General features: G+C 33.9%; 9 protein-coding genes across 9 annotated transcripts; 6 read left to right on the top strand and 3 right to left on the bottom strand.

Moving 5' to 3' along the window:
- Nucleotides 1-6,603: 6,603 nt before the first annotated feature.
- Nucleotides 6,604-21,463, top strand: LOC132733741 (periodic tryptophan protein 2 homolog). The gene is made up of 15 exons (XM_060720415.1): nt 6,604-6,738; nt 7,204-7,363; nt 7,719-7,791; nt 8,414-8,569; nt 9,097-9,304; nt 11,803-11,951; nt 12,622-12,769; nt 13,476-13,626; nt 15,051-15,231; nt 15,560-15,707; nt 16,217-16,301; nt 17,712-17,789; nt 18,640-18,858; nt 19,107-19,332; nt 20,066-21,463. The coding sequence occupies exons 1-15, from the start codon at nt 6,643-6,645 to the stop codon at nt 20,361-20,363; spliced, it is 2,376 nt and encodes a 791-aa protein (XP_060576398.1). The 5' UTR covers nt 6,604-6,642; the 3' UTR covers nt 20,364-21,463.
- A 1,441-nt stretch (nt 21,464-22,904) lies between these two features.
- Nucleotides 22,905-26,121, bottom strand: LOC132733742 (E3 ubiquitin-protein ligase TRIM71-like). Its single transcript, XM_060720416.1, has 2 exons — nt 25,909-26,121; nt 22,905-25,446 (listed from the first exon to the last, which is right to left on the bottom strand). Exon 2 carries the CDS (start codon nt 25,430-25,432, stop codon nt 23,669-23,671), a length of 1,764 nt encoding a protein of 587 aa, XP_060576399.1. The 5' UTR covers nt 25,433-25,446; nt 25,909-26,121; the 3' UTR covers nt 22,905-23,668.
- Nucleotides 26,122-31,820: 5,699 nt separating this feature from the next.
- LOC132733748 (uncharacterized) lies at nt 31,821-33,617 on the top strand. The gene has a single exon (XM_060720427.1). The coding sequence runs from the start codon at nt 31,821-31,823 to the stop codon at nt 33,615-33,617; it is 1,797 nt and encodes a 598-aa protein (XP_060576410.1).
- Nucleotides 33,618-42,432: 8,815 nt separating this feature from the next.
- Nucleotides 42,433-44,154, top strand: LOC132733749 (E3 ubiquitin-protein ligase TRIM71-like). The gene has a single exon (XM_060720428.1). The coding sequence runs from the start codon at nt 42,433-42,435 to the stop codon at nt 44,152-44,154; it is 1,722 nt and encodes a 573-aa protein (XP_060576411.1).
- Nucleotides 44,155-46,068: 1,914 nt separating this feature from the next.
- LOC132733751 (uncharacterized) lies at nt 46,069-47,148 on the top strand. The gene has a single exon (XM_060720429.1). It carries the CDS (start codon nt 46,069-46,071, stop codon nt 47,146-47,148), a length of 1,080 nt encoding a protein of 359 aa, XP_060576412.1.
- Nucleotides 47,149-49,532: 2,384 nt separating this feature from the next.
- LOC132733744 (protein phosphatase methylesterase 1-like) lies at nt 49,533-66,570 on the bottom strand. The gene is made up of 14 exons (XM_060720418.1): nt 66,443-66,570; nt 60,147-60,246; nt 59,274-59,366; nt 58,722-58,779; nt 57,567-57,618; nt 56,851-56,919; nt 56,005-56,181; nt 55,437-55,502; nt 55,003-55,189; nt 54,050-54,176; nt 52,860-52,904; nt 52,287-52,351; nt 50,803-50,870; nt 49,533-50,176 (listed from the first exon to the last, which is right to left on the bottom strand). Exons 1-14 carry the CDS (start codon nt 66,517-66,519, stop codon nt 50,158-50,160), a joined length of 1,203 nt encoding a protein of 400 aa, XP_060576401.1. The 5' UTR covers nt 66,520-66,570; the 3' UTR covers nt 49,533-50,157.
- Nucleotides 66,571-66,709: 139 nt separating this feature from the next.
- On the top strand, nt 66,710-106,493 carry LOC132733747 (C2 domain-containing protein 3-like). The gene is made up of 40 exons (XM_060720426.1): nt 66,710-66,879; nt 69,391-69,574; nt 69,897-70,180; nt 71,801-71,970; nt 72,206-72,380; nt 72,694-72,904; nt 73,323-73,452; nt 73,946-74,134; nt 74,584-74,881; nt 75,413-75,620; nt 76,440-76,555; nt 77,086-77,204; nt 77,994-78,155; nt 78,647-78,878; nt 79,425-79,585; nt 80,298-80,424; nt 80,837-80,961; nt 81,493-81,594; nt 81,867-81,953; nt 82,608-82,712; nt 83,038-83,117; nt 83,701-83,759; nt 84,840-84,989; nt 85,450-85,578; nt 86,708-86,802; nt 87,923-88,111; nt 89,263-89,352; nt 89,998-90,283; nt 90,807-90,935; nt 91,420-91,656; nt 92,214-92,354; nt 93,293-93,404; nt 93,633-93,791; nt 94,191-94,290; nt 94,687-94,937; nt 95,584-95,792; nt 96,744-96,871; nt 98,458-98,954; nt 99,670-101,656; nt 102,071-106,493. Exons 1-40 carry the CDS (start codon nt 66,834-66,836, stop codon nt 102,230-102,232), a joined length of 8,421 nt encoding a protein of 2,806 aa, XP_060576409.1. The 5' UTR covers nt 66,710-66,833; the 3' UTR covers nt 102,233-106,493.
- A 5,392-nt stretch (nt 106,494-111,885) lies between these two features.
- On the top strand, nt 111,886-116,082 carry LOC132733743 (uncharacterized). Its single transcript, XM_060720417.1, has 5 exons — nt 111,886-112,063; nt 112,646-112,770; nt 114,586-114,740; nt 115,391-115,555; nt 115,897-116,082. Exons 1-5 carry the CDS (start codon nt 112,008-112,010, stop codon nt 116,053-116,055), a joined length of 660 nt encoding a protein of 219 aa, XP_060576400.1. The 5' UTR covers nt 111,886-112,007; the 3' UTR covers nt 116,056-116,082.
- A 12,847-nt stretch (nt 116,083-128,929) lies between these two features.
- Nucleotides 128,930-130,392, bottom strand: LOC132733746 (uncharacterized). The gene is made up of 3 exons (XM_060720425.1): nt 130,259-130,392; nt 129,789-129,961; nt 128,930-129,124 (listed from the first exon to the last, which is right to left on the bottom strand). The coding sequence occupies exons 1-3, from the start codon at nt 130,263-130,265 to the stop codon at nt 129,002-129,004; spliced, it is 303 nt and encodes a 100-aa protein (XP_060576408.1). The 5' UTR covers nt 130,266-130,392; the 3' UTR covers nt 128,930-129,001.
- Between the last annotated feature and the right edge of the window lie 13,553 nt (nt 130,393-143,945).

Here is a 143,945-nt window from a genome sequence, read left to right on the forward strand (position 1 = left end):
TTTGTGAATATTGTGCATTATCACATAAACCGCGGCACAGGAGTGTTCACATAACATGTCCCACTGCCTTTTCACCCGCGCTGTGTCCGCTCGAGGTTTTTTGAGTGTGTCGGGCCGCGTCCTGTGAACTTGCCTTTTGCCTTGTTGATCTTTATTCTTGTTTTTTTTATAAAGCCATTTAATAAAAAACCGATATTAAACTAGACGATTTTACATTGTTAAAATAACACTTTCACGTCACGTTATTTGCGCTATAAAACATAGCGTAAAAGCGCGCTTATGTAAGCGTTAACACTATAGGCGCGTCAAAGAAAAATGAAAACTCTTGTTAACAGTTTACCGTTCTTATTTTATATACACAAAATGTTATGTGATAAATAGAATATTTTATTTATTTTTACCCATGAAATATGGTACGTGCTTATATCAGTCAAATATATTTCATATTTTTTAAAAATAAATATGAAATATAAATATGAAAGTGGGCGGAGTCAAAAACTCATATTTATTTTAAGGACGACTTCTTTCGCCATTTTGTTTTAAAAAATCTGAAAAAAATACAAACAACTTTTTGTTGAATTTTGTTTTTAAAACTATATACAATTTGTAGAATGATAGAAAATGGTCTAACTAAGAGAAAATAAATCCGCAACACCAATATCTTTAAAGAGTTGTTTCAGTGACGTAACAATGTTAGCGCTAAATATCGCGTGCAATACAAGACAATAATTATATTACTAGCGTGCTGTACAGTTGAAGTTGCCGTAACAAGCAAGGGGTTTCGAAACCATTTTTCTTTAATGATGAAATTAAATAAAAAGGTTTTATTTTTTTGTTTTTTCGAGAAATATGGTATATATTATTCACTCACATGATAAAATGCCACATATTTTCATATTTCACTGAAATGAAAAAAATATCCTCTTAATATTTGTGTAGATTCAATACTAAATTTATTGAACTCGTTGAATAAAACAATATTATGCTCGCCAGAGGCTCGCATAATATGATTTTATTCAACTCGTTAGTTTAGTATTAAACCTACACTCATTCAATATCCTCTATTGGTCATTGGTAAAATTAGGTTTGTAGCCATAATTAGGGCTTTTGAATAGTTCTTAAAAGCATCGAAAACTTCCGGCAAAAACAAACCAGCATGTTACAGAATTTATTAAATATTTTGTATTGCATTTTAATCAGATTTACTTTTAGGAATTATAGAAGTGTTTTATATCATGAAGTTGCATACAATAAGTATATTTTAAAACAATGTTTTATATCTTTTGATGGAGTTTATGGGGATGACGTCTCATTAGTAATTAGTTTTCGCGATGATACTGTGAAAAAATGTGTAGGACATATATGTGGATTTTCAATTGAATGCCTTGTTTAGGTAGTAATGCTGCATGTGCTAAAATTCTTATACTGATTTCGATTACTTCGGGACATAGGTTGAAGTTTGGTACTGTACAGTATAGGGCTCAGTTAGTCCAATAGATAAGACGTTACAGGCTTGTTATAGTTTTATGTTGGTCAAGCCTGACGTCTAATAGTTATTGCTCAAAACGCGTAGCATTTTGAAAATTAAAAAAAATGTCTGTTGACTTGCCTTTCAAGCTTTATTCAAAAGCTTATCTTCTGTTCTTTCAAATGCATGGTCTATCATTAACAAAAACTTTCAAAACAATGTACTTATCAATTAAAAAAATAAAATATACATATCAGTCTATTTCGCTCATCGGCCATACTGTTTAAGTAAAGTGTTTTACAGATTGATTCCAATTTTTTGAACGGAAAAATATATTCGAACACACTGACGGTGCATGGGCAATTATTTCGTTGAAAAAATATTCCGTTAGAAACTTCTGGACTCATTTAAACGCTTGCATTTGAATTAGCCAATCAGATTTCGCGCACTGTATGGCGGCCATTTGTATATTGGCCTGTACAAGGAATTTAATTAAATGAGAGGATTTAATCATGACTTTTCGGATGTTGACAGTTTTTTTCAATTATTTTGTTAAAAGGTTATTTATTTTTTAGTTTTGTTCATAAATAGGTCAAATTAATGTGAATACACGCTGTTTTAATTTTTAAAATTCATTAGATCTAAATCGATGTCTAATGTCAATTTTTTTTGCTACACGATTTTGCGAAGATCTGTTAAGACCTAACTTAACATGGAAAATGAAAATTGTAAAATATCAGATTAATGAATGATAAATATGAAATTTGGTTACGTATAGGTCTTAATAATTAGGACTAAGGCTCAGTGATGAAAGTCTTAGGCGTAGATACTTTTCAAGTTTTTGTGTTCTTTTATTGTTGCAGTGCAGTTCAAAATATTAAACAACTGAGAACATGAAAATTTGAATTGTATTTTCTATGATATTTTCTTTACTACAATTATTTTCCTCTGATGTAATTTGACTTTTTACCAACTAAAAAAGTCCTAGAAGCCACACCTCGCTTGCAGTGGCTTCTTCTTCTCTTTAGAAATTTAGTAAAAAAAAATTATTAAAATGGAATCTGTGTGGGAGCACAGTCCCCCACCAAAGTGGATTTTAAAATCGGGGCTTGGAATTTGCCTTTTTTTTTATGTTGGAGAACCCATCCCCGTTGTTTTTGGGGGGACGTTTGTTTTCTTCCATTTCCCAAACTGCATGCCCCCTAAAAAAATGCAAAAAATGATTTTAAAGTTCCCAAATTTTCCCAAAAAAAGCCTGGATTTTTTGCCCTTTAGCAAAAACAAATTTGGTTTTAAAAACCCTTTAAAAAACTAAAGGGATTTTAAAAGGCTTTTTTATTTCAGTTTTTTGGGTTTATGAAATTTTAGTTCTCCAAATTTTCCTGGGGGGTATAAAAAGAAAAGGGGGAAGTATTTTTTTCACCAGATGGCAGCTTGTGCTTGCCCCCGTTTGGGAAAAAAAGGGCCCCTGTTTTCGATTGAAAAAGTAAAGGGTTACTTAAGAAAATTGTAAACTTTGAGTTCATTTTTAACACTATATATTTTCAGGACTGCCAATGAAAATCTTTCACATTAGGCTTTTAACTAATAGGTCCCTTGTATCGATGCTTTCATTGATCTCAAGCTGAAGAAATGTTATTAACTTCTTTGTACTGTTTTGCTATACAGTATTTTTATGAACTACTTAAAACAACAGACTTTCGCCTACATGTAAATGATTTTCAAATCGGCAACTATATATAAACATATTAATAAAAAAACAACAAAGGAAAATAAAATGTGCAAATTTCTAACAGCTATCTCTGAGTGAAAAACATGATGTAAGTAAGTGTGAATTGAGTAACAGATATATATTTTTCTGCCTAGGAAGTTTTTTTTCATTTTTTGATGCACATTTCTCATTTTACCTGTATAATATTTAATAGAAATTAATGTTAGGATTTTCATCAATCTAATACAGTATTTGGAGTAATTTGTCTTATTTCTATTAATATATCACATAAACCTATTGCATGATATGTACTGGTACATGTGTGTTGTCAAATTTTGAATTGATTATAGTGATTTTTTTATCCCGACAGTAACAAATCAGAGACGTTGCCAATAGAGGCTCCTATGAACATAACCTGTATAGCATTATCTCCTGATGGCTACACTTTTATAGCTGTAAATGATGGTAAACTTGTGCAATACTTTCTTTTTTTGACATGTACACTTCATGCTTTGTGAATACAAGTAATCAAATACTCTAGTTTTATTGATTCATTTCTCATATAAAAAAAATATTGTAATGGTATGGGCGAGTGGTTAACCCTTTGAACGACAAATCTAAGGATAGCTATCCTCATGGGTTCAAACCCTGTCAGAGGTGAGCTGATGTTTCCTGGAGCAAGAAAATTTACACTCGTTGCTCAATACTGGTTGGTTCGAGATTGTGTCTATATGATCCTATCCTACGTGATCGAAAATAAATTCTGTATGAACATAAAAATAGCTGAATTTTTCTGAAAGGCTAAGATTTTTCTGTAAATGAAGCAAAAGGAGCACATTTCCATTGGTAGTTGTCTTTTTGCAAAAATTTTGACAAGGGACTGTGCATACAAATTAACTCAAATAACAACACATACTATTTTCAAAGAAAAAAATCTCAGTTGTTGTGCATAGTATCCTTTATACAGTGTTGCTTCAAAACTGAGAATAGGCGAGCAGGCTATCATACCGAATATTCTTGTTATTATAGTTGTGAATAGTGAATTGTTGTAAATAACCATTACTTTGTGTATTTCAGATGGTGAAGCTCTGTTGTGCAGTTTAATCAGCAAGACGATTCTACACAGATACCATTTCCACAGAAAAGTACATTCTATCAAGTTTAGTCCAGATGGGAGGTATGTAAACTTTATACAAGAATAAATTACTACAATATTAAAGGAACTCCACTGAGGTCCGAATGCCTAAAAACATAAAATTTTGAAAATCTTACAAAAATCAAGCGAAGCACTTGAAATGGAAAACTCTGCTAAGAATAACGAAGAAATATACTCAGAATTAAAATTAAAATCAATATGAGTGCGATTCTTACCAGGATTTGAGTGATTTTGGGGTTGTTTTGCAGAATAAAAATGATTATTCTGGAAAAAACAAGTTGAGGGAATGATAAGAAAATTTGCACAAGTTATTGGTCCAGATCTTCATCAATTGGCACACAAGTCCAGGAAAAATGTTTCAAGTCCTGTCTTGTCAAAAAACAGCAGTGGAGTCCCTTTAAAAAAGATGAGTACCTGTATCAAAGGACTGACACAATTAAATTTTAACTTGACAGATCTACTCATATGTATGAAGACTTGGTATTTTTGTAAGTCATGTATAGAATTTCCTTCAAAATGATACCATATGGTGTCCTTTGTATACATTTTTAATTAAATTTGAAAAAGTTATTTATTTATCAAACTGTTTTGTTAGGGATTATACAATGGTGCCTGTTCTTGGCTGAAACAATACACAAAGTTGCAACAGATATCTTTCTCCACTAGTAAAGCTTGTTTACAAAAAGTGTACATGTATGTCCATATGAACATAACAGTGCCAGTATGTTTTAAAAAGTCTAAGAACTCTATAAAAAAAATCTTTTAAAAAGATTAGGCAAAAAATATAACCCATGTAAGAAATAACAGATGAGTTAACATATTAGAAAATGGTGAAAAACCAAAAATATTGGTACATATACCTTTGTAATGATATATTTATAGTACAAATTTCTCTAGGTGGCCATTTAATTCTTCTTTTCAGTAAATTTGCAGTTACTCGTGAGAATAAGGTCGTCGTTTTTCATGCACCGGGAAAGACAAGAGAATATAACCCATTTGTTCTGTACAAGACTTTCTTTGGACCCTATGATGAAACAACTTGCCTTGACTGGACAGATGACTCAAGGTAACATTTCGTTTGTCAATCTAGTAGTACTTTTGTTGACATTACAGGGATTTTTTTGCTTGTTTAATGACAGATATTTGGTCATATTCCTAATTGAAAATAGTATATTATTTTCCCAATTCACAGGGAAAAAAATTCCCTATTGAAAGTTACAAAAGAAAAATAATGAATAAAAAATCTACTTTTCACTGTTATAGTACTTAAATGTTTGAAGACACCATCTTAGACAGAGATTGTTTGCATTCATTTAATCACAGCAAATTTTCAGTCATACAGTTTTTCCCAATTTTTAACAAAACATTGCTAAAAATCCTAATTCCATGGGTATGGGTCATGTTCCCAAAATCCTGAGGAAAAGAACCCCACGTTATCTCCTGAGTGAAAACTTCTGGTACTGAAAAAGTTTCTAAACACATTTATCAAAAATATTTTACACATATTAAGTCAAACCTTGGACTTAATTTTAGTGATTATTTTTTCAAGATGACCTTTTATACATGTGATGTTTGTATGAAGAGATATGAACCTCCACTGTTAATGATATTTTTGCCTATTTTAATTTTATCACACTCCTCTGACCTATTGTTTAAGCATTTCTTATTTTGATAGATCTTTCCTGTCTGTTAAAAAATTTTACTTAACTGCCCACTTAGCTCAATAGAGAAAACATCGGATTTGTAAACTAGGGGATGCTGGTTGTATATACTCAGGTGGGGCAAAATTTCTCTGTATATACCCATGGGGGGAGGGGGGCCAAGGGTGGAAGGGGGGCCAAGGGTGTTGGGGAGGGGGTGCAAAATTTCTCTGTGACAGTTGATCTCGCCTATTAAGTCCAATGGTTATTTATCCTTGTTCTCTGATTCGGAAAGAATTTGGGTTTAGTACTCCATCACTTGCTGTAAAAATGGTAATTTCTCACTAGTTATCCAGAGAAAGCTGTTGCCAAGATATTACATACTAAACTGTATGAAAATTGGCATTAAAACCAAACAAATAAACAAGCATAAGAATTTACCTCACTATTATTTGTGTGTAGTATTTCGTATATGAGACTAGATTTTATGCTATTTTAGACGGATAATACTAGAGTAACAATATATGTGTATGCTAAAAAAATGTGGCATGTTTGTAAAACATTAAAATCTTTTGAATATAATCAGTAACTTGCTTGAATGTCATTTTGGTACTTTATTTTTCAGAGTTTTTCTGTGTGGGGTCAAAAGACATGAACACAAGAGTGTATGGGGCACAACATTTTACGAAATCTGATCGTCTATTCCATCGGAGGACATAATGACGAAATAGTTGGAGCTTACTTTGAGAAAGATTCTCTCGATGTATCCTTTACCAATGTAATGTTCTGGGAAATGTAAATGTTACCAAGTTTTCCTTGTGTAAAATCTTATCAATATTTTCTGTATTGCAAAATTTATCATAAAATGTCTGTGAAATCTTACCAAGAATTTCTGTTAAAGGGGCCCTTCCCTTTAATATGTGTAAACATTTACATAGTCTTTCGGCAAAAGGGGAAGAAAAAACTTTAGTAAAATTTAAATTTGATTTTAGGGAGATTGGTGATTTAACTGAATTTTCTTGTGAAACAAAGTTGTAGGAGGTGATTTGGCAGAAATTTTACCAATAATTTCAGTAAAATCTTACCAAGACACCTGTAAACTGCCCCAGCTACTTGTATAAAAGGAAAAAGGCACAGAGTAGGTCATTTTCACTGTTAACATTTAGCTGGTAAATCATACCAAATTTGTATAATTTATTTCTGTGACGTTTCCTTAACATAGGCATAGTTATATACGATAAGTGCTAATGGTAGATTGAACATATGGGAATGTGATACTGACTTATCAGGACTGAAACCTTATGAGGCACCAAAGGGAAACCTGCCTAAAATTGAGGTCAACTCAGATGATGAAGATGAGGGGCCATATGGGGAACCTAAAAATAAAAGTGAGCGAAATTATACTTCAATATGAGGAGCCAATGGTCATTGGTGGTGAATGAAGCTTTAAATGTAGATGACATAGTATTATTATTCAGTAAAAGTTTAGTCTGTGGCAAAACAGTTTCATTACATGGGTAAATTATTTGTTTTAGTTGCTTAAACCAGAAAAATTCCTTTCCAAAAGTATTCCAGAATATAAACTTTGTTGTAAACAAAGTTTTAAAGTATAGAAAATTGAATTTGAGTTATAAAACTATCCATTGCCATTCAGATAGCTGTTGTTTTTTCCCCAATGTAATTTGAGATACAGAACTATTCATTACCATAATTTAATTTTTTCTTGTTTGTTTTTTGTTGCAGGTAAAGAAGTGAAATTGAGCAAAGAGGAAGAAATGAAGCAAGTTGATAAAGTGATTTATAAGAAAACCGCCAGGTAATTCATGAAATATTAAAAATTGAATAAATTTTGGAGCTCTCAACAGCAACTTTTAAGTTTTTTGATCATGAATGATGTAATGCAGTTGTGTTGACAATGTGTTCCCATCTCAGGTATTGTTGTTGTTGTTGATGATGATGATGATGATGGTTGTGTTAGTGATGATGATACTGATGACTGATGATGATGGTAATGATGATGATAATGGTGCTGCTGCAAATGATGATGGTGTTGTTGATGGTGGTAGTTGTGGTAGTGATGACAATGATGTTGATAATGATTGTGATGATGATGATGTTGATAATGATTGTGATAATGATAATGATTATTTCGACATTGATAATGATAACATTAATGATGATGATGACTATAATAATGATTATTTCCCCATGATTTTATGCTATTTTGATTGATTTTATGTATCAGCCTCTTAGGTAAAATGGCGCTTTACTGAATTCAGAATACTCGGGGACATTTCTTTAATTAAGATAATTATATATTTTATGAATTAAAAGCAGTTATGTATATAGAAAATATAAATGTGATAACTGTCCAATGAAAATGGTTGTTACATACCTGCAGTATTATAATTCCTGAGATACACATTTTTTCTTCACAGGCATTCCTACAAAGAGGCACGAGGGGACAAGGCATCTCGAGGAACTGTTACTAGCTCAGCTTATCATAAATCAACACATATACTGGTGACCGGTTTTGATGATGGTGTCTTCTTCCTTCATGAAATGCCAGATTTTAACCTCATACATTCACTAAGGTACTGTTCATTGTTATATTGTTGTCAATTTAAAATGATAGCTTAGGGTGTCTGTGACTGATTAGTTCAAACCACCTGTCCCTCACCCCTGTTGGTTCAAATCCCACAAGGGCATTTGGAATCTTTCACATGATGAAGCTATGCAACTGGCTTACAGAATGGCTGTGGTTCTACTCAGTTGCTTATTTGTGCCTGAAATACTGTTGAAGGGGAACCTGAGGTCTTCCTCCACCAGTAAAGCTTGAAGGTTGCATATGACCATAACAGTGTTGGTGCAATGTCAAAACCAACCCCAAAATACGTTAAACTGATAAGTTAGATTTTTTACAAGGTTTCAGACGATTAAAATTTGAATCATTTAATTCTTTTTTTCAAGTCAGATGGAATAACTGATATTTACTGAGGTTTTGAAATGTAACATATAGATATTGAAATGATATAGGAAGAATTCAGAGCTAACTTCATTATACTGATTGGCAGTCTTGTATAAATATCAATATAAACCAATAACAAATTCCTTTAATTAGCATTTCAGACAAGACTATCGCAACAGTAGATTTCAACAAGATAGGTGACTGGATAGCATTTGGATGTTCGGGCCTCGGTCAACTTCTCGTGTGGGAATGGCAGAGTGAGACATACGTGTTGAAGCAGCAAGGGCATTATAATAACATGAATTGTGTTGTGTACTCACCAGACGGACAGAACCTGGCTACAGGAGGGGATGATGGGAAGGTAAGGGCTTTGTTCAGGGCAATGTGTGAAGGTTAGGGGTTTGATCAGGGCAATGTGGGAAGGTAAGAGGTTTGATCAGGGTAATGTGGGAAGGTAAAGGGTTTGATCAGGGTAATGTGGGAAGGTAAAGGGTTTGATCAGGGTAATGTGGGAAGGTTAAGAGGTTTGATTAGGGCAATGTGGGATGGTAAGGGGTTTGATCAGGGCAATGTGGGAAGGTAAAGGGTTTGATCAGGGTAATGTGGGAAGGTAAGGGGTTTGATCAGGGCTATGAGGGAAGGTAAGGGGTTTGAATCAGGGCAATGTTGAAAGGTAAGGGGTTTGATCAGGGTAATGTGGGAAGGTAAGGGTAATGTTGAAAGGTAAGGGGTTTGATCAGGGTAATGTGGGAAGGTAAGGGGTTTGATCAGGGCAATGTTTTGATCAGGGTTAATGTGGGAAGGTAAAGGGTTTGATCAGGGCAATGTGGAAGGTAAAGGGTTTGATCAGGGTAATGTGGGAAGGTAAGGGGTTTGATCAGGGCAATGTGGGAAGGTAAAGGGTTTGATCAGGGTAATGTGGGAAGGTAAAGGGTTTGATCAGGGCAATGTGGGAAGGTAAAGGGTTTGATCAGGGTAATGTGGGAAGGTAAGGGGTTTGATTAGGGCAATGTTGAAAGGTAAGGGGTTTGATCAGGGTAATGTGGGAAGGTAAGGGGTTTGATCAGGGCAATGTAGGAAGGTAAAGGGTTTGAGCAGGGTAATGTGGGAAGGTAAAGGGTTTGATCAGGGCAATGTGGGAAGGTAAAGGGTTTGATCAGGGTAATGTGGGAAGGTAAGGGGTTTGATCAGGGCAATGTGGGAAGGTAAAGGGTTTGATCAGGGCTATGAGGGAAGGTAAGGGGTTTGATTAGGGCAATGTTGAAAGGTAAGGGGTTTGATCAGGGTAATGTGGGAAGGTAAGGGGTTTGATCAGGGCAATGTGGGAAGGTAAAGGGTTTGATCAGGGCTATGAGGGAAGGTAAGGGGTTTGATCAGGGCTATGAGGGAAGGTAAAGGGTTTGATTAGGGCAATGTTGAAAGGTAAGGGGTTTGATCAGGGTAATGTGGGAAGGTAAGGGGTTTGATCAGGGCAATGTGGGAAGGTAAAGGGTTTGATCAGGGCTATGAGGGAAGGTAAGGGTTTGATCAGGGCAATGTTGAAAGGTAAGGGGTTTGAATCAGGGCTATGAGGGAAGGTAAGGGGTTTGATCAGGGTAATGTTGAAAGGTAAGGGGTTTGATCAGGGTAATGTGGGAAGGTAAAGGGTTTGATCAGGGTAATGTGGGAAGGTAAGGGTTTGATCAGGGCTATGAGGGAAGGTAAGGGTTTGATCAGGGCAATGTTGAAAGGTAAGGGGTTTGATCAGGGTAATGTGGGAAGGTAAGGGTTTTGATCAGGGTAATGTTGAAAGGTAAGGGGTTTGATCAGGGTAATGTGGGAAGGTAAGGGGTTTGATCAGGGTAATGTTGAAAGGTAAAGGGTTTGATCAGGGTAATGTGGGAAGGTAAAGGGTTTGATCAGGGTAATGTTGAAAGGTAAGGGGTTTTGATCAGGGTAATGTGGAAGGTAAGGGTTTGATCAGGGTAATGTTGAAAGTAAGGGGTTTGATCAGGGTAATGTGGGAAGGTAAGGGGTTTGATCAGGGTAATGTTGAAAGGTAAAGGGTTTGATCAGGGTAATGTGGGAAGGTAAAGGGTTTGATCAGGGTAATGTTGAAAGGTAAGGGGTTTGATCAGGGCAATGTTGAAAGGTAAGGGGTTTGATCAGGGTAATGTGGGAAGGTAAGGGTTTGATCAGGGTAATGTTGAAAGGTAAGGGGTTTGATCAGGGTAATGTGGGAAGGTAAGGGGTTTGATCAGGGTAATGTTGAAAGGTAAGGGGTTTGATCAGGGTAATGTGGGAAGGTAAAGGGTTTGATCAGGGTAATGTGACCTTTGTAGATTGAACAGATATCACACATCTTTGTCAATAATGATAGAATGAAAATGAAGAAATTTGTATGCAGTATTGAATATTGAGAAATAAAATAAGTTTTTGTTCATCAATATTGCAGTAAATTCAGATTCATCATATTCTAACATTAATATATGTAATGTTAAACCAGGTTATTTATTTATAAGTTCAGTGATTGAGATGGATTGGCTATTTATATAAAGTAATCTTTGAAGTTGTTAGGTATTAACTTTACCAATTCTCCATTTCTTGATCAATATGTAAAACACATGGTTTCATTTGTCATGGTCAACTTTTAATTTTCTAATTGAAGTAGCACAAGAAAGTAAAAAAATGCACCCTATTCATTTATTTTGCTCAAAAGTTTTTGCTGTAGAACGATTATAAACTGATGGCTATCTGTACTTCATTATGTCGAAATCCTATAATGTTTTGCTATGCAATAAATTATTTTATTCAAATGTACAAAGTTCAGTATGAAGAGAAGATATATGGTTTTAAGATGGTATCTATGTATAATTATAGGTGAAGGTATGGAACACTAGTAGTGGGTTCTGTTTTGTGACATTTACAGAACATCTCGGAGGTATAACAGGCGTGGTGTTCAATCAGAACGGACAGGTGGTGCTATCCTCATCACTAGACGGCACTGTGCGGGCATTTGATCTGAACAGGTATTCATGGTTTGAAAAAATTGCTTTCCTAGCTCTACTGCTTTTTCTAGCATGTGAGGAGGCCTCCAAATTTTGCTGGAAACAATACAGGGAGGGCGACCACCAAGGGCCTATCTTTCTAAGTAAAAGGAATGATTGCTAATGACATTGTTGTGTTTGTGTGACCCTAAACCGAACAACAACAGCGTTCTCTGATCTTGACTGTTATTTGTTTTTCTTCTCTGATCTTAACTGTTATTTGTTTTTCTTCTCTGATCTTAACTGTTATTTGTTTTTCTTCTCTGATCTTAACTGTTATTTGTTTTTCTTCTCTGATCTTAACTGTTATTTGTTTTTCTTCTCTGATCTTAACTGTTATTTGTTTTTCTTCTCTGATCTTGACTGTTATTTATTTTTCTTTTGCTCAAGTGGCAACAAGATGAAATTATTTCCAAAAGCTAGGTATTATTAATGTTCAAATTCATATATCTGCTGCAACTTATGAATTTTTTTTTGTGATTTAAACATTTGTCTATTAAACTTATATTTTTATCATGAAACAAAGAACATTTGGAGAATTTACTAAAAGTCTATTAAATATACAGAAAATTGCATGATTTAAAAAATTGTATATTGAAATCAAAATATGTTCAATGTGAAAATGTAAGATTTCATAAGCATCATATTTCAGGTACCGAAATTTCCGCACATTCACGTCGCCCCGCCCAGCACAATTTTCGTGTCTTACAATTGACCCTAGTGGAGATCTAGTGTGTGCCGGGGCTCAGGACACATTTGAAATATTTGTATGGTCAATGCAGACTGGACGGCTTCTAGAGGTTAGTTTTTTTTAAGTAATATAAATGCGAGTTTTGGTTTCACATCTCAAAATTCAAGGAGACATTTAGATGATTAGATAACAGACTCTGTATAGGCATGTCAAAGCTCTATTTCTTTTACTCATAGAAGGATTTTAAAATATTCATTACTGTATATCGAATTTAGTTTAGTTTGATTGTGTTGGAAGCAATAAGCTTATAGAAACGCTTTTGAATCGTTTCTAGAACCAACCAATACTGTGCAATGAGTGTATAGTTTGTAGCTCAAGGAAACAATGGGCGCACTGATCTTTATACTACTAGCCTGACGCGCTAACCACTCGGCTTTGCACAAGTGCTTTTTATAGCAACGTTTTGTGCTCAGTTACCTTACTTTTATCTAACCACTCGGCTTTGCACAAGTGCTTTTATAGCAACGTTTTGTGCTCAGTTACCTTACTCTTATCTCATCAGATGTCATGGTCACATTAACAGAAATATTTTATATTAAATTATTTGTATACACATGTTTATATTGAATTAATTTTTGGACATCACCTAGATGTATAGATATCTGATAACATCAATTAAATTTCACATCAATTTAAATATGACTTATATGGTACTGGCTGGTCATAGGTTGCGTTAAGCTGAAAATAGGCTCGCTTAATTGACTCTTTGCTTCTAAGATATGTTGAAATCAAATCTGTGCTGTTTCCCATTTCAGGTGTTAGCTGGTCATGAAGGGCCGGTAAGCAGTCTCAGTTTCAGCCCAACAGAGACATTGCTGGCGTCCGGCTCTTGGGATAAGTCAGTCAAGTTATGGGATATATTTGATAACAAAGGTGCTAAAGAGACATTGGAGGTTTCCTCAGACGGTATGTTCTGCTTTTATTTTCCTTTAAAGGATTTGTGTTATTGTCAGCTGTGTTAGAATAATGGGGAAAGAGGTGGGGTTGGACATTCAGACATGAGTTTAAGCTCTTGACACGGCTAATATGGCTGTTTGTTTGAAGACAATGAAAAATCTCTCTTCAAACTGAGTTTTCAAATATTTACTTGAACAATCAGTTTCGTTTATGATGAATATCTTAATATGTATTCCATGGCCTTTTTATACATTTTCATTGATAAACCTAGCTTACAGAACGTCAGTGGTTCTACTCAGGTGCCCGTTCGGCCCTGAAATATTGCATGGAAGGGCACCTGAGGTCTTCCTCCACCAGTAAAGCTGGAACGTCGCCAAATGACCTATACTGTGTCGGTGTGACGTAAAACCCAATCATAAACAAAACAAAAAACTAAGTGATAAACGAATAGACACAAAATAGTATCATTTAATAGGTCTAATATTGTATCAAGAGTAATGAAACAAGTGGAAAAAACTTGGTGCAGAATATACAGTAGAACTTCGGTAAGTCGAAGTTGAAGGGACTTGCGTAAAAACTTCGACACATCGGGACTTCGACTCATGAATCGCTCTCAATTCCATGACAAAATTTCGACCCGTGACTAGTCTATAACCGAACCTATTTCATGTTTTTCCATCGTTAATCTGATATTCACATTTTACAATGATAAATATAGCATGTTAAATAACGTTTTTCACGGCTAATTATTTGAACTACCCGTTGACGTATGCAAAAGAGTTACAAAAGGCATAACAATACGAAAGGGCGATAACTTAACCAACTTATAGTATATATTTTGCGTGTTATTCTCACGCGACACCGGGTCAAGGATGTAATCAAATGAAAGTAGTTCTTACTGTTTACTTTCAAATACCACTACGGCAATTAAAATAGTAACGATTAAAGCATTTTATCACACATTTTATCGCAAACAAAGGCTGTTTGAACACACGGCTATGTAATTAACACCTGTCACACAAGTTGATTGGAAATTGTCTTCGCAACCAGAGAAGGTGTGAGATCGACGGTGTAAAAATAATCGAACAACTTCGACTTATTTGTGGTAAATTGCACTAGATTTACTTAACACGGACCACGAAAAAACTTCGACACATCGAAAAATTCGACACATAAAATCTCGACTCATAAATAGGTTTTTATAAGGAATATATAGGGGGAAAAGTCGGGACTTTAATTTTTCTTCGACACATCGAGAAAATCGACTAATCGAAGTTCGACTCATAGAAGTTCTACTGTATAACATTTTGACCCTAGTATTGCTAAATTTTTCTTAAGTATTTATCCAATACCAAAGTGATCAGATAAATTTTTGGAACAGTACATATCATCTGGAAAAAAATGCATAAAAATTATCTTAAAAATTATTCCAGTATTAGCAGTGGCATTTCGTCCCGATGGAGGAGAGCTTGCTGTATCTACGTTGAATGCCCAGATCACCTTCTGGGAGCCCCATCAGGCTAAACAGGTGGGGTCCATTGAGGGGAGACATGATGTAGGATACTCAAGAAAGGAACAAGAGAAGATAACTGCTAAAAAATCCGCATTTGGAAAGTAAGAGTTACACACCTATTGCTAAATCCACCATTAGAATTTATAAATGGCTTTTTGTTCATAAAATGTATGGTCTTGATTCATTTTTTTTTTTGTTATAGAGAACTGGTCTAAAATGAGAGGAGTTCAGTCATTGGTCGATTTCAATACTGTGCTCAGAAGCAAAATAAGAAGAGCTTAGCAATTGGTTGTTTAAAAAAAAAAACAGTACTGAGAATCAAATAATCATATTTTACATCCATATCAACACACTGGTTTACAACTAAATTAAATTCTTCTTAAGGATTATCTTATGGGTGCATATTGATTCATTACTACCTTATTTCAGGGCATTTAATACTATATGTTACTCTGCTGATGGGAAATGTATATTAGCTGCTGGTAGGTCAAAGAATGTGTGTATATACTCAGTAGAGGACCAGTTGATCATCAAGAAATTTGAAATCACCTGCAACATGTCGTTTGATGGAATGGAGGTAAAATTTTCGTCTTTTGGTAAAATATTTGCAAATATAGTGATGAAAAACAATAATTCTTTGTTGCAGCAAGTTTTTAAAGAAAGTAAACATTGGTTATGAAAATTGTTTAGAAGCTCATTTCCATCTTGGATTATCTAGTATTCTAAATTATGAACCCTTTACTGGCTCAATTTATTTTCAAGACTTTGTCTACTTTTGGAACTGTTTATTATTAATTTTTGTGGGTAGCAAGGTGAAAATTGAAAGTTAGTCAGCTAACAGTATAGAGCCTGGTCAGACTGCACAGAATGTATAGTCTAACATGGATTGATACTTGTGGCAAAAGCTTATCACTTTTGATTCCAGCAGGGAAAAACAGTAATTCTATCCTAACATTGTATGAGTTTTTGGCTTGTCCTTTTTGGTTCCTCAGGGAAAACATTAATTCTATCCTGATATTGTAGGAGTTTTTGGCTTGTCCCTTTTGGTTCCTTAGGGAAAACATTAATTCTATCCTAACATTGTAGGAGTTTTTGGACAAGAGAAAGATGACAGAGTTTGGTAGTCTCTCCCTGGTAGATTCTGAAGAGGGCAAAGATTTAAGTTTACCTGGTAATACTTTTTTATAAACAAAAAAAAAAAGGACAAAATACTGTAGTCAAATGATTATTTGCGACTTATTTATATTCTTTCTATTTGGCGGTGGCAATCAAGGTGGCAAGGAAATAAGCTGGCACAACCAAATTGGTGAAAAAGTTTTCTTATATCTGGATGTTGATGATGTGCAGCGGGTTTATTTTAATTTTATTTCGTTAAAAATTATTTTTAGCTCGACTATTCGATAAGAATAAGTAGAGCTATTGCAGTCACCCGAGCGTCGGCGTAACCACTTCTGTTAAAGTTTTTGTAATAGTTCAAATATTTTCAAAGTCCATAGACATATGGCTTTGAAACTTTGCACACTTGTTCACCATCATGACCCCAACCTGTAGACAGGAGGAGGTAACTCTATCAAGCATTTTGACAGAATTATGCCCCTTTTTCGACTTAGAATTTACGTTAAAGTTTTTGTAATAGTTCAAATATTTTCAAAGACCATTGACATATGGCTTTGAAACTTTGCACACTTGTTCACCATCATGACCCCAACCTGTAAACAGGAGGAGGTAACTCTATCAAGCATTTTTTTACTATCAAGCACTAAGAATAGTCGAGTGTTGCTGTCCTACCGACAGCTCTTGATAATTTAAAAATTTAAAAATACCAAATTAGCCATCATTTTAGGGATGAACATGTTAAGAAATGAAGCAAAACTGTCCATACATGTCAATAAAGAAAATGTTGACCTGAATTGTGATCACAATTCATTTACCTACAAGCTAACTGTTATCCCATTGTATGAACCTTTCATAGTTTCACTTTTTGAAGATCATTGCAGAAAAATGCCAAAAAATAATTGTCAATTTGACAACTACTCAATTGTGCATATACAAGAATAATTTGTTTTGGAAAATAGGTATATAAATGTTTAAGAATATGTTAAACATCAGCAAAATGCAAAAATGTTTATTCAAAAATATAAATTGGGTTACAGTACCACACTTTAGGGAAAAAGAAAAGTGGAACCTTAAGCATGTAATTTATGGAAAGGTTTGAGAACTTGTGTAATTCCATATTATTTGGTTGATTGATAGTTTACTGACAAAAGCAATACTGTCATATGTGTGGGACAGATCAGCACCATACAGGTGTAGAATGGAAAAGTATGTTAAATTTACTACTTAGTATTGCCTGGGCATAATTAAAGTTAATAATTATAGTAAAAAATATTTGCAATTTACTGCCAGGATAGTTGTTAAAGTACCGTCATGACCCTCTGGTGAAAGTTATTCATGTATTTTTAGCATGTATTTAGTATATTAGAATCATACATTTTGTGTATCATTATTTGTCACATGTATATGAAGTTTTATAAGTAACAATCTTCAATACTATATAATATTGATTGATATATTCACACAGGTGTGAAGAAAGGTGACATGTCGTCAAGACACTGGAAACCTGAAGTTCGAGTTTCTTCTGTCAGATTTTCTCCAACAGGTACGATAAGTTCTATTTTAGACCGTAATATAATGTGAATAATTAAGTGTTTTCATGATGGCCTTGTTATTGGACTGAAGACTGTCATATTAGCCTGAGGCCAAAGGCTTATTTGACAGCCTAAAGCCCAATAACAAGGCCATTATGAGAACACTTAATTATTGACAACTTTATTAATAACTACACATAATCTAAAAAACTTAACATACAATGTATATAGTGAACAAAAAAATAACTAATGTGAAATCCTGTTGTTGTGAGGTATTGCAAATGAGATTCTTGTTTTAAAAATGTCTTGGAAACCTACCTTGCAGCGACTTTTTTTCAATGTAAAAACAAATGAATTCATAATGGCAGAGCTGGAGAGCCAATCAAAATTCTCTGATCTCATAAAAGCTGAGTTTTCTCATAAAGGCCGTACTTTTTGCATAATGGCCTTGTTTTATGTTCATAATATCTTGGTGAACTTCATATTAGCCTTACATTTGAAGTGAAAACCTACTTGATATTGAAAAGTTAATTAATAATGTCATGTAACAGTTATCTGATGAGAATAGGGGGAGGGTAGCAGGTACCCCAGTAAATGAATTAGTTGGTATCAAATATTTTTCAGTACCAGATGAAATTTTTATGAGGTCAAAATTAGTTGAAATAAGTAAACCCTCTCTGTGTAGAAAACTGACTCAATTCAGTTATAAATGTAAGCTTGAATAGCAAGCATTATAGTAACACAGATGTATTGTTGGCCTTATATGTACATATATATTTGTGGCATTGAAAAATTGCAGAAAATTAAAAAATTAGACAAATATTTTTCAATGCAGACTTTCTTTTTAATTTTCTTTTAAAGGAAGGGCCTGGGCTGCTACTACAACAGAAGGACTTCTCATGTACTCATTAGACAGTAATCTTGTGTTTGATCCATTCGACCTTGACATTGATATTACTCCCTCCAATGTGAAGAAGACACTGGCAAAGGGAGAGCACTCTACTGCACTGATGCTGAGTTTTCGTTTAAATGAGCACAGTCTGATACAGGAAGTGCTGGAAAATATACCAGTCTCTGATGGTAAGATATGTTTTGGATTGTTTTTAGTTGGGCCCCATTAGCATTTTGCATCGCTAAATTAAGCAAGAATAGATAATGTATATTTTAAAGGATGTAAGATTTTGATTTCAGTGAACTTGAGATGAATGATATTATAGATGGATTAACTGTAATTCGTAATTTTTTTTGTCTTTATTAAAGATAGTAGTTTTACCCAAAAATGTGATTTCTAAACAAACATGTTTGATTAATTTAATAAATGATTTCAGTTGAAGTGATTGTGGATAATCTACCAGATGTTTATGTCGATAAGTTGATGTCGTTTGTGGCGGGTATGATAGAATCAACAGCACACATAGAATTCTACCTGATATGGGCGAGTAGGCTTCTCATGCAGCATGGACCGAGGTTAAAACAAAGGTCACAACAAGTCATGGCCACGCTGAGGTCAATGCAGAAAAATGTTACACGTAAATCTGAGGAGTTGGGGAAAATGTGAGTACTTCTATATGTTTGTGTATTATGTACATATTTTATTTGTTTTCTTGTTTATATCAAGTTAAGTATATTGTCTTTGTTATTGAGCAGTTGTTCAATGGCAATGAATTATGTTGTTGAAAGTGAAATACATGTACTTAAACACAAATGTACTTAAACACTCCATCCAACCAGCTGTTAACCATGTGTCTTTGTTGTTGGATTTGATGTGACTCAGTCACTCTAACACTGAAAAGGTCATAATTCTTCACTTTAGTGCAATAACTGATTAACTTGTATTTAAGTTTGAAGGACTTACTCTGTTACTGCACTAATGTGACAGTATAAGACACCTTTGTGCATTGTTTCAGACATAAGAGAGTACTTGAGCTTAGCCACCGGCATTCTCTATGGTAGCAGAGTAGCAGCCTGACTTGAAAATTATTTACAGTTTCTGTAGGGGGTTCAAATGATCATTGATAAGGGATAAGTGATTAAAAGTCAAATTGGTCATGGAGCCCCCTGTGTAAGCTCATGAAGTAAAGTTACCCACTTCTTATCTTTTTACCCTTCACCTTAGTAATTGCAAATCTAATAATAGACAAATACACTTATTTTATATGAAACAGGTCTCAAACTAGGTTTTAAATAGTTTATTTTTCTACCTTGAATGTCAGCCTTTTATAATTAATCCAACATTGAAAATGAAAATAAAGGTAAAAAATGTAATCAATTATCTATTAATTTTCAGATGTGATCACAATAAATATAGTATCCAGTATATAATTGCATTGTCCAAGGCCAAGAGAAAATTTGTGGAGGCATCAGATAGTGTTGAAGCAGGGAATGGAGGAGTGGAACCAGCCAGTGATGATGATGACGAAAACAGGGAACCAGGCACAGATGATAATATAATGGAGGGTGAATCTGAAAATGAACTCGAGTCAGATGATGAACTTGAAAATATAGTGAAAGAGAATAATGGTGAAATATTGACAGACTCTGATGAAGAATCTGGAAGTTCTAGTTCCTCAATGGATGCTACATGAGGAAAGTTCTTGTAACAATGGTAGTTTGAACATGGATGTTTCGATGTGTATTCTTCTATATTTCATGGATATATGAATATCACGATAATATGTTAAAGACTTAAAGAGACTGGTTAAGCTATATTTGAAGAAATTAAAGGATTTGTTATATGAATAGTGTTGTAACACAATCAAACTAAAATAAATTTTGTATAAACTAATATAATAAAGCATATGAATCTGAATGATAACTTTAATAAGAAACAAGCTTAGGAATGAAAGATAATCAAGTCCTTTGATTACAAGGTGCATCACTTTTGATAGAGGTTATATCACTAGGTGTAAAGTATCCAAATATCTGTAGATCCAAACTGGGATCAGAATGACTTGGAGTGTTATATTCAGGAAGTATAACAATATAAACATGTTTGAATAAATACAAATGAATGATGTTAAAATGTACATCGACTAGATTAATGAAAACTAAAAAAAAAGCAAGGTCTTATTATATTTTATAAGATATCCTTTTTGTGTTTGTGGTTAAAATTGCTGACTTTGAATCACTTGCCCCTCAATGCTTTAGTTTGAAACTTGTTGAAACTGGATCCATTGATTACAGAATTTTTTCATTTGAGGGAGCTATCCAGCTAGCTTGTATGTCAGTAGGTCAGTAATTCTACTCAGGTGCCTGCTACTGCCTGAAAAAAGTATTTAAGGACCACCTAAAGTCTTAAACCATCAGTAAAGCTGGAAGGTTGCTGTAAATGTGTGATGTAAAAACAAACAAATCAGTTCAGAATCTACGGCCGCTTGTTACATATTCTAGCCTGATTACTTCATATAACTTATATTGAATAATGTCTGTCAAATGCATGTTCAAAATGCATGAAGTTAATGAATTAGTGCCATCTACTGATTTACTTAAATAATTAAATTTTTATTGTATATACCCCAAAGAAAACTGTTGGCATGAAGGTCCTTTATTTATGACTCTTGCAGAAATTGCAAAATAAAATATAAAATCATAAAAATGTATAATATAAAATGGTATCAATTTAAGTAGATTTTACAAGGTTTCAATTTATCTTAAATATGGTATAAAATTACAGCCAATAATTTGTTTGATCGTACCTGCATTATAGGTATGATTGCCTTTGTTTTTATAGGATACACTTTTGATTTACTATTTATTTAATACAATTATTTTGAAGCTTAAAATGTTTTGTGTGGTATGTATTTTTTATCTCAAAAATCAAAATATGTACATGCGTTTTAGGTTTTTACATCACTAAAAGTAGAAGGTCTCCGAGAGTTTATGATTAAGTATGTAAGAACTACATGTATTATAAGTAAAAAAAAGTGACTCCTGTATGTATCTTTTGATATCTTTAGGCTGGTGTAATTAAAGAGAAATGGAAAACGTCATAAAAATATAAAAATAATTCCTCTCACCGCTAATCTTACTGCATTTAAATCTTTGAATCATTTTTTTGAAGACTGAAATAGTACAGAATATAATAATTAATGTGTGTGTTGAACGCTTTAAAACACTTGATGAAGTACTTCAAAAACATTTAAAATTCGTTTGGCAGACTTTCAGGATCGTTTATACACATTTGGGCCTTGTGAATCTTGCTTATAGCTAATTTTTGTTTACAATTATATGCAATGCAGTAAATGGCGTGGAATATGCGTCTGATAAGAGTGCACTTTCGTAACAATGGCGGGTGTTGCAAGTATACCCTCGGGATCATGGCAGTAAACCATTTTGAATTCACCAGAGCTCAGGTTTAGCACCACATCGTTAGATTACTAGTACCAGTTTCCTTAAATTTCACAAGGAACTAATTACTGTAGAAAGAATTTCATGATCAGTCACAACAAAAATGACCATCAACCGTGGCTATCTATTTGTGCTAACCGCGCGCGGTCTGTGACGTAAGAATGTTTGCCGTTGCACCTATCTACAAAATGATTCGCAATATATAACATGACATGTAAGTGTGGGATGGGAATGAACTTTTTATATGCTTGTAATACAAAATGTAATAGTGGCTAATTCCAGGTACATTTACGCAAGGCATGTGCGTTTGATGTTATTGATAAGTAAGTGGCAGCGTCAATTAATACAGTTAGTTAAATAACACCAATATACACTACAAATTTTCTACGAAACCTATTCAACATTTGTGTTATAAAATCTTCTAACGATTATATGCATTATATTTTGAGCAGCTTCCATGAAATTGTTAGACTATTATTGTTTATTTGCATGTGGGGTTGGTGTTTCCAACTTGATGTTTCCAAAATAACCTCTTGTTACAAAGACGGCGACCCTGGAAGCTACTCTCGACATATTTGTGACAAAACGAGATAATCGGACAAGGGAACAAAAATACAATGACATCCCAAAGTTCTTCACTTCAATGTGACTCTCAAGGAAGTTTGCTTTTTTAAAAATTATCAGAGATGATATAGACGACACTATACTTGGCCTAGGTTAATGTCATACTTTTCAGCATACCGTTTTTATACTATAATTGATAACACTGCTTAATGATATACTTGTTTTATTCTTTTATTTACATTTTATACAGTTTTCAAGATATAGATGGATGTAAAAACAATATGAATTTTATCTGAAGGCTTTATCATTTATAACATACATGTACAATGTATTTGTTTAACAAAGGCTTATTAGTATTATTTACATATCACAAAATTACCATATTCTCCATTCACTTAAAATTTGCTGATTTAATATGCCACCATTATTCACAGATGATGTTTTTGTTTACTTGCATGAACATGTTGGAACAGAAAGTGATAAGCCTTTGCCACACTTTAGATCCTACATATCCGTGTAGTCTTTCAAGGCACTTATATATCTTTGGTAGCACAACCACTTGGATGTAAAATAGCCTGTTCCAAGACAAAAGTAGGACAAATTCTTAACACAAATCTTCAACCAGTTGATGGTTAAATAGAGTAAAAGTTTGAAATATAAGCAATTCATTTGCACACTTAAACTAATCTTATGTAACACGAAACAAGAATAATTTTTTTTAACTTTATTATTTGTAAAATTAACTCCTTTGAAATGGGATGTAAAAATAAGCATTTCACAGCTTTCAAATATTGAATCACTCAATAAGTAGCAAACATATAATAGTAATGAAATGAGTTCTTTTCTGCACAGTCAATGAACAAGAAATTATTCAAACTGAGGTAATGATTTATTGAATGATTTCTGTGAATTTTTTTTTTCGTCTTTACGTGAAAAATACATACTTTCGCGAATTCATTTCTTACATTTACGAGTCGACTCACAATTGTGCTTGCTTGTAGATTTGGAGAAAATTGTCATCTTTGTCATTCATGGTGAAACAATAGTAGTACAGTTCTTTTCTTTCAGCACACCAACATACTACATAGGGACTTTTAATCTCTTTTACTATAACTGTCCCTGCTGAACAATCTTCCGCTATCTCTTCTATAACATTTTTCATATTGTCGCACACGAAGATTGTGCCATCATCTGATAGTGCTAATCCACTTGGAAAACCCATACCGCCATAGCTACCAATCACCTCACCCTTCCAACTTAATCTTGTAACTGATTTCGTTCCCCAGTCAGATACGAAGATAGAACTACTGCTTGTAGCGACATATAGTGGACTTCTAAAAATATTTATGATTTTTGTGAGGACCTTGCCATCCATGTCAAGGATCTGAAGTTTTGCAGGATTGTAGAATAACACAACAAGTTTACCTTGGTAACAACTTATACCGTGACAGTCTCCATCAACTGCAATAGCGTGATGCTTTGTAAGGGTGTTAGACAATGTTGAGATAAACTGAACTTTTTGTTGTTCAGGAAGTGTGACAGCAATTCTAGTACTTGTAACATTGGTCACATCTCGTGGACTGCTTTCTAGAGGTAACTGATCATTGACTAAAAGACGGTTGAAGTCAATCATTTTTAAAGTCCCATTCACCTGGTCAGTAACGATAATAATATCTGGAGCAAGTAGTGTAATCCCAGATATCTGGCACCCGTCTTCATCCCGTGAACTCTTTACACACACCTGTCCCTGATATGAAAATCGTCTTGGTTCCTTTTGAATATCTTGACCAAGACTTACTTTACTTGATATTTTCGGCAGTGATGTACATATACCTACTGACTTCTCGTTTTCAATACATTTAATTAATTCTTCATTTGGTTTGAAATCGTACTCGTTCACTACCCAAGATTGTAGTTGATGAATATTGTTTTCAGCTTCTGCTTTCATATCCTCTGCAAGTTTCATTTCCACGAATAATTTGTTGTCCTGACCTGACAAGCTAAGTTCCTGGATCGAGTTAGAGGATAAAGTGATAGATTTGAGTAAATCAGCATATGTCGCGTCCAATGTTTTCAGATAATTCTCATTCTCTTTTTGAATTATCTTGACGTCATCTTCAGCTTGTCTCTCCATCTCATCTAGCCTTTGATTGACATCTTCTCGAAATTTCTTGATGTTTGTCAATACTTCAGTCAGTGAATTGTTTGATCTTGCGGTCTTTTCCTTAAATTCTATGATCATCTTTTTATATTTTTCGATTATATCATCCAATTCTTTTAACCTATTGTAGTATTCTTTACTGTTGGCGAACTGTTTAGAAATGTCAGGAATGTAGTAGACTTTGCACGAATCAGTTGTGTGTTGAAGTGAAACGCAAATATTGCACAGCAACTGTTTATGGCTCTTGCAATAAAACTTGATAATTTCGTTAGAGTGTTTAAAACAGGGCGTGATCAAGTCATCGGACCGGCATGCTTTGGTTGATGTTAAGGGATGTTGCACTGGTGTAGACATACCTTTTGCATCTAAAAGGGTATGATGTCTACAAAGTTTATTTTTTCTGTGAAATGTGAAGCATTCCTTACAAAGATTTTCCTTGCAATCTGCGCAGTAGCCATAGGCCGGGAGCCTTAGTCCTTCTTTATCACAAGGCTGGCAAACAGATTCCAAGTCTTCATCTGATGCAACTGAAAGCGTTGACGACGGACATCGTTTTGATGTATGTCTCTCTTGGACAGCCATATCCTGTCTTTATACTATAAACAAACAAAAACTTAATTTTGAAATGACTTTCTATTTGTTTTCCTTAAACCACTAAAATGATGATTTACTGTTAGGGATTATACACTAGAATTTAGATGTCAATAACTGATAATATCTCTGTAAATACATATAGTTGACAGAAGCTTTGCTACACTCTCCCTGCAGATATGAATAATTATCAACGTGTTTTATGTTATTTGAAATTATTTTAAACATTATTTGTGTATGAATTTTTTTTCCGAATACGATTGCAGTATTTCAAATGAATCGTAACACATTTTCTTCAATTGTTAATCAGTCTAGTAAATGGACTGTTTATAAAAATATTTTTAAACATTAAACTGACCTGACCTGACCGCGCCTGACCAATTTAATTTTGTTAAATACGTACTTATAAACTTTAACCTATACTTAAACATTCGAGCTCGTTAATATGTAAAAATACCAATACTTACATTAATTTATTCAATGAATTGCAGAATAGATTTAATGAATTAATATTTCGTTTTCACCTCCTACCATGTCATAATTTTCTCTATGTTTACTAGTATTTACTGTGTATCGTATTTTTATACGAGTGCGGAATAAGATAAAGAAGAAGAAAAAAAAGTAAAAACCTAATTTATTTCATACAATTTCCGTGTTTAATTGTTTTCATTCTGTATTCCACGAAAAAGAGATTACGCTTAAGAAGGGAAGATAAAGCAATTCTTAGTTACTTATAAAGCCGGTGCAAATGTTAAGGATGTGCTTGAATCAATATATTTCGAGAGGCAAAACAATAAGTTAACATATACATGTACGTATACTGATGATTGAAAAATACCACATCACATGTCAGGAAAACTTGTCATTGGCTACTCACTGAGTGTCTTCTAGGAAGCATAACAATATTCTGTGTTTATGGGACGAATATATTAGTTACCCTAGTTATGCAATTTTTTGATAAAGATATACTATATTCATCTTTGAGTAAAATATTTTTATTGCAGAAATTTATTAAAATCTATAAAATTCTTTCTGAATATGTCTTACTTGAAATGAAAGAACGTTCAAGTTATGTATGGGAATCTGCTTTCCTTATTCGCGTCCTTTAATTCTTTAAAAAGGTTTTCTTTGTGTATCCATTTTCTGACGATTTATTACGACAATCTTGGAGTAGATGATGGCCAGTAAGTTTCCACCAACAGTCTATAAACTACTTCATGAAAAATTAATTTTATCTGTTTCAATATACCTCACTAAGTTACCACAACTTGTTCAATTTATTTCTAAATAATATGACGGGACTCATGACAATACTTTCAGGTAGGCTAGTTCTATTTATCGGAAAACTATTTAAAGCAGCACGCCTCCAGATTCATGCTAATTTTCATGAAAATATTGAAAATGTATTTGAATGTGTAATATTGTGAAGTCACTAAAAGGAAGCAATTTACACATAACCAGTGGCATTTACGAACCACAAAAATTACCAAAAAGTGGTCAAAAAATGCCTTAGATTTACTGCGTTAGTAACCTTTACTACGTTAGTAACGCAGTAGAAATATAGTTGTAAATACTGAAAAATCACTTATTTATCGCACACAATATGTAAAAAAAATACCTGAATCTTGAAACTTTTTACTTTTCCTTACATCTTAGTACATTTTTCAATCAAGTTTGATTTTATTGAAATATTTTGAATCATCTGGAGGCATGTAGCTTTAAACACAGGTTCTTATTGCAATTGACTTTATTTATCTGATAGGATGTGTCTTCTTGAGATGTTATAATTAAAAGTAAAACAAAAATGCCAATATCTATTTCTTCGTTACTATGAACAAATTAGAGTGGCTTTATCAAATAAAAACGTTTCCTACGGTAATATAGTTGTGGAAGATTTAGATATTTGAGTCTTTCTTGATAAAGAAATTGTTGTACATAGTAAAGGCTTTACCATGAACAGGCTCAATCAAACCGAACCTGCAACATTTTCAATTTTGTCGTGTTGGGCTTTCTTTAGGGATTCTGTATTTCTCTATTTTACTACTTCAACAGTTAGTAAGGTGTATTTAAGTGCGGTTCTTTTTTTTTTAGAAAACTGTTGCATGTTATTTTAATCGTTAAACATCGGTTCTTGGACAAGAAGCCTCGTACGGAGAAACACCACGCAGCAACGCAATTCGCTATTATTATAAGGTAGTACATGTATAAGTATTTAGAGCATTTCTTTTTGTGACATCTTTTTCTATTACTTTTTCTATTGACATGAGTCATATGAATTGAAAACAATAAATAATGAGTAAGGGGCAAATATTAAAGTGACAAAAGACTTAACCAATGTATGCGTCGACACTTGAACTTTGTTAAGATAATACTTTAGAAGAAAAATATTGCAATAATTAGTTCACGGTCATACTTCCTTAAATCAAGCCAATGTGTACTTGAACAAACTTATTGAAAAGTGCTTATCAAAGTATTTAAAAAAAACCCAACAATATAGTGATAACAATATTGACCACATCATTTTCAAGGAGATTTATCATTGTCTACTCAACGGACATCTTTTTGGACACGTAATGATTTTGTTAGTTTATGCGTAGTATATTTTCAACGTCTCTTTCAAGATGGATTTTTCTGGAAATTGAACCATTAAACCACAGGCCTACTTAGCCTCACTGTTACACTACTTCTTCACATAATTAAATGTCGTGCTGTAGGAATATTGATATAATACATCATGCAGTCAAATTCACTTACACTGCAACACTATTGGTATTGTTGGGAGAAAAAATCACGGGTCTGTTCCTGGAACATGACCATCTGTCACAGCTAGCTAGAGCGGGCAGCGCTGTGAATAGTCTGTTTACACAATGTAGATAAATTCCAGGGATCGATCCTACGCTAAAACAGGCAAAATTACTAGGAAACAAAATGGACAATACATGTACTCCAAATATTAGTGTCTCGTGAAATGGTATTTTAGCCCTTGCTCGTAAAAGAACACATTGTTTCTACTGGGAGGGTACTATTTCTGTATCTTGGAAAGAAAATTACAAAGAGTCTCCTGGAATGAGTCACCATATGGGTGGCTGAACACGCATCATCTGGTTATAGTCAATGACCAGTACATTTCTTTTATCAAAGATAATCATGCTTATTTGTAATAGATATATTTTCAATGATAAATAATTGCTCTAATATAATCATATATTAGGTATTAATTATTCACAATACTCATACTTATTTCTTAATTAAGTCTTAATTTCTTATTTAGTCATGTATCTGAATGTAAAATCAGACAATTTATTTAATATGCTGACTTTTATAGTTCTAATGTAGTTTTAATTGTACCTTAAGTTTAATATCAAATCAACATTTATGTGATAGTGTATTATATTACTAACTGGTTGATTACCTTTATTGTACGTAAATTTTCATCTTGATATACCCGAAATTAATAGTTGACAGTTCTAAAAATGGAAGCTTGAAAATTAACATTTTTAAAATACGAAGGTTTTTAAAGCACAAACATAGCCAATTTCTACGAGAAAACAAAACAATATAGGTAGCAAATTCAATTTGGGAACAGACCAGTGTGTTCAATTTGGTTTCCATGACAGATATTAATAATGAATGGAATCGCTGCCTTAGTTGCATTTTGTGTTAAAGTATTTCAAGAAAGTCATCTTTGAAAAAAAAGTACAACGACTCTAAGAAAAGTGAACATATTCACAATTTAAGTAATAATGGACATGCTATATATAATTAATGACAGATTTCGCAGTATTTAAATTGGCACCAAATTTCTACTGCGTGACTAGCACAGTAAATACTATTTTGGTAATTTACGTAGATTTTAAATGTGGTTTGCAATGTGTAACTTACTTTGTATGGTCGCAGGACAATATTTTCTTTTTCAAAACAAATTTCAAATTTTTCAGGAAAATCTGCAGAAGGTAAGATCCGTTTCCAGCAGTTCGTTTAATGAAATAAAATCTGAACTGTGTCAAGTTTTTAAAAATGTTGAATTTAACATTCACTGAAATTGTTCATGATTCAAAATGTTTTACCAACAATTTCTTACATGTTTCTCAAAATAACAACTATGTCATATTCTCCTCTTTCTTTGGCTTTATATCAAGCGGAACGTGAGTTTATATAGCTTGTTTAGTAAAACATTTTAAATCGCAAGTTAAAAGAAGTAACTACCTTTTCAGTATAGCGCAAGATGCCAAGCACTTTTATACCGGACATCGGTGTAATGTATCGAGTAAAAGATATTTTGGGAAACCTCTCCAAAACAAGTCATTCCCCGTTTTCACAAGAAAAGTACGAGTTGAAATATATTATGCTCCAAAGTAAAATACAGTGGTTAGAAAAAGCAGGTGCAAGCATGAAGAATATGCTTACAAGACATGGTACATCAATTTCGTTTATCCACCGCGAAATAGTGAAAAATGGTCCAATGATCGTATACAACAGTGCTAATAGAATGCCATGTTCGTGGCCATACGTAGCATAGTAGAAACATACTAAAGTAGTCCATTAAAAAATGACCTTATTGAATAGAAAGTAATGAGCTATAAGAGATGAAAGAAACATACTTGATCCGCGTCACGACAAACCCAACATAGTGCGTTTGCGACCAGCATGGATTCAGACCAGCCTGCGCGTCCGCGCAGTCTGATCAGGATCCATGCTGTTCGCTATCAGTTTCTCTACTTGTAATAGAGTTGGTAAGCGAACAGCATGGATCCTGATCAGACTGCGCGGATGGGCAGGCTGGTCTGGATTCATGCTGGTCGCACACCCATTATGTTGGTTTTGTCATGACGCGGCTCATTTTATGTCTTTGCCTAAAGCCAATGACGGAGAAAGAATCATTTAAATACACATCTTGCATATCCTTTTCCTTACTGTAACCCACAAATGAAAACGTATAATACTTTCGTTATGTCAATTGATAACTGGCATGTTGAAGCTTTATAGCGGACAAATATAACATTGAGACTTTCAAAACTTCAAACTTCATATCATTTAATCGTTCCCCCACCAAAATATTTACATGAAGGAGTATATACAATTTTAACAGTATCACATCGAAGTTGTGTTAGACTGCAAGATTCTGCAAGCTTTTCAAGATACATACTTGTGGGGCATGCAAGAAGTTCCTCAAAAATAAAAAAGAAAGAAAACTTAAAAAAAAACAATATCTTATGCAGCAAAAGTAGTAGTTGGTGTACATATTTTAGATATGATATCTTTAAATATTTTCAAATATCAAGATAAAACTGACGGAAGGTCGGTGTTTCAACTTAAGTGCCCGTTCGTGCCTGAAGTAAGGCACGGAGGGGCACTCTAGGTCTTCTTCGAGCAGTAAAGCTGGAAAGTCGTTATGACCATGACTGTGTTGATGCTACTTAAAACTCAGCACAATTCTCTCTCTCAAAAATTGGCATATATCCATTATGCATATAACCCGTTTCATAAACAAATATTGTGGTTACCCATTCAATAACGATTTTTTATCTGACTTAAGTTAAAAGGTGTATGTATATGCAAACATTCTAAACATTCTAGTCGAGTTTAAGATTAAGAACAAATATCAGACGTGGCATGATCATTTTATGATTTATGTACTCAAAATCATATAACTAAATTAGGATTTAATTTTATTCAAGGTATTTTCGTTGTGTGTTTAAGATTTTATTTTCATTCTTGATTCAATTTAACTTCTTAATTTTTGACATTTATCAGGAAAAAAATATCAAAAAAGTGTAATTAATAGTTATAATTAACATTACATTTTGAAGACAATAAATTCATTTAAAGGTGATGTCTGAGGGATTATCGGTATATTGTGAAAATTTTCACTTTGAAACAGATGTGTATCATTTGAAAAATGTTTGACATAGAAAGTGAAGTCTTTGTCATTGTAAACATTAATGATTTGAAGCGGAATAAGAGCAGGTTGGCATAAATCGCTAGATGCTTTAAATCATTTGGTCATTAATTCAGCTGGGGGAGTGGTTACATTCTTACATGTCAAGAAGCTATCTAGCTCAGATCGTTGGTTGAATTCAAAAGCATTCTTTTTCTGCAGGAGAATTATCAAGGTTACTTTTCTACAAGCAAGTAGGCACAGAATTAACAGTGACAATTTCAAAAACCCTGTGAAAGACTATGTTTAAAAAGATTCGTGTACAAACAATACAAAAATATCAGAAAATAGTGTCAACTTTATAACATTTTTGTATTCATGAACTTCCATGTAAAGTGTCATATGCCTTTCCAGATTGAAATAATTTTATAGCCAAATACACGGTAGTAATTTTACTTCGTCAAAACTTACATAAGTGTCTTTAATAAATTTCAGATAAATATGGCAGTTCCACGAAAGGAAACTTCTAAATTGCTGTTATCTTCAACACAATCCACCACCTCTGATGGGAAATCATCAGACAGATATTCAATATCAACAACTGCTATAACATCAGATGAATATTATGAAGTCTACTGCCAACCTTGTGACGAGGACGGAGCCAGGCTTCCAGCCAAAGGTTACTGCTCAGATTGCAAGGAACATCTATGCAGGGATTGTTTCATATTCCACAGAAAAAATAAACTTTCTAAACATCATACTCTTCTTGATGCGAAGTCTATGCCTACATCATTGCAACAACCCACAACAGCAACCAACACAGCCACGTCTGATGACTTGACCACACCTTGTCCCGAACATTCAAAAGAGATGATCAAGTTTTATTGCAAAGATCATAAAAAATTGCTATGCAGTGTGTGTGTCACTCTTAAACACACAACTGCGTCGTGCAAAGTCAACTATATACCTGACATTTCCACACAGTATGTCAATAGTAAAGAATACCACACTAAACTGAAAGAAATGGCTAGCTTTTCTGAAAAATATAAAAAGATTATTGAAGATTTAAAGAAATTGACAGCAAAATCAAACAGTTCACTGACAGAAGTATTAAGAGACATTAGGAAGTTTCGAGAAGAAATCAACCAAACACTTGATGAAATGGAAAGACGAGCTGAGGATGAAGCTAAGCTGATTCAGCAAAGCAATGAGAACTTTCTGAAGACAATGGAAACAACACATTCTGATTTAATGAACTCTCTCTCCTTATCCTCTAACACGATCAAAGAACTCAACACTTCAGACCAAGCCAATAAATTATTTGTGGCATTGAAACTTGCAGAAAAAACGATAGAAGAAAGTAAAAGAAACATTCGTCATGTACAATCAACTGTTGTGGATGAGTACGATTTCAAACCAAATGAAGCAGTGTTGGAAGGGATTGAAAAAGAGAAGTCATTAGGTAAACTAGTGCCAAAAAGATGTCCTACTCAACCAATTGAAATGAAACCAAGAAAATCTTCACATCAGGGACAGGTGAATGTTAAGATTTCACAGGATAAGGACGGGTGCCAGATATCTGGGATGGTGCTCCTTAATCCAGATACCATTATCATTACTGACCAGGTAAACAGTACTGTAAAAATGATTGATACCAGCCGTTATTTGGTCACTGATTGCTTGCTACTAGATAGCAGACCACGAGACGTTACTTCAATTATCAGTACTAATGTTGCTGTCACAATTCCTTCCGAACAAAAAGTTCAGTTCATATCTACCAATATTGCTAACAAACTTACGAAGAAACGGGCAATAAGCGTTGATGGAGACTGCCATGGTATAAGCTGTTATAGAGATAAACTTATTGTATCTTTCTTCAATCCTGCAAAACTACAGATCCTTGATATGGATGGCAATATCCTTACGAATATTAAAGAGACAAACTTTTTGAGAAGTCCATTACATGTCGCAACAAACAATAGTTCAATCTTCGTATCTGACTGGGGAATGAAATCAGTTACAATATTAAGTTGGAAGGGCGAAGTGATTGGTAGCTATGGCGGTATGGGTTTTCCAAGTGGATTAGCACTATCAGATGTTGGTACACTTTTCGTGTGCGATAATGAGAAAAATGTTATAGAAGAGATAGCGGAAGATTGTTCAATAGGAAACGTTGTATTAAAAGATATTGTATCTCCCTATGTAGTATGTTGGTGTGCTGAGAGAAAGATGCTTTACTACTGTTGCTTCACAATGAATGACAAGGATGACAATTTTCTCCATATTTGTAAGATGTAAAAAAGATCTGGAAAAAAATGTGTTCCCTCGGAAGCAACTCAGGCAAATGAGACGTACTGACTGTTCATTTAAATGATAAAAACTGTGGCGGCGTCTTTACTTCTAAAATGTAATAATTGGTGTATGTGTACCAGCTGTGTGCTTGATAAACTGACTGGGCTACTCAATGAGCAGAACTATTAGCTGATCATGTTCACTATTTCGAAGGGATTAAGTATCGTTTCTGAATACGGGCCATATGTGTATTTGGCAATACAAATGAATTTAAGTGACCATGCTCATTTTGACAAGTGTCATTTGATCTAATGTAGCGTATAATCTTCATAAGAGTTTATATTATAATGGTGATTGACTACTATCTGATAATGCAAACGTTTAATGTAAACTATATAAATGTGGACAAATAAAAATCAAAGCACAGAAGGCGCTGAATTTGTTTGGGTCTCAGAATGTCAGAAAGGTGAAGGTTGTGAGATTATAAACCAATTTGTTTAGTGCCAGCAATGCTGTTTCTAGACTTATAATTGTAGTAAATTGGCTATAAGGCTAACACTGATTATTCAATTCAATGTTTATTTGGCTTAAACAATTTTTTTAAAAAAAGAAGAAAAAAGGTTGTCTTATCTGGGATTTGAACCCCAGACCTCTCGCTTTCTTATCGAGCGTGTAACCCCTGGACCACCGGGAAATTACAAGAATCAACCTGAAGCAAACAATATAAGGATATAAGGATATCGTTACTGAAAATTGATAGAAGTTTCCAAAGAACTTAAATTTAGTGTTTTAATCTATTCCGATCTATATTTTGTTAAATGCAAATAAATGATATGTAAATAAAAGAAAATAAAAAAGAATATATAACAAATTGTTTGGAATATCTCGGATACATTTCAACATGCAAGTTTCTCAAAATACAATGTATTATGATTGCTGATTATTTCAAAAAAAATAAAATAACTTAAAAATTCCAGTCATACATTTTTGTCCCTTGTCAAGTTTTAAAAAACAGCTCTAAGACGTGGTTGGGCCACGATTAAAGCAGTCTTTCAAGTGACTCAAACTGTCAACGCGAAATGCAAAATAGGTTAGTTTATCATTATCATACTTAGAAGCTGGACAATACAACTCATATAACGGTTAGGTCTGTTTTAATCATCAAGGAATTAAGAAGTGATGACAAGTAACAATCTGACCAGTAACAAGAGCTGTCAGTAGGACAGCATGCTCGACTATTCTTAGTGCTTGATATTAAAAAAAATGCCTGATACAGTTACCTCCTCCTGTTTACAGGTTGGGGTCATGATGGTGAACAAGTGTGCAAAGTTTCAAAGCCATGTGTCAATAGACTTTGAAAATATTTGAACTATTACAAAAACTTTAACGTAAATTCTAAGTCGAAAAAGGGGCATAATTCTGTCAAAATGCTTGATAGAGTTACCTCCTCCTGTTTACAGGTTGGGGTCATGATGTTGAACAAGTGTGCAAAGTTTCAAAGCCATATGTCAATGGACTTTGAAAATATTTGAACTATTACAAAAACTTTAACGTAAATTCTAAGTCGAAAAAGGGGCATAATTCTGTCAAAATGCTTAATAGAGTTACCTCCTGCTGTTTACAGGTTAGGGTCATGATGTTGGACAAGTGTGCAAAGTTTCAAAGCCATATGTCTATGGACTTTGAAAATATTTGAACTATTACAAAAACTTTAACGTAAATTCTAAGTCGAAAAAGGGGCATAATTCTGTCAAAATGCTTGATAGAGTTACCTCCTCCTGTCTACAGGTTGGGGTCATGATGTTGAACAAGTGTGCAAAGTTTCAAAGCCATATGTCTATGGACTTTGAAAATATTTGAACTATTACAAAAACTTTAACGTAAATTCTAAGTCGAAAAAGGGGCATAATTCTGTCAAAATGCTTGATAGAGTTACCTCCTCCTGTCTACAGGTTGGGGTCATGATGTTGAACAAGTGTGCAAAGTTTCAAAGCCATATGTCTATGGACTTTGAAAATATTTGAACTATTACAAAAACTTTAACGTAAATTCTAAGTCGAAAAAGGGGCATAATTCTGTCAACATGCTTGATACAGTTACCTCCTCCTGTCTACAGGTTGGGGTCATGATGGTGAACAAGTGTGCAAAGTTTCAAAGCCATATGTCAATGGACTTTGAAAATATTTGAACTATTACAAAAACTTGAACGTAAATTCTAAGTCGAAAAAGGGGCATAATTCTGTCAAAATACTTGATAGAGTTACCTCCTCCTGTCTACAGGTTGGGGTCATGATGGTGAACAAGTGTGCAAAGTTTCAAAGCCATATGTCAATGGACTTTGAAAATATTTGAACTATTACAAAAACTTTAACGTAAATTCTAAGTCGAAAAAGGGGCATAATTCTGTCAAAATGCTTGATAGAGTTACCTCCTCCTGTTTACAGGTTGGGGTCATGATGGTGAACAAGTGTGCAAAGTTTCAAAGCCATATGTCAATGGACTTTGAAAATATTTGAACTATTACAAAAACTTTAACGTAAATTCTAAGTCGAAAAAGGGGCATAATTCTGTCAAAATACTTGATAGAGTTACCTCCTCCTGTCTACAGGTTGGGGTCATGATGGTGAACAAGTGTGCAAAGTTTCAAAGCCATATGTCAATGGACTTTGAAAATATTTGAACTATTACAAAAACTTTAACATAAGTGGTTACGCCGACGCCGACGCCGACGCCGACGCTCGGGTGACTGCAATAGCTCTACTTATTCTTATCGAATAGTCGAGCTAAAAACGAAGATTTATTTTCTAAATAATAAGATTATCTGATAAAAAGAATCGGTATATAAGAATCAATATCGGATAAAAATTGAGAAGTTGTCATCATAAAATTAAATATTTAGAACATTTATTAAAGACGTTTTCTGCAGTTTTCATATAGACATATGGGCAACATTTAAAACTGTTCAATAGAATTTCTTTAAACTTGGCATGCTAACAGAAACATTTTAAAGGGAAAAAATTGGGGTCACCTTTCCTCATTTTCGAGTTATCTGCCCTTGAATTGGACTTTTTCGTTAAATTCAAGGGCAGATAATTTACAAAGAAGCGAAACAATACATGTTTTTGCTTCTTCTTTTCATGAAGCTTACCTTCATTTTAGTCAATATGCAAAATTTTAAGAACAAGTTAAGAGTGGATAGTTTTTTATCCAACTTCTTCTCTTAACCTGAGCATTTTTTCTTAAAAAATTGGCCTATTTTTTATTAATTTAAGGTACCTTTATTTTTCATTGAAAAAAAACAACAACAAAAAACAAAAAAACAGAAACGATAGTCGGAATCGCATGTAATTATGCATTGTATTCAACAATAAAAGGAAGAACATTTTCCAGAAGTAAAAACAAGAATTCATTTACGTATAAGTTATCTGCCCTTTAAATGACCTCAAAGACGTAGAAAATTCTGATTCAGGGGCAGATAACTCAACAAGAGCTGTCGGTAGGACAGCAACGCTCGACTATTCTTAGTGCTTGATAGTAAAAAAAATGCTTGATACAGTTACCTCCTCCTGTTTACAGGTTGGGGTCATGATGGTGAACAAGTGTGCAAAGTTTCAAAGCCATATGTCTATGGACTTTGAAAATATTTGAACTATTACAAAAACTTTAACGTAAATTCTAAGTCGAAAAAGGGGCATAATTCTGTCAAAATGCTTGATAGAGTTACCTCCTCCTGTCTACAGGTTGGGGTCATGATGTTGAACAAGTGTGCAAAGTTTCAAAGCCATATGTCTATGGACTTTGAAAATATTTGAACTATTACAAAAACTTTAACGTAAATTCTAAGTCGAAAAAGGGGCATAATTCTGTCAACATGCTTGATACAGTTACCTCCTCCTGTCTACAGGTTGGGGTCATGATGGTGAACAAGTGTGCAAAGTTTCAAAGCCATATGTCAATGGACTTTGAAAATATTTGAACTATTACAAAAACTTGAACGTAAATTCTAAGTCGAAAAAGGGGCATAATTCTGTCAAAATACTTGATAGAGTTACCTCCTCCTGTCTACAGGTTGGGGTCATGATGGTGAACAAGTGTGCAAAGTTTCAAAGCCATATGTCAATGGACTTTGAAAATATTTGAACTATTACAAAAACTTTAACGTAAATTCTAAGTCGAAAAAGGGGCATAATTCTGTCAAAATGCTTGATAGAGTTACCTCCTCCTGTTTACAGGTTGGGGTCATGATGGTGAACAAGTGTGCAAAGTTTCAAAGCCATATGTCAATGGACTTTGAAAATATTTGAACTATTACAAAAACTTTAACGTAAATTCTAAGTCGAAAAAGGGGCATAATTCTGTCAAAATACTTGATAGAGTTACCTCCTCCTGTCTACAGGTTGGGGTCATGATGGTGAACAAGTGTGCAAAGTTTCAAAGCCATATGTCAATGGACTTTGAAAATATTTGAACTATTACAAAACTTTAACATAAGTGGTTACGCCGACGCCGACGCCGACGCCGACGCTCGGGTGACTGCAATAGCTCTACTTATTTTTATCGAATAGTCGAGCTAAAAACGAAGATTTATTTTTCTAAATAATAAGATAATCTGATAAAAAAATCGGTATATAAGAATCAATATCAGATAAAAATTGAGAAGTTGTCATCATAAAATTAAATATTTAGAACATTTATTAAAGACGTTTTCCGCAGTTTTCATATAGACATATATGCAACATTTAAAACAGTTCAATAGAATTTCTTTAAACTTGGCATGCTATTAGAACATGATAACAGAAACATTTTAAAGGGAAAAACATTTGGGGTCACCATTCTCATTTTTTTTCGAGTTATCTGCCCTTGAATTGGACTTTTTCGTTAAATTCGAGGGCAGATAATTTAAAACGAAGCGAAAAAATACATTTTTTTCTTCTTATTTTCATGAAGCTTACATTCGTCATAGTCAATATGCAAAATTTCAAGAACAAATTAAGAAGTGGATAGTTTTTTATCCAACTTCTTCTCTTAACCTGAGCATTTTTTTCTTAAAAAATTGGCCTATTTTTTATTAATTTAAGGTACCTTTATTTTTCATTGAAAAAAAACAACAACAAAAAACAAAAAACAGAAACGATAGTCGGAATCGCATGTAATTATGCATTGTATTCAACAATAAAAGGAAGAACATTTTCCAGAAGTAAAAACAAGAATTCATTTACGTATAAGTTATCTGCCCTTTAAATGACCTCAAAGACGTAGAAAATTCTGATTCAGGGGCAGATAACTCAACAAGAGCTGTCGGTAGGACAGCAACGCTCGACTATTCTTAGTGCTTGATAGTAAAAAAATGCTTGATACAGATACCTCCTCCTGTTTACAGGTTGGGGTCATGATGGTGAACAAGTGTGCAAAGTTTCAAAGCCATATGTCTATGGACTTTGAAAATATTTGAACTATTACAAAAACTTTAACGTAAATTCTAAGTCGAAAAAGGGGCATAATTCTGTCAAAATGCTTGATAGAGTTACCTCCTCCTGTCTACAGGTTGGGGTCATGATGTTGAACAAGTGTGCAAAGTTTCAAAGCCATATGTCTATGGACTTTGAAAATATTTGAACTATTACAAAAACTTTAACGTAAATTCTAAGTCGAAAAAGGGGCATAATTCTGTCAAAATGCTTGATACAGTTACCTTCTCCTGTCTACAGGTTGGGGTCATGATGGTGAACAAGTGTGCAAAGTTTCAAAGCCATATGTCAATGGACTTTGAAAATATTTGAACTATTACAAAAACTTGAACGTAAATTCTAAGTCGAAAAAGGGGCATAATTCTGTCAAAATACTTGATAGAGTTACCTCCTCCTGTCTACAGGTTGGGGTCATGATGGTGAACAAGTGTGCAAAGTTTCAAAGCCATATGTCAATGGACTTTGAAAATATTTGAACTATTACAAAAACTTTAACGTAAATTCTAAGTCGAAAAAGGGGCATAATTCTGTCAAAATGCTTGATAGAGTTACCTCCTCCTGTTTACAGGTTGGGGTCATGATGGTGAACAAGTGTGCAAAGTTTCAAAGCCATATGTCAATGGACTTTGAAAATATTTGAACTATTACAAAAACTTTAACGTAAATTCTAAGTCGAAAAAGGGGCATAATTCTGTCAAAATACTTGATAGAGTTACCTCCTCCTGTCTACAGGTTGGGGTCATGATGGTGAACAAGTGTGCAAAGTTTCAAAGCCATATGTCAATGGACTTTGAAAATATTTGAACTATTACAAAAACTTTAACATAAGTGGTTACGCCGACGCCGACGCCGACGCCGACGCTCGGGTGACTGCAATAGCTCTACTTATTTTTATCGAATAGTCGAGCTAAAAACGAAGATTTATTTTCTAAATAATAAGATTATCTGATAAAAAGAATCGGTATATAAGAATCAATATCGGATAAAAATTGAGAAGTTGTCATCATAAAATTAAATATTTAGAACATTTATTAAAGACGTTTTCTGCAGTTTTCATATAGACATATGGGCAACATTTAAAACTGTTCAATAGAATTTCTTTAAACTTGGCATGCTAACAGAAACATTTTAAAGGGAAAAAATTGGGGTCACCTTTCCTCATTTTCGAGTTATCTGCCCTTGAATTGGACTTTTTCGTTAAATTCAAGGGCAGATAATTTACAAAGAAGCGAAACAATACATGTTTTTGCTTCTTCTTTCATGAAGCTTACCTTCATTTTAGTCAATATGCAAAATTTTAAGAACAAGTTAAGAGTGGATAGTTTTTTATCCAACTTCTTCTCTTAACCTGAGCATTTTTTCTTAAAAAAATTGGCCTATTTTTTATTAATTTAAGGTACCTTTATTTTTCATTGAAAAAAAACAACAACAAAAAACAAAAAAACAGAAACGATAGTCGGAATCGCATGTAATTATGCATTGTATTCAACAATAAAAGGAAGAACATTTTCCAGAAGTAAAAACAAGAATTCATTTACGTATAAGTTATCTGCCCTTTAAATGACCTCAAAGACGTAGAAAATTCTGATTCAGGGGCAGATAACTCAACAAGAGCTGTCGGTAGGACAGCAACGCTCGACTATTCTTAGTGCTTGATAGTAAAAAAAATGCTTGATACAGTTACCTCCTCCTGTTTACAGGTTGGGGTCATGATGGTGAACAAGTGTGCAAAGTTTCAAAGCCATATGTCTATGGACTTTGAAAATATTTGAACTATTACAAAAACTTTAACGTAAATTCTAAGTCGAAAAAGGGGCATAATTCTGTCAAAATGCTTGATAGAGTTACCTCCTCCTGTCTACAGGTTGGGGTCATGATGGTGAACAAGTGTGCAAAGTTTCAAAGTCATATGTCTATGGACTTTGAAAATATTTGAACTATTACAAAAACTTTAACGTAAATTCTAAGTCGCAAAAGGGGCATAATTCTGTCAAAATGCTTGATAGAGTTACCTCCTCCTGTCTACAGGTTGGGGTCATGATGGTGAACAAGTGTGCAAAGTTTCAAAGCCATATGTCAATCGACTTTGAAAATATTTGAACTATTACAAAAACTTTAACGTAAATTCTAAGTCGAAAAAGGGGCATAATTCTGTCAAAATGCTTGATAGAGTTACCTCCTCCTGTCTACAGGTTGGGGTCATGATGGTGAACAAGTGTGCAAAGTTTCAAAGCCATATGTCAATGGACTTTGAAAATATTTGAACTATTACAAAAACTTTAACGTAAATTCTAAGTCGAAAAAGGGGCATAATTCTGTCAAAATGCTTGATAGTTACCTTCTCCTGTCTACAGGTTGGGGTCATGATGGTGAACAAGTGTGCAAAGTTTCAAAGCCATATGTCAATGGACTTTGAAAATATTTGAACTATTACAAAAACTTTAACATAAGTGGTTACGCCGACGCCGACGCGGACGCCGACGCTCGGGTGACTGCAATAGCTCTACTTATTCTTATCGAATAGTGGAGCTAAAAACGAGAACGGTGACGCCAATTGTTTTTCGCTTAAAATGTTTCTGTTGTCATTTTCTAACAACATGCCAAGTTTAAAGAAATTCTAAAATAACCCTATTTTAAACAAAGAAAAATACGTGCACATGGTATGACTAGATATAAGCCTACATATGTTATACATTTACGTGTATAAATAATTATATATAAAGTGAGAATTTATAAAGTATATAGAAGATAAAATACAAAAAAAAAACACACAAAAAAAACAATTAACATAAAAATTACATAATGACGAAAGACTTATTCATCTCAACAAAACAAGTAATGTATGTTGTACAGATAAAAATTGATAATATCAGTGAAACACTGGCATGTATTAAGATAAGTTATCTTATTTTATCAGAAGATGGCCGATTTACATTTTATAATATATTACCCATTTCATATACATATAGCATGGTGACGTGCAAACCTGAACATTTTAATTATTTGTTATTTTGACAGAAGTAAGAATTGTAGTTGGTAAGTAATTTTTATTCATACTTTTATAGAACGCAATGCGTATTTTTATTAATGGCACTAATAACATATTTGTAATAATAGTGAAATCAATCTGCTTTTCAATTGTCTGTAGTTTTTCTTTAATGGCAAACAACGGACTATATAAAGTTGAAAATTGAGAATTCTATATCTAATTTATGTGTCGATGACTTAACAATGGCTACACCATAATGCCTTTGAATTGACACTAGTTTTCTGCATTGGTCGTTAATATGTAAAAAAGTTACAAAATAAAATCTCCATATTTTACTAGACTTTTCATTAATTGCTTCGTAGGTATGGAATCAGAATCTTTATGTAGCGTTGGTTCAGAGGAGGATATCGTTTTGTATTGTCTCCCCTGTGAACGAGATGATATAAGTGTACCCGCCTTCGGATACTGTACCGATTGTAACGAGCATCTGTGTCAAACATGCTTTACATTCCACAAGCGACACAGCCTTTCAAGGAGCCACTCGCTGCTTGACAAAAATAAAATGCCGCTGACCCCACATGTGTTGACAACAAAAGGTCCGTCACAAGTAACAACAGATCACATCCAGACCTGTACTCGCCATAAGAAGGAAATCATTAAGTTTTACTGTCAATTTCACAATGCACTACTATGCAATGTCTGTGTTACTCTTGAACACCAAATTACTACCTGCAAAGTCAACTATATACCCGACATTTCCGGCGAGATCGTGAACAGCAACGAATGTCTGGATATGTTGACCACCATCGACAGTATGATCAATCAATGTAAAACAATGTATGAGGTCGTGCAGAAAACTACGGCGTTGTCAAATAGTTCTTTGAGAGAAGTATTATCTGAAATCGCTAAATTTAGAAAGGAAATTGATCAGAAATTAGATGAACTGGAAACAAGTGCGAAAGAGAAAACAAAATCTATTCACCGTGCTAATAAGAGAAAGCAACACGAAATTGAAAAGCAATGTGCTGACATAACTAAAACTTTAGAGGAAAAAAGAAGTTGTATCAAGCATCTTAATACATCGGATCAATCTGACAAACTTTTTATTGAATTAAAAGAGGCAGAGAAAATAGTTGAACGCAGCCGTAGCGCGTTCCAGTTGTTAACTGTATCCGATATCGAAGAATACAAGTTTTTACCAAATGGAGAAATAAGAAACATGCTTGGACAGGAGAAATCAATAGGTATAGTGGTACAGAAATCAATTAATCCAAATATTCAATCTACAGCCGTCGATCTAAAGTCACAGAAAATGTTATACAAAGGGGAAATATGTGTGAAGACACCACAAAACAAGCACGGTTGTTGTATCACAGGTATAGCTCTCATTAACCCTGTTTATCTTGTAATAAGTGACCACGACAACAAGTCTATTAAGATGGTTGAAACGCTTAGCCAATCAATCGTGGACGAACTATCACTTGATGCTAACCCGTGGGATGTAACCATAGTTTCCAGCAGCAAAATTGCTATAACCATTCCTAATACCCAAACTATTCAGTTTGCAAAAATCTGCTCCGGCAAATTGAAAAAGATTAATTCCATCATGGTGAATGGACATTGCCAAGGTTTGAGTTTTTTCCAAGGTAAACTTGTGGTCACTTTTAGCGAGCCTGCCAAACTTCAGATTCTTGAAACAAATGGCGATATACAAACAACTGTTTCAGGACAAAATATTTTCTGTTACCCTGAATATGTAGCAACGGATATGAATAGCATATACATATCAGACTGGAAGCTGAAACAGGTAACAAGGCTAAATTGGCAGGGCAATGTAACTGGTGTATTTTGTGATCTAGCTGAGCCTGGAGGAATAGCGTTGACAGAAGAAGGGACTGTGTTTGTTGGTGACAACAGCAAGCATAGTATAGAGGAAATATCAGGACAGTGTGCAAAGATACAAGCCGTTTTGAAGAATCCAAAGTGCGCGCGAGCTCTCTGTTGGTGCAAAGAAAAAAATGTTCTATATTTCAGTAGTGAAGTTGCCCAAGTAAATAATTATCTGCAAATCTATGTGCGATCTTAAAATAGGGTCCGATGAAATATCTACCGATTTCATTAAAGTTTATTAATAACATGAACAGGACAGTGAAGTTTAATTGGTATCCCTGCTTTTATCATATAGCTTTCGGACAAAGTGCATTTATCTGTGAACCTTTGAATATCTAACATTTGAGAAAATAGGAACTGTTGCAATATCTTTTATAATGTAATAATATAATAAAGAATCGTTTGCTATTCTTTTTTCTTCATTTATTATAAAGAAATGTTTTTGTTTTCTTTTGATTTAAAAACATTTTCTTAGGGCGATCCGCGTTCATGAAGAAAAAAAACTATACATGTAAATCTCTTTATAATTTTATGTTTCAGGTCTTCTGATGCGCTATTTCATTTCCTTGAATTTGATGTACAATAAAAATATTGGTTCATTCACATTCCGTTATGCTCGTTTCAGCCACAGATTTGAACAGTTTTGCGTTACTTTGCACGATTCCTGCATTATTTGCACATTCCTGCGTTACTGGATATACACGGTGATATGAGGAAAACTGTGACCTCTGGGACACTAAAAATGCTATTTAGACCCTTTAAGTGGGTCATGAGAAATAAAATGTAGAGGGCCACAAGTTGATACTACATACCCAAATGTCAATGCTTTGGGCAATGTAGTGTCAGAGATTATTTAGATATGTTTACTATAGGAGTCTATGTTCCTCCAAGGGACTGGGTTATGCCATTTTTGACACTATGTACATATTTATACAGTTTTTGTAGAACCTTGAAAAGTAATTATACCTGCAAAAATATCAAAGCTCAGGGAATTGTAGTTTTCCACAATATGTGTGTTCCCCTAACTAAGTGACACCTAGGGTGGGGACAATTTTAACAGGACATGATTTATATAGCTTTGTAGATGACCTCAAGGTGACAAGACGTATTTTTTTTTGTATTTTTAAAACAACATTGTGAAATTTAACATCAGTGACAAGATAACTGTCACTTTTGTAGATGTCCACAAAGTGATGCTTTACAACACATAAATATGCTCTTGGCATTGTAGTTTTTGAAGAGAAGATCTTTAGATTATTTAATTTTCAAGTCTAATTTTAACCCTTGTGACCTAATTATGAATCAGACTGGAATCATTTATAATTTTTTTCAGAGGGCCAAATAAGGATCTTTCCTTTGAGGTTTGGTTGAAAGCTATCCACTATACTATAGACAGCAGACAAAGTGACATTACAAAAGCTCACCTTTGAGCACTTTGTGCTCATGCTCAGATGAACTTTAATTGTATCAAAACTTGTTAAGACTTATTTTATAATTTTCATACATTCTTACTATTTCTGTTATCTCTGAATGTTATAAACTTCAACATTTCAACTGATTGTCAGTCATATGACCACTGATAGCACATTCACTTCCTTGTTATATCTTGTTTGTCCATCATAATCAGTAGATAACCTATTAACCATTAGTAGATATCTATCATAATTTTGTCAATCTGATATTCATCTTACTTTTGTCTATCTGACAACTTTTTAATGACAAGTTTTTAACAAATTGCATTGACAAATGTCTCAGTAAAGATTGAGACATATTAGGCGACTTGACACAGTGAGGAAATAGACAATATTTTTTTCTTCAAAATAATACAATTTTATTGCAATTTTAGCACATAACATGTGACATATTACCTAGGAAACTCTTCCTGTGCATTTTTTGAGACATACAACAGTTAAAATAGCTGATTATTTTCATTCTATATACATATCTGTCCAATCTGTCACACAATGTTAACATCCCTAATAGCTTTTTTTTCTGTAATAAAAGTTCACAAACAACTTTGCTTAAGAAATCAACACATACATTTACTTTTGATACACAAAAATATCTTAAAAATATCAGTCAGTCATTTAGGTTCTGAACAGTATAAAAAATGAAAAAACACGAAATTGAAAAGCAATGTGCTGACATAACTAAATCTCTAGAAGAAAGAAGAAGCTGTATTAAGCATCTTAATACGTCGGATCAATCTGACAAACTTTTTATTGAATTAAAAGAGGCAGAGAAAATAGTTGAACGCAGCCGTAGCGCATTCCAGTTGTTAACTGTCTCCGATATCGAAGAATACAAGTTTTTACCAAATGGAGAAATAAGAAATCTGTTTGGACAGGAGAAATCAATAGGTAAAGTGATACAGAAATCAATTAATCCAAATATTCAATATCCAAAGTCACAGAAAATGTTATACAAAGGGGAAATATGTGTGAAGACACCACAAAACAAGCACGGTTGTTGTATCACAGGTATAGCTCTCATTAACCCTGTTTATCTTGTGATAAGTGACCACGACAACAAGTCAATTAAGATGGTTGAAACACTTAGCCAATCAATCGTGGACGAACTACCACTTGATGCTAACCCGTGGGATGTAACAATAGTTTCCAGTAGCAAAATTGCTGTAACAATTCCTAATACCCAAACTATTCAGTTTGCAAAAATCTGCTCCGGCAAATTGAAAAAGATTAATTCCATCATGGTAAATGGACATTGCCAAGGTTTGAGTTTTTTCCAAGGTAAACTTGTGGTCACCTTTAGCGAGCCTGCCAAACTTCAGATTCTTGAAACAAATGGCGATATACAAACAACTGTTTCAGGACAAAATATTTTCTGTTACCCTGAATATGTAGCAACGGATATGAATAGCATATACATATCAGACTGGAAGCTGAAACAGGTAACGAGGCTAAATTGGCAGGGCAATGTAACTGGTGTTCTTTGTGACCTAGCTGAGCCTGGAGGAATAGCGTTGACAGAAGAAGGGACTGTGTTTGTTGGTGACAATAGCAAACATAGTATAGAGGAAATATCAGGACAGTGTGCAAAGATACAAGCCGTTTTGAGGGACCCAAAGTGCGCGCGAGCTCTCTGTTGGTGCAAAGAAAAAAATGTTCTATATTTCAGTAGTGAAGTTGCCCAAGTAAATAATTATCTGCAAATCTATGTGCGATCTTAAAAGAGGGTCCGATGAAATATCTACCGATTTCATTAAAGTTTATTAATAAAATGAACAGGACAGTGAAATTTAATTGGTATCCCTGCTTTTATCACAAAATGCCTCTAAATATCTAACATTTGAGAAATAAGGAACTGTTGCAATATCTTTTAAAATGTAACAATATAATAAAGAATCGTTTGCTATTCTTTTTTCTTCATTTATTATAAAGAAATGTTTTTGTTTTCTTTTGGTTTAAAAACATTTTCTTAGGTAGATCCGCGTTCATGAAGAAAAACTATACATGTAAATCTCTTTATAATTTTATGGTTTAGATCTTCTGTCTCAGCAACCATATGCGTTAATTCATTTCTTTGAATTTGATTTACAATAAAAATATTGGTTCATTCACATTCCGTGGTGCTCGTTTCAGCCACAGATTTGAACATTTTTGCGTTACTTTGCACGATTCCTGTGTTATTTGCACATTCCTGCGTTACTGGAATACGGTGATATGAAAAAACTGACCTCTGGGACAATAAAAATGCTATTTAGACCCTTTAAGTGGGTCATGAGAAATAAAATGTAGAGGGCCACAAGTTGATCCTACATGCCCAAATGTTAATGCTTTGGGCGATGTAGTGACTCAGAGATTATTTAGGTGTTTACTATAGGAGTCTATGTTCCTCCAAGGGACTGGGTTAGGCCATTTTTGAAACTATGTACATATTTATACAGTTTTTGTAGAACCTTGGACAGTTATTATACCTGCAAAAATAACAAAGCTCAGGGAATTGTAGTGTTCCACAATATGTATGTTCCCCTAAATTAGCGACACCTAGGATGGGGACAATTTTAACAGGACATGATTTATATAGCTTTGTAGATGATCTCAAGGTGACAGAGGTTTTTTTTTTAAAATTTAAATCGACATTGTGCAATTTAGCATCAGTGACAAGATAACTTTAACTTTTGTAGAGGTCCACAAGGTGATGTTTTACAACACATAAATATGCTCTTGGCAGTGTAGTTATAGAAGTGGAGATCTTTAAATTATTTAAATTTCAAGTCTAATTTTAACCCTTGTGACATAATTATGAATCAGACTGGAACCTTTAATAAAAGTTTGTAGAGGGCCAAATAAGAATCTTTCCTTTAAAGTTTGGTTGAAATTCATCCAACAAACTATTGAAAGGAGGCACAGTGTGCCATTACAAAAGTTCACCTTTTGTGCTCATGCTCAGATGAACTTAAATCGTATCAAAACTTGTAAACACTTATTTTATAATATTCATACATTCTTACTATTTCTGTTATCTCTGAATGTTATAAACTTCAACATTTCAACTGATTGTCAGTCATATGACCACTGATAGCACATTCACTTCCTTGTTATATCTTGTTTGTCCATCATAATCAGTAGATAATCTATTTACCATTAGTAGATATCTATCATAATTTTGTCAATCTGATATTCATCAAGGTTTTGTCTGACAACTTTTTAATGACAAGTTTTTAACAAATTGCATAGACAAATGTCTCAGTAAAGATTGAAACATATTAGGCAACTTGACACAGTGAGGAAATAGACAATCTCTTTTTTCTTCAAAATAATACAATTTTATTGCAATTTTTGCACATAATATGTGACATATTACCTAGGAAACTCTTCCTGTGCATTTTTTTGAGACATACAACAGTTAAAATAGCTGATTATTTTCATTCTATATACATATCTATTCAATCTGTCAAATAATCTTAACATCCCTAATAGCTTTTTTTCTGTAATAAAAGTTCACAAACAACTTTGCTTAACAAATCAACACATACATTTACTTTTGATACACAAAAATATCTTAAAAATATCAGTCAGTCATTTAGGTTCTGAACAGTATAAAAAATGCTAAATTTACATATTTAGCTCAACACAACATTAACACTTAGCATTCTGAATTTACCCTCACAACCAACAAAGACCAAGATATCAGCTAATCTTAAAAAAAGGGTTGAATACTTTTTTGACTATGTATATCCTGAATGGCAAGATAAAATTCAAACTATTTTAAGTATTCAGTCATCAAACATAATCCATCCATTTCAGCACATTCAGTTCAACACAACCATGCTGCAACACAAGGTTGACAAAACAATGTCACTTTGATTCCCTATCTCCTTTTAATCCTTAATTCAGTCAGAAAAGGCTAAAACATGAACATGTGACAAAGAGAAATAGGAAAATTTATCTGTAGCATCAGTGACCTTGAACCAATTGATCTGGAACCCCTGCCTATAAAAGAGCAGTCAATAAATAATGCTATGTGAATTTTAAGAATTGAAAATTAAGGGAGAGAAGAATGAAGGGCAGACTACTTGTATATGCCACATCAAAAAAAAAAAAAAAAAAAAAACATTCGAGAAGCATTAAAAAATATTAAGTGATCAATAGTGATAAATACATGTGTGCATATCAATTGGCAAAAGTATAGATATCAAAAATCATAACTAAGTAAATAACTGTGATAAATGAAACAGCACATGATTGTTTCATTCTAAAATACTGACATAATTTCACATAGATACATGTATATAGAACAATTTATTCTAAAAAGCACTTATGCTGCTATACAATCCTTGCACTGACTGGCATATATGCACATTTACTTCTGGTCTAAAAGAGACAGAAACAGGAAACAATTCTTTGTAACATGTCAAAATAGATCACTGTCACTTACAAAGAGATGTGGCACAGAAGGAAATCTTATATCTCATAATACAACTTTCTACATACTATTCTCCTAAAATCTGGGATAAGAGATAAAGTTACAATAGTTGCTAAAAGTTATTTAAACAATTCATTCCGGCAACCTGATGCCAGTTATTGCCACTTTTAATAACTATCCTTGAAACTTGACCATTCACAGGCTTCTATAATGATCTGTATAATCATAAACATAAGGATGATTCTAATCCTATTCATCGTATAACTGATATAACTGTTTATATCTCACTTTAGCATAAATAATTATTGTATCAGCAAGCCGGGAAAGTCCTGCAACAGAATAAGAATAATATTAAGTATTACTATATTATTTATCATTTGTGTATATTTTCAAAACAAAGTCAAAATCTTTATCATAATACAAGTACAATCTGTATAAAAATCCCCCCCCCCATTCTCTTAACAGATAAACACTCAGATCATTTTATAGCAAATTCCAAATAAAGTATTGGTGTTTGACCATCAGAATCCCATAATTTTTAATTTTAAATACGAGGCCATAAGTTATTTGGTAGAACCATTAACTTATGGACAACATATCACAACAGCTGATCTATAATCATTGTAATAGAAAAATTAATCATACAGGAAGACAAGTAGGGCATTTCTTCATAACTTTAAACATATCTATTTATTTTAGCTTGATTGTGAAACAAGTTTTTGCAACTTATATTAATCACTTTTGAGTCCGCTTCCTGGAACTAACCAGTGCTGGTGTCATTATGAGAAATCATGGTTGTGACCCGAGCAGGGCTTAAACCCATGATCCCTGGGTTGTGAGGCAGATACCTTAACTACTAGGCCATGGCTCCTCTATATTTGTCTTTCATTGCTTTACATCACAATAACGTAATATAAAGAGAAATATATAATTTCTACATATAACTATTACTTACGGTTGAAAATGAGCTGTGGGCATGGCCATTTTGTTTCTGACAAGAAATGTAGCTAATACTTCCGCGACCTGTATAAAACATCATAGCTTAAAAGAACATACTAATATCATTTCTTGAAAAGGGCTGATCCATTGTGAGTAATTAAAAGAAAAGCAAAGAGATGAAAATTACAGAATCAGTTTGATTCTATTAAACAAAACTAATAAGAGGATTTGATTGTTAAAGGAACTCCGCTGAGGTCTAATAGCCTAAAAGTCGGATGTGTCGCCTTTTGAACAATATAGTTTAGGAGAAATGGCCAGGACAAGAAAATTAACAAAGGTAATGACTCAAAAATAAGAAATGTAGAGTATGGGTTCTTGTACACTGCACTTCTTCTTATTGAGATCTATTATCCTATAAAGTTTCAAGTCCATAGCTTTTATACTTTCAGAGAAATGGCCCGCACAAAAATAAAGTATGAAAATAAACAAAGGGCAATTACTCAAAAAATAAGAAATGCAGAGTACCAGTTCTTGTGCACTGCACTTCTTCTTAATGAGATCTATCATCCTATGAAGTTTCAAGTCCATGGCTTTTATACATTAGGAGAAATGGCCCGGACAAAACTGGTTCTTGTGCACTGCACTTTGGGTTATTAAAAGAAGCTTGCATACCAAGTTTGAAGTCAATCAGACTTATAGTGACTGAGTTATGCTCCGGACAAGCTTTAGGGGACGCAGACACCGACAAAAGTAACCCCTATATGATGCCTTTTGAAGGCGACTAATAAATTCTTACAAACATCAACTGGTGCACTAAAAATAGAAAACTATGCAATAGACAATATGTAAATATGCGGTTTTGCAACGCTTTTCATTTCGGGGTCATATATACACAATCAAATTGATTATTTCCAGTAAGTGGAATGAGCAAATGATCTGAAGTTTTGCACAAAAGTTATTAGTCTAGACCTACATTCAGATATACAAAAATATTGAAAAATTATTTCCAGTCCCTTCATGTCAAAAAACCTCAGTTGAGTCCCTTTAATGACAGAAAATGGAGAAACGCATTATGTCTCACCGATATCAACACAGACTGATAGAAATTATTTAACCACCAATACTATTGGAATCAATTGATTCTGACAAATAAGAAATAAGAACACCAGGATAACATAATATCCTTTTACAGGTGCCAACCAGCTCTAGATTATCCCACTGTGAGTGTTTAAATAGAGGGGAGAGGAAATACCTAAGATGTCTTTATAAGAAAATTATTAATAGAAAACTGGTATCCAAAAAATAATATGATAAAACTTATTCTTCTAGGTATTATTTTAAATTTTAGCCCAGAAACTGCCAGAACCAAAAGTGATTAGCTTTTACCACTGGTCTGACCAAGCTCGATTATGGAAAGTTCCAATAAGGAAGATGATTATGTCCATTTAAGAAATTCAGTAGGTTAAAGGTGAACTTTTTGTTAATGCTGAAATGATTTACCTGTTCAGGGACATCTTCATGCACAGCATGACCACTTTTAGGTAAAACCTGCATTTGAAATTTACCTGTAACACAAAAACAGTGTTATAAACTAAAAACGAAATTTATTAAAAAGTTAAAATTTACACCACTATTCTAAAAGTATGTTTAATGATTACAGATCAGTTACTTTGCTTCAGCATTTTCATCTTTTCTAATGATGTGAACGTTTCTTGAAAATCTGTCAAAATTTTATTTTCTTAGGGTTTAAATCCTTCCAATATTATAATGGTCTTATGGTAACTAAGGTTTATTTAATTTTTATTTCAAGGCGCCAGCACAGTATTTTATGCAAAAGCTGAAACATGTGTAGTAAATGAATGCCTAATATTTGCTTATTTAATACTCAAATTTTAAGAAAAACGTGATTTATCATTTAGAAAACATTAATAGCCTTTCTAAATATGAATCTTTTCAAAGAAAAAACAAATTCGTGGAAAGAAATACCTAAACATCTGAAAATTTTTCTTATTTTTATCCCCAACTTTTAAGTTAGGGACATTTTCTGACAGAGAATAAAAGTGTAAAATGTACCTTGCATTTGACCTATAGTTAAATCTTTATCAAGTCTGTCCACACCTGTAATAAACATGAAACTGACATTAATATTGTTTCATCAGATATAACCCCTACCTTACTATAATCCGAAATGATTAGCTTTTGCCAGCTAATTCCGTGCAGTCTGACCAGGCTCTATATTGTTGGCAGCTCAATTTTTATATTTTGATATTGAAATTCCTCAAGACTTCAAATGGACTGTTACAAATGCCTTATGACTTCAAATGGATTGTTCCAAATGCCTTAAGTCTTCAAATAGACTGTTCCAAATGCCTTAAGACTTCAAATGGACTGTTTCAAATGCCTAAGACTTCAAATGGACTGTTTCAAATGCCTTAAACTTCAAATGTACTGTTTCAAATGCAAAGAAAGGCAAAGCCATTTTAAAATTTCAGCATGTTAAAGGTTGACACTATAATCATTCACTGTTTAATAAAGACCTTCATAGCACTAAATTTTAGTATTTTGATACTTAAATCCCTTAGACTACAAAATGGATTGTTCTAAGTTCAAAGTATGGCCAGTCCATTACAGGAATTCAGCAGGGAAAGGGTTAATCAACAAATTTCCTGGAATCATAAAATGAATGGTTTAACCCTTTATCTGCTGATTTTGTGTAATGGATTTGCCTTGCTTTGAATTTGGAACAGTCCATTTGAAGTTTAAGGTATTTCAATATCAAAATTGAGAAACAAACAGTATGGAGCATGGTCAGACTGCATGAATGTGCAGGCTGGCAAAGGCTAAAACACTTTTACGGTTCCAGCAGTATAAGGGTTGCTTCATTATTGCCTTGAGCTTAAAGAATCTCAATTATGCTTTCCTTTGAACGCTTATTTCTTTCAGTCAAATTTCAAGTCAAATTCAGCACACATTTTATGCTTAAAATAATGTTTGTAGCAATCAACACTTCAAAACTTAACTCATTCTCTTTTAAATCTAAGCATGGTAAACAAGTGGTGATAAACACCAATATACCAAATAATAATTGCCTTAATACTATATGATATACTTTACATAGTGTCTGTGTTAAAATATATCTCAAGTTGTGTTGACAATAAATAAATCATATTTTTCATAAATGATAGCATTCATAATGAAGAACCTTTTACACATCAAACTAAAAAAAAAAAAAAAAATCTGTACATATATAAATGCAAATATACCTGCTAATAAAAGTAATTTTGGGACTTCAACAGACAAAAACTTATTTGATAACCCTTCAAACCAGCCTCTCCAATACGGTTCTGTTCTACCAAGGTCTATCCTCCATGTGTACTGTATTTCTGGGGTCTGAAAAAAAATATTACAAATCTGTTTTCCCTCATTGCTTTATAAGACTAACAATCAAAAGTGAGGTTATGTTTTCAGGTATGCTGAGGGTTTTATGGAAACTTTCAAGCTTAAAACCGTTGAACTGGAACCAAAAGTGATATGCCTTTCCATCAATATAAAGCCTGCTTCTATACAAACGGTAGTTCAAGTTTTGTATTTTGATATTAAAAGCCTGTTAAGTCAGAAAAGACTTTTCCAAATTCAAAGCACATAAAATCCTGAACACAAGTTTTTTAGTTTAAAGGTTAATGGCAGATAAAGGCATTTTTTCAAGTATGTGTTAGCACTAGTGTTAAACATGCACTGTAGAGCATTTCTTTCTTCTCAGGCTGGTGGTTTGAATTACATACATCAGAATGTAAATGGAAAGTAATTACACTTTAACATGTATATCACTGACCAAACATGTTACTTGTCTGCTGCTTCATAGGAATCAATTAAAGATAGCAAATTATCACAATTAAATACTTTCAACCAATCCGAATAAGGTATTAATTAAAATCAAAATTTTTAGAGAGAAGTCTCCACCTTGATGTGAAGTGCAAGTGATTAAACTCACCCTCTGTCCTATAATATCTTAAAGTTGAAAATACAAGAACAAATATGACCATAAAATAATCTTTAAAAAAAAAACCCACTCTGCCTCAGTTTTAGCTAGAAGATTTATTTCAATCAATTCTTTTTAGACCATGAATGGTTCTTTCTAGGTAAAGTATCTGACTGCTGTACAAGGAAATTATGTAGAAATATAAAAAGTCCATAACATTTCTAGATTGATACTCACTTCAGGTTTTTTAAATTCGTTGTCACTTTTCTGCTGTGTTGAACATTGATTGGCTGTTGATGAACTTTGACCCGTAGATTCTCCGCCTTCTTCCTCCTCTTCAGCTATAGTTTCACTTGCATTATGTATGATATGGTCTTCATGTTGATGCTCTAGCTCTGACGAGGCCGTCTCATTTGTATCTACTCTAAATAGAACACATGAAAAATATATTTTACATAGGTTACTGCTCCCCATTGTTCCATTGTTTTTTTTGACAAAGCTTAAAACATGATTTTTCTTTAAGGAACAAAAGAAAAACTATTTTTTTATGTCCTTGGAACTTAACCCATCATATGAAACCCCAACCAAGGGTAGAGGTCAAAGGTACCAATACATCTTACACCTGTTACTATTAATTATAAATATACAGAGGTAAATAAATGACAACTTACCTTTTGACTTGACCCACCATGGATACTCTTGCAGAATCTACATTTCTTACTTGACCACTTCTTACACTGAAAAATCAAGCAATGAATAGGCGAGATTAAATGCTGCTTAAAGAATAATATGAAACTTTATCCATACAAAACTTACACTCTATATTGCATGCAAATAATAAAGTGTTAAATAGATCTGCTTAAATTTAGTTTAGTTCAATTCAGAAACTTGTGACTTTACTAGATCAACCATATGATGCCCTGTCTGAAGATCTATTCATTTTGTTAAACTGGATGGAATTTCATGACCAAGTCAAGTATAAACAGGCAATTATGGTATATAAATCAATTTACAATATTTGCCCAGAGTACTAAACATTTTACATTCAACCATACAATTAATTCCTGGTGATGCAAAACAACAAAAGTTTCAACTATTCAGGGTCAAAAATCTGAAATAAATACCAATCAGCATACATTCTGCATAATCACTTCAAAACAAAGTTAATGAAGATGGAAGTCAACAAACACCAATTACAATTCAAAAAGTAAAGTTTGTTTCAAACATTTCATCACTTACCACCATTCTATAGCCTGTTCCAAAGATTTGAAAACTTTTGGTCTCCCTCTGAGGAAATTCTGCATGCTAGACAGAGCTTCCAAAGCTGTGCCCTCCACCACATCTATAACAACCAGGCCAGCAAGTGATGGGATCAAACCTCTTACCCCTGTATGCACTGCTATAGCACCTCCCATACTGTTATAACAAAACAGATCCAAATATTTGACAAATATTGACATGAACTTATAATACACTTGTACAAGTTTAACATAACTAATGGTGCTGGATACTATTTTGAAGCTATCTAACTTAGCATGTTACTTTTTACAAAATAATAAGAAATTACTTCTTTAAATAGTGAAAAAATATGGTACAATGTGATGCCATTTTTTTTTACAGAAAAATGAAGCCATCTTCTACAGAATAGTTGTAATGTATAGATAACTGGTACTTTTCATGCAAGAGATATCATTTTATATCCAACATTCTGAATCTTTTATTTGCTGTGTTTCATTTACACAAAGGATGCATCGGTCTTTCGGTTACTTTTCAGCTTAACACGTGTAGGAAGACCCTAAGTGCCCCTCAGTGCATTACTTCATGCATGAAATCTTAAATAAAGATCATTAATTTCCAACACAAACAATTTCTTTATACACCTTCATGTTAATCTATATATCATTGGCTGATATATAGACAAACTTGCCTGCTATTTATAGTAAGTATTGCCTAATATATATACAATGTTGACAGATATATAAACAGTATTGCCAGATAGACAATTTGGTCTGATATATATACAGTACTGCCTGATATATAAACAGTAAAGAGTGATATGCCCTATACCTTGTGACACTGACCTACCTATGTCCAATAAGTATAACAGGTGGTGCATTTTCTCCGTACAACTCTTTTACAATGTCACCAACATCACTGAAAATGAATCAAAATCAAATAATCACTAAAATAGAACCAAAATATAATCATCAAGTGACACAAAATTGTCACAAACCAGATTTTCTGCTGGCATTATTACACGAAAAAGCCCCCACAAATGGCAAAAAAATTATCACCTCACACAATTCTAACAGTATGTACCAGCACACTTGATGACAATCATTTTAGTAAAAGTTTAGTTGGAATTCCTCAGGAAAAGTATGAGTTGTGCACTATGGATATTGTTTATCATGCGCTGACAAATCTCCCTGATAAATTAGTTTTCTGACACTTCCTCCTTAGACAAAAGTTTCCAATAATTACTTTTCTCATAAAATCATTCAAACAATTAAATTTGTGTTCTAACAAATATTGCAAATAATTGTTTTTAAGATACAAAAACAAAAACGTATGTAGATCAAAGGTATCATGGATTGACAGAGTAATGATGTGTTTGTGGATTTTTTTTTACATCATTTAAAGAGAGAATTTTTTTTTTTTTTTTTTTTGATTTCATCTTTTTAAAAAAAAATCTTTATTAAACGCCCCCCTTTTGAAAAATGTCATGCCCGAAGGGGGAGTTAAATTGGGATTTTACGGTACTTAAAATTTCAGAAAAATGTATACATGTATAATCAACTTACCTTGACAACACGTCAGCTGACAATGTAGTTTCATCTGTGGTCACACTATCACCTATAAATTACAAGATATCCCATGAATTATTAATTCTCATATACTCTCGGAGAATGTCTTGAAATGTTAAGTACAAAAAATAGAGATAAAGTGAGCCCCTTCTTTTACAATTCCTTTCAAAATATGTAACTATGATACTTAGAATTTTACAAATTGTAAAAATTTCTTATGCATGTAATATTAACTTATTCCAATCTAATTGTAAATGGTAAGAGCAAAAGTAAAAGTCAAAATAACTTTTATTTTGTCATAACAGTTCAATAATTTATTTTCTTTCGCTATACAAAATAATATATAATCCACATCATCATATTGTCACCTTTATACTAATCAGTCTCTTGAAATATATTACTAATTTATTCAACTCAACTTTACAGGGGATAAATTAGCAAAATGTTACTTTAAGAACCATATTATAACCAGATGTTCTCAGAGATTCCATGTCCACATTTAATTTTTTATAACTAGAATGAACAGAATGGAAGCTACATACAACTGTTTCAGACATTATCTTTTCTCAAAGATCCTGAAACACAATTTTTTTTATGGTTTTATATCATAAATATGATGCTCAAAATAAGATTTATCAATTTTGTAAGTTCCAAAAAGCATTATAAAGATATTACCGAATTTAACATTTCATGTAAATAAAGGGAGGTAATAAAAAATTTATTTTCTATAAAGTCTAAGTCAAATATTTCAATAAGAAATGAATGCATATATTTTAATGATTACATATAATATGTACAAATATTTTCAGTACATATTTTACATATTCTTCGATGTTTGAAAATTATTTTATAAGCATAATTATATACATATATATGATTTCACTTAAGTGTGGTATACAACCTCACTTACAACATACAGGATCTTTAAATACGCGAATGAAGAAAATAAAAATCCTCTACTCTTGATCTCAGTATCAAAACTAGGGTAACACACCTACAATGTTTCATACATTGTAATACGTTATACAAAAATTTATTTGAAGTTGAATGCAAATAACAACATACATAAGCTGTGAATAGCTGTTGACCAAAACCTTCTAGTTTCTCTACTCCAGCTAAGAGGAGAAGTTGTGACACACACCATTTACTTACCATGACCTCTCAAATCAACTGCGGTACATCTACAAGCAATTAGCTTTGACAATGAGCCCTGAAACATTTATTTCAATATTTTTTAAATAGTTTTTTTTATTATGTTTTTTTTCTCTGAAAAAATTTCAACATTAGTACAATGATTTAAAGTGACATGTAAAATTAGTAATGTGTGGGTAAATTATCAAAATTATCTTCTTCAATATGATTTCAAAGAAAAGTCTGAGGAAAAAAATATTGATGTAAGATATTCCCTATTTTATAACAGAAAATTGGAAAGATAACTCTTTTGCATATTCATCTTTAAACTAAAGATATAATAATGGTATCCTAAAGACAGGTTTTCGAAATGTACATGTATAATAGCAAAATTACGAAAATATAAAAATTAGAATATTGTGTCTTACTGCATCAAGAATTATTATACAGTATGTATTACTTTATAATGCAAAAGTACTTCCATCAATCTCTGTAAACAAAAACTGTATATATACATATAAAACATAACACATTATCATATACACTGTTATTAAGTAAAATGAGGAAACTTACACAAAGAGCTGCCCAGGAAAGGGCAGAAAATCCTCCGCCATGAAGAAATAATAAAACAGGGCCCTCTGTTCCACATTCATACACGCGGAACACCTAATGTTGTTAAGGTATATACACATTAAAAATACTCATGCTGAAGTCATATAACTGATTACAAATTCTGAACCTCTACTTCCTATAGATAATTTCCGGTCTTCTTTTGCCCTGACCCTTTTAATCAGACCCTTTACTGGTGGCTGACTATCCTGACTGAGTCACTATCTTTACATTTTTAACTTGATGTTCTCTAAAAATTAAATTATGACAGTATTTGTAGTATTATTTGAAGCAATGAATTTTTTTTAACAGATTTGAAAAGAATTTGTACTACATATGAATTTTCCAAGGAGGAGAGTTTCTTTATTTTTATTACAGTATAAATATTTTTTATCATATATTATTAAATCTTGCACTGTCAAATTATAATTTAGATAATATGATATTGCAGGGAAGAATTATTGCTGGTGTTTTATAAAACCAGTGGTTTTAACTTTTGTTTTAAATATAATGATAAAATAAAGTTTTACATGTTAAACTTATAAAAACAAGCAAAAGTATAATTTATAAATTAAAGATGAACAGAAGATTTAAATATTAATGACAGAAAACCATTAACTTAAGTCAATACAACCTACTAATACTGGGCATTAAGTTAACCAGTCTATTATTTTGTAGAGCTTTGAAAAAGGAACAATCCATTTGAATTTTAAGTGATTTCAAAACTGAAATAATAAAATTAAGCTACCAACATTAAAGATCCTGTTTCACATTGCATAAATTGGTTCAAGCAGGTTAACAGTACACATGTACATTAGATAATTTTTGTAAGGATACATTTTCACCAACTTGGACATTCAACTCTTTTTCAAAATAGTTATCCCAATAAACTGGCGTATAGTCTCTTCTACGGCCAATTGGTTTCTTTTTTCCACCCCTGCAAAATAAAAGTTTATAAGTCATACATGTCCAAATGTTTCCTAGCAACCGTTAGGTCTAAGTCTAGATAACGATTTTACTTAAAAGTAGCATGCCTTCAGATAATTCTAATAAACAATTTCAAAAATGTTTTTTCATGGGTAAAAATATTGTTGGGTATATCAATAAGGTGATTTAATCTAGCCTAAGGTAACTTAAATCTTAACTTCTCTCAAAATGCAGAAACTTTCAATGTTACTATTTAGTGGCAGCATGGGTGGCATGCATGGCAGCATTATAGTCAATTTGTTTACCATAAACATGTCAGACTAATAATCTAAGGATTGATGGTTGAATGGGTTCAACCGCATCAGGGACAAGCTGTTATTTTTAAGCAAGAACTTTTACACTCATTGCTTAGTACTGGATGTTTCCAAGAACAGATTCGAGAATGTTTCATTAAGCTTACAGCTTCCAACACAATGAAAACAAGAGCAATGTCAACATGGCCATCCCCCGCCGAATGTGTTTGCTCATTGGAAGAATGTTGTGAGGATGTGATCGTGAATAAAACTAGGCGTTGTGTACGGTTCGTTTCCTTTATTCAAACTGAATGTTTACATACATAGGAAATGACGTTACGTTGAAAACATAAGTTAACAATTCGCGCCAAAGCGACGTTACGTGACGTCGCGCCAAATCTACAACATTCTCCGGGCCTCAGAAATGCTAAATGTAATAATTGTCATACAAAAAACATAAAGTAATGGAATTACTTATTTAAAATCATATTGAAATTGAGCACCATAATTAAAACAGCTATATTTAGATATATCACAAACAGATTGGCGCTATGTAAAGTCTCGTTTTGAATTATTTTCACTTGTCTATGTTTATACAAATTGAATTGTATTTTCACGAAATATTAGCGGTAAAGGATAAATATTTCAATAAGTATCGTTATGTCTATTCATCTGGTTTCTGGATAATTTCCAATGGGTACAATTTGACAATCGGTCGTGTAGTCAGCCCTCCGGATGTACGTATCCTTGCGGCCCTCGAAAACCCGTCATTTCCCGTTAAAAGTTCATCAACTACCGCAAGGCTCCACTATAGCCTGGGTGTAAAGTTGTCTTGGACAATAACAACGTCACCAACCTGAATAGTCTGGTTTGTGGTACCACTCGACCGTTGGTATTCTCTTAATGACGTCAGATACTCGTGTTTCCAGCGGTGCCAGTAGTGATTAATTAATTCCTCACGTCTTCTAGCACGTTGTCGAACATCGTCACCTTTACTATGGTAACCGGGAGTATCGTTGGTTACCACAGTATCGTAGAATGGTAGAGTTGTAAGTCTGCGTCCATGTAGTAAGTGTGAAGGGGTGAGAGGCTCTGGATCATCTCTAGCAGATGAAACGTAGGTAATTGGTCGATCGTTCATCATTGCCTCTACTTCGGTAACTATCGTCTTCAGCGTTTGCAAATTAATGGAAGCTTTGCCGAGAACTTTCTTAATCGTTGTTTTCATTACACCAATTAGTTGCTCCCACATTCCACCATACCAAGGTGCTCTTTTTGGAATAAACTGCCAATGTGTTCCTCTTTGTGTAAGGGCAGTATGAAGATTTTGTGAATTATAGAGTCGCCGGATTGTGGTACCATTATCAGATATCATAAGTCTTGGTAATGATCGTCTGCTGATGAATCGTCTGAAGGCTAACATAAATGATTCTTCTGTAAGGTCTGGAACTATTTCTAGATGAACAGCACGGGTTTTGGCACACGTGAATAGACATATGTATACCTTCTGCTGAACTTGCTTTTCTTTAATGTAAAGTGCCCCTGTGAAATCAACACCTGTTACGGAGAAGGGTGGTTCGACGATTACTCTGGAAACCGGAAGTGGTGGGGGATCTGGGGCGGTATAGGGTCTTCCTGTAACTTTTCTGCAAATGACACATCTTCGGAGAACACTTTTCACGTGCTGTCTGATTGATGGTATCCAGTATTTCTGGCGTAGATGGGTAACAGTATGGGCGACACCTGCATGTAACTGATTGTAATGAGCGTCTCCTATTATCAGTCTGGTGACATGACTTTTTGGGGACATAAGGAACGGGAATCTTGTTGTCTCTGGCAACTGTGCGTTATGTATTCTTCCGCCACAACGAATACAACCGTCCTTGTCTAGATAAAGTCTTAGCTGTCGAATTATTGGACTGCATTTTTTCTGGGATTTAAGATCTTGAATTACGTCTGGGAAATATTGTTGTTGGCAAGTTTCAATCAGTTTTCCTTCTGCTAATCTCAGCTCTTCTGTAGATAATGGACAAATTTGGCGATAATTATACGTCACTCTACAGTTTTTAGTGAAACGTATAACGTATGCCGTAACACGTAATAACGTCCATCAGCGCAAACAGGGGCTGTTGCAGTTTTTAATAAAACATCTGACTGGTGGGTTTTTGAAAATAATATAGTTGTATCACCGGCTTCAATATTAGTACTCCAGTTTCTATAACTTCCGGTTACGTCAGACTGTTGTGTTTCATGACTTCCTATGGCGGGCTTATTTGGGTAGTTCTGGGGAAATGTCGATTGGGAATGGCTGCATGTACTAGTATGATGTTTACCACGACACTGGCGGCAACGAGACTTGGACGGACATCCAGACACTTGGTGACCTTTACTTAGGCAGTTAAAACACAAATGTTTTATCTTTATGATTTGAATGCGCGATTTAACATCACTTACTTTCTTACAGTCTCCCATATGTATTTCATCACAGTAAACGCACTTTTTCTTTGAATGCTCAGTCCGGTATAATGACTTCCGGTTGTCTCTATTTCGTGCGGCGGTATAAAATGATGCTGTTGGTATGAATCTTTCCTGTTTAGTGTTCTGTGACTCTCCCGCTTCCATAATTTCAATCTCTCTGTTTAGTGATTTGCGTAAGTCTGGAAGCGTCCAACTTCCGGTACCATGTTCCCTAGCTAAATGACGTCTGGTTTCCGGTGGTAATCTTTCAAGGATTATTGGGATTAATAGATTGCCATATGTATCTTGTAGTTCACCTAATGATTCTAAACCCCGGATGTTTGTCTCAAGCATATCGTAAAATTGACGTAATTCTCGAATATCGTCTGCTGGTGTTGGTAACTTCAATAATGTCTGCATATATGCGGAGGTGATTTTTTGTTTCTGTCCGTAGCGCTCTTTTAATAAACACAATGCCTGAATGTAGTTTGCATTCGTTAACGCGAACCCGTCAATAGTTCTTGCAGCATCTCCTTCTAGTAATGACTTCAGGTAACTGAATTTCTGCACGTCTGTTAAACTGGGATTGTTGTGCACTGATGATTCAAATGAGTCCAAAAATGTCTGATACGTCAAGAGATCACCACTAAATGTCGGCATAGAAATTGTCGGCAACTTGTGATGAAATGAATTAGACAGCAGTATGCAGGTTCTGTCTCTAATGTAGTCCATCTGCTCGCAGTGATTGCTGGATGATGATTCTGTTCGTGACGAGTGGTTGATATTGTCTCTGTCTACGTCTCTTACGGAATCAGATAAAACCTGGAATTTCTTATATTTCTGTAGTTGACGTTTTACACGAATGTTGTACATAGCGGTTTCCTTCACCTCTACTGCTGTATTTTCTGTATCAATCTTGTTTAAAATGTCTGCATCAGTACTCGCCAAAGAAAGCATAATGTTTTCGATTGTTTTTATGAGAAGTTGAACATCTTCTATATTATTTTCTCTAATTGCATCTTCGATTTCCTGCAAATGTTCTGCTATAGTAGCTCTGTGGCCCTCTCTCACTGCTTGTAGTTTATGAAGATTCATGGTGGTTTCGGTTCACGGCACCATAAAATGTGAGGATGTGATCGTGAATAAAACTAGGCGTTGTGTACGGTTCGTTTCCATTATTCAAACTGAATGTTTACATACATAGGAAATGACGTTACGTTGAAAACATAAGTTAACAATTCGCGCCAAAGCGACGTTACGTGACGTCGCGCCAAATCTACAACAAATGTATATGTAGTAGAGCAGAATAATTCCATTTTAAGAGGTCTTTTGGTAATGAAAACTGATGGCTATAGTGATTACAGATTTGAAACCTATGTGAATACTGATGGCTGAAAATAACAAAGGGCAATAACTGAAAAATAATGCAGGGTAGGTTATCATTCTTGTGTGCTGCATCCCTCCTCAGTAAAATCTATCCACCTATGAAGTTTCAAGTTGATACCTCAAATACTTTTTGAGAAAAAAATTGAATTGAAAAATTAAGTATGAAAAATAACAAAGGGCAATAACTCAAAAATTATAAAAGGTAGAGTTATCATTCTTGTGCAGTGCACACCTCCTGAGTGAGATCTATGCACCTATGAAGTTTCATTTTGATATCTCAAAGGCTTTTGAGTTATGCTCTGGACAAAAATTAATTTTGAAAAATAACAAAGGGCAATAACTCAAAAATAATGCAGGGTAGAGTTATCATTCTTAAGCACTGCACACCTCCTCAATGAGATCCATCCACCTTTAAAGTTTCAAGTTGATACCTCAAATACTTTTTGAGATAAGCTCTGGACAAAATAGCATGAAAAAAACAAAGGGCAATAACTCAAAAATTGTATAGGAAAGAGTTATCATTCTTGCACACAACATTCTTCCTCAATAAGATCTATCCACCTATGACATTTCATGTTGATATCTCAAACACTTTTTGAGTTATGCTCCACTCAGGTGAAAAATTAGGTATGAAAAATAACAAAGGGCAATAACTCAAAAATTATGAAAGGTAGAGTTATCATTCTTGTGCACTGCACACCTCCTGAGTGAGATCTATGCACCTATGAAGTTTCATGTTAATATCTCATAGGCTTTTGGAGTTATGCTCTGGACAAAAATCAATTTTAAAAAATAACAAAGGGCAATAACTCAAAAATCATGCAAGGTAGAGTTATCATTCTTGTGCACTGCACTCCTCCTCAATGAGGTCTATCCACCTATGAAGTTTCAAGTTGATAACTCAAATACTTTAAGAGATATGCTCCGGACAAAAATGTCGGACAGAAGGACGGACGGACGGAAGGACGGAAGGTCGGACGGACGGAGACTATTTCTATATCCTCTTCCGAAAATTTTCGGCGGGGGATAATAAAATAAATTTGTATAAACTAACTGGATAGAATTCTTGTGACATAAATAGTAAATTTTGCCAGATTTTGCTCTATATTTTCAAAGCATTGCTAAGATAGTAAACATAATACATACATATCTTAAACTATAAGTATATTTCGCCTGGTATATTTTTCGCAAGTAAGAATTAAACAATGGGGTTTATAATTTATATACAAAATAACTGAGTTTTAATCATTCTCAAAGCAGATATGAATAACAGTACATGCATATACTTTTTAATTTTCCATCTAAATGAGTACATATTATCATCTTTATTGTTTTTTTTTTTCAATTTGATTAATCTTATACACCCATAAACACTTTCGATATGATGTACGTAAATAACTGAGGTATATCGAGTGGAAAAATACGAGTTGTTTCCCTTATCTTCAAGAAAAATTGGTATCTCTTAAGCTAAAACAATACAAATTCAGCCATTTTTAAACCGCTAGTTTGTTGTGATTAAATGTCCAATTTTAATTTTTTTACATCTATGGAAAGCTTGGGATCTTAGCTTTGTCACAGTATATAATTTTACATATCTTTTGACATCAAAGTATTTAAATTAACTGAAAAACCAGTCATGTGTCAGCCCATTTTACATATGATTTACACAGTGAGATACGCAACTGGCTATCTTTACTCGAAAACCTACTGATAAGAATAGCCAGTCGTCTGCTAGTTGGGGAAAGTGTTTATCAGTGTATTTATTAAGAACCTGTCTTGTGTCTAAAAAAAAAAAAAAAAAAAAAGATAGCATGAAACTTTGTCAAAATAATTAACACTAGTCCAATAACTAGCCGTTTTAGTAGAGAACATGAATATTTTCTTAGGATAGATTTTCTTTGAGTGACAAGCTTGAGAAGTTGACAAATTTAGGAAGTTACCAAGAAAAATACACCAGGATTGAACGCACGAGATAAAACCTATAGTGACACAATAAGATAAGATAGAAAATAAATCACAATTGGCAAATAAAAAACAGATTAATAGATCTTGTCAAAACTTCGAAATTACCCAACACCAGGTGGTGGCATCGGTGGTAAACCACCTCCTATTCGGTGTTTTATTGCTTGTCTTTGGAGGTCTGACATCTTTTTGTTTATTAGCCTCTAAACTTTTCAATGATGTTTTCCCAAAATCGAGTTTTTCTCAAAGTTTTGCTATAATAATTTCTTTTAAGGATGTAATAATAATTATGTATTATTATTATCTAGGAAAATTTGCTCTATAAATCGATTTAAGTAAAAATATTTTTTAGCTTACAGACTAATCCGAGATGTAAATAAATGGCGGACAAGTTTGGAATCGGGTTTGATTAGTAACCGTGAAAAACATCAAAATGTGATATGAAAATTGCATTGAAAGCTTTTAAACGGAAAATGAAATCAAAGAAAATTATATAGAAATGGTGAAGAAAAAGGTTAAAACGTCCCAGAAGCTGAAACGGCGCGGTATGCATAGAAAATATTTAGTTGACATTAGACAGAACCAAGTTTGTACATGTTTTGGTGCCAAAACTGAACTTTCTTTTCTCAAATTTCTGCTTATATATGACATTTTAAGTCTTATGAATTGATTTCAAGAAAAAGTCTGAATTTACTCACACTTTTGCATATTGTATATATCTGAATATTTGAAGAATTTTATATCAAGATGGATGATTGTTACTTATGAATCATTTTTTACCCCACCCACTTTTTTTTATAAATGTCAGCATGAGTTACATTAGTAAAGTTAGTTATTTGGTTTATTCAGGGTTCTAGCCAGTCAGTTAATGCTAGAGATGTGCCTTTAGTTTTTGATGTATGCAGCAAGCCCATTCAATTTCATTTCAAATATAAGGGTACAAGTAGTGAAGGGAAAAGAGTCAACTCGGCCCTATACCAACTCGGCACGGGTCAACTCGGCACGGGTCAACTCGGCCCACTTTACAAAAATATAAATAACGTATTAACTTTGCTTTGCATGTTGTTAAGGTAAATTAATAATGAGAAATATCTTATTGTTATATAATTATACTTCTGCCGAAATAAGTACATTTAGATATTTTTAATTTATTTGTTTGCAGATAAAATTAATATAGATTGATCTAATAAAAATGTGTTTCCTTAGAGGCATTTTGTTTGTTAAGTAATATACAAAAAAATATTAAACAAAAACGTGTTTACTTCATATCATAAGCTTCTAATTAATTGCAGGTGGTCACTATTCAAATGAATGAATGAGTCAATCATAATTATCACCTAATTAATCGGTATCCTTAACATACTCACTGATTGATAATAATAGCCCATAACAATATATATTTCAAAACATTGTTTGACACTAAAGGTATTAAAGTCAGAAATACAGTGAGATATACGCAATCGGTTATCTTTACTCGCAATTTTACTGATAAGAAAAGCCTGTCTGCTGCTAATTCGTAAACTATCAATAGGTGTTTTACAAATAATTACAATAAATAATGATAACACAAACCTAAATATTAATAATTGAAAAGTGGGCCGAGTTGACCCGTGCCGAGTTGGAATAGGGCCGAGCTGACTCGGGGGCCGAGTACGTTTTAAGGCCGAGCTGACCCGAATTCGTAGTGAAGTACCCTCTGTCAATGAAAATTGAGGGTTCATTTCAAAATACACCCATTTACAGTCTCCATTTGAACTAATTAAATAACCGAGGTATATTGAGTAAAAAAGTAAGAGTTGTTTTCCTTATCTTCGTGTAAAATTGATATCTCTTATGCTAAAACAAGGCAAATTTTGCTGTTTTTAAACCGCTAGTTTGTTGCGATTTAATGTCTGATTTTTAAATTGATTACACCAGTGTAAAGCTTGTGATCTGAGCTTTGTCTCAGTATATACTTTAACACATCTTTCAACACTAAAAATATTTAAATCAACTGTTAAACCTATCACAAGTCAGACCATTTTACATACAATTTATACAGTGAGATACACAACAGGTTATCTTTGCTCGCAAAACTACTGTTAAGAAAAGCCTGTCATCTGTAGTTCAGAAACTGTCAATCAGTGTTTTGGGGGCGAACACAGAAGTTCAAACATGTTTTTATGCTAATTTATGTAACAAAAAACATATTTTTCTCCAGCTCAATGTGTCATGGTTAGAGCTGTAGTCAATTGTCATGATTAGAGCTGTCGTCGATAGAGACAATATCAATGTATGGTTGATATTTTTCTGTCGATCAATATTTGATACACATTAGTAAATATTGATAATTTTGGTTAATTATTTTAATGTCTATAAATTAAGAAAATTCGACCAAAATATAAACAAAAGCAGGTGGCCATGTCTAACCACAAGCTGTTGTTACATGCCAATGGACACATTTCATAGCAGTGATAACAAAATTTATATAACATTAATAAACAGGACACAACATAATTGTATGAACAGAACATATATTTTACAAGGTATGGAAGTGAATTATATACAAGCAATAAGGAGTATATGTGATATAGATATATATCGGGGTATCGCTGATATTTCAATTTGTCATCCAATATCGATGTATCGTCAATATGCTTTGCTATGAATCAATGACAGCTCTAATCATGATATTAATGAACAGGTGTTCTACCCACTACATAGGCACAGACTCATTACTTGAGGTTGTAATCTAGCAATTTAGCTGACATTACAATCACTGATCTTCTGTTCAGTTCATATGTTCATTAATAAGTTCTGTTGCAGTCATTTTATATTTCATCAGTACATGCAACACTGTCATATATCTATATAGTTCCTTGCAAAGACTCCCCTACCTGGTATGATGCCAATTTTGCTTTCCTTGTTAATTTTGTTTTGCATCATGTCGCTAGAACTCTGTGATTATAACTCAAAAGATAAAGAGGATTGGCTTAAAAGATATTGAATCCTTCTGTTTTGATACTTAAACGAATTTTCAATACAAATTATGAAATATAACTTTTCCTTTTCCATAGAGAATTCTTGGCATCAAGAAGATGTGCAAGTCAACACTGGACTACCTCCGCAAGTTGAGGGTCAGCTGAGATGCTTTTGTAGAGTATCTGTCACTCAGATAACATGGGATGTCCCAAACACCCCAGATGTCACATATGTCAACCTAAAATGGTGGGGTGAACCAGGAAATGGAATTATGTTTAGGTACGCTTTCTAAAACATTTCATTCATTTTCAGGTTGAGACAATATTTCTATAAATGACACCTTCGAAAATGTTTTCTTACTTTAAACATTATCACGCTTTAGGAATATAAAAGAATTGAGGTGCTGTTTGAAATAGTTTGTGATTGTATGTAATAATGAAAGTAAAAAAAATCATTTTCAGACAACACTGTATACAGTGTGAATTTCATACTTTGTCTTATTCTGTAAAATCCGAAAACCAGGCTTTTTAAAGATAATACTGATAATATTGAATCATTTGAAATGTAACAGTTTTGAATATTTTTTGTTTTGCTTATACAGGCCTGTAGATCTTAAATGCGGTAGTGCAGGACAGGCAAAGACCACAGCCAGGTTTCCAGTACGATCTGGTCCTAAACAGTTCACAGCTTACTTGGCTGATATGTCCAGCCTAGTTCTAGATGTTCTGAGTGGTCCAATGCAAGTCCCTATTGGGAATGTCGAAGTTCCTAGTATAGGAGAGTTAGCACCAAATAGACCTATAAATGGACTGTACCCAATAATCTCACCTACGGAGGAGAAGATAGGAGAACTCCATGTATCTCTTGTTTTAGAATCTCTAATGGGTAAGTCTTTGAAATTACTTTTTATAGGCGCATATTTCGGGGATACTTATTACTTTGTTTTTGCAACAACCCATGACTTTTGAAGTTGGGAAGTTTTAGAAAGTTGAAAATATAACAGTTTCATTCTACCTATATAATAGAACTCTTTTATTTGGCAGATGATAAATTAATACACGTTTATGAATGGTGTCTTTCATAAAAAAAACACACCAAAAACACAATATATTTCTGCCTTAAAGGGGCAACATTCGCTGCCGCGGCAGCGAGTATTTGTGGGTGTGACTAATCAGTGATGTAAAACTGTCTGTTATAAACCATGAGCTAAAAATAGAATGCAGTGTTAACCTGCAGAGAGAATGTAAACAAAACAGCATATTTTACACAGGAGAGGTTTAATGGATGTTTTATATAACTCACAGATTAATCAGATTAATTAAAAGACATTATCAAGCCATCTTGTCCAGATATTATTTTTGAAGTCAGTTGTTTTTCATCAAGTCAGACAACTATGTCCAAATCCAAAAGATGTGCCTTACATGGGACATTTCTTTTAAGAAAAACTGCTAAAAATGATCTTGACAGGAATTTAAAATATTTTTAAACTATTAATATATAAAAATTTTATACAAATGATAAACATTTGTGAAATGTAATTTTGACTACAAGATATTTACAACAAAATATAGTGTAAATGAAATATACCTGGAAGTTACTTTTACTGTTTTCATGAAGTTTAAACCATTTAAATACAAGTTGAATCAGTACTTTGAAATTCAAAAAAAATCATAGATTAATGGATTATTGTAAATTTGTTGGATATAAATACTTTTTGATAAAGTAAGATCAGTAAAAGTTATTGTTTTTTCTTATCATGTATTCAGCATTAGAATGTGTCGTCTGCTGAAAATCTCCCTCCCTGAAATATATATCGTCTGCTACAAATCTCTCTCACTGAAATAAACACTGCCACGTGCATCTGTTTACTACTGAAGGTTCATGACCTGTAATGATCAGTTGGCTCCTCCCATTGAAATTCAAATTTCAAATTTGACAGCCAGTATTTTTTTCCAGAAACACACTTAACAAAGTTTTATTTTGAATAATTTTGGTCAATCTATATCAAGAATATCTATGCCTACATACATGCCAAGTGTTGTTTAAATGCATTTGGTAATTAATCTTAAATCTTTGAAAAAGGGTCCCTGAAGTGAAGCATGCATAAAATTAATAAGAAACCTGCCCTAGCGCCATCTGCTGGCTTTTATAGTCCAGTTGGGCCTTTAAAGTTGGTGATAAACTGGTTTTGGAAATTCTTAACATTTTTATTTATATAGATTAAACTGGAAATTTTCAACATTTTTCGCCATTAGAAAGGTTCCTATATACAGCCTTTATTTTATGCAGAAAAAGTCACTTTGTATTCTTGTGTAAATTTGCCGAAATGTGAAAAGTATATAGTTACTATAGTATCATTGTATTGATTTTGAAATGCATAGCATGGTATTTTGATTTTGCATGTATTAAAAGGCAATGGAGATTTTATTTTAGAATTTCTGTTGATTCATTTACATTTGTATATTGTTTAGTGTTAAATCATGCCTATGGTATTGTTTTTTGTAGCTTCCTATGACAGTACAGGGTCTATACCTACCACAGATGTTAGTATGGAAACTTATACATCTCATGTAACCCAAGAGTCCACATACCCGAAACAGTCCCGCCCCACTCCACACACTGATCAACCACAAAAGCCGATGGAAGATCCATTTATATCACCAGCTTCACATCAGGTATTCTTTTTTTTATTCTTTGGTTATTTATTTTGGTTGGGATTTCACACCTGCAAATTACTACAATGTAAATGTCATAGGCAACTTTCCAGATGTGCTGGTGGGTGAAGGCCTTAGGTGCAAGTAATTCAATTTTTTTTCAGGCATAAGCAGGCAGTATCCTCTTAATATGCTTTATACACTGACTAGGTAATGTATTGACTCTTAATTAATATTTTGTTTTGAATATTTGTAGAATGTTGAAACTAGATTTCAAAATGGCTATACGGAAGATTTGCGACAACATTTACGTTACGAGGCTGATCCGGCTGAACGTCGTTTCAAACAGATGGATAATGGCAGTGCCGTTGCTATAACAACTAATGGTGATGTCATCAAAACTAGTAGTGGAGAGTCACTTCAAAGCAGACGTAAGAAATATTTCAAATGGTCTCAACCGTTTTTAGGGAAATTTATGACATCTACTCCTTGTTTAAAAGACTGGTCTCTTTTACAAGTTGATAGCAAAGTACAATGACAGTATGAGCCCCAAATTGCATGCATTTTCACTGAAACTGAAATTTTTATCAGATTAAATTTTTACAATGAAAAATGTACATGTATCATGATTTTTAACTGAAATGAAAAGGGTCAGAACACACAGATCTGAATTTGTGTCTTCAGACTTGAGCCTACTTTAGAAATTGAAGAAGTTGCTTATGAATAGTTTTTTGTACCCAACAGAAAATGTGCGGGGAGAAGACCCCCAACAGAGACAAGCAGACGGTGACCTGTTGTCAGTTCTGTTGGATCGAGGGAACAAATTACGAGAACAAATGATCATATCTTCACTAGAATCCAAGTCAAAAGCTGGGAACCATGAACAGATGGAACCAGCTTCTATTCAACCAATCAGAGGTTTACCTGATAGGAGGGAAGTTGACATGTCTTTAAGGTAAATTTTTATATTTATGTTTGCAGTTTCATTACACAAATTCTTAAAACAATCTATTTCGCTCTTGCTTAGTATACAACAAAAGAAGAGCCCAATGGCAGCTATATAGAGCCCAACTCACTGACATATCTAAATCATCGAATACTCTTTAAGAATTGGCTCTTCAAATGTTTTGTTTAAAATTTCAAAACCTTTGCAATTTATAGTGGACTGATCCAAATATTAAAGATGGCGAGTCCATTACAAAAAAAAATCAGTCAGAAAATAGTTAAGTTTGTTGCATGATAAGAATGTTCTAGTCAAATGTCCTAGAATCTGCCTGATAAGTTGACATTGTAGTGTATTCTTTATTTTTGTAAGCATGGCTGTTTATCTATAATTAAAAATATTTTTTTAATGATTTTAAATGTACATATAGAAGTACAGATGGTAGTTTCCTACATGAGATATTGAGAGCAGAGAAGTTGTATGGAGGTGGAGAAGAAGTTGATCTAGAGGATGCTGCAGTTGATCTTGTGTTTGGTGACCAACTGACGGATGATATTAGAGTGAGTATATTTTAGCCAACTAGCTACTGATTTAACTGTACATGAATTAATGTGTACATACATATTTGTTTTATGTACAAATACTGATATGTTTAATATACATATACTGTTTTGCTTACTGGAAATGTACTTATTTGTTTATTGTACAAGTAACAATTTGTTTAATATACATAATTATACTGATTTGTTTATTGTATGTGTACTTATTTTATTAAATATATATGTACTGTATTGATTAAATGTACATGTATATAAACTAATTAGTTACAAGTACAAGCATTGATTTGTTTAATATACATGTACATTTACATAATTTAACTGATTTGTTAAAGCAGCAAGCAGCCAGAATTATATATATTTTCTATAAGAAAAATTTTAATTGTTCAAATTTGTGAAAAGCGTTTTTCAGAACTAAACCTAGTACAATGCATTATTTTACTCTCCTATATTAACTACGCAGAAAATAATGAGTGTCTGTTTTTAATTTATTCAGTTATTTGGGCGTGGCAGTCCCAATCAGAGTTTATCAGATGATGATATTATTAGTGACCAGGAGGATCCTGTACACAGCGAGTCAATCCTAAATGAATTATTTTATAAGAACCCCGCCTCAGAGGAGGAGCTTAGTGGAGATGACAGGAGGAAAACGCCCAACAAACACTTGGATGATGAGGCTAATATGGTATGGTCTATTTGTCAGCTTTTCTACCGGCACATCACTTAAAATATAATTTAAGCTCTCAAGATAAAATATAATCACAAGTAGCACTTTTCCTTTTTCCTGTTAAAAAAATTCTCAATTCATTGTGTTGAGAATAATCAGGTTTCAGCGGAGTGTTTTTCGGTGTTGTTGTTCTTGGCTGATAGGGGTAATGATAGAATAATAGAGTAATCAGGGTTTTTATTATTTAACAGATTGGCGATGCATATGATCAGTTGAAATGCTGTTAAAATTGGTTGTATTTTCCGCCTGTAGATTTAAATATCCCCCTTGACCCTTACCCAAATCTGTTGTTTTTGTTGGCACATCTGATGCCTCAGATAAAAATGATTATCCTGTGAAAACTACAATTTCCTCTAGTTAAATAACATTGTCAAGGTGAGATGTTAAATATACTCTCTTTATTTCAGCGCCCACCCTCCAGAAGTTCTTCTGTTTCAAGCTTAAATCTGGCATTCCCACCAGATCCAGCTCCAAAAAAGACATCAAAAGCAAAGACCCCTCCAAGAACCCCAAAGCGTAAATCCAGAGTAAAATTACGTCGAAAAGGTAGCAAGAAAAGGAAGTCATCAAGGTCAAGGTCTAGGGCAAGTGCCAGTGATTGTAGTGATAGTGAGGCATTAAGTACTGCTAGCACTCCGAGGTCAGAGTCGTCGCGGGTTTCCTTTGATATGATACCATCAGATATTGATGAGCCGCCAGAACAAGGTAAATTTTTTAATAATTACAATGTTATCTTGAAAAAAAAGAGTATGTTTTCGAACAATTAATCATGTCCCAAACATTTTAAAAGAACTGTTGTTGTTGTTTTTTTTCAGCAGCTAAGATTAATTAATTATGTAATAGTCAACTATATTTTATAATATTTGATAAAAGCCAATTATGGAGAACCTGATTCAAAAGAACCTAAACCAATTGAAAATACTCAATAATAGTGAAATACATTTGGTATTTGACCAATGAAAGTTTTAGAAAAACATTTCTATTTTGCCATTATCGGGTTTTTAAGACAGATTTAGCTTTGTGTATATTTTTTGGGGTTTAAGAATGAGAATTGTTTCTTATTATTTATTTTAATGATTAGATTATATATTTTGGGATTAAATACAAACTGTTTATAACTGATTGAAGGCTCACAGATGATTCAACATCTTTCAGTATCTGTTAAGTCTACAAAAGGTGTGTTATTAAAAACTTATATAAGACTTTTTGATAATTAATGTCTTTTATAATTTACAGAAGTAGCAAGGCACAAGAAGAACAACAAAGTTGATGGATTGAGTGTTGAACGTTTGACGTTGTTAGGTCGTGTTCATGTTGCCAGGGTTACAATAGATCAGTTAATACTGACAGTGCATGACCTTGACTCTTCCAGCAGTAAACCGAAACCAAAGACAAAATACGGCATTAGACCACCAAAACCATCTCCTAAAGCAAAGAAATCATGGTCAGTTATTTAAGTGTTTATCTGTGTACATGGAAGATTACATGTTAGGTATATGCCCTATCTAACTAAGTGTAACGATAAGTTTAATGTGGGTACATAGGAATCACCTTTCAGTTGGCTTGGACAATAGATTTGTTGAAATCTTATTCTCTGGTTCATGACTCAATAACTTTACAACACTTTACAAGAACTTGTGACTGTGCCTTAAATTTTAAGATATTGATAATTAAAGTGTGATGATCAAGATGTGTAACTCTTGTCTGATCCTATTTTTTGAATTGTCTCCCTTTTTGTCAGTAGTAATTCTGTTGCATTGAGTATTTGCTAAATTTGTGTAATGGGCTTTCAATTGGAACAGTCCATCGTACATGTTTGGAGTTTTTATAGCCAACTGTATAGAAACAGATATATTGATTGGTCTATGTCTGTATTGGTTGCAAAGGCATGTCAATATTGCAGGTAGCATTTACGGTGTTCAGAAATTGGTGGTAACAGCAACTTTCGATAAACCTTTACCGCACTGAATATCCTGCATATTTAGTTGACAAGGAATGCAATGTTAGACATATCGGGTGTGTAGGTATGCACCTTGCATGGACTACTACCTTTGGATTGCGTTAAGGTTGATGGACTTGAGTCTGACTTTAGTATGGGTCAAAGAGGCTAAAAAAAGATTTTTTATGTTCCCTCATAGTTAACTGTGTCAAAGAGACATAATGGAGCATCCATTGATGTCACCTACATGTATGTTTATTTATTGTAACTTCTCATTACAGTTTAAATAGCAAGTAATTTTGATTGTGTTTCAAAAAATTTCAGTACATATTTTATCGAGTACCAGTTCCCAGTTGTTGCTACCTCAAGAGATAAATACTCGCCTAACGCCATGGCAACTGAAGTGATGAGGGTTGTGTCGAGAAATGTGAAAAATGGAGGTAAGTTATTAATATATTCATGTAAATTTTACTCATAAATTTTTGAAATATCCCCCAGAGGTTTTTCTTGAAAATGTATGCAAGGATCTGTTGCCATGATACACTTTATTTCTTTTGTTTGAATCCTTGCTAATAATATCCTTTTTTCTTTATTTTGAAAAAAATTGACATGAATCAGAAAAAAATTAAAATGGACATTAAGTAAAGGTTAAAGTTTATTAGTACGTATTTTCAAAATTAAAATGGTCAGACGCCTTACAGCCACGCGACCAATTTAACTTTGTTAATACGTACTAATAAATTTTAACAAGCTTAATGTTTTAAATTATTTTTATAAACAGTTGATTTACTTGACTGATTAACAGTTACGATTCATTTGAAATACTGCAATCCTATTGGACAAAAAATAATTTCAAACACTAACATTGATTTAAAGAACAAAAAAAAGTGAAAAAAATAAAGAAAGAAAATATTATATTGCAGATAATTGCTTGTAAATAAAATAATTGTATGTTGTTGTTATTTTTCAGTGGTAACATTTAATCATCGTTCTGTATTTCCTGTGATGTTTGATGGATCAGCTGTTGAGAAATGGTGGAAGTCTGCACTCGTGTTTAAACTTTACTCTAGAACGGCTGGGCAGAAAGTGGTAGGTTTAAACTTACCTGTTGTATGATTTTTAATCACTTGCAGAATGATTTTCCAGTTTGCCATTAAAAACATCTGTGGACTGGCTGAGAATGAAATTGCCTTGGTTTTTACTAAACTCTTCACAGTGATTACCTCCCTTGGCAGATTGTGTCTGTACTGATAAGGGGAGACCACTGTGTAGGAGATTGGGCTATTACTAGTACTGTAGAGGATTATTTAAAATACAAATCTAAATTTTTTATCTTCAGAGTGGCTAGAGATGTGTGATTTTCTTTTATTATTTTTAAGTAAGTTGAGCCTCTGACACTATGCTTGAATTACAAAAGAAAACTGTTTGAAAATAATTGTAAAATGATTAGGAAGATTCTTAGAGGAATGTGTAATTGACTGTTTTACACAGATAGTTTCAAAGTAGTTCATCACAAAAGTTATTTAACATTTACCCTGCCGAATTTCTCTAATGGACTTGTCCTTATGTGACTTTGGGACTATTCTTTGTGTGGATGAGATATTCAGGCTGTTAAAATAATAAAAGCAAACAACATAATATTGTCAGATCTGCTGACTGACGTGGCTCGTGATTAATGTCATTAATGGACTTGTCTAGCTTAAATTTTGGAACATACTATTATATTTTTAGGAAATCAAGATGAAAATTGAAAGTTGGTCACATGACATTATAGAGCCTGTTAGGTCTGCAGGGATGTGAAAGCCTGTCTGACTATATTGATGACTTTAGGCTAAGCTGTGGAAGGGTTAACTAAAAAAATTTTTTTTTATCTTTCAGCCATCACTCATTGGAAGTTGCGGTATTCCTCTTAAATCAATTTTGAAGTCTGAGAGTCTGTATATATCAAAGGATATGGAGGTACGACAGTCAGACAAAGCTGGTAATGTCTCGTTGAATGGTTCTAAACATGGCGCTGATGGAATGTTGGGGGCTTTGAAGGTGATTATCATAATTTTATTTTTTCAAGAATTAATCCAAATTTGTATTGAATTGTTTTGTGTTGGTTTTTTTCTCTCAGTACATTACAAACTTGTCTTATTCAAAGAAAAGGTTGAGCTTATATGACCACTGAGTCATCGTTGTTGTTCTGGTGCAAACACTTTAACATAGCCTATTATTCAAACATTTAAAAGTAATAAGAAACCTGGAATACTTGCTTCTTATGACAAGCTGCAATTGTAAAACATGGGGCGTAAGTCTGAAAGCTATATTTTTGAGGTTATGCCCCTTTTTAACTTTTTTTAGAGAATTAGTTTTCCATAGTCATGTCTCTTATCATTTGAGCATTTACACCTTCTTTGACTATGTGAAAAATTGCAGTACTGTAGAATACCTAATAAAACTTTTTCAGCCAAATTTGTGGATCTTCCAAAGCACAAGAAATTCATATTGCAAAAGAAATTTATTATAAATTAATTTTTTTTCTTCAGATTATTGTTGAACTAGCTTCTGACAGTAAAGAGTTTCCAACTCAGTTGGCAAGAACCAAGCTGGCAGAGATGACAGGAAAAGCTAAAATAGTTCCTATATCTCAGACCCCGCCTCCACCATCACAGATCCCGCCTCCTCCTTTACAGCCCCTCCTTCAGGCTCCTAAACCACCAGTCCCTCCAGTGCAGCAGAAAGTCAGTGAACCAGAAAGAGGTTTTCCAAGGGGTAGAGGTAAAGATATTTTTGTTCTTATCAAGTGAACAATTTCCTTTTAATTAAATGATTAGAGATTAAGATTTTCTTTAAAAGAAATCCTGTTATTATTTCTATATTCATTTCTTGGAAAACATACGGAAAGCTGAGAGACGGACCACATTTAGTTGTCTTTCATCACTTAAAAACTGACAATTTGTTCTAATTGCAAAGTTCTTAAAATGTTAGTTTAAGATACTAGGAGATTAAAGCTGTTAAAAATAAAACTGTTAAAAATTAATAACAATAAAAATAGTTTCATCCTAGCTTGCTAATGTCACCAGTATAAAGTCATTCCTGCCAACACAATCCATACAGTCTGACCATTCTGTATAATGTTGACTGATTAATTATAGCAAAATCCTTAAAATTAACAATGTGTTGTTCCATATTCAAAGAAAGTCAAGTCTACTTTACATATTTAGCATGGTCAGGTTACATCAAGAGATGTCCAAATGATCCAATAATTCAATGATATTGTGAAGCATACTGAAGCTGATGTATAATTATTTCAATGTTTCGTAGAAGGAAGAAGTAGGTCAAGATCACCAGCCAATAAAGTGTCAGCAAACTATGAAGCCTCGCCTCTTGAAGGTCTGTCAGTCCCGCCTCCTGTATCAGTTCAACATTATCAAGGAGATCAAGTGATTTTAAACTATCCCAGCATGCAACAGGAAATGGGAGAGGTAGGTGTCTATTTATAAACATGTTGCGCAATACTCACAATGATATGTGTATTTACCCCTTTTGATTTGGATAAACAATAATTTTTAAATTATGTGTGTCCATGTAATATCGCAGGTAACAGACCGTTTAAAATATACCTGATAAAATGAGACGTTAACTGTTGCAAGCAGGCACCAACATGTAAACATTGAAAGAATAAAATGCTATGTTGAATTGAATATTATTCTTGGTTGCATTTTATTTTTAGATTGTAAATGAAAAAAGATAAAAAAATAGAAGTGAAAAAAAAATATGTGAAAGTTTATACAAACTTGTTTTAGTTTGATTTGTGTCTGAAGCTTTTTGAAATACTCTCGAACCCATTCTTGGAACCAACCAGTACTAAGCAATAAGTGTAAAGTTTCTTACTCAAGGAAACAATGGCTTATCCCTTGAGGTGTTTGAACCAACATGGCCAGTAATCTTTAGATTACTAGTTGGAGGTGTTGACCACTCAGCCATGCCGCCACATGTGAATGTTTGAAAATGGCATTGGCTGAAATGTTATTATAAAGAGTTTGAATTGAAAGGATATCCAAATTAATCATTAAGAACTTAAAATATAGACCCAAATTTCTTTTACAATTTTTGATTAATGAAGTACATCATGTAGTATATTACATGATATTTATATTAATATATCAGTGATTTGGACTAAACTGTTTTGTTCAGGTAATGACGCTTCATGCATTGTTGATGATACCAGATGGTAAAGGAATTACAACTCAGGGTATTCCATCTCTTATGTCAGCCAAGAGACATCCAGTCTTCCAGCCACCTAGTGCCCTATCTGCTCCAGGTTTGTCACCTTCAAAAAAAGTCTTGATTATAGAATGTTTGCTACAGTTTTCATGTAGACATTAAAACAGAATGAAAATCAAATTCAAGGGCACATAACTCAAACACAAGTTATCCAATTTTTGCTTCAAATATTTTTTTATCATGCAAAATTTGAATAAATAAAATGACCTTGAAGGCTAAATGAAAGAACTTTTTTATTTTTGTAGTAACGTTTATCTTTAGAATTATGAATGATTCCATTAAAATACATCATTATTATAATGATTTTGCTCTTCATGTATACAAGAGTTCAGATAGAAAGCTAAATAAATAAACTTTATAGCCATTTGTCTGAACTAAAAATTCATGTATTTAAGTTATTTTTTATGCTGAATACTTTATTCACATAATGAAATCTTTTTGTTTTTCAGGTGTTCGGGCAAGAGACATGTGTGTTCGCAACACATACCTAGTGTGTAAGATGTTTTGGTGTGATGAGGCTGTACATAGTGCTGTGTGCTGGGGTACTAGTGAACCCCAGTTCAAATTTCAGCAGGTATAGTAAAATTTATGTGGCAATTATTATATTATGGTGTTGTATGTTTATATATTCTTTCATGGATGCAATCAATAAAATTAATGGGACACAGTGTTAAATCTCAGTGTCTGAAGGGACCTCATTAAACCTTAAACATCAACAGCAAGCTTATTATCCAAACTGGGAGCATTTCTATATAATTGAGGGAAGTATGTAGCCGAAGGGTTAAAGTTTGTGACTTCAAACCACTTGCCCCTTTCTACTGTTTGTTTCAATTTCGACTTGACTTTGGATTCTTTCATGTGAGTAAGCTATCCGGCAAGCTTATGGAACATATGTGGTTCTACTCAGGTGCCAAATTGTGCCTAATATAATGCACGGAAGGCCACCTGAAGTCTTCTTGCACCAGTAAAGCTGGAAAGTTACATATGACCTATACTGTGTTGGTGTGACAAACAACCCAAACAAATAAAAAATATATGCAATTTTGTATGCTATAGAACGATTTTCAAGAAGGTTATACATTATTATAATGTCTTACATTTTCAGGTTGCCCCTGTGTTAATGTCTCAATCCTTACTTGAACGTTTGAAGAATAATTTTATGATTGTTGAAGTATGGGATAAGAAAACTTCGGCTGACAATGATAAGGTTTGTAACTCTTGTTAAATAAAGTCATAAAATGTATGACATTTATCTTTAGTTTGGTCAGTTGAATAATAGTAAGTCTATTGCATTTACCTTGGTATCAACATAACACTTTGTTTTGAAATTTTGCTTGCAACATCTTGCTGCACAGCTTTTTATCTTATAAACTATGAAAGATATTTGCTTGAAAATACAAACTTATCAGGGTTATTAAATTTTGTATGTTTTTTGCATCAAGCAAAAGACATTGATGGTATTTTATTGTACATTTTCAGCTTGTTGGAATTGTGAAGTTGAGTCTACACCAGTTTTATATGTCATTCAGAGACAAAAGAATAGCTTCAGCATTGCTCAAATCTCAAGTAAGTCTAACAGTATTAATTATTGTCTTTTTGATAAGTTTAAGCAGCTTTATCTACCCTGTTTAATAAATCATCACATTGTTAAGTTGACATAAGTCTTAAGCTCTTCTGGTGCCTCTCTGTACATAATTTCAGGCACAAATGGGCACCAGAATAGAATCACTTACTTTTGTAAGCTTGCTTGAAATGTATTGTTATCACCTTTTCGAAGACATCTTACAATCATCACAGTCGTATTGACATTGTAAAAATGATAAAAAGCATTCCCAGCTTGACTTGTGGAAGAAGACTACCTGTGCCTCTCTGAGCACTGGTTCAGGCATGTATATACACCTGACTTAAATGACCGATCTTTTGTAAGTTAGCGGGATAGCTTCCTCACATGAAAGAATCAAAGAGTGATAGAAACTTTCTATGGGTTTTCATTATTAACCGATTGGTGATCCATATCATGAGTTAAAATTGGTTATATTTTTAGCCTGTTGTTTAAAATAACCCCCTTGACCTAATGAGGTTAATTTTTGTCGGCTCATCTGTTGCATCAGATAAAAAATGAAAACTCTTGAGTATATATAACTGGTATAGTTTTCCTACTTCCATATTTCTATTTATAGCAACACATGTTTCTATTTATAGCATTATTTCTATTTATAGTATCCTGTGATAGCAGTGGAGAATTCACTGCCAGTTGTTGATGTGTTTAGTGGCTCACAGTTTGGTCAACTTAATGTTCTTCTTGCCATGGGATCAGCAGAACAGGTAGACTTTTAATGTTGATTTTTATATACATAAAATATTTGGTATGAAAAGAAGCAGCAGTTCAGTTGTTGTTGTTTTTTTTGTTCATATAAAATGAATTACCAGTAAATGTAGAAATTTTCATTTTGCAAACTTCAATCTGTTTTCTAAGAATGACCTTACTGATGTAAGTTTTTACCTAATGTAATTTTATATGAAAAATAGGTTCTGTATTATTCATTGATTTAATGATAAAATCAAAGCAGAAAAAAGGATAGATATATAAAAAAGGAAAACAAAGAAGAAGAAAAATGGCTGGAAATAAGATGATTTTTTTTCCGTACAGGTGGCGCACCTTGTCAGGATGAAATCTGATGGAATGTCAGCTGTATCGGCACCCGAACGACCACAACATTATCTTGAAAGGTAATTGTTTGAAAAATGTCCTTATCTTTAACCTGCCGAATTTGTGTAATGGATTTGTCCAGCTTCCATTTTTGGATTTGTCCATTATTGATTATGGGGATGTCAAGATGAAAAATGAAAAGTTAGTAGGCAATACAGAGTTTGGTCAGCCTGCACAGATGTGAAGACTTTAAAAATGATATCCCTTAAAGTTTAAAATGAACTGTTCCAAAATGAAAGCATGAAATGAGCTAAGTGATATTCATGAAAGGGAGGAAGATTTCTGTTATCAAATATGTGAACTGAAATCTATTCAATTTGTTTATAAGCAACTGTATCTATCTGAAATAAAGCTGCGAGGTTATCTGGTGATAATATTTTTTTATTTTGAAAATTGAGATTTGGTGTATTCATTCCTCATAAGTATCATTATAACTCTAAATGTGGCAACATAAATGCTACAAAGTTTTTTAGGAAGATTGAATGTAATATTTACACAATATTGCTTTCAAATTAGAATGTGCAAGAACGCCTGAATGTGACGACATTTTTTAACTGACAATTTTTGTTCATTTTTACCCACATTTTTGTCATTTTTTTACAGACAAGATTTATTGCATCATAGAGATACAATACCAGCCCAAATAGGTACAGAGTCTGTCGGTAAGTAAAGTGTATCCATAAATTTTTCGGTAAATTACATGTACAGTCAAACGTGTATTAAGCGACCGGGCAAGGGAAACACCAAAAACGGTCGCTTAATGAAACGGTCTCTTAAGACAGTCAGCATGATATAAAAGTCAAAATTTATAAATGACATTTTTATTCGATGGGATTGTTTTTCAAATTCATTTTTATATAAATGTTGAATAATAAGTACGCTCCGATAATCTAAACGGATGCAAATGTAAAAATAACGTTCTGATATTTATTGACAAAACAGTTTTGATCCATTACGTACATGTTTGACATTTTTTCCAGAATTTTTTAACTTCTCCGTTGTTTTTCCTTGTCTCCAACACGAAAACCCTATTATTGAAGATGTTTACTGCTGTGCATTTTTTTCATTTGAAATAAACAAACTACATCTATTTGTTACGATTAATTTAATGGCTGATCAAGTTCAAGGTCAATTCAATGCAGTCTAAATGTCAACAAGCGAAGCGTATACACCATCTCAGTATGGGCGGAGCGTTGCATTGTTTATCCGATATTATTGGATAATACACGTCACGCGTATACTTAACTTCATTTGCATACGCTAAAACGGTATGGGAAATAGAGTTTTTCACACGTTTATTGTTGTGTTTTGATTGCTGACACTTGTGACATAACGAGGTGGCGTTGTCTAAAAACACAATTACTTAACAGGTAAAAGTGGTCGTTTAATGAAAAGATTGATGTCAATTAGGTGACTAATTAGCGGTCGCTGGTCGCGTTGAGCAAAAGTCGCTTAATACATTAAAGATATAGAGAGAAAATGATCGGGGGGAATTTAAAGTGGTCGTTTAAGACAAAAGTCGCTTAATACACGTGGTCGCATGGGCAAGTTAGACTGTATATACTTGGTGGTTGCCCTTCCGACTAAAAATTTTGGCACATTAATTTGGCACATTAATTTATATCATAAGATGTTTAAAAAATATTTCAAAATCAAGATTAAGAGAGCTGAAAATATTGATTTTGTCAAAAGAATAAAGCACAAATGTTATATACATTAAAAAATTAATATTGCTATTTCAGTGGAGCATATATTTGAGATAGTGATCGAAGGAGTACGAGGTTTGAGCTTGTTTGAGAACATGATCTGGGGCGAGGCAGATTGTTTCGTCCAGTACAACTTCCCAGCCCAGCAACAGAACAACCCACCAGGCACCCCAGTTATACGGCATGGTAAGGATTTTATGATGATTTATTATTGTCAGATACATACAATTTAGAAATATTTTGGGTAAATAAAAAGTTACTAATTCATTGGTAAAAAGCATTTTACGTGGAATTGTCTACTCCAGTCACTTCCTTTGACATTCTCATTGTTACTGTCTCTGTTACTTGAGTTACCACAACTGACATTTTTTTACATCTGACATTTAAATCTGACATTTAAATCTGACATTTACACACATATGAATTTAATTACCTCCCTTGAAATCTATAAAGTCCAGAATATGACTTTTGTTACATCACCTTAGATACTCAAAGTCTCAAATTTGGCCTTAACTACCTCTTCAGAAATGCTTTTTTAAGCATCTCTTTATTTTCCAGTTAAAATGACATTCTTTATCACCTCTAAAAAGTGGTTCAGCTCCAGATTGTCTATTTATTTTGATAAAATGCTGTGTTTTTTTTGCAGCTGTACCTACTATGAAAGCTTTCCGAACTGCCACAACATTGTGTATAGCTGATCCAACATTCCATGATGTAACTAGACATAGAATATTACTACCACAGGGTACTCCTGTACAGAGAGAACTGCTCACAGGTAAATTTGAAAAAAAAAAATTATGACTGGTTTTGTATTATAACAGGCAAAATGGGCACATGATTATATTTGTGAATATTGGCTTGATATTTTGGTAATTTGGAATACAAAATCTTTGAAATTTGCGTTAGGGCGAGACTGCATGGAGATATGTTGAGTGAAATTTTGAATGTGTTAGGCTAAGTAAGGATATGTTGAGTGAAATCTGGGGTGGGCGAGACTGCAAAGGGATATGCTGAGTAAAATTTGGGATTAACGAGACTGTGTATGGATATGTTGAATGAAATTTGGGATGGGTTAGACTGTGTAGGGTTATGTTAAGTGAAATTTGAGATGGGTGAGGCTGCCTTTGCATATTTTGAGTGAAATTTGGGATGGGTTAGACTGTGTAGGGTTATGTTAAGTGAAATTTGAGATGGGTGAGGCTGCCTTTGCATATTTTGAGTGAAATTTGGGATGGGCGAGACTGCCTATGGATATGTTGAGATAAATTTGGGATGGGCGAGGCTGCCTTTGCATATTTTGAGTGAAATTTGGGATGGGCAATGCTGTCTATGGATATGTTGAGTGACATTTGGGATGGGTGAGTCTGCATAGGGACTGCATGATATAGTGATAAAATTCCTAGACTGTTGAATTATACCAAAGGAAACAAACACCCATATATGTAACACAACTTGACCATTATACTCAAGGCCATAGGGAACTGATTTTAATCACTTCTGAAATATAGGATAATATGCATTCATATGAGAAACTGGTGATTAAGATAAATGTTAAATAATTCCCTGTTTTGTGACAAAGAATAGGGGTATCTGTAGCCAAGTGGTTAATATTGAGAAAATTAACTTGGTCCCAACCTCACTGCAGAGGAGGATTTTTAATTTTTTTTTCATGTGAGAAAGCTATCTATCTATATGTTTTTTTTGAAAAAAAAAAATAGAAAGAAATTGACAGTGTATATGTAGAAACTTTGTCATAGGTATGATTGGTCTTCCTCCACCAGTAAAGCTTCCTATACTGCATTGGTGCAACGTAAAATCCAACAAATAAAAAAAATAAAATAAGTAATGGTATGATTAGATGTTTGACGTATTTTATTACAATATTTTATGTCATATTTTCACAGCATGTGCTAATACTGGCAGTGGCTCTGGAGGTCTACCATTCGAGCTGTGGTGTAGATATTATCATCCTAATGTAAGAGACCAGTGTATTGCCAAGGTAGGTTTTTTTTTTGATAATTCACTGTTCAACAATGTGTTAATAGAAAGTTTATTATTAGGTTAACTTGATTTTTATTACCAGCTTAAAATATTTTTGCCTAAACTTTTAACTTAATTGAATTAACCTTGACATAATTGATAGTTTAATTTAATTAATTTATTTAGCAACTTAATTTTTGAGTAAACTTAATTGTTGGCTAAATAAAACTTCATAATTTTGACTAAGTTTTATGAGTTGCTTAATTTAATTATTGGCTGAACTGACCGAGGTTGATTAACTTAAAGCCTTAATGATTCTTTTTTTTTGGCTCACCTGTCACAAAGTGACAGGGTGAGCTTTTGTAATCGCTTTTCGTCCGGTGTCCGTCCGGCGTCCATCCGTCGTCCGTCCGTAAACTTTTACTTTAAATGACATCTCCTCATAAACCACTAAGCCGATTTATCTCCTCATAAACCACTAAGCCGATTTCATCCAAACTTCACAGGAATGTTCCTTTGGTGGTCACCTTTAAAAATTGTTCAAAGAATTTAATTCCATGCAGAACTCTGGTTGCCATGGCAACCGAAAGAAAAAACTTTAAATATCTTCTTTTAAAAAACAATAAGAGCTAGAGCTTAGATATTTGGCATGAAACATCTTCTAGTGAGTGTCTACCAAGTTTGTTCAAATAAAAGCCCTTGGGTCAAAATTGGCCCCGCCCCGGGGGGTCATTGATTTTCCCTATATGCATATAGTAAAAACTTATAAAAATCTTCTTTTAAAGAACCCAAAGAGCTAGAGCTAAGATATTTAGCATGAAACATGTTCTAATGGGTGTCTACCAAGTTTGTGCAAATAAAAGCCCTTGGGTTAAGTTGGGGGGGGGGTGGGGGGCTATATACAGGTGAGCGACCTCGGGGCCATCATGGCCCTCTTGTTTTTTAAATAATCTTTCAAGGTTTAATTTATTTTATCACTCAAAATATGCTGGTTCCTGAAAAGACTTTGCTTATCATATGTTTATTGATCTAAATAGCTTTGATTTTTGTTCGGGGATTTACCATGTGTGAGGATTATGTGTATAAATAAACTATCGCTCAATGAGTTATATGTTTACATATGTTCTATATTATTTTAGGCAAGTCTACCTCTAGCGAAGCTGTGTGCAATGATAACTATGCAGAAACGTGGAGAACCCTCTGTGCAGACGTTCTCATTCCCTCTGACTCATGTACAAAGTGACCATGATTCAGATAAACAGAAATCCAAGACCATGGATGCTGGACTCATGGACATCACTGTCCATTATAAAAATCAAGTCATGCAGGTATTATAATTAAAGAATCTTACAATGGGTAACTCTTTGGGATGCTTTTACTACATATCCAATATTCTAATCGCTGGTAATTGTTTAAGTTGGTAAGCAAGCTTTGCTGAGTTATTGCATAACAGTTACCTGAGACTCCTGGGGCCGAGGTAATAAAGAAAGATTGTATTTTCAAATTTAGATCTCGGGCATTTGATTGGTCATAAACAGGCACAGAGTGTGAATTGACCAATGAAAATCCTGAGATTCAAACTTGATTTCAGGAAAAGGTTTTATTACCTTGGGACCTGCATATCCTGACTCACTCCAGTAGCTAGTGTTTGTTTCCTTTTTGTTTCATATTTCTTAAATTATTGTTTGAAAAGCAATGGAAAGTAATACTTTTTCATATACATACATGTAGTTCTATCACCTAAAAATCTTAAAAAATTTGAATTTTCCACTGGCGTCTAGTTGTAATTTTATTTTTGAATTTAAGTTCTGCTAAGTATTGGCTGTTTGTATTACATATTGCAGTGATTTCATTTGTTTTTCATTTTTAGCTCGACTATTCGATAAGAATAAGTAGAGCTATTGTAGTCACCCGAGCGTCGGCGTAACCACTTATGTTAAAGTTTTTGTAATACCTCAAATATTTTCAAAGTCTATTGACATATGGCTTTGAAACTTTGCACACTTGTTTACCATCATGACCCCAACCTGTAGACAGGAGGAGGTAACTCTATCAAGCATGTTGACAGAATTATGCCCCTTTTTCGACTTAGAATTTACGTTAAAGTTTTTGTAATACCTCAAATATTTTTAAAGTACATTGACAAATAGCTTTGAAACATGTTGAAATTTTATACTCTTCTTTGAGAGCATAATAGGACTCCCTCCAATTCCTATAACTGTAATATGGATTTAAAGAAAAAATTTGCCTTTTTCTTTACTTAGAAAAATTTTACCTTTTTATCAAGGTTTTTTTTTTTACTATCAAGCACTAAGAATAGTCGAGCGTTGCTGTCCTACCGACAGCTCTTGTTTTTGAATGTCTTGTTTTTGTCCTTTGTAGCATTGTTCTGTTATTTCATACTTCATCAAGTTTTTGCCTTTTTTCTGATATATAAAAAAACATGATTATAGGAAGGAACAATGTTTTGTGTTTACAGACAGAAACAGGTTCTGCAGCGGCCAATAAAAACCTTACTGGAGCCCAAGTGTGTATCTCAGTGGGAGTTATTCGGGCATGTGGACTTAAGGTAAGTTTTCTCTCTTAAATTCCTTTTTTTCTCCCCCTGTCGATTTAAGGGAAGTGATGAATAAGTGCTTAAAGTGTCTGCCTCTCAACCCAGGGATCTTGGATTTAAACCCTTCAGTGATCATGATAATGTTTTCTTCATGTGACCCAAGTTCTGGTTAGTTGCAGGAAGTGGAATTAAGAATAGTAAAAAAAATTAGCTTCACCAATGGTGCTAGAATAAATATATTTAAATTAAAATTGATTACTTTTATTGTCAGGAAGTAAGGATTGTAGGGAAAATATATAGGGAGTTTTATATGATGAGATAAGTAGTCACACAGATGAGTAAGCTCAATTCTTGGATAACAATCGGAGATTTAATATTATGTATTTCAAAATACAAACTGTTAAAACTACTTTTGTCACAGTCACAACACATTTATAAGAATGCACATATGATATTGGGATTACTCATACCAATTGCCCATGATTATAATATGCTGGCTTTGTGTCATAGTCTTTTAGTTGTATTTTCAATCAATGTTCCGTGTAAAAAGCTTTATTTGATTTTTTTTTGCTGAATTTTAGGTAGCAGCCGAGAGTGTATTTTCAATCAATATTCTGTGTAAAAGGCTTAATTTGATTGTTTTTTGCTGAATTTTAGGCAGCAGCAGAGAGTGCTGCGTATTTATATCAGGGAATGCAGTATTCAGCAGAGGTTGGTGTAAATGCTTACGTTCGTTGTAAACTGTCGTTCCTCGGTGCCGATGGTGAGAGGATTACCCGCACCGTCGCCAGGTCTTTTTCCCCGGAGTTCTCACACTTTATGGACTTCCCATGCCCTCTGTTGTGGACGGAGGCTAGCTCTGATGCTCTATGTCTGGCTGAGATCCTGGAGACGGCAGAAGCCACCTTCGAAGTCTGGCATCAAGTCCCAGGAATGTCATCTGGTATATATACATTTTAATAATTTAAAGAAAAATGAAATATACTAATTAAGACATAAAATCTATTTTTAGAACAAATTACGTGATTTTAGTATACCAGAGTTTTATACGTTAGACAATGATTTCTTTATAGTCTGATATTTTATAACCCTGATGAAGACTCATGAGAGTTGAAACATCGGTTATCATCATTAAATAGAAACCTTAAAACTTATCCTGTGTTGATTGTTTGTTCCACTTTTATTAATGTTCTTAGTAATTAAGACAATGTTTAAATAAATTCTATAAAAACATGGTCCACTAGTTGTCTGAATTTTATATTTTTATGTACCTTAATTATATTTTATATTCTTTAAATAAAGACTTACTAAAAAGGGCTTTCTTTTCTTTTTCTATATTACTATGATAATGAGTTCTTATACCAATGGAGATATTGATATTTTTAAACAAAGTTGTCTCAATGACTTGTAGAAATTAAGATATTTCTTGATTGTGCCATAGTTGTTTCACTTGAATGCTTTCACAGATTTGGATAGACAGTTAAATGCGTTGACAGCTGATGGTGTGTCAGGACGTCAGATTGTTGAGAAAACGTCAGATGTTTTAATCGGCTCTACAACACTGACTTTGGTCAATTTGCTGTTACAGCGAACAGGTATGTAGAAAAATATTCAGGTATTATAGTTTGCTGTGAGAGCCGTTGAAACAAAATTATCTAGGTTGCTGATTACTTACTAAAGGTATATTTCACAAGTGATGCAGCCATGAGTGAAATTTGAACTTTTGGTGTTCACGAGGTTATATATTATTTGATCTTACACTGAACATAACAAATTATCTTTCCATTATATGCAAAGAAAAGTATAAAATGACATTTGAACCTAATACTAAATGAAAAGGGTGCCAAATGTTAATACAACATGACGTCATCTACAACATCATGTTATTAAGTTGATTCCCAGTACTGTGCACATTTGATTGAAACATCGTAAGGGGCTTAAATTCAGAACAGTGAAATTATCAAATTGATAATTTCACTGTTTCAAACAGTGAAAATATCAGTTTTATATTTCACTGATATATTTCTATAAAGCACCAAAATGCATGTAATAAAAAACATCTTTGTTTTTAATTTTAAGGTATAAATGGCTGGTACCCTGTAAATATCCCAGTATCAGCCTGGAACCAGGAACAGCAAGATGAGAACCAGAGCAAATCTGGTCAGAGTGGAGGTTTGCAGAGAGTGGGTGGGGGACTAGAAGTGTCAATAAAGTTTGCCCATCATGAAGACCGAGAAAGAGTTATACATGCAGCTAGAGGTGTTGGTTGGTCGCCAGTTAACCTTGATATAGAACAAGATGACTGGGAAAGTGAAGGTAAGAAATAATAAAAGTTTGGTTGTATGTTTTTATCTGGCCAAGAGGTTAAGGTCACTGGTTTCCAATTGCTTGTTCCATTCATATATGAGATTACTTCTGAACTAGCATACAAAATGTTTGTAATAATAGAAAATTAAGACAAAGCAATAGCCAGTAATACTGGATTAAATGAAACCTTAGTTAAAAAAAATAATGAAAAAATTATAAAAAAGACATGTAATTTGAAAATTAACTTCAAGAGACTTAAAAGTTTCTTTTCTTGAAATACATGTATCAGTACTGTGTTTTTATCTAGATATTGTCTTCAATAAAAATACCATTCCATAGGTAAGAAACCTTTGAAAATTGTGTAAAGAAGAGATTTTATTGTGGCATAAGATACTTGAACACACTGGCACTCTCCTGCTGATACGATCAGCAGGACTGCCTCGCCCTTATAATTAGATAGTAATGCAGAAGAAAAAGTATACTCAAAACCAAACTACATATTGATCATGTGAACTCCGTGCATAATTCATATCATTGTTTGATTTATATCATATCTCTGTTAACAGATGAGGACAGCAATAGATATCATCATATCAACATCACCATAGATCATGTCAACTTTCCAGTACAGAATGCCCTTATAGCTGGACAGAACACTCTCGATAAAACTGCCAAGTGCTATGTGAGATACAAGTTTTATGATAAAGGTATGAGTGTCACTTTTCTATATGTACCAGCCCCTCCCTTAACCAAAAATATAAAAATTTACCATTGGCACCAGTATAGAGCCAGACCATCCATGCATTTTAACTAGGCTCTACACTGTTCATGCTGTTGAGTGACTAACTTAAAATTTTCATCTTGACATCACCAAGATGTATAATGGACAATTTCAAAAATAGAAACTGGTGATGTCCATTTCAAGAAACTCACTAGGTTAAGGACTAGTGTTTGATTTTGATTTGTCTGTGCTATCAATATAGAGCCAGAGTGCATTACTATGCCTCTCAAATGGTATTTTGTCATTTTATTCTTATTGTTTTTGTCTATTTTCTATCATTGACTACATTTACATGGCTGTATATTCTTACCTGATCAATTCTTACCTGATCAATTCTTACCTGATCAAATGCTGTTTTCTTGACTTTGAAATCCCTCTAACTTGGCAGTGGGCCTCTTAACCTAGGGATCATGGATTCAAGCCCTATTTGGTTTATACATAATTTATTCAAGCTATAAGCTTATAGACACAATTTCAAATCCGTTCCTGGAACCAACCAGTACTGAGCAATGAGTTTAATATTTGTTGCTCAAGGAAACAACGACTTGCCCCTGACGAGGTTTGAACCCATGCAGCTAGCGATCATTAGATTACTAGTCAGACACGTTAACCACTTGGCCATGCCGCCACTCTATTTGGATGACAACCTTGTTTTTCTCATGTGACAATGGGTATGGGTTAGTGAACATAGTTCTCAGCAGACTTAATAAGTTTCAGCTCAATTGAGCTTAAAATATACATTTTTAGAATAAACTGATGATGACTTATTCCAATGTTGAAAGCATTTAATTGTAAAAGTATATTGGGTAAATGACTGATATCTTGAGATTATGATGAAATGATAGTATGATATTGACATTTCAGCTGCTGTGATGTCAAAGTTTTCACCAGTCACTGTCAACAGTAGTGGTTATATAGTGTCACAACCTAGAAACAGACATGACCTTCAACTTCCAGATAGCTCTATGTTTAGATGGTAAGTGGCAATATGTCCATACAAATGTAAATGGTCATTGAACAGATAAATATCAAAATAAGTTGACGTTTTGCCTTAAATGTGTTCAGTTTTATGTATAACAGTGAAAAAATAATCAATAATATACATTCTTTTGCATTGTATGTTTAACTTGTACATTTTATTTTGGTGATTTCTTTACTCCCAAATCAGAACTCTTGTCTACTTTAAATGTAACTATATGTACAGGTATCTGAGAGAAGAAAGGCTTGAAGTTCAAGTTTGGGTGACCTATGGTTCCCATAGAGATGACCTTCAGAGACCTAAACATAGAGACAAGCTGATTGGCTCAGCCTATATCTCCATGGAAACACTAAGTGATCAAAGACGGAAACAACACAGAGTCAGGTGAGGATTTTTCATCTGTATTTTAATGATACTGTATTATTAACAAATTATCTCCCCTTTTCAGTTTTAAAATTTGAATCAAAGTCTTATGATTTTACCTTTTCAGTAAGTTTAGTTTATACGAATTTATTATAGTTTGTGTTAGAAGCTAGAAGCTTACTGTAACACTCTCAAATCCTATTTAGCATGTTGTTAACTATATTAAAGGTATCAGTTTGTGTTCAAAAGGTTTTGTAAAGACATGGTTTAAGTGTTGATTTTTTTGCAGATACTTAAAGAGCATATGTTGATTTTTTTGCCACTGTTTTCATTTCTTTGTGAGAAATTGACCTTTTTTTCTATATTTTTTAGTTTCATTCTGTTTGAGTAATTTTCTATATATTGTCTAAATTATTTCAGCGGAATGTTTCCCCTATTCAAGCCAGGTAGCAGTAATCTTGGTGGGGGATACATAAGAGCTCACATTACAGCGAAACCACAGTTTGGCCGAAATGATCAGGTGAGTGATGCATTCATTTTATTGATCATATAACTTTGTTTTCTTCCTTTTTGAAAACAAATGTATTTTATTAGAAAGAATGTCAGAACTGGGTGTAAAGATTAGTCTTATGAGATGGAGAGGATTTTTATTTAGGTTTTTTTTTTGACAGGCAGTCAGTCTTTCAATGTGATTTTGAGAAAAAGTCATCCATATGTTAAAATTAAAATATAAAAATAAAATACTGTAAAATCAATAGTTTTTGTGAGGCCAGAATCTTTTAAATTAACGTTTTTTACAAAAGATCAGATTGCTTTTGTTTTGATTAAAAATACTTGTATGTAGTCACATGATGAAATTAAAATAACACATTGCGGGCCGAGTGCAACCCATATGGCATATTTCTTTATCTGACAGTCTGAGTGCCAAGAGGGTCTGATAACTCTCAATGATGAAGAACTTGATGATGATTATGACCCTGATGATAGCTTCCACCAGATAGTCAGTCACAAACCAAAGCAAAAATCTCCCCAGAAATCCAGCTCTCCAATAAAGGAGGTGACATCAGAGGTGGAGAATACTGAATCAGGGGAGACTACTAATAATTTCTCTGTAATAATCCAAGTGGAAAGAGCTCTACACCTGCCACAAATGCATGATAAACAAAAGTAAGTGATCAATGATATAGAAAAATAATGAACAAAATTTGCTGTATTACTTCCTTAGACTGTTTGGTTGAGTTTCTTAACCTTGAATTACATCATTTGAAATGATTATTATGCTCATTTTTCGATGTCAAATTGAATGAATAATATATTTCAAGAAATTGACTGTTATAATGGTGATTGACCATTAATTGATAATGAAAAATATTTCGAAAAAATATTAAAAACTTCCAAAATTATAAAAAGATTGCCCCACTCTTTTCATCTTTTCTTGATACATTCCTAACAATATTTATATAGAAATGTCTGTGGGTTACATGATTATTGGCAAAACCTATTTAGTGATTTTGACTTCTACCTGTTTGCTAACTATTCACACTTAGATGGGCATAATGTCATTTTAATGCATATAAGGGTCATAGGAAAGAAGATAAACTTTAGCTTTAATGATAACTTTTTGAGTAGGGACAGTTATAGAGCTAGGTGTATAAGAAAGTCAGTCACTTTTTCCAGGAGATGGCTTTGTTTTCTAAGATAATGATTATTGTTTGTAATACATAATGTACTTAAAAACCCAACTTCTGGAAAAACTGTTTTCATTCAAAGGTAAAAGCGTATCTCAAATATTGTTTTTTTTTAATTTTCACAGGGGTTCGGACTACATGCCCAATACTTACGTCTCGTATCCAACGGCTGAGAGCACCATACCGTCATATTCTACTGTCTTCCACAACTCAGATAACCCGGTCTGGGACCATGAGCACGAGACCAAACTGGGCACTGAAATGCTTCATCAAGAAAATAAACATTTAGTTTTTAAAGTGTGGCATAAGCCGGATGGGGCACCTAAAAGTCCAGGTAAGATTTTATTTTTGATACACACATGTATATGGAAATTTTTTTATTAAGATTATTTTTAGTTCAACAAAATATGTATTTTGTTATTAATGGATGTTTTTTTTAAAGGTTTTAAATTTTGTTATTTTCATGTTTAAGGTATTATTTAATTTTATGCTATTTATACTGGGTTTTATCAATGGGGTTAAGTCTATATACCTCCTTGTACCTTGTTCATGTTTCTATATACCTGAACAGTTTGAACTACTGTAAAATCATTAATATTCATGGGGCACTAATTTTCGTGGGTAGAACAATGCATGAATTTCAGATCCAACAAATTTTGTCAGCTTTAAAATCTTTAGATTATTTACATTTCATTTGAAAAAATAACCAATCCAGGAAGTTAAGAAGCCACAAAAATGTCTTTTTTGACAAAACCCAAAACTTAGTGCCCACAAAATCAAATGAATTCACAGTGTCTATATTTCCATTGTCAAATTTGGATTAGGCTTTTATTATGTAAGGGGCTTCGATATAAAAAGAAATGAAATTGGGTAAATAATTAGAAAAAGTAAAGATCCCTGTAGAGCAATGAAAAAGACTGTAAAAAGAGTGAATATTGCTGATTCGGATTTATTTGAGTCTGTTAATGAGAGATGATGAAATGTGCATCATCTCCATGTCCACCAGCACCAGCTTTAGCACTGTTAAAGCTTCAACAAAAATAAACTACTGGAATCAATGATATTGAAGGGCCAGAAAAACATATGACTCAAAAAAATACCAGAAAAATGTCAGACAGTATGGCATGTCTGTAAACTGGTGTTAACTTCTGTTGTTGGTGTTGAAATAGTGAAGCTTTGAATAGTAAAATATATTCGGTAGACATAGAAAATGAATTTTATTTCAGTGATTATGTCTGTGATTTTGTTATAATTATCATTAGTATGAGGTTTTTATTTTTTCCAGATAAATTAACAGATAGAGTTCTAGGATTTGTATCGGTTGACTTGACGCCATTGTCTAATGGACTCCAGCAAATCTCAGGCTGGTATAACATAATGGACTTTAATGGTCAAGTCAAAGGTCAAATTAAGGTTTGTTTAGTCTAATATTCATTTATTAGTACCCTACCGGTTTAACCGGAGGGGACTTTAGGTTTACCCTCCGTCCGTCTGTCCGCACTCACAGGACAGTAATTATGTGGCTAGAGGAACAATAGGTAACTGTTCTTTCTCTTTGATGTCATTCATGCTTTTATGTGGCTATTTTCTTTTGTGTGGCTAAAAAGAACAATAGAGAGAACAATAGAGTAGCCACATTATTACTCTCCTGTTAGAACGTCCGTCTGTCCGTCCGCACTCACGAGAGGGTATATGTTGGGTACTGAAAACTCAACAACTACCAATCCTACTCACTCCGTACATATTGTTGGGTATTTTCTTTGAGTGTTGGGTACCCTTTTTACACAGTAAAATACCCAACAAGAATACAAATGTAAGAATGTCCGTCTGTCTGTCAGTCCGTCCGTCCACAAAACTGGATCCCGCAATAACGCAAAAGGTACTGAAAATATTTTTATGAAACTTGATATATGGATAGATGGCAGTATGGAGATGATGCACGTCTTTTTCTTTTCTTCCTATGTTGAAAATTCTGGTTGCTATGGCAACAAATAGTCTGAAAATATGGCAAATTTAACACATAAACTGGATCCAGTGATAACTCAAAAAGTACTGAAAATATTTTTATGAAACATAAAATATGGGTAGATGGCAGTCTGCAGATTATGCACATCTTTTTCTTTTCTTCCTATGTTGAAAATTCTGGTTGCTATGGCAACAAATAGCCTGGATTTCAAGATTTCTGATTTAATTTTTTCAGCTTTTTCACTGTAAGTTCTTTATTTCTTAAGGTGTTTACTTCAAACTTTAAATATAAGTTTCTGGTCATCAACCACATCATATGTGACAAGGTTTACAACTCTAGCACAAAAATTATCAGTATTACCTCCCTTGAACTTAGAATTTTTATGAAAAAAAATGTTGTCTTTTTTAAATAACTTCTTTATTTCCTAATGTATCTACTTCAAACTTCATATATATGTTTCTTATTATCACTCAACATTTTTGAGAAGGTTAAATACTCTAGCAAGACTATTTCCAGAATTATGTCCCCCTTGAACTTAGATTTTTTTCGAGAAATTGGTATTTTTTACTCCAACTTCTTCATTCCTTATAGGATTTACTTTAAAATCCCACATCGTAATAATATGACAAGGTTGTATAAACATAATTGCCTTACTAGGCAGGGAAACTTAACACATTACTGTGAAATAGACAAACTTAGAACTCAAAAGATTTAAGTTCATTCATGTCATTCATTCACTGGTAAAATTGAAATCAGTATGTTGCTGGGGTTCTAACCGGTAGGGGACTTATGGATTGCTTGCAATACTATGATAATTGCTTGTATTACAGAGTATTTAAACTTACTTCAAGTTTATTTGTGATTTTACTGTCCTTTTTTTCCCCTTTAATCTGTACTTATGTTCTGTTCTTGTCTTTTCTGTGTTATCCTGATACAATTGTTATTATTGTTCTTTATTCTGGTTCTGTTGTGCTACCTGATCTGCTTTGTCATGCTGTATGTTTGTTGACTCCATATCAATTTTCTTTTCCAGATAAATGTGATACCTCAAGAATCTGTGATATCAGGAGAGATAGGGGCTACTTGTCAAAGAACAGATGCTTTCTCCCACCCTACAAGTGCTTCTTTCCTGTCCCTCCCACCCTGGGGAACTCAAGGCCAGACAACCTCAGCCCCTGGGCCGTTCTCGTTACCCCAGTTTGATCTGCCTCACTACAAGCAACATTATGACCAAGTGAAACAACACCATGAGATGTTACAACAGCAACTTCAAGAGCACATTCAACAGTTTCTACGGCAACAAGAAGAATGTCAAGGGTCAAGGTCATCAGAACCAGTAGCTGCATCATCTGATGTTACAACAGTAACTCAGGGACTTACAGATGTTATTTCTTCCGTACCTGATCCATCACTTTATCAAAGGGAGCCGTCCCTGTACCAAAGGGAACCATCTATCCACTGGAGGCCAAATTTGCCAGAGTTAAGACAGGAAGACTCGTCGTCTAGGTCTTACCTGTTTAGTAATCTCAGGTATGCTTTGTTGGCAACATTTAATTCAAGGCACAATTTCTCTATGACAATTCATCTTGGATATTATTTATATGGCCATTTGCCTCTCATTGTTAATTCCATAAGAGCCAGTTAGGTGGACCGAATGCTGAGATGTGACGAGAAATGTTAAAAATTGGATTAAAAACAAATTCAGGATAATTGGGCTATCTTACTCATTCAGGCATTAGTGTTGGTTAAGGTTAAGGATTTATATGCAACTGTATTTTAATTCTTTTTGTAAAAGCTATTGACTTTAAGCACCCTTCGTATCTTCAGTGCCCTAGCTTTAGTTCACAGACAAAGATAAATAACTGGCATGGACTTTTACTAAATTATTTAACATTGTCAACTTGAAAAATAAAAAAAGTGCTTCTTTTGTATTGTGTGCTATCCCTACAATATTTATAATCCTAGTGATTCTTTTAATGTTTTATGCAATATGTAACAAAATTAACATAAAGTACTAATTATTTTGTTATCATGTTTCTACCATTAATTTTTCTTCATAATCTGACACTTCATTGGTAATTTCTGATAATTTCTGTTGATTTCAAATGCCTCAGTACATCATCTCTATTAAGTGCTAAAAATTTTGATTATCTTAAAAATTAGTCTAGGGTTATGCTGCTTATAGGTACCGAAAAATTATCATTTTTGTAGGACTATTTATACCTTTTTACTATTCAATTTGCAGGAGACAGATGCAAGATCTAGATGATGTTACCAACAATCTCAGATCCAAGTTGACATGCCGGTCAACTGATGCTGGACCATCTCAATCTGATATGAACCGTCTTCCGGACTTTGACATTCCAGTGACCTCACAGTATCCTCTCACTTCCACTCAGTCTTCTTTAACACTTTCAAACTTTCCGCGAAGTCAGAATGAAACTCCCAGAGACGATCTTGCATACACTGGGTCACATGGTGCCGAGTCGTCAAGAACAGTCGCAGATTCTGGTGCTTTCTCTGCCGAGCAGTCCGCAGAAAAGTATGAAGATTCTGCCCCAACATCACAAAGAAGTGTTAGTGACCGTCTCGATACTTTACGTTCAGGTGTTACTCCCAGAGATTTTCTCGATAGTGGAATACCTCACACTAATAATAATTCTAATGTAGAAGAACCAGAACAAAATATGTGGTTAACCATGTCTCCGAGAGATTCTGAGGAGAAGAAAGATGAATATTCTGAATCTGGTGGGTTTAGTTTCCGTCATTCGCCAAGGGAGGCATTACGTACTCCAAGAGATTCTGTTCGAACACCTAGAGATATGAAAAACTCCTCTAAAGAGGTTGAACAACTTGTTAATTCTAATATGGAAGTAAATAAAGAAAATGGTCTTGGGAGATCATCAGCTGAAGAAAAAGTTTCCAAAAGTGACCAAAAACAAATGAGTATTATACAGGAATACTCTGAAAATGATAAAAGTGATTCAGAAGATGAAGAAGGGGAGAATAGATACTATCATCGTTATCGTGACATGCTAGATAAAAAAGATGATGATGTAAATGAAGATGATGAGGAGGAAGAAGAAGATGAAGGTGAAATAGTTGTTCCAAGGAGGATAAATGATATTTCTGGAAAGTTTTCGCCAACTGGAGAGATTATTATGCTGAGTGATGATATTAGTAGGTCAGTGCCATATGATTTTACTGCTCGTAATTCTCATGAACAATATTCGGAACACTCTGATAGTCGTAGTAACACGACCAGGTCAGTGCCAAATTCAGCAAGGAGTGTCGATACAGAGAAGGGAGGAAATTTTCCAAGAGAAACAACTGACGTATTACAAGACATTGAATCAGAAAACGAAATGGAACCTAGGGTTAGAGATTCAGTAGAAATGGATCAGCAGCCAGTTATATTTGATGAAAAAGACAGTTGGTTGTCAGACTCGGATAAAGAACCGGACCGCGAGGAACATGTGATAGGGTACCAATATTTACAAAACCAAGGGCATTTAATGAAAAATAAACACCAGAGACAGGATTCTGACACTGGATATAGTTCTCGAGATAATGTTTCTGAAAGTTATCTGACACCAAGTGGAGGTGGAACAAATTCGGAGACAGATATATCTAGGTTACACGAACATGAGCACTGGGATCATCGAGATAGTGATGACCATGTTTTCTTGGATAGACCTAAAAATAGATTATTGGCTAATGTTGAACTGGAATCTACTGGAGGTAGTTTTGGATTGAAATATGATCCTGGTCATTCAAGGATTTCATCTGCTGGAAGTCGGCAGACGCGTAAATCATCAGAACCGTCGGTATCCGGTTCATTTGATGAGAAAGAGGAACATGATTATATGAGACAAGAATTAACACCAATAGAATCTGCTAGAGAGAGTCAGCCAGTCTCTGCTAGGACCGAAGAACTGGAAGACTTCTTTACTGATGAAAGGAATGAAAATCGTCCGCCAAACAATCATCAGCAAGATGGTAGTGAAGCATCTGATAGTGATGATAGTGAATTTAATGATCAAGTTAAAAGTCAAAGGATTTACAAGGAGTATGCAGATTATAGACATCAAAATGTTGAGAACGATATTGATAACTCTGAACATAGAAATTTAACTCCGAGAAATAGGAAGCAGGAACCAGTGCCAAATTTTTTTATGCCAGTACATCATCTGGAAGAGTCTATGAGAACACTCCAGGTTGTCACAAATAAGGTAATTCATTACTAATTTTGTGTGTGTGTGTTTGTTTTTTTGTTTTGTTTTTTTTAAATTACAAGTTTACAATGTTTCTTCATATGAAGATCATTAAGAAAGATTTTGACCATGGCTTGATAATGCTTTTGAATTTAGCCAACATATAAAAGCTTGGTCAACCTAAGACTAAACATTAATTCTAATTTCTAGGTCTCAACATAAAACTTTTTAATTTAAAAGTCCCTTTAATGTACACTGGACAATCCATATTTAAACCATAGGAAGTCTTAATATCCCCAAAGTTGCCAGGATAACTGAAGGTAGAGGTCAGGAAATGGATTAAAATTCTGTTTCATTTTATTGCCAATCTTTTTATTTACACCATCTGTATAATTTAGAGTTTCTACAATTTTACGTATATTTTTATGTCAGGTTGATCCAGCTAAAGAATCAGAGAAAGCAGTAGTTGCTTCAGAGATGGTTTCCAAGCTGACAACCAGGGACAAGTTTGCTCAACTTAACACAAAATCTCGCCTTCCAACTGCAGAGGAGACTAAACGAATTGCAAAGATTTTTTCCTCAAAATTTTCATGACCATGTGCTAATGATATATTGAATATAGTGTTGTGTGGTTTACACTTGCATTCACTAAGAGACATGATATATTGTTATATAGATCTGTAGAAATGCTAGGACTCTTTCTAAAGGGTATTAAGCTATATTTAATGAAATATTTCATAAATTTCCAATGGTAAAGTAATGTTGTTTCCATAATTTTATGGTTGGTTTTTGAACAATTTAACCTGAAGTTAACCCGAAATAAGTGCTAATTTCTCTAACTAACAGCTGGAAATTATTAATTGATCTTAAAACTAGGATTATTATATTTGAAGGTGCCAAATGTTAACTTTGTTTTTTTCTCACTTGTAATATAAATTGTAATATAAAATGCATATAAATGTTTGGATTTTATTATTTCAATACATTTTTCAATTATAAAGGATAATTTTTTAGCTGTGTCTCTTTCCATGTATTAGGTAGGGAGAAATTTTGATATTGTACTTTCTGTAGTCCGCAGCTGACATTTTGTCTCGTCCACATCAATTTGTCATTTGTTAGCTAATATTTTTTGAGACATGTTCACCATCATGAGAAATGAGTTATTCACAAGACACTGATCTGTTGCTTCAAGGTCAAGGTCAAATTTAAAGGTCAAATATGGGGTCTTTTTCATGTTCAGTCTATTAATTTGTCACTCTTTGTTGACATTTAAATAACATAGTCAGAAATGTTGACCATAATGAGACAATGCCCAGGTGCATAGCTTGAAGGTCAAGGTCAAACTTAATAGGTCAAAGGTTAAAAGTTCTTATTGCATTGATGATTAAATACTAAAAGTATGACATGCTTGAATGGACTTTTGGGTAGAAAGACCTAATACATAATGGTGAGATGGGAGTGGGCTTAGAGTAAGGGGAGATATGTTTGTTCTTTCAAAAGAAAACTAGTTATGTGTATGTTTTTATAAAACCATGTCAAAAATTAATGCATGACCTTTATTTTGAGAATTCAGCTTTGTTTTTCTCATTATTTATTAAATAATATTCAGCACATACTTTTATATATTTATGATTTTTAACAGCGAAATTTGAAATTTCTTGTTTTGAAAAAAAAATCATTGTAGATTGATTTTGAACTATCCTTCTATATTGAGTTTGTATAAATGTCATGGACTGTCCTTTAAACTCACTGTTTGGAACATGTATATATAAAATGATAATTTTTGCGTCACTTGTTAAACAAAGCACACATTTTTTGCATTCCATATCATTTCTTTAGATCTGCTATTATTTATTTAAACCAGAAACTCATTGTCAAAGTCTGAAGCATAGTCATAATATTTTGATCATATGAAGCAGCATACTATTTGTTTTACTTTATCTTTAGATTTCATATGAGCCGCGTCCTGACAAAACCAACATAATGGGTTTGCGACCAGCATGGATCCAGACCAGCCTGCGCATCCGCGCAGTCTGATCAGGATCCATGCTGTTCGCTTACCAACTCTATCACAAGTAGAGAAACTGATAGCGAACAGCATGGATCCTGATCAGACTGCGCGGATGCGCAGGCTGGTCTGGATCCATGCTGGTCGCAAACCCATAATGTTGGTTTTGTCATGACACGGCTCATATATTTCATTGCCTTCTAATTTTTTATAGATACAAAAGACAATAGAAATTCTATACATAGATAAACATATTTCCAGAAGCATTGGTGACATTGTTTTCAATTTTTTGTGCAAAGTGAATTTCTTTAAAATGATTATACATGTAGTAAAATTGGAGATGTATTTATAAATAATATTTGACAATGATATTTCAATCAGATTCCTTCGTAGAAGGTTGACTGAAAAATGTTGCATTCTTTGGTAGAATAAAAGACTTTTCTGGATTTTTTGATAAAAAACTATTTACTGTAATAAATTTCATGTAAGCTTTGAAAATTTGTTCAAACAGTGTGGGTAAAAAGTAGCAAATTTCAAAATGCATTTGACCATGTGACATCACATTGATCATGTGACATCGGCATTGATCATGTGACATTGGCATTGAGCATAATTTCATCATCTAGTCATTGTTGTCCATGTGATATTGTTTTAATATGTGTCATTTCATGTATTTTGTGCATATATTATGTGAATTTTGTCTGTGTATATGATGTGTTTTATGTGTAATTTCCATGTGCTTTACACATATATTTCAAGCATTGAATGCATTGATTTCACATGTTTTATACATAATTACAAATGTATATTTATGTTTGTTATGCATAATTTCCATTTGTTTTATGCATATATTATCCATGTGTTTTATGCATATCATCCATGTGTTTCATGCATATTTTACATGTGTTTTATGCATATATTATCCATGTGTTTTATGCATATTATCCATGTGTTTTATGCATATTATCCATGTGTTTTATGCATATTATCCATGTGTTTTATGCATATTATCCATGTGTTTTATGTATATTATTCATGTGTTTCATGCACATTATCCATGTATATTATCTGTATCTATCACTTTATCAATATGTCTGTTGTAGTCAGTTTAGTCCAGTTTTGGTGTCATTATTCTGGTTAGCACATGACATTAGGGTTTGAGTGTGACATTCCTTAAATTGACAAATTCTCATAAATTTTTCAATCATTGATCTTTGTTTATACACTACCACACATTACCACACATTTAAATCTCATTTAGGACCTCATAATCTCATTTAGGATCGTAAAATCTCACATAGAATCATATAATCTCACTTAGGTCTATGTTACAGATAGAACTTTCATTTGACATGGCCAAAGGTTAAGGTTTTATATGAATAACCTGTCTAGTAGCAGTCTGGGAAAAATGACAGAATATGATTGGTTGAAAATGAAGGTTTAAAATTGACTAATGGTTGATTTGTGTTTTCAGACTGGTCTACAGTAGCAATTTTAGAAGAATGTACAAGTAGTTGTAAATCACAGCTTTACAGTTAATGTTGAAATATAGCTTAGATTAATCATTGAATTTCCATTTCAATCACATCGTTTTTTTATATGAATTTCTCCACTTAGTATTTTAGCAGATTACTTTCATTGACAAGTAGAAAGGTAATAATGTTTGCTTATTATTACATTAAATGGTATACCTATCAGTAGTAGAGTTTAACTTGTTTTTGAAATTTTCATGTTTTCATACAAGTATGATCATCATTTTCAGTGGTAGCTACAAATTCATTTCTTCCGTCCAACGAATATTGAGAGTATTAGTTAAAACCATGGTGTATATACTTATATTTTGTTATTGAATATGGATAAGAAGCTTGCAATTTGAACTCACATACATTCTTACAGGCTTTTGTATGGTTAGAAACAAGTTTTGACGAAATTACTTCCCTTGTGCATCATTTAAATTGGCCAATCACAGGGCATCTTTTAAATCTTTTTTGAATTTCCTTTACTGTAGTAATACATTTCTCACTTGTAAACATTGTAAAGATTTTAATTTGAACGTTATCAAATTATCGTAAATATTTTTATCTTCATGTCTGTTGTTAGCGATTTTTACTTTTTTACTGACACTTTTGGACATGAATTTAGCATTTATGTTACGTTTTGCCCTGATGTACTTTTTACATGTTGTCTTGTTCAGTTATGCAGAATTTTTTCATTTGTTTTGTACATGAATTAAGTTATTACATTACTTTACTTGTTTGTAATTTGTACACATAGGTTTTGTTGATAAATTAAGAAATGACAAATTATGTTAAATGATGAGTACAAAATTTGTACATAAATGTAATGTGATGTAAATGAATTGGTACTTAATTTGTACATATTGACAGGTTACATTATAAGAATTGGTACACAATTTATTTGTAAAAGTACTTTTTATGTAAATGAATTGGTACTTTATTGTACATATTGACAGGTTACTTTAAGAATTGATACTCAATTATTTGTAAATGAACTTAAATGCCATTCTATTTAATTCCAATATTACGTAAACACTACATGGATGCAAATTAATGTAAAGGTAGCATTACTTTTTATGTTCTTAAATGGCGATTTATTTAAAGGTAAACATTACATTTTATGTACATAAATGTAAATATATGTAAACTAACGAGTATGTAGAATATATATATATGAATGTTGTTATTATTTACATGTATAATTTATGCAAATAGCTCTGCCAGTTCATTAGAATACACTGACTGTAGAATAACCTAGTTATTTATATGTAAATTAGTGTACATTTATAAGTGTACAGATTATAATAAAGTAATATTTTCATACACTGTATCTCGTCTTTGGTGTTTATTTGAAAATTTTAGAGGAAAACATCTACCATAAAAGATGACCATGTGGCGGCGTGGCCGAGTGGTTAATGCGTCAGACTAGTAATCTAAGATTGCTTGCCGCTTGGGTTCAAACCCTGTCAGGGGCAAGCCGTTGTTTCCTTGAGCAAGAAACTTTACATTCATTGCTTAGTACTGGTTGGTTCCAGGAACGGATTCTAGAGTGTTTCAATAAGCTTATACAATTAAACACAATCAAACTAAAATAAATTTGTATAAACTTAAAGATAACCATAAGATTCTTTCACTTCATTCAAGTACATTCAGTTAGTAGTAAGCAGTTATAAGAAAACGTATGCTAAATTACAAGTATTGAGTTTGTGGGTACAAGACTTGAAAAGAAAAACCATGCCTGAAAAATAAAAGTTTATTCCATTCTGATCTTTTAAAGCACAGTGCCTAAAAAAGATATGTAGTTGATGTTATCTTAGAAAAATGACGTTGTTCTTGAAAGGGGAGTAATCATTAGGAAAAAAATAATGTAAATATTAATTTTCCAAGAAACTTACATTTGTTTGTTTTTTTATTCTACAAAGGGAATTAATCATGCGGAAAAGATTTAAATAAGCAAGAGTGATCTTCCAAAATAATTACAAATGGTGTTTATTCTTCTAAGGGAAGTTATTCTTTGGAACAAAGTTATCTCTGATAGTTACAAATGGTGTTAATTGTTTAATTAAAAAAAATGTCAAAAAACAACAATTTTTCACCAAAATTAGGTGTAAGGGCACGTGTTTACATGGAAAAACTAGTTTTTGGGTAATTTCATAGCTTTTCATCATTTTTAGCTTGACTATTCGCAGAATTATCTAGCTAATGCAGTCACCCATTTGTCGGCGTCGGCGTCCCTGTGGTTAAGTTTTAGCGTGTAAGCTGGTATCTACATAACTACTGAAGGGAATGGATTGAAACTTCACACACTTGTTCTCTCTGATTATCTAAGATGATTGGCACAAGTCCCATAACTCTGATTTGCTTTTTTACATCATTATGCCCCTTTTTCGACTTAGAAATTCTTGGTTAAGTTTTTGCATGTAAGCTGGTATCTCCATACCTACTGAAGGGAATGGATTGAAACTTCACACACTTGTTCTCCGTGATTATCTAAGATGAATGGCACAAGTCCCATAACTCTGATTTACTGTTTTACATAATTATGCCCCTTTTTCGACTTAGAAATTCTTGGTTAAGGTTTTGCGTGTAAGCTGGTATCTCCAAAACTACTGAAGGGAATGGATTTAAACTTCACACATTTGTTCTCTGTGATTATCTAAGATGATTGGCATATGTCCCATAACTCTGATTTGCTTTTTATGCCCCCACAGAGTGGGAGCATATAGCGTTGCACTTGTCCGTCCGAGTGTCCGTGCGTCCGTACGTCCAAAAATCTTGTGAACGCAACTCCTCTTAAACCGGATGGCAGATTTTGCTGAAACTTCCAGGGATGAACAACCTTAATGTGTAGATGGTAGTAAAGGAAGGAATTTTTTCTGCGACCAAATTTAACAGAATTATGGCCCTTTGTTGATTTTTTCACTATATACTATGTAGAAATTTTGTGAATGCAACTCTTAAACCGGATGGCAGATTTTGCTTAAAGTTCCAGGGATGAACAACCTTAATGTGTAGATGGTAGTAAAGAAAGGAATTTTTGCTGCGACGAAATTTAACAGAATTATGGCCCTTTGTTGATTTTTTCACTATATACTATGTAGAAATTTTGTGAACGCAACTCCTCTTAAACCGGATGGCAGATTTTGCTGAAACTTCCAGGGATGGACAACCTTAATGTGTAGATGGTAGTAAAGGATGCTGCGACCAAATTTAACAGTATTATGTAGAAATTTTGTGAACGCAACTCCTCTTAAACCGGATGGCAGATTTTGCTGAAACTTCCAGGGATGAACAACCTTAATGTGTAGATGGTAGTAAAGGAAGGAATGTTTGCTGCGACCAAATTTAAGAGAATTATGGCCCTTTGTTGATTTTTTCACTATATACTATGTAGAAATTTTGTGAACGCAACTCCTCTTAAACCTGATGGCAGATTTTGCTGAAACTTCCAGGGATGAACAACCTTAATATGTAGATGGGAGTAAAGGAAGGAATTTTTGCTGCGACCAAATTTAAGAGAATTATGGCCCTTTGTTGATTTTTTCACTATATACTATGTAGAAATTTTGTGAACGCAACTCCTCTTAAACCGGATGGCAGATTTTGCTTAAACTTCCAGGGATGGACAACCTTAATGTGTAGATGGTAGTAAAGGATGCTGCGACCAAATTTAACAGAATTATGGCCCTTTGTTGATTTTTATTTTTCAACTAGTCCAAAAAATATTTGACCTAGAGTCATAAGATTGACAGAACAGTGTTGGTGGGGGCATCCGTGTCATATGGACACATTTCTAGTTTACATCATTATGCCCCTTTTTCGACTTAGAAATTCTTGGTTTAGTTTTTGCGTGTAAGCTGGTATCTCCATAACTACTGAAGGGAATGGACTGAAACTTCACACACTTGTTCTCTGTGATTATCTAAGATGATTGGCACAAGTCCCATAACTCTGATTTGCTTTTTTACATAATTATGCCCCTTTTTCGACTACTGAAGGGTTTGTACCTTTTCGGACAATTTTATGTATTCATATAGGTAAGCATTATTATACTCAATGAAACACCCTTGTGACAACTTTTCGAATAGTGGAGCGTTACTGTCCTCCGACAGTTCTTGTTTGTTAAAGTTGGAGTAATTATTCGGAACACAAACAGGTTAGAGTGCTTGTTAGTTCTGGCTTCCATTACTTATATGTCGCTTTTATTTTGACGTTGTGCGACAGTAAACAGGTTTAGCAGTACTATAAAACCTTTTCGCTGAAGTCTCTTTAGTTATCCCCTGATAAACACTATAATGGAGTTCGAAGGGAAGTAACTTTCAGATGGAAGGTAAGTGCTTTTTCCTTGATAATTTCAAATTATGCGTATTCTTCAAAGAAAAGTTACTTTTAATATTGTCTGGAAAATGGTATTTGTTCATTTTACAAAAATTGAAATATATAACTAACAATGAGCAAATACCTTTTTCAGTCATTGGCTGATGCTAAACTAGCCACCTTATGGAAAGAAAAAGAGTACAGAGTTGATAAAGCTGTCTAGTTGTCTGGTGACCTTTCCAGAGTTACTGTGAGTCAAGTTTAAAGTCTCTAAATCGTATTTGAACTTGTGTCAGTAGTTTCAGATTATGATTTGAATAACACCAAAAAATAGATAAATACAGAATCCCTAAAGAAAGCCCAACACGGCAAAATTGAAAATGTTGCAGGCTCGGTTTGATTGAGCCTGTTCATGGACGGTACTGGAAAGTGCAAGTTACCGTCCACGCCCCTAGCACCGGCTTAAGCAGAATTCAACATTTAAACGTGAAATAGTAAAATTTTGAATTTAGAAACATCCGCAGATGTGTTCATACGTCGGTTATCATGGAACCTTCAATGTGACACTTCCGTGCCATTCCATGAAAGGCGGCGTATATGGTCCCCAAGTAATAAAAAGCGTGTGCCATAAACGAGAAAACAATTACAAGCCTTACATATTAAAGTTCGAAAGAGGGCAGTCATAAATAAAAAATATCAGAGAATCAAATCAGTTGAGCTCTAATTGCGTCTTCTTAATTATTCATAATGCTTAGAAATTTAATATTTTACTGTTCAGTGAACAAACTTATTAAAATAAAGAATTGTCAACGCAATGACGTTGGATCTGGTTTATTAGAACTGAAAAAAAATTAAACGTGTATTGCTAACAATTAAAAGTTTCCTGTCCTCAACCATCCCTGCAGTATGTAATACGTTCGGAGCGCCTAATCCTTATCCGAAAATTGACTAAAAGGGCCGAAAAGTGACGCTGACCTCGAATAGTTAACAGGTGTTTTTTTTTTGGACCGAGGAAGAGGGGGATGTGTGGGAGGTGAAGTTTAACAGTCACTCTGACACTGTCAAGGTCATACAGTGACTTTCCAGCTTTACTGGTAGAGAAAGACCTCGAGTTATCATCGTGCATTATTGGCAGCTGAGTGGGATAGCTTCCTCGCATAAAAGAATCCGAAGTCCTTGACGGGATTCAAATCAACAGCAGTGTACATTGTATATTGTAAGTGGTTTCAAGTCAATGGCCTTGACGTTTGAACTTTCATACCCTTGATAAAATGCGAGATGAACTTGTTGTCTACCATTCTGGTGCCAAAATAAGACCACCGGGAGTTTTTACACTCGAACTGACAGTAATGAAATTGTATTTGCGCAATAAAAATTCATTATTCAAAGTGAGAAGTCCGTAAAAATAATTACATTTATTCATTACAATGTGTGTTTTTACACTTGACATGTACATGTTTTTAGTTTTTAATGTTTTTTTTACTCTTTATCCAAAGAATGTAATGAGTTACTCATATAGGCGTCGGCATCGAAACTTGGTTAAGTTTTTGCGTGCAAGTTGGTATGTCCGAAACAAATTAAAAGAATAGATTGAAACTTTACACACTTATTTGAGAGCATAATATAAGGTCAGTGTCCAAGGCCCATAACTAACATAGATTTTGACAGAATCATGGCCCTTTTTGAACTTGCCCAGGCTCTTGATTTACTATCAAGCAGTAGGAATAGTCGAGAACGCTGTCCTAAGACACCTCTTGTTGAGATTTTGATTGTTTTCTTCACTACATGTATTTAATGTTTCATAACGACGGCGAGTTGTCCTTATTAATTTGTTAAATGTCCTCTTCGCAATTTAATGATTAGTTAAGAGCGAAATGTGCTTATACTTAAAATCAAATCGACGCGTTGAGTATATGAGTTTTACCAATTCAGTAACTAGTAGTTGACAAAATATTTACAAAAAAGCACAAGAAACAAACGTAACAAAACATTGTCCTGGAATTTTCACGCACTGATGACGGAATGAAATGGCATTTTTTTATTCTCTTGGTAATCAGCGATTTAATTAAAGCGGTGTATTTGTTGGTTACCCAAACAGTGGACCAGAAGTCGTGTTTGATAATACATTGCAGTAGAAAGAGTCGTACAAGACGTTACTATGACTGGACCAGAGGTGGATTTTCCTTGTATTTTTTCTCATTTTTTTTGGTTTGTTGCATTTTTTAGTGTTGGAAGTTGGCTTGTGTCAGCTTTAAGAAAAGAGCCTTAAATTTAAATGAGTCTGCTTTGCGTTTGTAGTAAATAGAATTAATATTGTTTGGTGATTTTTATTAAAAGTGATAACAAGAAATCTAGTGTAAAATTTGTTTCAAAAACATAAAAAATACATTTTATTTTACAGAGAAAGGCCATCTTATTGGTGTTGATAATAGGATGGATTTATGTTCTGGTTACCGTAGCAGAGAATCCGCAATGGTGCGTGTTTACAGTAGAAGATTCATACAAAAAATACCACTGCGTTAAGACAATGGCCGGCAGCCTGCCTTTGATGGCTTGCTCTCTCAGGTGTTGTGATGAACACAGGTTGGTTTTAAATTATATATACTCTTGTTTTTTTAATATTGTGCAGTAATGACCTACAGAAACTTTCTATTGACTGGCTTTTAATAGTTTGGTTCCCAGCATCTATTTAACATAAAACGGTACTACAGTATAACCTATACAGTACGGCCCTCTGTACAGCAAATATCTCTTTTCAACAACGTAATTAAATCTTCCCAAACTGAGATTTAACACGGAATTTAACCTCACTAGAGCAATACCTAGTAACAACAACCAAAATCTTCCCAGATAGCCCTATGGTATGGAACCTGTCCCTGCCACAAAGTTTATGCATGTATACTTTTGGTATTGTTATTGTGTAGCGCTAGAACACAATTGGACACTGGTTTACAAAATGACAAAAAAAGTTAGAACCAGTCACAAAGCAATTATGAATTATAAGATCAGAAGATTGACAAAAAAAAAATAGACTAAAGAGCAGTGCCACTTTAATCTATACTTTATGGATGCTTCTCGGCGTCTTTTCAACAAAGGCCAAAAATATACTTCAATTATTATGTCTATTTCAAATTTAATAAACAAAGGTTGTTTTTTTTGTTACAGATGTATTGGGATATTTCATAAAAAGGATCAAACCGATAACTGTTACCTCATCAGTGCAACTGAGGAAGATACAGGTTGTGCTGATTTCGACTGGGCAATCTGGACAGCGTACAAGAAACGGAAAGGTAGAGAAAATTTAGAATCATTTTGTGTTCCTTTTGATTAATTAATAACTGTACTTAAATAACAAAAAAAAATCATGAATTTAAATAATTTTAAATGCAAGACTTTCTGCTAAGTTAATTAAGCGAAAGTACAATGCAAAAAAACAACAACAAAATAACAACAACAACAAAAAAAAACAACAAACAAACAAACGGGGAAAATTGCATGTTACCATGACAAAAAATGCCGAAAAACGATGACGATATCGCAAATTACCAAATTTAACAACTGGTACGTTATCGTACCGTTTTACCGGCGCCAGTGATGACAGATTGATGCAGTGATGACAGAAATCTAAAATTTTACTGATTTACTATACATGAAGGTAATAAACTTGGTTGATATTTACATGATGCAATTTTACAATTTAACAATTTCATTGCGTCATCGCTCACCTGCGGAAATATCCAACTCGGACCATTTTTTTTTTTTTTGGTAGAAAATCCGTCGACTCAAAGGTAAAATACGATTTTAATTAAATATAAGAAATAGTTAGAGTATCAAAATTTAATGTAACGCATCAAAGAATGGCTAATGTCCTGAAGAAAAATTTATAGATTTATTCTGAAAACGGGATAACTTTTCATACAACCTATAAGAAATTAGGTTGAAAACCTTCTAGGACTTTAAAGCAAATACACATTATATTTCCCTTAAAAGAAACTTCCGCTTAATCAACATCTTTCTAATAAGAAATACATCATTTGGACTATTGAAGATCATTGAAGATCATTGATCTATGTAAAATATCACAACATAGGAGAAAAAAGGATGAACTTATGCCTAGTGAAAAAAATACATTTCAATAAATTATTAATGCTTTAGATAATTTACAATGGATGTTTTGTAAAGATGTGTTTAGAGTACATAGACCTGAAGTGTACTTCAAGTATTTCGTTTAAATATGAAGACAGCAAAGTTTCTGAGTCCTAGTGGGAGTATCTCTTAAATCGAGTCCGATGGAAGCATTTTCCAATTTTATAAAAATAAAGAAAAAATCTGACTTTTAAACAGAAATGTTTGGAACCAATCTAGAAAAATGGGTAAACATTACTCAGTTTATGTTTTGATACATGTAAAGTAATTTTCATGAAGGTTTTCAACGTAATTTCTTAAAGGTTGTGGAAAAGTCCGAAAAAACTTGTCCCGTTTTCAGGCTTAAACCAGACAATAAATCTATAAACTTTTCTTACAATTACCTCAAGGACTGAAGCCATTATTTGATGCTCTACAATAAATCTTGGTTCTCTAACAATTTCTATAAAAAAAATCGTATTCTACCTCCGTGTCGACGGATTTTCTACAAAAAATGTTTCGAGTGGGAGATTTCAGCAGGTACATATAAGTCAATGGACAGTGAATACATGTACTTAGCAATGTCATTGTCCTCATTTGCGTCATGTAAATATACCAACCAAATTTATATACATGTAGCTTACAAGTGGTAATCAGTAAATTTTAGATTTCTGTCATCACTGCAGTAATCTTTCATCACTGGCGCCAGTTATACGGTGTTGTTCTCCGTGTTTCATTATCACGTTTCCGACTTGCCGGAGTAGTAGTAGTAGTACTGGCTTCGCTTTTCTGTTTAATTAATAGGCGAAGTTCCTAATGGAATTCAGTGAATCATTGCATGTAATCGGAACATCCTCGGATATAATTCATTATCCGAACACTGAAGTATAAATGGCTTGTGATCGCATGCTGTTTGAAGATATTTAAATAGAAGGGATAAATATATATCTAAAAGATAATAAAAAGTATTTCTATGATAGATCTTGGACAGTGTGGTTCCTTGTTAATGGACACAGTAGGCTACTATCATTTAGCAGACAGCTCAAAAGTGGCAGCAGAGACTTCACGCCTGAACTATGTTCCGAACAGTATAAATGAGATAGGCGGATTTCTATATGACACAGTGTACCTTTTGGTAAGTATAAACCTAAATAATAATATAAATAAGTATAGATATGTTCTCCTGCCTTCTCAAAACTGCCCGATATTTGACATTGACATTTACTGAGTAAGCTTTAATTATTAAATGTTGCTAAAACTTAGATACAGCTGATTTCATAAATAAAAATGTGAAAAAAAACCGACATGTAAATAATCCAAGTATGACTACGACCTTAAAGTGACCTTTACAATTAAGGTCAAATGGCCGATGTCTTCCTGAAATTGTAATAACATTGTCATATTTCTACGGACTGGATCCATACTTGTACAAAACAACAAAACCGACATGTTGAATAATTCCAGTATGCCTCTACCTTCAAATGACCTTGTCCGCCAAGGTCTAGATATTCAATTTTGCTTTTAAGTGATAAATGGAGGGTTGGACAAAGTAACACTTATTTATGATAACACACGTCTTTGAAAACCCTAAAGGACAACGATATTCCGCCGTGTACCGCTTATGATGGGACGAGCTTATTTCTGTGTCGCTAACATTTAGCGTATTTGTTTAACGTATATGGCATTACAAAAAAATGGATGCACAACAATGCCATACGATTTTTTCAAGGTGTTTGAAAAGCAGTACTGGCATGTATTTAAAAAAAATATGACGTTTATTTACAGGTGAAGTTGTCGTCTGCAGCTAAAGTAAGAGGGACCGTAATACAGGGCAGATGGAGGGATGAGGCACTTGCATTATGCTGTGATGAAAGAGTGACAGAATATTTCATTAATTGGTCACCAGATTGTGACTCATCATGGACGTTTTACCCTGCCAGCAACACAGGGGTATGGAGCCTTTAATTTCAGTTATACCAACTCTGCTTTTGTCATAAGGCATTTTTCCAGGTTTATTAATGTCTGTAATTCTAAAATGTACCGTTCAGCTAAAGCGTAAACCTGAATAAAGCCAACGACCTACTTGTAGCGCTACTATCTAAGAGTTAGTTGCAGGGTTAGTTCCTCAATTCAACGAATAGATAAATGTCGAATGAAATATGTATTGTACACTTTAAGAAAAAAATCATTTCCTTTTGTTTAAATTCTTAATCTTTCAGCTTATTAATAGATAGATAGATTGAATGATTAATTGCATAATTAATGATTTATTAGTTATATCTTATTTGCAGACGATATATTTCGAAGGTAATGTTATCCCTGGAGCTGGAAACGAAGCTGTTGTGAACTTATTTGATGAGCCCGTTGTCGGTATATGTTTCGCTTTTTATGTCCAGAGTTATCATCTTCAAGCAATTGTTCGCTGGGATCTGATTGGATGTGAACTATGAAATTAGCTGTCAATTTATACATCATGAGCTCTTACTGGGGTGAACTATGAAAAATAACTGTCATTCTTTAAACCATGAGATCTTACTGGGGGTAAAATATAAAAATAGCTGTCAATTTATACACCATGAGATTTTACTTGGGGTGAAATATAAAAATAGCTGTCAATTTATACATCATAAGATCTTACTGGGGGTGAAATATAAAAATAGCTCTCAATTTATACACCATGAGATTTTACTTGGGGTGAAATATAAAAATAGCTGTCAATTTATACATCATGAGATCTTACTGGTGGTGAAATATAAAAATAGCTGTCAATTTATACATCATGAGATCTTACTGTGGGTGAAATATAAAAATAGCTGTCAATTTATACATCATGAGATCTTACTGGTGGTGAAATATAAAAATAGCTGTCAATTTATACATCATGAGATCTTACTGTGGGTGAAATATAAAAATAGCTGTCAATTTATACATCATGAGATCTTACTGGTGGTGAAATATGAAAATAGCTGTCAATTCATACATTATGATATCCTACTGTTAGTGAAATAACTGTCAATTCATACACCATGAGATCTCAATGGTGGTGAAATATTAAAATAGCTGCCAATTTATACATCATGAGATCTTACTGGTGGTGAAATATAAATCTATACATCATTAGATCTTTCTGGTGATGAATTATAAAAATAGCTGTCAATTTATAAATAGTGGTATTATGACAGCTTGTTTTTCTCGTTTTCAAAAAGACATCACACTAAAGTTTGCTCCGTTTTACACGTGAATGAATCGTCTTATTATTTAGACAAATAAAACTCTTTAGTTTAGTCATAGGTATTTTTATAATCTTTTTATGCATAGACAGTGTATTTTTCGTGTGAAAAGTTCATGAATGGATAATATGTGCGCAACTTCATAGATTCATTGACTAGATACATTCACAGGCGCTAGTCACGAAATGAAATATTTTACATAATCGGCCTTTATATGTATATTTTATAGCCCATAAACAACTAAAAAAATTGTTTCAAGCACCTGTGGATGGATTTTATTTTTTATTGTTTATATATACTATTAATTATATAAGATAGTCCAAGTTTTTCAGTTACGAGTTAATTACTTTCATTAGAATTTGTATATTATTCTTAGTAGTGATTATGCAAATGAAATGAAAACACACTTATATGTAAAATGACGTTGTTTGTGCAGTCGGAAGTTACCTATTTAGTTGAGAAGGCCCTTTAGTTTGCTCTAAAGAACCGACCGATTTTTGAGAACTGTCGACATACTGCTGTTCTGGTTAAAAAATATTGAATCATTCTTGTAAATCGGTCATATTTTATCTACACATATCTTCACCTTATAACGCTTTCATTTATTTATTTTACTTGCATTAAAAATGTTAATCTATGCGCGTCTTTTTGCATAAGTATTGAAGCAGCCTCCAATTGCATGCTAATTTTCATCAAATTTTTTAAAATGTATAAAAAAGTAAAAAAAAATCAAGTGAGCAAAGAATGTAATTTACACAGATAATCTACAAAAATTACAAAAAATAGATCAGAATAATATAATGCATAAATGGCCCTTATAACGTTAGTCTCGCAGTAGAAATATGGTGATTAATACTGCAAGAAAAGCCATTAATTACATATAACATGTGAAATTTTTCTTAGATTGTTAATATTTTTACTTGTTTAAAATTGTAGTACATTTTTTTCAAGGTTGTTTTTCTTGAAATATTTCATCTAGAGGTGTGCAGTTTTAATAGACATAATAAAAAATACGAAAACTAATGACACTTTCATACTATACTGTATGTACTTTAAGTATCGTATAATTGATCAAAGAATTGAATTTATATCTATCGAGGGAAAGGATCTCTTACAAATGTAAAAAAAAAAGATATAAAAAATATCTAAATTATTTATTGCAATTTCATGGATTCTTGATTATTCATAGTGATTTCTCAAACATAAAGAAATCAGTTATTGAGATGTACACATGAGGTTTAACAGAACTTTTGTCTAACTTTAAAATCATGTACCGAGAACATACTAACAAAACGACCAAAATTCATGGTTGATTTCATATATATCACAGAATAAACATTTTAAAATATGACATTAGATTTGGTTTAGAAATGACATTCGGTCATGTTATGATAATTTTTCAAACCAATTTTCCTGAAGGTACTTCCATTTTTAAGAAGTAGAAGTGTATAAAACACAAATCTCTGTACTGTTTTTATTCCAAGAAATAATCATTGAAATAGAAAAATTTAACTGTCAACAAAATATTTCTAAAATAAAACCATGTAAACAAACTTATTTTTGTGAAAACCTTTTGAACAAGCATAATTCATAATACACGTACACATTTTAACTCCATGGAATGGATATATGTTATAATGTAGGTGGCACTTAAAACAATAGCCACCACCTATCGGAGCTATACTCGACGTCTTCTTATCACACCAGCGGGAAGATATCGTAATACAGAGTTCTCCTAGAAAACGTAACATTTTTGTAAAATTCATATGTGACCTTGACTGTCAAGGTCATTCAAGTCGTGGTCATATTTGAATCAATCATATCATGTCACTTTTGTCATATGTGTACTATTGCCCAAGAATGTTTCAACTCATAAAAAAATTATGAAAGTTATGACAATTTAATTAATTTTCAATTGTTTGTCCTTGACGGTAAATGTCGGTCAAAGTTATATCAGAATAATACAAAATGTCAACCCCCGGTGATAACCTCAAAAAATAAAATAAAACTCACACAACCTACGGTGATAGGCATTTACCAAAGTAAATCTACGATGATAGCCTCAGGCAGTACAGTAAAGCTCACACAACCAACGGTGATAGGCCTTTTAAAGGTTTCTTATCGCATGCTAACCGACTTTGATATTCTGCGAGTAAACCTGTGTTGATAGCCTCAGGGAATACAGTAAAGCTCATACAACCCACAGTGATAGACCTTTAAGAGGGTTCGTATCGCAAGTCAACCCACGGTGATAGCCTCAGGGATTACAGTAAAGCTCACACAACCCATTGTGATAGGCCATTTAGAGGCCTCTTTACGCAAATTAACCCACGGTGATAGGCGCACGGAATACAGTAAAGCTCACTCAACCCACGGAGATCGGCCTTTCAAAGTTTCTTATCGCAGGTTAACCCACCGTTATAGCCTCGGGGAATACAATTAAACTTACACAACCCACGATGATAGGCCTTTCAGATGCTTTTTATCGCAAGTTAACCTCAGAGAATAAGTAAAACTTACAAAACCCACGATAATAGGACTGTCTGACGGATCGTATGGCAAGTAAACCCATGGTGATAGCCTCAGAGAATACAGTAAATCTCACAAAACCCACGGTCGTTGGCTTTTAGAGGTAACTTATCTCAAGTAAACACACGGTGGTAGCCTCGGGGAATACAGTACATGTAAAACCAAAATTAAAAAAAACAACACTCGGTAATAGGCTTTTAAAGGGTTCTTATCGCAAATAAACCCACGGTGATAGCCTCGGGGAATACAGTAAAGTTCACACAACCCACAATGACAGGCCTTTGAGAGGGTTCTTATCGCGAGTTAACCTACTATGCTAGCGTCAGTGAATACAGTAAAGATCACTCAATCCTGGGTGATAGGCCTTTTAGTCGCAAGTTAAACGACGGTAATAGCCTCAATGAAAACAGTAAAGCTAACATAACCCACAGTGATAGGCCTTTAAGAGGGATCAGATAATCCATAGTGATAGCCTCAGGAAAGTTGTAAAGCTCACACAACCCCCAGTGATAGCCCTATCTGGTAGTACCTGCAAAATATCAGTTTTTATACCCTCTATGAATACAATAAAGCGTACAAAACTCTCGGCGATAGCCTTATTTTATTTGTTCTTATCTCAAATAAAAACGATGATAGCCTTAGACAATAAAGTTAAGCTCACACAACCCACGGTGAAAACCCTTTCTAGTAATTCATCTCTGAAACAAACTCACGGTAATAGCATATCGGAATACAGTCAATTTCACGCAACCAACGGTGACAGCCCAAACTGAAACAAAAGCACGATGCTTGCCTCAGGGAATACCGTAAAGGTCACACAACAGTCTTTGATAGCCCTTTCTAATGGTTATTATCTTAATCAAAAGCACAGTGATAGCCTCAGGGAATACAGTTAAACTCACAGCATCCACGGGAAAGCCCTATCTAAATATTTTTTATCTGATACAAAAGCATGGTGATAGCCTTAAGCAATACTGAAAAGCTAACACAACCCGCGGTAATAACGCTATCTAATGTTTTTTAAATGCCACAAAAGCATGTTGACAGACTTAAGGAATAAAGCAAAACTGACAAAACCCACGGGGATATATATTTAATGGTTCTTATCTAAAACCAAAGCATGTTTAAAGCTCACACAACCCAAGGTGATAGGACTGTCTTAAAGTTCTTATCTCGAGCTAAGCACGGTAATATACTCAGTGAAATCAGTAAAACTCATACAAGCAACGGTGATTGACCTATCTTATAGTACTTATCTCGAACTAAGCACTTTGATCGCCTCAGGAAAAACAGTAAATCTCACACAACCCTCTGTGATAGGTCTGTTTTATAGTTCTTATCTCGAACTAAGCACGTTAATATACTCAGGGAAAACAGTTAAGCTCACACAATCCACAGTGAAAGGCCTGTCTTATAGTTTTTATCTCGAACTAAGCACGGTGATCGCCTCAGGAAAAACAGTAAAGCTCACACAATCCACGGTGATATGCCTTTTTTTATAGTTCTCTTCTCGAACTAAGTACGGTGATAGCCTCAGGGAAAACAGTAAAGCTCACACAACCCACGGTGATAGGCCTGTCTTATAGTTCTTATCTCGAACTAAGCACGGTGATATCCTCAGGGAAACAGTAAAGCTTACACAATTCACGGTGATAGGCCTCTCCTATAGTTCTTATTTCGAACTAAGCACGTTGATCGCCTCAGGGAAATAGTAAAGCTCACACAATCCACGGTGATAGGTCTGTCTTATAGTTCTTATCTCGAACTAGACACGTAGATAGCCACAGGGAGAACAGTAAAAGCTCACGCACATTTGTTATTTCTTTTTCCATTAAATATTCCTAGTGCATTTTGGTATTTAAAATTAATATGATATTATAGCATACCAGTAAAGATAATTTTTTTTATATTTCATGCATTTAATCAGAAAAGCTGCTTATTTTATTCTTTCACAGTAAAGATGCGATTCATTTTTTTTATTTGTTAAGTTTTTTTGTTGTCTTTTTTTTGGGGTGGGGGTGGGGGGGGGGAGGGTATATAATACATTATAACTAGGCATTTTTTACATGTTAAATATTATCAGTTTAGACTTTAGAATCTACACAAAATGACCTCCAATACAGTAATTTTGTAACATAAAAGTGATTCATGTAGTCAAATGACACTAGAAAAAAAATATTTGACTCGTGAAATTCTGACCCTACTGAGAGCCCTGCACAATCCATCGTGATAGGCCTGACTTACAGTTCTTATCTCGAACTAAGCGCGTGATAACCTCAGGGAAAACAGTAAAGCTCACACAAACCAATGTGATAGGCCTTTCTTATAGTTCTTATCTCTAACTTTGCACGTTGATCGCCTGAGTGAAAACAGTTAAGCCCACATATCCCAAGGTGATAGGCCTCTCCTATGGTTCTTATCTCGATCTATGCACGGTGATTGCCACAGGGAAAAAAGTAAAGCTCACACAACCCACTGTGATAGGCCTGTCTTATTGTTCTTATCTCGAAATAAGCACGTTGCTAGCCTCAGGGAAAACAGTAAAGCTCACACAATCCACTGTGATAGGCCTGTCTTATTGTTCTTATCTCGAGCTTAGAATGTTGATCGCCATAGGGAAAACAGTTAAAGTCACACAACCCACGGTGATAGGCCTGTCTTATTGTTCTTATCCCGAACTTAGAACGTTGATCGCCTCAGGAAAAGAAAACAGTTAAGCTCACACAACCCACAGTGATAGGCCTGTCTTATACTTTCTAATAGAAAAGTTTCTATCCTGACCTAAGCACGTTGATCGCCTCGGGGAAATAAAACAGTTAATCTCACACAATCCAGGATGATAGGCCTGTCATATAGCTCATATCTCGATTTAAGCACGTTGATCTCCTCAGGGAAAATAGTTAAGCTCACACAATCCACGGTGATAGGCCTGTCTTATAGTTCTTATCTAGAACTAAGCACGTTGATCGCCTCAGATAAAACAGTAAAGCTCACACAATCTGCGGTGATAGGCCTGTCTTATACTTTTTATCTGGAACTAAGCACGGTCTTCGCCTAAGGAAAAACAGTAAAGCTAACACAACCTACGGTGATAGGCCTGTCTTATAAATGTTATCTCGAACTAAGCACGTTGCTAGCCTCAGGTAAAACAGTAAAGCTCTCAATATCCACTATGATAGGCCTGTCTTATTGTTCTTATCTCGAACTGAGCACGTTCCTCGCCACTGGAAAAACATTACTATATCTCACACAATCCACGGTGATAGGCCTGTCTTATAGTTCTTATCTCGAACTAAGCACGTTGATTGCCTCAGGGAAAGAAAACAGTTAATCTCACACAATCCAGGATGGTAGGCCTGTCTTATATTTTTATCCAGAACTAAGCACGTTGATCGCCTCAGCAAAAAGAAAACAGTTAAGCTCACAAAATCCACGGTGATAGGCCTGTCTTATACTTTTTATCTGGAACTAAGCACGGTCTTCGCCTAAGGAAAACCAGTAAAGCTAACACAACCCACGGTGATAGGCCTGTCTTATTGTTCTTATCTCGAACTAAGCACGTTGATCGCCTCAGCGAAAACAGTTAAGCTCACATAACTCACAGTGATTGGCCTGTCAAATAGTTCTTATCTGGAACTAAGCACGTTGCAAGCCTCAGGGAAAACACTTAATCTCACACAATCCACTGTGATCGGCCTGTCTTATAGTTCTTAATTGTCTCGAAACTTAGCACGTTGATTGCGCCACAGGGAAAACAGTTAAGGTCACACAACCACGATGAAAGGCCTGTCTTATTGTTCTTTATCTCGAACTTAGCACGTTTTGATCGCCACAGGGAAAAGAATTTAAAGTCACACAACCCACGGTGAAATGACCTGTCTTATAGTTCTTATCCCGAACTTAGAACGTTGATTGCCTCAGAAAAAAAAACAGTTAAGCTCACACAACCCACGGTGATAGGCCTGTCTTATACTTTCTATCCAGACCTAAGCACGTTGATCGCCTCGGGGAAATAAAACAGTTAATCTCACACAATCCAGGATGATAGGCCTGTCTTATATCTCATATCTCGAACTAAGCACGTTTGATATCGCTTCAGGGAAAATAGTAAAGCTCACACAATCCACGGTGATAGGCCTGTCTTATAGTTCTTATCTCGAACTTAGCACGTTGATCGCCTCAGGGAAAGAAAACAGTTAATCTCACAGAATCCAGGATGATAGGTCTGTCTTATATTTTTTTATCCAGAACTAAGCACGTTGATCGCCTCAGCAAAAAGAAAACATTTAACCTCACAAAATCCACGGAGATAGGCCTGTCTTATACTTTTTATCCAGAACTACGCACGTTGATCGTCTCAAGGAAAACAGTAAAGCTCACACAAGCCACGTTGATTGGCCTGTCTTATATAGTTCTTATCTACACCAAAGCACGTTGATCGCCTCAGGGAAAGAAAACAGTTAATCTAACACAATCCAGGATGATAGGCCTGTCTTATATCTCATATCCGAACTAAGCACGTTGATCGCTTCAGGGAAAATAGTAAAGCTCAACAACCCCGGTGATAGGCCGTCTTTATAGTTCTTATCTAGAATTAAGCACGTGATCGCCTAGATAAATCAGTAAAGCTCAACAATCTGCCGTGATAAGCATGTCTTAGCAGTTCTGATCTCGAACTTAGCACGTTGACCGCCTCAGGGAAAACAGTAAAGCTAATCAATATCCACTATTGATAGCCTGTCTTATTGTTCTTATCTCGAACTGAGCACGTTCCTCGCACTGGAAAAAAACATTACTATATCTCACCAATCCACGGTGATAGGCCTGTCTTTAGTTCTTTTATTCTCGAACTTAGCACGTTGATCGCCTCAGGGAAAGAAAACAGTTAATCTCACAGAATCCAGGATGATAGGTCTGTCTTATATTTTTTTATCCAGAACTAAGCACGTTGATCGCCTCAGCAAAAAGAAAACATTTAACCTCACAAAATCCACGTTGATTGGCCTGTCTTATATAGTTCTTATCTACACCAAAGCACGTTGATCGCCTCAGGGAAAGAAAACAGTTAATCTAACACAATTCAGGATGATAGGCCTGTCTTATACTTTTTATCCAGAACTGAGCACATTCGTCGCCACTGGGAAAACATGACTATACCTCACACAATCCACGGTGATAGGCCTGTCTTATAGTTCTGATCTCGAACTAAGCACGTTGATCGCCTCAGGGAAAGAAAACAGTTAATCACACACAATTCAGGATGATAGGCCTGTCTTATACTTTTTATCCAGAACTAAGCACGTTGATCGTCTCAAGGAAAACAGTAAAGCTCACACAAGCCAAGGTGATTGGCCTGTCTTATAGTTCTTATCTACAACTAAGCACGTTGATCTCCACAGAGAAAACAGTTAAGCACACACAATTCAGGATGATAGGCCTGTCTTATACTTTTTATCCAGAACTTAGCACGTTGATCGCCTCAGGGAAAACAGTAAAGCTCACACAAGCCACGGTGATTGGCCTGTCTTATAGTTCTTATGTACAACTAAGCACGTTGATCTCCACAGGGAAAACAGTAAAGCTCACACAAGCCACGGTGACACGCCTGTCTTATTGTTATTATCTCGAACTAAGCGCGTTGATCGCCTCAGGGAAAACAGTAAAGCTCACATAACTCACGGTGATAGGCCTGTCATATAGTTCTTATCTCGAACTAAGCACGTTGCTAGCTTCAGGGAAAACAGTAAAGCTCACACAACCCACGGTGTTAGGCCTGTCTTATTGTTCTTATCTCGCACTAAGCGCGTTGATCGCTTCAGGGAAAACAGTTAAGCTCACATAACTTACGGTGATAGGCCTGTCATATAGTTCTCATCTCGAACTAAGCACGTTGCTAGCCTCAGGGAAACTACTAAAGCTCACACAATCCACTGTGATAGGCCTGTCTTATTGTTCTTATCTCGATTTTAGCACGGTGATCGCCTCAGGGAGAACAGTAAAGCTCACACAAACCACGGTGATAGGCCTGTCTTATAGTTTTTATCCCGAACTAAGAACGTTGATTGCCTCAGGAAAAGAAAACAGTTAAGCTTACACAACCCACGGTGATAGGCCTGTCTTATATTTTTTATCCAGACCTTAGCGCGTTGATCGCCTCAGGGAAATAAAACAGTTAATCTCACACAATCCTATTGATCGCCTCAGAGAAAACAGTAAAGCTAACACAATCCACGGTGGTAGGCATTTCTGATAGTTTTTATCTCGAACTAAGCACGTTGACCGCCTCAGGGAAAACAGTAAAGCTCACAATATCCACTGTAATAGGCCTGTCTTATTGTCCTTATCTCGAACTGAGCACGTTGATCGCCACTGGGAAAACAGTATGTCTCACACAATCCACGGTGATAGGCCTGTCTTATAATTCTTATCTCAAACTGAATACGTTGATCGCCTCAGGAAAATCAGTGAAGCTCCCACAATCCACGGTGATAAGCCTGTCTTATAGTTCTTATCTCGAACTTAATACGTTGATCGCCTCAGGAAAAACAGTAAAGCTCACACAACCCACGGTGATAGGCCTGTCTCACAGTTGTTATCTTTGAACTAAGCACGTTGGTCGCCTAAGGGAAAACATTAAAGCTCACACAACCCACGGTGATAGGCCTGTCTTATACTAGTAGTTCTTCTCTCGAACTTAGCACGTTGATAGACTAAAGGAAAACAGTAAAGCTCATACAGTCCACGGTGATTGGCCTGCCATACAGTTTTTATCTCGAACTAAGCACGTTTATCGCTTCAGGGAAAACAGTAAAGCTCACACAATCCACGGTGATAGGCCTGTCTTATAGTTCTTATCTCGAACTAAGCACGGTAATATACTTAGGTGATAGGCCTGTCACATACTTCTAATCTCGAACTAAGCACGTTGATCGCCTCAGCGAAAACAGTTAAGCTCACATAACTCACAGTGATTGGCCTGTCAAATAGTTCTTATCTGGAACTAAGCACGTTGCTAGCCTCAGGGAAAACACTTAAGCTCACACAATCCACTGTGATCGGCCTGTCTTATAGTTCTTAATTGTCTCGAACTTAGCACGTTGATCGCCACAGGGAAAACAGTTAAGGTCACACAACCCACGATGAAAGGCCTGTCTTATTGTTCTTATCTCGAACTTAGCACGTTGATCGCCACAGGGAAAAGAATTAAAGTCACACAACCCACGGTGAAATGCCTGTCTTATAATTCTTATCCCGAACTTAGAACGTTGATCGCCTCAGGAAAAGAAAACAGTTAAGCTCACACAACCCACGGTGATAGGCCTGTCTTATACTTTCTATCCAGACCTAAGCACGTTGATCGCCTCGGGGAAATAAAACAGTTAATCTCACACAATCCAGGATGATAGGCCTGTCTTATATCTCATATCTCGAACTAAGCACGTTGATCGCTTCAGGGAAAATAGTAAAGCTCACACAATCCACGGTGATAGGCCTGTCTTATAGTTCTTATCTAGAATTAAGCACGTTGATCGCCTAAGATAAATCAGTAAAGCTCACACAATCTGCCGTGATAGGCATGTCTTACAGTTCTGATCTCGAACTTAGCACGTTGACCGCCTCAGGGAAAACAGTAAAGCTATCAATATCCACTATGATAGGCCTGTCTTATTGTTCTTATCTCGAACTGAGCACGTTCCTCGCCACTGGAAAAACATTACTATATCTCACACAATCCACGGTGATAGGCCTGTCTTATAGTTCTTATCTCGAACTTAGCACGTTGATCGCCTCAGGGAAACGTAAAGCCACATAAACTCACGGTGAAGGCCCTGTTCATAATAGTTCTAATCTCGAACTAAGCAACGTATGCTACTTCAAGGGAAAAAGTAAGCCACACAACCCAGGTGTTAGGCTGTCTTGTTCTTATCCGCACTAAACGCGTTGTCGCTTCAGAAAACAGTATTTAAGCTCTCACTAACTTACGGTGATAGCCTGTCATATAGCTATCTGAACTAGCACGTTGCTTGCCTCAGGGAACTACAAGCTCAACAATCCCCTGTGATAGGCCTTTTATTGTCTTATCTGATTTAGCACGGGATCGCCTTCAGGGAGACTAAAGCCACACAAAACACGGTGATAGGCGTCTTATAGTTTTTCTCCGAACTAGAACGTTGATTGCCTCAGGAAAAGAAACAGTTAAGCTTGACACACCCACGGTGATATGCTGTTCTTATTTTTATCCAGACTCTACCGTTCTCGCCTCAGGAAATAAAACGTTATCCACAATCCTATTGATCGTAGAAAACAGTAAAGCTAACCATCCACGGTGGGTGGCAATTTTGAAAGTTTTTATTGAACTCAGTTGGCCTCAGGAAAACAGTAGTCCATTCAATAGGTGTTTATTGCTTATGATGAGAAGTTGTGCCTGGAAAAGTAATGTCCTCAAGGTGATCGACTTTGAGTAATTCTTTCCAACACTGTTGATTTCACGTAATGTGGCACTACTAATCCACGGTGGATAAGCTGTCTTATAGTTTCTTATCTGAACTTAATACGTTGTCGCTCAGGAAAAACAGTAAAGCTCCCACAAATCACACGTGATAGGCCTGTCTCACAGTTGTTATCTTTTGAACTAAGCCTTGGTCGCCTAAGGGAAAACGTAAAGCTCACACAACCACGGTGATACGGCCTTGTCTTATACAGTAGTTCCTCTTCGAACTTAGCACGTTGATAAACTAAAGGAAACAGTAAAGCTCATACACAGTCCCGGTATTGCCGCCCATACAGTTTATCTCGAACTAAGCATTTTCGCCTCAGGGAAAACAGTTAAGCTCACACAATCCACGGTGATAGGCCTGTCTTATAGTTCTTATCTCGAACTAAGCACGGTAATATATTCAGGGAATAAAGTAAATGCTACAGTCTAAAGTCACTAGTGACGACTCAGTCCTGTGTAAAGTTTATAGTATACGTCACCCATCCGCGGTGATAGGCCTGTCAAATACTTCTTATCTCGAATTAAGTACGGTGATAGCCTCAAGGAATAAAGTAACAGTACAGGTCACACAACATAAAGGAGCTATTTATTGAAAACTAAATCCTTTAAAGGAATAAAACAAACGCACAATATATTTTTCAGATACATTTTTTTTTATTAAAACAATAATCACATACTATAATTAATATTATAAAAGAAATGTAGGTTATATTAAACAAATTCACATTCACAGATTATGACATAATTTATAGTTTATCCATCATTGCATACCAAAAATGCACTTTCCAGCTTTCTCTTTCTCGCAAGGAATCATGTTAAAGTTTACTTGATTCACATTTTAAATTGTTAGAAGAGATTTATACAAAAAAATTTAAAACTTTTTAAGATCCCAATTAATCATATTTTCCCAACGTGCGGATGCAGGGGTAAAAGCCGGGTCCTCGGGAAGAGGCGTTTTCCATAAGACAAAGATCCCAGGGGAAATTTGGGAAACCCCCAAAACTGCGTCGAATGAATCAAAGTTTCTTTAAAACGGGTAGTATCGTTATTTTTCCAAATGTTATCCATATTTTCCACTTTTTAAGCTCATTGAATCAAGACTGACTAAATTCAAACAGATGTAGGTCAGTATAAATATTTTTAGCTGACTATTCCATGGAAATGCTGATTAAATGTTCTTGGATTTGTTATCACAACTTCAAACTGACCACGTTCCATCTGCAGCTGTTGAAGATGATTTGGCAAACATCCCGGGGGTGGGGGCTGTAAAATATTTAATATTCCGTTAAAACCGTTCCAAGTTGTGTTTATTTCATTAAAAAAGCAGGGTTTTTCAAATTGAAAAAAGAAGAAAGATTAAAATTATAATGGCATTAAAATTACTGATCAAATATGTCCAGAACAAATGATTTAATAATAAAATGTGTTCTTAACTTACAACATAGATCATATTGAATCAAGAACAAAGGTGAAAGATCGGGTGTACAGTTCCAAGCTAGCGCGTTTAAATCCAACTTTGTACATAACACTTGATTTCTAACGGCTGTTTTGGGGGAAAATCATATTTCAACGTAATATACCCGTATGTATGTGTACTTTTTATGGTAAATGCTTGTGACCTAAAAAAGTTGTATTAATGTGAAATCGTTTGTCACATGGGTAGCAAAATTAATGTAAATAAAGTAGTATTTTGATTTCCACACGAAATTCTAAATCACTATAACTGTTATAATTGCAAAAAAAAAGCAACAGAAGAAAAGATTGTTCAGTTGAAGGTTTTTGGAAACTTAATAAAAAATATACAAAAAAAAAGTTATTTGAGTAAAAAATATCAAAGCATTTCTGGGACATAATGGGGCCTTTAAGTAAAAGATAGACAAATGCAATGGTATAATGAATGAAATCTCTGTCGAAATAGTTTACTTACAGGTATGTAAGGTTTTGCAAATTCATTAAACCGAGCTCCGCCATGGAAAGTCGACGCGCCGTCTACTACAACTGTCGGCTGTTGAAACGCTTGCACGTTCTTCGGGTACGGAGGTGGCACGTCCTTTGAGTACGGGGGCGGTGCTTCGTATTCAGGACAAACACGATTCTTTTCTGAAAGAAAACGATTAGGAATTGCATGAAGTTGAACAATTAATATCTATTATAATAAGGTTGGATAGTTAAAGTATTCATACTTTTCAGATCGACTTTTCTTGACCTGTAAAATTTCAAACAACATAAACAAGCTATTTCATTGAAAATTAAATCGTTAAAATTGTTTGAAGATTTGAAGACGTCCATATTTATAATATTACAACGTTTCCAAACGAACTTAAGGAATCTTAAGTATATTTAGCAAAAATGATTATGTCAAAAATAACCAGTTTAGAGAACAAAACTGTTTCTTACCAGACATTTTTGCTTTACCAAATAGTATATTTTCCGTATTTTTAAACTGTTTAAAATCGACTGTTTACATATCCTTATATAGCTTACCGCTCACGTGAGACCTCATAGTCAAATGACGTAGGTATTTCAAAATAGGTAAACATTAAAATTTTATGACTCACTATCACCTGACCTTAGACATGGCTTAAACTTTATTTATTTGTTAAATGTACAGATACGCTTCAGTGCCGAATACGTGCGTACCTTGCCGAATAGTGACGGAAAAAGACGAATAGTAACAGAAAAAGACGCTGTTGCTAAACTTTAGTTATCTCCCTTGACGTGAGTAAATATAAAACTAAAAATTTATATTATATTTTTAACATCGATATGTGTACATGACATAAATTTTAATTAATTAAAGACGTGATATGTAAACAACACTTTGATCTATATTTTAAATGTTAATTTATACATCTATCAGAATTTTACAGGACCATTTCCTAAGTGATACGTGCTTCATTTCAGCTCCACTTAGTAAAGTGCGTTTACGAGCATTATTATAGAGGTTTGTTACATTTTCTCAGTCATGTTAGTCCACATTGTTCCTATTTTAACGTTATCTTTCGCTTTCATTTGAATCCATACACGGCAGGATTGGTACGTATTAGCTTAAGGTCTTCAGCGTACCCGTTAATATACTATGACATGACGTGTTTAATGCCGCATCAGATGAAAAACAAAAAAATGTTAAATAGCGGGTTATAAAGTTTTTGGAAGCCAGAACTAGGTATGTATAGGAGCTAGCTTTCAGAAATGAAAAGTCAATTAAAATTTAAAGGGGTTTTCGTTCTTCGGTGTGAGCTTTTTGGTAGGTTTAAAGTTAATGCCCCGTAATGATCAATAATTAAAATATATCTCTGTTGAAACTCTCTCTCACCCTCTCTCTCATTATTCTAATAATAGGTGTCTGTCTTAGTTTGACTTTGTTAATTGCAGATTGAAATGATGCACCGAGCGAAGAAAGTAATTATGTTTAAAGCTGATGAGCAAAGCCTCCAGATGAGCAAAATATTTCAATAAAATCAAATCTGAAAAAAATGTATTAAGATTTTAGGAAAAGTAAAAAGATTCAAAATTCTAGAAAAGCTTACATGTTATGCGCGAATGACCTATATTTCAGCATTTATAACTATATTTCTTCTGCGTTACTAACGCAGTAAGGGCTATTTTTGTATATTTTGACCTCATTTTGGTAACTTACATGGGCTGTAAGTGCCATTGATAATGTGTAAATTGCATTCTTTAGGTAACTTTACAATATCATAATTGTAAATACATTTTCAAATTTTCATGAAAATTAGCATGAATACGGAGGCGTGCTGCTAGCTGTTGATCAAATGAATTATAGGAATGTTCAGTATGTGTGTTAAGATATATGCTAACACTGTGATTACCATTATTTATTTTACATGTTATATTGTCTTAAAGCGATATGATTTTATTTAGAAGGCCGCATTGTACATAAGGTGTTACAAAACTGTATGTCTTTATGTTTAACTCTATGTTAATAAAGTTGTTATTATTTTTATTAAAGATCTCCGAAGGGGGCGAGGAGAGATGACATTGTTATTTTGTATTTTCCTCACAATTTCGTTAGTTTTCAATAGAGATTACCAAATTTATCATCATCATTATCATCATCGTTATCGTCTTTATCATCATGTCGTTATCGCAATCATCATCATCACAATTTAAGTTTACAATATAAACTAAGAAGATCATGTCTTATTGCATCTCAGATTTTATTTTCTAAATGGCCAACAAAAAACCAAAAACAAAACAAACGTGAGCATGTGTACACTGTGAATACGAGGTATCTATACAATAATGTATTTATATAATTACGTAAAAATAGTCATTTTTATCTCTTACAAAATTAAATAACCTAAGAAAATCGGCTTATCTTTAACTTTTCATATTAATCTTCAATATCTTGATGGTTTATAAGCTCTTTTGATCTCAATTTTAAATGACGTAAGTGTCGTTTTATCATGCAAACGTTTATATTTTACATGAATATATATAAGCAAGTTTCTATATAAACACGTTTTCATCTAATCACATATCTATATAAATACATATAGATCTATATACATGGGTACAAGTTGAAAATTTGGAAAAACCTGAAAACCTTTACTTATAATCATTTTCCTACATAATCTAATAGTAAAACATGATGTAATTTGTCACAAAAAACCTGAGCTTCAGGCATATGCCTGATAACTTGCACCCATGTATATAAAACCTATTACTACAAGAAGCAGGCACATACTGTCAAATACCCTGCTGAACAGGAGAAAAGTTATGAAAATAAGTAAAAATTGGATATGCCATTTGAACGCACTGACAGTCACATTTAAACCTACACATTGAAGGGCAATAACAGAAAAAAATGGTGTATGAGAGCTTTTCATCCATGAAGTTTTTTTCAACATTCTGAGTGCAAGCCGGGGCGAAAATTAACAATAAAAAAATAAAGGGAATATACTCCAAAATAGTGATGAGGATTGTTGGTTTAAACATATTTATTCAAGCTTGATTGCGAAACAAGTTTTTGAAACTTTGGAATCCGCTTCCTGGAACCAACCAGTACTGGTGTCATATGAGGAAACATGACCGTGACCCAATTGGGACTCGAACCCATGATCCCTGGGTTGAGAGATAGACACCTTAAGTACTAGGCAAAGACTCACCTTAAGAGCATTATGAACATGAAGGGATTGGAAGTATTTTCCTATAAGACATTGTATATCGAGGGTTCAAAGGTAAAAGGTAATAACTGCCATTTTCAAGATTTCGAGAAAAACGCAAAAAACATATTGTTTTAATACAACTTTATTTTCCGTAATATTGTTATAACAATTTTGATTCTCCCATATTTGTTGACTACATTAGATCATATTTTGTTTAGTTTACATTGCTTGGTGCTGATAAAACACTGTAATTATAGTTTGTTTTAAAGTTCTAAGATCAAAATAATATCATTTTACAGAAGTAAAAGGTAATAAATGTACTTAGATCCAGTCAAGACTACAAGTTTGAGCGGTAAAAGGTAATAACTGCACTTACGACCTTTTACTTCTGAAGGTTTAGCAATAAAAGTTAGAGATAAACTGTGGTAAAAGGTTATAAGTGCAGTTATAGCCTTGTTCCTCTGAAAAATTTAGATGTTGCAGTAATTGTTACTGTTGCAAATTTATCAATTATGTCCTTACTTTGAAGAACCTTACGTAATATAATTAACACAATGCATATTATTACTCGTACACAAAATTAACACTTTTCATTCATAGAAATATGAAATATGTACCTGCTCAATATTTTGATTCTACAGAAATAAATTAATAACTAAAAAGTTTACGAAAATACGCACTAAAATCTAAGTTTACAAATTTCATTATTTTGAATGTTCTCTGGTATATAATCGAACTGAAGTCAAACAGACCCAAGACATCAGCAATTAAGGATATTAGTAACCCATATCATAGTTAAGTAAATAAAGACTACTGTTTCATGTCACAAAATGTGAATGTTTGTCATTAATTATTCTATGACCTCCACTCATCTTCTTCACTCTCACTAACAGAAGGCACTTAAAGTTTGTCTTTTATAGATTTGCTGCATGGCAATGACTCATAGTATGATTCGCACTCCTTCAGAATTGTTCCAGAGGCAACAGGTGACATCAAATCAGCTTTTGCAGCAGATATTGGAAGCTTCTCTGTATTAGCCTTTCATGGAGCCTTAAGAGACTTTTCTTTGCTTCTGTTCTTCTTCTGCATTAACCTAACTGCCTTAAACTCACTAACCACAAAACCATAGCTCACAACAATACTGTATTTTTGTCTTTATCTACCTCCAGTCATTACATCATTTGATAACGTCACATGTTTAGCAGCAAAACAAAACTACATATAGATGTTATTTTATCGGGGAAAAAGAAGAATGAAACCATTTAATTATTATAAAAACATTATTAAAAGCAGGATAAAACAAATACATGGTTGATGTCGGACTGGAGAAGGTTTATCCGGTTCACTGCGAAAGTGAATCTTGGCTTGCTAAAGCTCGCCAAGATACACTTTCTAGCTCACCGGATAAGCCTTATTCATCCCTAAATCAACCATGTATTTTATATATATTCAGCCAATTAACACGTTCACCATCAACATCGATTTTCATTGAGCCAAAGTTTTGTTCTTTGTACAACTTGTAATCTAGTATGTCAATGTATTTTATTAGAAACGACAATATATGGTTGCTTCCGGCGTGCTTATGATATAACTGTTTCCCACTGCGATGGAACATGAACTATTGTAAGGCTTTTTGCATGCTTGATAGATGCATGTATGGACTTTGCATTCCATTAATGAATGGCCAATTTCAAGAAATGTGTGGTTTTACCATTGATGTGAGGTATATCTTGGACACAGTGAACTAAGCAACTTGCAACAAACTGATTGCAATTCTGTCCTCCACATGCATTACTATATAATGTCACTTCTTCAATACCAGATGTCTTACTTGCAATAGAGGTTACATACAAGTACACAAAAGTTCCTACTTTGCACGAGCCTGGTTTCCCCATGTGTCTCATCCAACAGATAACAAGTCCCGTTACCATTTCCCAGTTCATAGAATGACAAATTGCAACAACACAGTTTTCTTTTGTAACGAAGATCACCAATTAAACTGAGTGGTGTTTTCAGAATAGCCTGGATATCAAATGCCGACACAGAAAACTTTGGATCTTTCTTTGTGCGTTTTTATCGGCTGATTTTTGCATTCTTGCACTGTTTTTTGTTCTTTTTGGTCACTTGGTGTACTTGATATTTTGCTTTTGTTGACTCATCTAGTCTATCTTCTATTCTCAAAGTGTCATACAGATTGCAGAGTGGACATTGATCTTTCTTAGGACGGAAGAAAAAAGTTATATTCTGTACTAAAAATGATTCTGTACACAGCCTTTGAAACACACTTTCTATTTTGTCCTTGCATTTTTCTACATACATTGAGTATATTCGTTTTATATTTAAATCTTGCGTTAGATACTTCCTGTTGGGGTCTTCGTGTGTAGTGTGATTCAACAGTCGGAAAGCTTTCGTTGTGTTTCTTTACAAATGATCTGTGATATTCCGTGGTTTTATTTCCAGGCACAGCTTTCCCTCTCTTGTCATTTCCAACATATAACCCTGCCACTTTGTGCTGAACTGCGTTTGCAACTGTTTGGAACCGACATCGATAGTTTTAGTAAAAAAATTCTGAAAACAAAGTGATCCCCGGAAGCATTAATCACAACAAAATTACATAAAATTGCAGACTCGGTTTGATTGAGTCTGTACATGAGAGATAATGAATAAGTGCAACATCCCTCACGCCCTCTTTTCTACCTGTGTGAAAAACGAATTCGAAATAGGTCTTTGTTTTGTTCTCTGTTTAGATACATTCTCTGGTTCTTTATTGGCAACATGGAAACAAATGAATTGCCTCTGACTTATGTAATCACCAATGACTAGTATGTACTGAATATTTTCTGTCTTTCATATTCGGTTTATATTCTCGTTGCATTTAATCTAAAAGATAAATTTCGTGGGAAAAGAGATAACAGATAGTGCCTGTGAACTGTATGAATGCAGCATTCTGTCAGGGGAAAAAGGTGATAAAATCAGTTATAACCTTTTTCCACTACATATTCTTCACAACATGTGGAACAACGAGTAAACAACAGGTAATAAGTACACTTAGAACCTTTTACCCCTAAATAATTTGTAGAAAAGAAGTTATTACAAAATACTTTTTAATTTTTTGCCCTTATAAGGATTGAATATTTATATAATATTTTCGTCAGACATAAAGGACAATAAGTACATTATAAAAAACATAAAAAGTCAATTTCGGCAAAAGTGGCAGTTATAACCTTTTACCTTTGAACCCTCGAATTATCATCTGATAGTGTCCTAGACGCCTTAGTTGTGTTAATTTTCTCACTCTGTTTTTCCTCTTTCTGCTTTTTTTCCTAGATGTGTAAAATGTCAGCCAGCATATCTGCATGCTCTGACATGAGGACTTTCCTGTCAGCATTATGATTTCGTAAATATCACCCTCACATTCTTAATGGACTGTACCAAATAAACAAGAGGGCCATGATGGCCCTGAGGTCGCTCACCTGTACATAGCCCCCCCCCCACTCATAAGAAGATGTTTCATGCTAAACATCTAAGCTCTAGCTCATTGGGCTTTTTAAAAGAAGATGTTTTTAAGTTTTTACTATACACATACATGTATAGTTAAAAACAATGACACCCCTGGGGCGGGGCCAGTTTTGACCCCAGGGCTTTTATTTGAACAAACTTTGTAGACACTTACTAGAAGATGGTTCATGCTTAAGATCTAAACTCTAGCTATTTGGTTTTTTTCAAAGAAGATTTTTTAAGTTTTTGCTATACACATATAAGGAAAATCAATGACCCCGGGGCAGGGCCAATTTTAAACCCAGGGCTTTTATTTGAACAAACTTGGTAGACACCTATTAGAACATGTTTGATGCTAAATATCTTAGCTCTAGCTCTTTGAGTTCTTTAAAAGAAGGATTTTTTAAGTTTTTACTATATGCATATAGGGAAAATCAATGACCCCCTGGGGCGGGGCCAATTTTGACCCCAGGGCTTTTATTTGAACAAACTTGGTAGACACCCATAAGAAGATGTTTCATGCTAAACATCTAAGCTCTAGCTCATTGGGCTTTTTAAAAGAAGATTTTTTTAAGTTTTTACTATACACATCTAGTTAAAAACAATGACACCCCTGGGGCGGGGCGAGTTTTGACCCCAGGGCTTTAATTTGAACAAACTTTGTAGACACTTACTAGAAGATGTTTCATGCTTAATATCTAAACTCTAGCTATTTGGGTTTTTTCAAAGAAGATTTTAAGTTTTTGCTATACACATATAAGGAAAATCAATGACCCCCGGGGCGGGGCCAATTTTGACCCCAGGGCTTTTATTTGAACAAACATTGTAGACACTCACTAGAAGATGTTTCATGCTTTATATCTAAACTCTAGCTATTTGGGTTTTTTCAAAGAAGATTTTTTAAGTTTTTGCTATACACATATAAGGAAAATCAATGACCCCCGGGGCAGGGCCAATTTTGACCCCAGGGCTTTTATTTGAACAAACTTGGTAGACACCTATTAGAACATGTTTGATGCTAAATATCTTAGCTCTAGCTTTTTGAGTTCTTTAAAAGAAGATTTTTAAGTTTTTACTATATGCATATATAAGGAAAATCAATGACCCCCTAGGGCGGGGCCAATTTTGACCCCAAGGCTTTTATTTGAACAAACTTGGTAGACACTCACTAGATGATGTTTCATGCTAAATATCTTAGCTCTAGCTCTTTGGGTTCTTTAAAAGAAGATTTTTTAAGTTTTTACTATATGCATATAGGGAAAATCAATGACCCCCTGGGGCGGGGCCAATTTTGACCCCAGGGCTTTAATTTGAACAAACTTGGTAGATACTCACTAGAACATGTTTCATGCCAAATATCTAAGCTCTAGCTGTTAGGGTTTTTTAAAAGAAGCTATTTAAAGTTTTTTCTTTCGGTTGCCATGGCAACCAGAGTTCTGCATGGAATTAAATTCTTTGAACAATTTTTAAAGGTGACCACCAAAGGAACATTCCTGTGAAGTTTGGATGAAATTGGCCTAGTGGTTTATGAGGAGATGTCATTTAAAGTAAAAGTTTACGGACGACGGACGGACGATGGACGGACGCCGGACGAAAAGCGATCACAAAAGCTCACCCTGTCACTTTGTGACAGGTGAGCTAAAAAGCAGACCACAAGTCAAAAATCAGGTGGGTAATGTTTAATTTGCAATAAAAGACTCAAATTTACATTACATTTATCTTGTTTTAAATTATTGAAATAATCCATTTTTCTTTTGGTTGCCCTATGTTGTGCAAATATCAACTAAACACAATGCAAATTAAATTGCTCTAAGAATTGTGTGACTTTAAGCAAGTGTAAATAATTCTATTAACATCTAAAAAACAAACAAACTTCAATGAAATAAACTAATTTTATACATTATGTGACTTTGCAATCTAATCAAATAAAGAATAAAACATAAATGTATATAAAATTAATACTACAGCATAGCACTTGTATATCTATACAAATATGAAAATTCAGGAATGATATAAGTGGGCTCATACTGTATATGTAGGAAAAAAACACATGTTTCATTACCTCTTTTCACAATGATATGCAGTCAAAATAATGATAATAAAAGATTTTACAAAAATATACCAAAATGTAAAAGACATGATATACGGTACATGAATTTGGACGAGACTTGACAAAATATCACAAAATGTAACCAGACATAAGTTATTTGGATGGGACTTGTCAAAATATCACAAAACCTACCTTAACATAATATATTTGGATAGGTCTTGACAAAAAAGATCACAAAATGAAACTATACATAAGTTATTTGGACGGGACTTGACAAAAAATATAACATTACATACTTAAAATAATATATGTGGATGGGATTTGACAAAAATATCACAAAATGTACCTAGACGTAAGATATTTGAATAAAAAATAAATTAGAACCAGTCATAAAAAAGCTGGACATAAATTGAGCCGCGTCACAACAAAACCAACATAATGCGTTTGCGACCAGCATGGATCCAGACCAGCCTGCGCATCCGCGCAGTCTGATCAGGATCCACGCTGTTGCTTACCAACTCTATTACAAGTAGAGAAACTGATAGCGAACAGCATGGATCCTGATCAGACTGCGCAATGCGCAGGCTGGTCTGGATCCATGCTGGTCGCAAACCCATTATGTTGGTTTTGTCATGACATGGCTCAATTTACAAAAATATCACAAAACTGATTAAACATAGAATAGATGGACGAAGCTAAAAGGTTATCAATACAAAATGAAAAAAAAAAAAAAAAAAGATAAAGTTTGTTAATGTTTACAGTTCATGAAATTGTTTTTGGCTAATGAAAAACAGAAAAATAACACATTAAAAAATAAAACATAGAATTAGTTAAAAGAACTTTGTGGCAAAAAATCCATCTGGCATGAGGTAATTAGCAATGAGCAAAATTCGATCTCAAATAGTAATGTAAATTTTATGGTATGTAGGACACACTGCATTTGCCGTCAGTACAAAGGTATAAAACCAGGTCAACCGCAAAGGTGCACTCTGACTAGGGTCTACTCTGATGGCCGACTTAACCCTTAACATGCTGAATAACTTAAATGGAATTGTCCACTTCCAATTTAGGGACTGTCCTTTTACAATTTTAGGGATATCAATTTGAATATTTATATTTTGTCAGCCAACAGTATAGAGCCTGTGTAAGATGTGTGAATGATTCTAAATTCACTACTCCCCACCAAGAATTCAAAACAACAAATATTTTTTGTCAAATTTTGTAAAAATAAAAAATATTGCTTTTCTAAATCAAATTTCATTTTAAAGTGAATTTGTCCATAATAGAAGGTCTGAAATATAATAAATAATTATGTTGATAGTATGGAGTATCATACACAACAAAAACTACTAATATATATACATTGAGATGATATGGTACTACATACAATGTATCTATATATAGAAGATAATAAATTGTTCTAGAACAAAATATTATTTTTCTCACAAAAATGTTCATACTTTATCACTTAGAATTCTATCAATATAGTTCTTTTCAATGAATTTTTTATAACAATATCAAAATGACATATTGTTCTTATATTATCCTACTGTTTTCATCAATATTTTAAATACTAATGGAGGAGAGCCCATTGTAGACCGATCCACTTTAATAAAATTTACATAACAAGAGGGCCATGATGGCCCTGAGGTCGCTCACCTGTATATAGGCCCCACCAACCCCCCCCCCCCCCAAACGTTGCAGGGCCAATTTAACCCAAGGGCTTTTATTTGCACAAACTTGGTAAACACCCATAAGAAGATGTTTCATGCTAAACATCTAAGCTCTAGCTCATTGGGCTTTTTAAAAGAAGATTTTTTTAAAGTTTTTTACTATACACATATAGTTAAAAACAATGACACCCCTGGGGCCGGGCCAGTTTTGACCCCAGGGCTTTTATTTGAACAAACTTTGTAGACACTTACTAGAAGATGTTTCATGCTTAATATCTAAACTCTAGCTATTTGGGTTTTTCCAAAGATTTTAAGTTTTTGCTATACACATATAAAGAAAATCAATGACCCCCGGGGCGGGGCCAATTTTGATCCCTGGTCTTTTACTTAAACAAACTTGGTAGACACCTATTAGAACATGTTTCATGCTAAATATCTTAGCCATAGCTCTTTGAGTTCTTTAAAAGAAGATTTTTTAAGTTTTTACTATATGCATATAGGGAAAATCAATGACCCCAGGGCGGGGCCAATTTTGACCCCAGGGCTTTTATTTGGACAAACTTGGTAGACACTTATTAGAACATGTTTCATGCTAAATATCTTAGCTCTAATCTTTTGGTTCTTTAAAAGAAGTTTTTAAGTTTTTACTATATGCACATAGGGAAAATCAATGACCCCTGGGGCGGGGCCAATTTTGACCCCAGGGCTTTTATTTGAACAAACTTGGTAGACACCTATTAGAACATGTTTGATGCTCAATATCTTAGCCATAGCTCTTTGAGTTCTTTAAAAGAAGATTTTTTAAGTTTTTACTATATGCATATAGGAAAATCAATGACCCCCCCGGGGCGGGCCAATTTTGACCCCAGGGCTTTTTTTGAACAAACTTGGTAGACACCCATTAGAACATGTTTCATGCTAAATATCTTAGCTCTAGCTCTTTGGGTTCTTTAAAAGAAAATTTTTTAATTTTTTTACTATATGCATATAGGGAAAATCAATGACCCCCTGGGCGGGGCCAATTTTGACCCCAGGGCTTTTTATTTGAACAAACTTGGTAGACACTCACTAGAAGATTTTTCATGCCAAATATCTAAGCTCTAGCTCTTATGGTTTTTTAAAAGAAGATATTTAAAGTTTTTTCTTTCGGTTGCCATGGCAACCAGAGTTCGCATGGAATAAATTCTTTGAACAATTTTTAAAGGTGACCACCAAAGGAACATTCCTGTGAAGTTTGGATGAAATTGGCTTAGTGGTTTATGAGGAGATGTCATTTAAAGTAAAAGTTTACGGACGACAGACGGACGGACGGACGCCGGACGAAAAGCGATCACAAAAGCTCACCCTGTCACTTTGTGACAGGTGAGCTAAAAATCAACCAGTAAAACATGGAACTTTCATCTTTCCACCTATATGACAATGGCCAAAGTATTCTATTGATTAGCCTGGGATTCAAGCGTTGATAGTTTTTGCTTATTCATAATATATGCGCTATTTTGTACTTGTTCGTTTATTTTTTATTAGTTATTGATTTGCCTAACAGAAGCATATATAAAATTGACAGACTGGAACCCAGGCTATCTATAAATTACGATTGGTGAAAATATTTAGTCTTATCATTATAAAAATCATCATGATCTATCTTGCTTATACATTATTTGAAGCACAAGAAAGCATTCTGTCAGTGAGTAAAATTAACAATCTGCCATAAGCTAGCCAAATAACATCCTCGAATTGAAACGCAGCACTATTGGTGGGATTTGAACTTACATATTAGAGATATAAATTCAGTGGTCTTAACCATTCAGCCAGCGCCGCCAATTATGCAATTATGAAAAAATTACTTTATCCACAATAACTTTACCCTTGATTAGTGTACATGCAAAATGAAGATTCCATCATTTCTATTCAACATGAACTAACAAAGTGCAATAATTACTCAAATATACATGTATGTTAACTAACTGACCAGTTTATCTTAAACAATTACTTTATACAACACAAAATTAACAAGTATGGAAAATCATAAAAAAAAAAAAAAAAAAAAAAAATGTATAGAAAAAAAAATATACACACAACATAGATAGATGAGACACACTAATATCACAGTCATGTTTGTACATATATCTTTACATTATGAGGTAAATTCAGTTTTACATATACATATTGACCATTTTTTATTAACCTGTCAATTGCATACTAAATTTAAGGTCAGTTCACACAATAGAATACATAAATGTTTTACAACCTTTTAGCTGTGTTTGTAAGATAAACAATATGTTCAAACAATAATCAACAATATGATGTTTAAAAATGTGTTAAATCTTTATTAAAAGAGAATTATAACTTAGCGGAATTAGATGCTCATCTACAATTAGCTATATAGTTGGTTGTAAGATCATTGTGACCACTTTGATCTCATACAATATTTTTGTAACAGATCTGTCAAAACATTTAGCCATTCAATTGTCTGTATTTCTTATTTCAAGGGGACAATTTGGTTTTGTGTTCTCAAAATAGATCCTACAAAACTTTATTTTATATAGCATGTATTAAATAAACAATTGCAAGGTTTGGGTAATGTTCTGTATCATAAAACATGTATAATTGTGATTATCATGAAATTTACTTTCTTTCCAGTGTTTCAAAAATATTATAAAAAAGTCCAAAAAAAAAAAAAACAACACCAGCTGCTAAACTCCAACCTTTGACCTCCATCATAAATGATCTATCCATTACGCTACTGATGCATGCTTGATTAATTAGTTTAACTATCAAACATATATCATCCTCCAAATCAAATATCATTAGTAGACTAATATAACCCAACAATAGCTGTTCAATATAAATATTTCTATTTCAATTTATGCATAACTGACAGGTCAATAAAACTGGACTATACATGCATTGTACATTATATATAAGTTAAATAACACACAAGAATTTATCACAGTGAGTATTTCTTATTAGCTGTCCCTGAATTCTAGAGATTCCATATTATCTAAGTCGGGGATTTCATTTTTGTTTGAACAAAAATCTTAAACAGTGGCTGGAATTTTTATGACTGTCATCATAAATAAACAGTGGCTGGAATTTTTAGGACTGTCATCATAAATAAACAGTAGTTGGAATTTTTATGACTGTCATCATAAATAAATATGATTATAAAACAGCATGAGTACATCACATTTCTATTATGGCCAAAATTATATTGTAAATCTCAACTAGATCAACATTGTTATAAAATAACAAGAGCTGTCAGTAAGATGCTCAACTATTCTCAGTGCTTGATAGTATAACATTTAGAGCCTTGATAATGTAGAATTTTCTAAGTTAAAAAAGAGCCATGATTTTGTACAAATCCATGTTAGAGGTATGAGTCTTGGACGGTGACTCCTTGTTAAGCTCAGCCAATAAGTGTGTGAAGTTTGAACCTATTTCTTTCAGTAATTTTGCAAGCACAAACTTAACTAAAGTGTTACGCTGAAGCAATAGCTCTCATTATTATTTGAATACTAGTAGTCAAGCTAAAAATCCCAAGATATCACGTGAAGTGATTCTTAAAATCTAGAAACTATACAAAAATCTTATCAATTCAAAAGATATATTTCATTTTACTCTAATATCATTCATTTCCAGTTCCAGAATACAAAAAACTACAATGTATGAATTAGATCTACTATATTGAAGGTACAGTAAATTTACGACACTCACCCCAAGTTTATTCATTC

This window comes from Ruditapes philippinarum, unplaced genomic scaffold (assembly GCF_026571515.1).
Source record: "Ruditapes philippinarum isolate M1 unplaced genomic scaffold, ASM2657151v2 ctg2384_1_1_1_1, whole genome shotgun sequence".
NCBI lineage: Eukaryota > Metazoa > Mollusca > Bivalvia > Venerida > Veneridae > Ruditapes > Ruditapes philippinarum.

Bases quoted from the DNA above. Each gene is read 5' to 3' on its own strand.
- LOC132733746 (XM_060720425.1), bottom strand. The intron at 129,125-129,788 runs GTAAGTAAACTA...AATATTTTACAG, and splicing joins TTGCAAAACCTTACATACCT to CCCCCACCCCCGGGATGTTT.
- LOC132733748 (XM_060720427.1), top strand. From the start codon at position 31,821: ATGGCAGTTCCACGAAAGGAAACTTCTAAATTGCTGTTATCTTCAACA.
- LOC132733744 (XM_060720418.1), bottom strand. From the start codon at position 66,519: ATGTCAGACCTCCAAAGACAAGCAATAAAACACCGAATAGGAGGTGGT. The intron at 60,247-66,442 runs GTAATTTCGAAG...TTTATTTTGCAG, and splicing joins ATGCCACCACCTGGTGTTGG to GGGTGGAAAAAAGAAACCAA. The intron at 50,871-52,286 runs GTAAATCATTTC...TGTTTTATACAG, and splicing joins ATGAAGATGTCCCTGAACAG to GTCGCGGAAGTATTAGCTAC.
- LOC132733749 (XM_060720428.1), top strand. From the start codon at position 42,433: ATGGAATCAGAATCTTTATGTAGCGTTGGTTCAGAGGAGGATATCGTT.
- LOC132733747 (XM_060720426.1), top strand. From the start codon at position 66,834: ATGGTGAAGAAAAAGGTTAAAACGTCCCAGAAGCTGAAACGGCGCG. The intron at 70,181-71,800 runs GTAAGTCTTTGA...TGTTTTTTGTAG, and splicing joins TGTTTTAGAATCTCTAATGG to CTTCCTATGACAGTACAGGG. The intron at 94,291-94,686 runs GTGAGTGATGCA...TTTATCTGACAG, and splicing joins AGTTTGGCCGAAATGATCAG to TCTGAGTGCCAAGAGGGTCT.
- LOC132733742 (XM_060720416.1), bottom strand. From the start codon at position 25,432: ATGGCTGTCCAAGAGAGACATACATCAAAACGATGTCCGTCGTCAACG.
- LOC132733743 (XM_060720417.1), top strand. From the start codon at position 112,008: ATGGCCGGCAGCCTGCCTTTGATGGCTTGCTCTCTCAGGTGTTGTGAT. The intron at 112,064-112,645 runs GTTGGTTTTAAA...TTTTTGTTACAG, and splicing joins AGGTGTTGTGATGAACACAG to ATGTATTGGGATATTTCATA. The intron at 115,556-115,896 runs GTATGGAGCCTT...TCTTATTTGCAG, and splicing joins ACCCTGCCAGCAACACAGGG to ACGATATATTTCGAAGGTAA.
- LOC132733751 (XM_060720429.1), top strand. From the start codon at position 46,069: ATGAAAAAACACGAAATTGAAAAGCAATGTGCTGACATAACTAAATCT.
- LOC132733741 (XM_060720415.1), top strand. From the start codon at position 6,643: ATGGGGCACAACATTTTACGAAATCTGATCGTCTATTCCATCGGAGGA. The intron at 18,859-19,106 runs GTAAGATATGTT...AAATGATTTCAG, and splicing joins AAATATACCAGTCTCTGATG to TTGAAGTGATTGTGGATAAT. The intron at 19,333-20,065 runs GTGAGTACTTCT...ATTAATTTTCAG, and splicing joins TCTGAGGAGTTGGGGAAAAT to ATGTGATCACAATAAATATA.